Source organism: Wyeomyia smithii, chromosome 1 (genome assembly GCF_029784165.1).
Source record: "Wyeomyia smithii strain HCP4-BCI-WySm-NY-G18 chromosome 1, ASM2978416v1, whole genome shotgun sequence".
Lineage (NCBI taxonomy): Eukaryota > Metazoa > Arthropoda > Insecta > Diptera > Culicidae > Wyeomyia > Wyeomyia smithii.
This window is the reverse complement of record NC_073694.1, coordinates 172,529,798-172,673,976: the sequence shown is the minus strand read 5'-3', so window position 1 is coordinate 172,673,976 and position 144,179 is coordinate 172,529,798. Positions and strand designations below refer to the sequence as shown.

General features: G+C 41.2%; 6 protein-coding genes across 17 annotated transcripts; 3 read left to right on the top strand and 3 right to left on the bottom strand.

Annotated features, from left to right (window-relative positions):
- Window positions 1-11,815: 11,815 nt before the first annotated feature.
- LOC129733349 (uncharacterized) lies at window positions 11,816-14,549 on the top strand. Its single transcript, XM_055695165.1, has 2 exons — window positions 11,816-12,180; window positions 12,387-14,549. The coding sequence occupies exons 1-2, from the start codon at window positions 11,834-11,836 to the stop codon at window positions 13,858-13,860; spliced, it is 1,821 nt and encodes a 606-aa protein (XP_055551140.1). The 5' UTR covers window positions 11,816-11,833; the 3' UTR covers window positions 13,861-14,549.
- Window positions 14,550-44,111: 29,562 nt separating this feature from the next.
- On the bottom strand, window positions 44,112-44,889 carry LOC129732828 (protein BUD31 homolog). Its single transcript, XM_055694121.1, has 2 exons — window positions 44,635-44,889; window positions 44,112-44,556 (listed from the first exon to the last, which is right to left on the bottom strand). Exons 1-2 carry the CDS (start codon window positions 44,726-44,728, stop codon window positions 44,216-44,218), a joined length of 435 nt encoding a protein of 144 aa, XP_055550096.1. The 5' UTR covers window positions 44,729-44,889; the 3' UTR covers window positions 44,112-44,215.
- Window positions 44,890-52,150: 7,261 nt separating this feature from the next.
- LOC129731078 (SH3 domain-containing kinase-binding protein 1) lies at window positions 52,151-91,622 on the top strand. Of its 9 annotated transcripts, none has more exons than XM_055690839.1 (6): window positions 52,151-52,279; window positions 53,282-53,713; window positions 75,407-75,608; window positions 75,680-75,791; window positions 75,853-76,315; window positions 88,435-91,622. In XM_055690839.1, the coding sequence occupies exons 2-6, from the start codon at window positions 53,689-53,691 to the stop codon at window positions 90,258-90,260; spliced, it is 2,628 nt and encodes an 875-aa protein (XP_055546814.1). In that variant the 5' UTR covers window positions 52,151-52,279; window positions 53,282-53,688; the 3' UTR covers window positions 90,261-91,622. The 9 variants fall into 9 exon arrangements, with proteins under 9 accessions (XP_055546814.1, XP_055546862.1, XP_055546854.1 ...); XM_055690887.1 differs by having other exon boundaries at window positions 52,228-52,356; XM_055690879.1 differs by having other exon boundaries at window positions 52,232-52,461.
- Window positions 91,623-95,388: 3,766 nt separating this feature from the next.
- Window positions 95,389-96,776, bottom strand: LOC129728144 (high mobility group protein B1-like). Of its 2 annotated transcripts, none has more exons than XM_055686567.1 (3): window positions 96,620-96,776; window positions 96,153-96,256; window positions 95,389-96,023 (listed from the first exon to the last, which is right to left on the bottom strand). In XM_055686567.1, the coding sequence occupies exons 2-3, from the start codon at window positions 96,213-96,215 to the stop codon at window positions 95,721-95,723; spliced, it is 366 nt and encodes a 121-aa protein (XP_055542542.1). In that variant the 5' UTR covers window positions 96,216-96,256; window positions 96,620-96,776; the 3' UTR covers window positions 95,389-95,720. The 2 variants fall into 2 exon arrangements, with proteins under 2 accessions (XP_055542542.1, XP_055542537.1); XM_055686562.1 differs by having other exon boundaries at window positions 96,545-96,706.
- Window positions 96,777-106,635: 9,859 nt separating this feature from the next.
- LOC129724043 (calreticulin) lies at window positions 106,636-110,621 on the top strand. Its single transcript, XM_055678639.1, has 3 exons — window positions 106,636-106,953; window positions 107,082-107,186; window positions 109,068-110,621. The coding sequence occupies exons 1-3, from the start codon at window positions 106,866-106,868 to the stop codon at window positions 110,099-110,101; spliced, it is 1,227 nt and encodes a 408-aa protein (XP_055534614.1). The 5' UTR covers window positions 106,636-106,865; the 3' UTR covers window positions 110,102-110,621.
- A 14,134-nt stretch (window positions 110,622-124,755) lies between these two features.
- On the bottom strand, window positions 124,756-130,773 carry LOC129716635 (transforming acidic coiled-coil-containing protein 1). Of its 3 annotated transcripts, XM_055666469.1 has the most exons (5): window positions 130,659-130,773; window positions 130,293-130,601; window positions 128,836-128,951; window positions 126,981-127,103; window positions 124,756-126,253 (listed from the first exon to the last, which is right to left on the bottom strand). In XM_055666469.1, exons 3-5 carry the CDS (start codon window positions 128,938-128,940, stop codon window positions 124,904-124,906), a joined length of 1,578 nt encoding a protein of 525 aa, XP_055522444.1. In that variant the 5' UTR covers window positions 128,941-128,951; window positions 130,293-130,601; window positions 130,659-130,773; the 3' UTR covers window positions 124,756-124,903. The 3 variants fall into 3 exon arrangements, with proteins under 3 accessions (XP_055522444.1, XP_055522445.1, XP_055522447.1); XM_055666470.1 differs by lacking the exon at window positions 126,981-127,103; XM_055666472.1 differs by lacking the exons at window positions 126,981-127,103; window positions 128,836-128,951; window positions 130,293-130,601; window positions 130,659-130,773 and adding an exon at window positions 126,318-126,575.
- Window positions 130,774-144,179: the final 13,406 nt, after the last annotated feature.

Here is a 144,179-nt window from a genome sequence, read left to right as displayed (position 1 = left end):
TATTTTGGGAGATAGAAAACAACAATATTCAGAAAATAAATGCATATTTGGATTGCTGATAACTTAGTAAAAGGTTTAAACATTCGAAAAAATCTGCGAAAAAAGTTAAATTGTGATTTTAAGTTAAATTGTGATTTTATGTGCCTTCTAATAGAAAACTCAATGTTTCTCGTAATATGTAAGAGATAGAAACATGATGTCTTCGGTAAAGTTTCTTGTTTTAAGATAACCTAAAACTTTGTCGAAGACATCTCGTATCTATCTCATTCTGATTGAAGAGTAAATTTTTTATGTCACTCATTGGTGATTTGATCACCCATCTTTCTATATCAAAAGATGCATTTTTGAATATCCTGAAACTACTCCGAAAACACCTTATGGCTATAATCAACATTTGAATCACTATTCGGGAAATTATACGCACAAACGGCGGAATAAAACACTGTGCAATGGAGATATTGAGCTTTAGTAGCGTTTTTGACAAAATGCATAGTTTTCCATCACATGCAAAAACGGTAATATCTCAGCCCCGATAAGATATCAAGGATCTTTTTTCATGTTAATTTTCGTCTTGAATTCCGCTTTGCAGTAAAAATTTCAGTTTTTGATCAAAAAAATTTTTATATGTGTTTTGGAGGGTTGGCGAATGGTTGGACACGTGTCACTTGAGATCCTATTGTGGTCGTTCACCTCTGTCCAGCAACTCCTATCCCAACCTCCAACCAGCAACCGGGATACGAGTAACCTTAGCGGAGATCAGGTAACCAACCCCGATGGAAACTTTGGTCGTATGCTAACTGGGAAGGGGGAACGTACGCGGCTGTTTCCCCATGTTAGGGGCGGCTTACAACAGCGTCTGATCCAGAGCGGGCGGCTGAATCATGAAACGCGGTGTCTCGCCAGCTATATCGAAGACGGCAGCCCCGTCGCGAGACTAGGTATCGCAGCCCTAGTAAGACAGCATACTGAATATTAAATACTACGAACAATCCAGATATAAATACGGAACGGAATAATCGGCATGGACCTAGGCGAACGAAAAAGGACAATGATTATTGGAAACTCGGTACTTGGAATGTAAGGACTCTACTCGAACCGGCACGCGCAAGTATCCTGGCTAGAGAGCTGCGGAAGGTGAATGTGAAGGTTGCAGCTATCCAAGAGGTGCGGTGGCCGAAATCGGGAGAACGCGAATTCCGAGCAGTAGATCCTATTGCGGACACTTCATGGGCGTAGCCAGAATTCAAATAGGGGGGGGGGGGGGGGCAAGCTCTTCAAAATTTTAGAAGTACAAAAATGGTCGCTTTTTACGCGGTTGTTTTTACGCGGCTTTTTTCACGTGGATTCCGGAATTTACGCGGTTTTTTACGCGGATTCCAGAATTTACGCGTTTTCTTACGCGGCACGTATCCCCCGCGTAAAAAACGACTTTAGTGTGTTTTGAAAAATAGAAATAAATACTAGTCTCTAGTGATTGTTACATCAAGACAACCAGTGAAAGGTGTCCTTGACATCAGAGTGGAAAATTGGATTATTCTTTGTCCAACCTCGAATATAATTAGATGTTCTTTACTGAAAACTCTTAAGTTCATTCAAACCTTTGGACATATTGTCTTGGCGACGAGGATCTCAAGAATCCACGAACATGGAAGAAGATAGAGTTGATCAGCAGCTGCAACCGGGAATTCAAGGTGAGATTCACAAGATGGCCCAAATTTTACAGCGGATAGCGGTCCAGCAGCAGCAGCGTCAGTATCAAACCCCGGAGCAGGTTGTGGAGTCCCTCTCTTCGAACATCATCGAGTTTGTCTTCGACGAAGAAAACGGAGTTACGTTCGGACGTTGTTGTTTAACCGCTACCAGGACCTCTTCGAGAACGATGCAGGCCAGCTGAATAATGCGGCGAAGGTACGTTTACTTCTCCGGAAGCTGGACACCCATTCGCACAGCCGCTATCTCAACTACATCCTGTCAAAGCTTCCCAAGGACGTGAAAATTGAAGACATTGAAGGGAACCTGAATGAACAGTGGAGGCACATCCACAGTTCGATCAGCACTACAGCGCGAGAAGTGTTGGGTACAACTGCGGCAGCTGCGCCCAATGAGTGGTTTGACGCTGAGTGCCAGCGAGTGACGGAAGAGAAGAACCGCGCCAGGGGTCACATGTTGGCCACGGCTGTGACTCGTCAGAGCATGGGTAGATATCGAGATGCAAGAGCCGCTGAAAAGAGACTCCATCGCCGGAAGAAACGACAGCATTGGGAGCGTATTCTTGCGGAGGCGGAAGGTTGCTTCTCCAGGCACGATGCGAGGAGCTTCTAAAAGAAGGTCAACGGAATCAGGAATCGAGCGTTGGAAGGAACACTTCAGTGTGCTGTTGAACGGTGAGGGAAACAGTGGAGTTGAAAAGAGCAGGATGACTATTGAGAACGATGGTCAAGCTGTGGACCCACCATCCATGGGCGAGGTGAAGAAAGCAGTGAAAGAGCTAAGAAACTGCAAGGCAGCCGGGAAGGACGGCATTCCCGCCGAACTCTTCAAAGTCGGGAGCGAACAGCTGTATCGTGCCATCCATCGGATCATGCTAAGAGTGTGGTCTGATAAGGAATTGCCCTCGGACTGGTTGGAGGGTCTCATATGCCCGATCTACAAAAAGGCCATCGCCTGGACTGTAGCAATTATCGGGGCATAACTCTTCTCAATACCTTGTACAAAATTCTCTCCCGCATCCTATTCCACAGACTGAGGCCGTTGCAGGGAACCTTTGTTGGCGAGTACCAATGCGGTTTTCGAGGGGGACGCTCCACAGCGGACCAAATGTTTACCTTGCGACAAATCCTCGATAAATTTCGGGAATACAACTTGCAGACGCACCATCTGTTCATAGACTTCAGGGCGGCGTACGATTCAGTCAAGAGAAATGAGTTATGGCAGATTATGATCGAACATGACTTCCCAACAAAGCTGATTAGGCTGATTCGTGCCACCCTTGAAGGTTCTACATCGAGCGTCAGGATAGCCGGTGAGATATCGGACTCGTTCGTGACCTTAGATGGTTTGAAGTAGGGCGTAGGGGGTGTCGAACTTATTGTTCAACATCGCATTGGAAGGTGCTATGCGGAGGGCTGGTGTGCAGAGAAGCGGCACCATCATTACGAAGTCGCACATGCTTCTCGGTTTTGCGGACGATATCGACATCATTGGTATCAACCGTAGAGCTGTGGAAGAGGCCTTCGGACCTCTCAGGAGGGAAGCTGCGAGATTAGGGCTCGTCATAAACTCTGCCAAAACGAAATACGTTATAGCTGGCAGAGTGCGTGGTAGTCCGTCGGATGTTGGTGCTGCGGTGGTGCTAGATGGGGAAACATTTGAAGTAGTCGACGAATTTATTTACCTTACATTAGTGACATGTGACAACGAGGTTAGCCGTGAGATAAAGAGGCGAATAGGAGCCGCAAACAGGGCCTTTTACGGACTACGTAACCAGCTAAGGTCCCGCAGTCTGCAAATCCGTAATAAACTAGCACTCTATAAAACACTGATTCTTCCGGTGGCTCTATACGGCCATGAATCATGGACGCTGAAAGAGGCTGATCGGCGAGCTCTTGGTGTTTTTGAGCGTAGGATTTTGCGTTCAATCCTTGGCGGCAAACTAGAAAATGGTGTTTGGCGCAGACGCATGAACCATGAAGTGTACCAGGCATACAAATCGGCGAATATAGTCAAGCGGATAAAACACGGCAGGCTTCAGTGGGCTGGGCATGTAGCGAGAATGCCGGATGAGCGTCAAGCGAATGCCTGCTATATTTAGCAGGAATCCCGATAGAGGTCGTCGACTTCGAGGTAGACCCCGCACTTGTTGGATGTGTGCTGTCGACGAGGATGCACGCGAAATAGGTGTTAGGGGCGATTGGAGGATAGCAGCCCAAGACCGAGGGACATGGCGACGTATTCTGGATTCGGCACTGGATCGATAATCGGTCTGTCGCCTTAAAAGTAAAAGTAAGTAAGGAGGGTTTTATCTGAAAATTTTGAGAAAAATTCATTGTTTTGTGATGTTCAATGGGCTCTGTGAGTCAAATAATTGAATGCAATGCTGAACTAAACCATGCTAAATATTCAAAAACAACCCCACAAAAATAAAAAAATATATGGAAAAATTAAGGAATCGAACAGATTTGCAAAAAGTGCAGAAGAGTGGTTTTGTAGCTTGAAAAAGTCATTTTTTCATAAATCACGTTTGGGCAACCTGAAAACGATTTTTTAGAAAGTCGAAATAATCTACAAAAATGCTATAAATAACATTATCTTCCAATTTAGGGCTGAGCACCTTGACCTTTTCAACATCGATTTTTTTGGGACAGCCTACTGGGCAGTCTGATAAATACCCTAAAATTCTAAGAGATGACATTAGTATTCACTAATATGAACTATTTTTGTCGAGCTTGATCCTTCAAATGACGCCTGTCAAAACTTCAGCCAACGCATTTACAAGTTACTGCACTGGTAAGCAACTAACCTCCGAGTTTTTTCTTAATATGGAAAATTCTGAGTCTTGAGTTTTGATCAAACACTACTATCTACGCAAGAAAACGATATCCGAGACCAATGCCTAGCAGGATAAGTATCACCGGGACTCTGCACCGTCGGTTGGAACGGTTCATAAGTGGCTTACCGAATTTCGTTGGGGCCGTACGAGCACCGTTGATGCTGAACGATCGATCGACGCTCGAAAGAGGACACTACTCCAGAAAACGTCGAAAAAAACCATGATATGACGTTGAATGATATTCAAGTGAAATTGAGAGAGGTAACTAATGCTGTAAGTATGTCATTGGAACGCGTGGGTAATATCGCACATTCAGTTTTGGGCATGAAGAACCTCTGCGCGCGGTCGGTGCCGCGTTTGTTCACAGTGGATCTAAAACGAACTCGTGTGACGACTTCCCAGCAAAATTTGGCATTATTTTCGCGCGAATCGACCGAGTTTTCGCGCCGATTCATAACCATGGATGAAATCTGGATCCATTATCACACTCCTAAGTCAACGCAACATGCAAACCAGTGGGTTTTACCGGTCCAAAGTGCTCTAAAGCGTCCAAAAACGCAACAATAAGCCGGAAAGGTTATGGCCTCCGTATTTTGGGATGCACCGGTAGCCGGAGCATACTATTCTTCATTATTAGACCGATTGATAATAGAAATCGCCGAAAAACGACCGCATTTGTAAAAGAAAAAACCGTTTTATCATCACGACAATGCGCCTGTTCATTCATGCTTAGTTCCACAAGAAAAATTGCATGGAATCGGTTTCAGTCATCGCATTCACCAGACCTTGCCCCCAGCGACTATTACTTGTTCCCTAACCTGAAGAGATGGTTCACCAGTAAGCGTTTTTACTCATATCTCATAGCTCATATTTGAAACTGAGACGTATTACGGAGACCTTCCAAACGAGTACTTTTTGGACGGTATCAAAAAGATAGAAAATCAAATAGCAAGGGTCACACCAACATCCCTACCCTCTTCCTACCTGATTGCAAGGACGTGGCCGGCGTCGTTATTGATCCTTTAAAGTGTTCAGTCACTTAAACTTGTACAATGAGAATGGTCGGTGACTCCTAGCCCCATTTAGTTGATTCACTGTGCAATTTTACTGATTCGGATCAATCACGGAGTGCAACCATTGATATGTGCAGTCAGTCAAGCTAAGCTAAGCTAAGGTATCAAAAAGATAGAAAATCGTTGAACTCGCTGTGTTCCTAAAAGGAGAGTATGTTTAAAAATAAAACCAACTTTTCAAACAAAAATATTTTTACGTAACATAATTAGATAATTTTTGAGATTGAAAATTTATATTGTATCATTCACTTTACTCGAGAGTCGTAGCACAGAAAGCTTTGTTTGTAAGGAATAACTGTGAAAATTAATAATGCTTTGTAAAAAATATACATTGAAAAAATAAATTTTTTGGCGTAGAATACGTCTTACGACAACATATACAGGGACCCAACTTCAATATATTATAATTTCAAAACCGAAAACATCGAGAGCGTCACGATTGTTCAATTTCAAACGTTTTAAACTCAGTCAGTATCCAACCGATTTCTGTCATTTTTACAGCAATCAATTGGAAAATCATTTAAGCTCCCGTCCAAATGCAGTAAATTGTAATCTGATTGTTCGAACTATTGTACTATTGTATTGAAAATTGTTGAACATTGTCGAAACGCATTGTCGACTTTTTATTGGTCGCCTACTGCTTTTTCCCAAAAAGAACGACAGAATAGAGTACATTGTTAGCCGGGAATGCACTCTTTGGGCTATATAAGAGACCGTTTCTCCTCAAGCAAATCAGTTTACTAGCAGCAGGCAGCTGCAGCGGACATCAACATTGAAGCAGTAGGCGAAGGCAGCGTGGATCAGCAGCGGGCAACAACGGCGGTGATAGTGGTTAGCTGCAGTTCCTATCTCTTTCAGTTCGGCTTCTCTTCGATCCGAGTTGGACCCCACCAGCGGTAATCCAATTCAGATATCGTTGGGTGAATACAACTCGAGATTGGAAGAGACTCGCACCTCCAGGTGGTTTGAGAAATCACCATTACCCAGCGTATGTATACATACGGTGTGTGCACATGACGTGTGTGAATATCTATAGCGTGTGTCGCTAGCTATATAAGGTGTGTGGCTAGCTTGCGTGGCTTGCTATATAGCGTGTGCGTGTCTAGCGTGTCTGTGCATGTCTATAGCGTGTGTATAGTAAGCCACACACGCTATAGACATGCACGCTATAAGGTGTGAGGCTAGCGGGTGTGACTTGCTATACAGCGTGTGCATGTCTATAACGTGCGTGGCTTGCCATGTAGCGTGTGTGGCTTGCTATATACCGTGTGTGGCTTGCTACATAACGTGTGTGGCTTGCTATATAGCGTGTGTGGCTTGCTACATAACGTGTGTGGCTTCCTATATAGCGTGTTCATGTCTAGCGTGTCTGTGCATGCATGCGTGTCTGTGCGTGGCTTGTTATATGGCGTGCGTGGCTTGCTATATAGCTTTATAGCGTGTGTGTGCTTATAGCGAAACAGCTATATAGAGTGTATGTTTATAGCGTATATGCATGTCTGTAGCGCGTGTGTGCATGCTTATAGCGTGTGTGGCTTGCTATATAGCATGTGTGGCTAGTAGTGTAGCGATTAAAATTTACATATAAAACTGCAAATAAATCGCCTCATGTTGAATTTAACTATCACTGTAAATCATTCATGAATGAAAAATTTGCCATGTTGAAAAAAAATATTCAGTTGTCAATAAATGGCATTGACAAGCACAATTAACCACTTTCGACTTCAGCTAAGCCTCAAAGTGTATCTGAAGAATTTTTGAGCTAGTGAGCCTGACTCACATAATTTTTCGCTGAAGTCTTACTATTTTCAGCAATTAGTTGTAAAATTATCTACGCTATCGTGAAATACAGAAAATTTTTATTTGAACTGTTATACTATAGATGGGGAATGCACTATAGCCTCTTCACTGCCCAAATTAAGATATCATGGTGCAACTTGATACAAAATACAGCCTCAAAACAAATCAATTTCATTCTTGTTTTGGATACGGCAGCAAGTGAAACCGCATAGCTACACATAGCTTCTGCTGTTGTTCATTGTCGTTACCGGTGCCGGCTATCATCTGGAGCTAGTCATCTGGAGCAGAGATACCATTAAAATAGTTAACCCCAATTGAGTGTATTCCTAAACCTATTCCAAGAAATACATTGACATAAAAAAGGCTGTCGTATTCTACGTTAACTCTGCGGTCGTGTCTTATAAACAACCTTTTCAACTTTTTTCAAATATCTAAAAAAAAATTCTGGTTTTCAATCAGCTGCAGACATCTTTCAAAATCATCTGGCACCTCTGGTCCAAATCTCGAACTCGTTCGATAAAAAAAGGTTTTGTTTTATTTTGGGCCTTCCTTTAAAACTGGACCCCGGGCCCCCACAATCATAAATCCGGCTCTGATGTCAGGAGTTCCTCAAGGTAGTAACCTGGATCCGTTACTCTTCTCCATCTTCATCAACGATGCTGCTCTTCTGTTACTGACGATACGAAACTGTTTAAAAAATTAAGTGTCTGCGTGATTGCATGGAGCTACAGAACTACTTAGACACGTTTGTGAGTTGGTGTAGAAAGAACTGCATAACGCTAAGTATAGAAAAGTGCAACACAATTTCTTTTAATAGAAAGCGTATGCAAATCGAATTTACATATTCCATAGAAAATCAGCATCTTCTTCGTGTAGAGTATATAAAAAACCTCGGAGTAGTTTTGGATCCCGGATTAACATTGAAAAACCATTATGACAGCATTATCGCTAAGGCCAACGCTAAGGTGGTTCCCACGATCCGATTCGCGCCATATGCCGCCGCTTCAATGAGTTTTATGAGTTATTTGACTTCGATATGTCGATTAATGTATTTCGTCAGCGAATTATTGATGTTTTACGAACAACCTGATTATATTTTTAATTTAATTATTCATTAAGACTCATCATTGTCAGATAAATATAGTTTTTTTAATGAATGAATAAATAAATAAATAAATAAAAAGGTAAAACCATAACCGGAGCAAACTATTCATCATAATTAGACCGATTGAAAATCGAAATCGCCTGTTCATTCATGCTTAGCTGCACAAGCCAAATTGCATGTAATCGGCTTCGAATTGGTTCTTCAGCCACCATATTCACCAGACCTGGCCCCCAGCGACTATAACTTTTTCCCCAACCTGGAGAGATGGCTCACCGGTAAGCGTTTTAACTAAAATGAGGAGCTCATATCTGAAGCTGAGGAGCATTTTGGAGACCTTCCGATCGAGTACTTTTCGGACGGTATCAAAAAGTTAGAAAATCGACTCGCTCTATCGACCCAAAAGGAGAGTATGTTGAAATATAAAACCAACTTTGACCAAAAAAACCTAAATTAATCCACCTAGCGGTCAGACCCAGCCTTTCTCATTCGAACTTATTATTTGTAAAAATAGATTTACATGAACGCTTCAATCCAATAAATGTGTATTCACTTTTTGGGTTCTAAAATAATGATGTTGTAATAGAAGTATAAAATATGGAATTTGACGTAATGTAAATGCTCAAGAAATAGTGAAATAAAAGAAATGACTCTTAATTTCGAACAATTCAATCACGAGCGATACCGGGAACATTCAAATGGTACGATACCACATTTAAATTATATTGTGGCCACATATAATGATCAAAGCAGGTATAGTTTTAAATAGCCTTTGAATTTCTTTTCTTTGTTCGATTATAATCAAATAAAATGGGAACGTATAGGGCAGCCAAACTTTGAAACCACGTGGTAAATCATAATTCATCATTCGTGATTTTTACATTTTTAAACATAACCTCTAAAATAAAAACCCAATTACAATGAAATTTAATAGGGTCTTATGGGGCAACCAGAACTTTCATTTGCATATAATTTCATTAAAATCGGTCCAGCCATCTCTGAGAAAAGTGAGTGAAAATAAAAATCTGCACATACACACACACACTCACACACACACACAAATACACAAACACACACATACATACAGAAAATGCTCAGCTCGTCGAACTGAGTCGAGTGACATATGCCATTCGGCCCTTTGGAGCACTTTCATATCTTCGGTTTTGCAAGTGATTGCTATACCTTTCTAGGAGAAGGGCAAAAAGTTAAAAAAATTATTAATTAGGAGTAAAATATTCGTGCTGAAGAAATAGCGAAATAAAAGAAATGACTTTGAATTTCGTACACTTCAATCACAAGCAATACTGGGAACGTACGAATAGCACAGTACCAAATTTAAATTTTGTTGAGACCATATGTTTTGATCAAAGCAGTTACAGTTTTAAATAGTCTTTGAATTTCGTTTCTTTTCATAACTTTTGAACCACATATCAAATTGCTATGAAATTTCTTACTTGTGAGTTTGAGAGACAACCCGTTAAATGACACTAGATATGTTCAAATAAGTCGTGTGATCTTTGAGATAATAGACTTTCGTTGTGTTTATAATTTAATACATAACGGTTGGAATAAAAATACGATTATAGTCAAATAAAATGGGAACCTATGGGAAAGTCAAACTTTTTATTTGACACTAAGATTGTTGAATTTAGTCCAGCCGTTTTTGGGAAAACGAGTGAATTTGAGAAGTCACCGGAACATGTTTCTTTTCACAATTTTTGAACCACGTGTTTAATCACAATTAAATTCATCAATTACCCTTTAACTAGCCCGTTCATTTGATATCAATGTTATTCAAATCGGTTGTGTACTTTCTGAGATAATGAAGTTTCGTGATTTTCATACTTTGATACATTACAGACAAAGTAACAGACCGATTACATTGAAATTCAATAGGGTGTTATGAAGCAGCTGAACCTTTCATTTGACACTAATTTCGTGGAAATCGGTTCAGCCAGCTCTGAGAAAAGTGAGTGAGTTTAAGTAGTCTTCGGAATATGTTTCATTTCAAAGCTGTATATCACATTTTTAAACATAACAGGCAAAGTAATAGTCCGATTGCAAAACAAATCAATAGGGTCTTATGGGGTAACTAGACCTTACATATGACACTGATTTTGTGGAAATCGGTTCAGCCATCTCTGAGAAACATGAGTGAGATTAAACACTCTCCAGAACACGTTTCTTTAAATAACTTCTGAACCACACGTTCAATCTCCATGAAACTCAAAAGTTAAGGGTTTTTTAAGTAGCCCGTTCAATTAAAGCAAATTTTGTTAAAATCGGTTGAGTAGTTTCTGAGATAATGATGTTTCGTGATTTTCACATTTTTAAACATAGCCTCTAAACTAAAAATCCGATTGCAATGAAATTCAATAGGGTCTTATGGGGCAAAGAGACCTTTCATTTGCAATTAATTTCATGAAGATCGGTCCAGCCATCTCTGAGAAAATCGAGTGAGATTGGGAGAGCGTTACATACACACACATACACACACACACACACATACACACTCACACACACACACACATACAGAAAATGCTCAGCTCGTCAAACTAAGTCGATTGAAATACGAGATTCGACTCTTTGGGGCACTTTAATACCTTTGGTTTTTCCAGTGATTGCTATACCTTTCTAGGAAAAAGGCAAAACGTCTCCGTGTTTCATTTTTCAGTTACTTATCAGACTGCCTAGTACGTCTTTCCCAGCTGGTCTTTAGGTACGATGCTGACCTAACAAGGAGGTCGTCGTAGCTTCGAGTCTCGGATCGGAAGAGACTGTTAGTGTCAGTATGATAAACACAAGGTCGAGTTCCAAATCGGAATGCACCAAAGCTTGGCTTTTTGTCTTGAAAATACTTGAAACATGCTTTCAGAAATCATCATGTTTGATTCAAAAGATCACTCTTGAAACCTTTAAAATATTTGAATTTGCTATCTAGTAAAAAAAAACTAAAAAAGGTTCAAGAACAGCTACTTAATTTTATCGTATGGTTTCTGCGAGTCAAGAAACACAACAAACATCGTTATTCATAGAAATCAAACAAAATAGATAAGCTGTCGCGGACGTTGCCCAAGTACAACAGTATCATTCGGTATCTCTCACCCAAACGAACTTGCCACCTTCGGCTAGCAAAAACAACAAACTGCCAGTCGTTATCTAAACCAAAACAGAACCTCGACCAGTTCGGGCTTTTATCAGTTCGCGACGGTCTCTTATCTTGCCACTAACACCTTTACGTGAGTGCGTGGCCAAGTGATTCACTTTTTTGTCAACGCAACGCAAGTGAGTTTTCGGTAGCCGTGAAACATGGACGCCCTGGATGGTGTTCCCAGGTGTGTACTGGGTTACCAAGTTAAAACCCGAACGCAGATAGTGCTCAGTTTTCTCATTCCGGTTGTCTCCGAGCTGCTGGTTTACACCGTCGTGATGACGGCCGATATTTTACTGGTGATAGAACATTTTCACAATGAAAACCCCTCGTGGGCATGGTTCACATTCGCTTTGCTCTGGCTGCCGGCTATCGCCTGCTTCTCGGTTATTCTGTCATCGCTCAGTAACTGGCCGGAAACGGTGGGTTGTGACAAGCGAACGTGGCAATTTATTGGGAAGAATTTGGCGATTCTGCTACTGTTTCCCGTAGCGGCGATTTATAGGTATGTTTTAACCCTCTAGTGCCCAGTGCCGCCTTTAGACGGTCTTAAGTTGAACCTCTAAAAAGCTTCAATAAGAACTTGGAAAATGTTAATAAAGCTGCATAATGATTTTTTCGAAGTCCGTCTAAAAACTAATCTGGGCACTAGAGGGTTAATGGACGTGGTGGAAGTGAAAACAAATGTGTTGAGCATTACGGTTCTTTTAGGTTTAATCGAAGATTGTTCTGGAGTATAGAAGCACTATTTCACGACCGCAGTTCCTATGGAAGGGTACATGCTGTAAACAAAATTAGAGAGACTTCACCATACGAACTGTATCACTTCCTGCAAGCGTTTCTACAATCCGCTCCGCAGATGCTTCTCCAGCTGTACATTCTCTTGCGTGGTAACACCTTTCGGAATTACGAAACTGTTACCGCGCAGGTTGTGAGCATTATTTTCTCCTTCCTCACAATGAGCTCGATAGTGACATCCTACCAAAGATTCGAAAGCCAAAAGGTGGTAGGCCGCTGCTATCCATGGAGTTCTGAAGAACAAGTGAAGGCGCGAAAACGTCATTTTATGAGAACAACAAGCACAGCCGAAAGCGTTCTAGTTCGGAACACTTCAAATACCACTCCAAAAAGCGATCCAATGGTTCCGAACATCATGCGAAATTTTTACTCCAAGTACGGAGACGATACGGAGCCCTCGGGATCGGGCATTCATCGCAAAACCATGTATGTAGACCAATCAAACTACGACTCTTATTCTTCCAAGAAACACAAGGATCCCTACGAAAACTTTACAGATGATGATAAGCTGACCGTTTCCGATACTGTAGATTCGTTATCGCCGACGGTCAGTTTCAAACAGGATCTGATCGATAACATTGATGAGATCCGTGACTACGTTCGGCGCACGGATGACGCAAAGATTGAAGCTGCTCCCGCTGAAGCCAGCGATGACGAATACGAAGATCCTGTTTTTGACGAAACTTTCGATCAAAGTCCACGAACGCCAGCCCCTCCAACCCCGGCTGCCTACATCATGCACCGAGCATCCGCACTGAAGGATATATTCGTATTCAACACTGAAAACTTCATAAAAGATCATGTACCTCGACTTCCCAAGGGATTATTCGAGCACAATGAGGAAAAAACTCCAGATCAGGTGGATGGTGATACGATTTCACTTCCTTCTCGGAGAAAGATGATTCAAGGACTTGAAGATGATGATCTTATTGGAAAAACGGTGTCATTCGCCGGTTGGGTAACATTCCTACTGATGCGCATGATAGCACTGTCCGTGTTCTACGTGTTCTTCCCAACTTACTTTTGGATGGTTTGCCTTAACCACTACCTGCTGATGATCGCGTGTATCATCTACGAAGTACGATTTCACGAAAAGCTGGAACGATATTACTTCTATCTATTCCTGGCCTACATCTACATGTTTTCACTGTTGGAATTCAAGATCAAATTCGTTCATGTTCGAACCTGGTACATCGGCTACTTCGTGATTGTATTCGCGGAAAATATCGCTATGAGCGCTCTCTGGTACCATCTGGGTACGTTCGAGTCTTGGTGGTTCCTCTTTTTGCATTACCTCACCATCGCCAGTGGTATACTGAGCTTGCTGTGTTTGCTGTTCTACTACGCATTTCTAAAACCCAAGGACAAACTACTTTTCGTAAACTGACGTGATTCGAATATGAATTAACTTAATTTTAACTAGCTAGATAGCGCGAAATCGCTCGAAGCAGCGCAAATTGCGAAAATGTAACATACGTATTTCTCCTACCACCATCGAAAGTGGCTTTCACATTACACCAAATGATAGGAAATATAAATTTATGATTATGGATTTTCACTATCTATTGCTGGCAAGATTTAATGGTTTCAAAACCCATTTTCGTGAACAATAAGCGGATTGCTTTCCCTCTTCGACCCGTCCCCATAAGAAAAAGAGCATGTTCTGGAAATTGTTTCAGCGATAAAACCATAACCACAGGAGCAAACAAGAAGAGCGGAAAAAAAATCACCAGCAGGCAAACACATTGCTGTAACTTTTCCAATAACTAATGGATTATTGTCATATATTTATTTTACACGCGACAACTCGTTCTTGGACTCGAAACTACGCCGCAGCAGGACCGACTGCAAGGCGCTTCACCGCATTAAAGGCACCCACCCGATGATAAACGGATTGATGCCCAACGTGGGTGGTGAAGCAAACAATCATTAGATACTGACGGACATCCAGCGACGGTTTGCATTCGAAAGTTCAAACTTGAAAATGTTGAAATTTGAGATTGAAACAGTGAAATCAATATTCCAGCCTGTCAGCAGAAAATACAACCGATACAATTTGAAATTGTTGTTTGTCATTAAGCATATTTATTTTTCTTTTTAATTATACATTCTACCGATAGAATAAAATAAAGAAAATTAGAAAGTGAACTCAAAACGTTTAGTTGTTTGATGATTTTATAATCTGATGCTTTTGTGATTTCCTGATTTTTATAATTATCATAAGCAGACCTGACAGACCGAGCTATCATTCCTAAAAAAACAGCAGCAATCAAAAAATATTTATTCATATATAGACACTGGGAAAAACAAAAAATATTTAATCGAAGACTAACTAAGTCATACAAGACTAAACAGGCAAAATTATAAAAATTCATAGAACAACAGCCAAAAATTTCAAAAAATACTGGTAGCTGAAAAAAAGTCTTAATTTAAGTTTTGTGGAAAAAATCCCAAATTAAAAAACAATCACTTCTTCGAGAAAAGACACTCAAAATAATAAGAATGTTTGACGAGTGAATTGTAACCAGGCCTGTACTAGAAAAAAAAAACGCACCAGACAAAAGTGTCCGCCAAAAATTTATTTTGAGTCGGATTTTCTGCACCTTTTAGGGAGTTAACTAACACATAGGGATTACGTTTCATAGTTTGCTAAACGAACCAGGCGGAACACTATGCTCTCCACGTCTTCTTGTTTAGATGACATCTCAATAACCATTAAACCGATTGTTATGGAACTTTGCACATATCAATAATACACTCCTAACTCGTTAAACCCAGTTTTTCATCAATTTTTACTGTCATTACCAGACTTGGTTTTCTCCTCCGGGCGACCGAAGAGCAAGGTGTATTTTTCACTTGCACTCAGGGTTGATATTTGTTGACACTCTTGAGTGAAAGTGAAAAAAAGCATCCATAAACTTTATTTTTTTACAATCCTTTCAGAGTTCTCCCTTCCCACTTTTTGCATGGAAGTGAACTGTCAAAACACCTCATTATATTTCATGCGATGGAAGCAAGACAACAAAATCAGTTTATCAGTTAACGAAGATTGTCAAGGCATCGGTCAGTGTCAGTGAAAAAGTGTTTCGTTGAGGTTTATTTTGGTTGAGTGGACTGTTTGTTTTTTTTTTTCGCTTTGAAGTGAAGATCATTTGGTAGGATTTGCCGTCAAATTTGATTCCGTAACCGTGAACGATGCGCGCGATCTATTTCATCTGAGTATAACAGCACGTTACTAGGACGAAAATCTACATGCTTACCGGGAAAAACCTATACATAAGTAGAAATCACTCAAAATCCCCTTAAAGCGCACAAACTCAAAACCTGAGTAGAGAGGCTGTACCTACTTTTGAGTTATATGATCATACCTATAATTGGATAACGAAATATACCTGAAAATTGGTAGCATATGAAATAAAACAGATACAAAAATGACTAGTTCCAGAGCATATTAGGATAGGATGTTTCGGTTTATGATTATCAACAAAAATAGGTAGTTTTAACGATTAAGTTCGTCAATTTAACCCACAACTAGTTTGATTTACAGATTAATGGTAATGCAAAGTGGGTAGCTTTAACATATCAGTGAGTAAACTCCACCCAAAACTAAGTAGCTTGTAATGACATAGGGCTCATTCAAATAATACATAACGCGCTCAGGGGTGGGGGGGGTATTCAGCGAAGCGTTACATTGCGTGTGGCAAACATGTAAAATTGCGTTACGTGGGGGTGGGTGGGTATTGAAAATTGCCAAATTCCGCGTTATGTAATATTTGAATGGTTCCATATTTCTACAAAAATAAGTAATTTCAAAATTAAGTTCTTTTTACTCAATTCGATAGTACTGAGTACCCAAAAGTAGGGAATTTGGTATGAACTGCAAATTGGGTAAAAATTACTCAACAATCGATAAAACTACTCATAATTAAGCTCAAACTACTCAAAATAAGCATTGAGAATTTCTGCAGTAAAATTTAAAATTCCGGTTTTTTTTAAACTCAAAACACGAAAAATAACACTTCATTGTTTATTTTCCCTTCAACCACCGAAAGTTGCTTATCATACAATCGGTTTCGAGGTGCGGCCGTTCGATTTCCTGGTGGGATCTTCGACGCTATAAATTTCCGGAAAACCAAAATCCGGCCCGTGTCACACTGGCGCACACCAACATTTCATTCTCCGGTTCAGTGTCCCCGCAGGCGATACCACTTTTTGCGCGGTTGGTTTTGCTTTCGAAAGGAGGTCTACAAGGAACAGAATTTATTGAATATTAGACTATGGAGAATTTCGCATTTAAAAATCTCAAACCTTACCTTTCGCTAATCGATGAAAGTTCTAAATATTTCAAAGCAAACAAAATACTACTGCAAACCTTTTTGCACAAGAAAACCAAGTTTTTGCTCACGTAAAAAAAAACACTGTTGATTTCACAACTGTTTCTTTTTTGACAGCACTGGCAGATAAAAAATTTTCGTCCAGATTTAGGTGAAACAAAACCCCTCGAGCAGCGAAAATTATTGATGGAAGGGATCGAAGCAAACTATCAATTTCATAATTAATACAACCTAGAATATTTCACTCAAAAATAAGTATACTGTATTAATCCATCATGTGAGTTTTTTCTACCAATGTCACCTTATAAAAGTTACTCAAAATCGAACTTCGCTTAGGCGAACTCAAAAACAGGTTGTTTTCGTACTCATAATTAGGTAGCTTCATTTAACCGTGTAGTGTGTCTGAAAGAGTGCTGCGATCATTGGAAGTGAAAATTGAAAATGATTGGCTGTAATTTTCGAAGAATTTTGCTGGGGAAAATGACTTTTATCAGCACTGCTTGCACTACGCGGGAATCAAAGGACTCCGCGCGCGTGATCCATTCACACTACACCTGACAAGCAGCTGCTCACTCCTATTCATTCTGCACGGGAAAAACGAATCGGTTACTCTTCAGTAAATGAGAAAGCCGAAGTTTTACACCTAAAACCGAAGTTTTGCTCCGCAAAGCCGAACGATGGGCGGTGTGATTGATTTTCCAAGCCAAGGTAATTTTTGCCAGCGTTAAGCATTTTTTCTATTTGACAAGACGAGCCGACAGTGCAAAATGACTCAGGAGATTTCCTGACCAAAGCGCATCGGGCATAACATGTTGAGCGCAAATGCAACTGATGTAAGACAATAAATGTATATATGTCAAATGAGTACTGAACTCTAATTAGCCCTCTGGTTTTGCAGCTTTTTACAGCCTTTTGCAAACGACCGCAGCTTTTCTTTGCCAGTTCTTACAACCCATGACTTGTCAGCCATCTCTTCCGGGTCAGATGACTAGTTTTTCTTGGTTAAATACTGGAGGAAACTTATTAAAGAAGGCTTGGTCTTGTGATCGCCATGAGATGGCTGACAAACAAAGGATTTGTATGGCAAAATCTCACCCTCACTAGCACAATCCTACCGCGGCTTACGAAAGTCATAAATCAGCATCATTCATGTCTTGTTTCTTTGATCCAGGATACCAAGACCAAGACGAAGTGGCGACTAAACAACCACCCAGTCCACTGAGTCAATCCGCCTTTGAAAGGGTCCAGAAGAGCCAGGTAGCCACTTTCCGAATAGCATCGGCAGATGAGATTGGCTGGTCAGCATGCCCCTGGCCATACTACTGCAAGAGCTCGACAAGAGCCAAGGCATTGCGGTGGTGCAGGCCATAAAAAGAAAGACTGTGAGGAGCTTCCCAAGTGCCTGGCATGTTCCTAAAAACCACGGAAAGCACTTTATGGGAAGCCCTAGGTACCTTGCCGGTAAACAGACCACTCAGTCACAGGCCTAAAGTAAAACTACTAACTAAACCTGAACCCCTACTACTACCCCTGCTTTTACCCATGCTGAGCAACCTAAGCTGAACAGCTACAGCCCTTTGTCTCCCCGGGACCGCCGTTAGGCATTACTTCAGGGAGAGGGCCCGTCGTGCTTTTCGCACTTACCTCTATGGGTAGCAGAGCAGCCTATACAGGCCAGTTATTTAACCGTTAACTAACTGGGGCACGTCGATGGTTTCCCGTCGATTGGTGCCCTGCAAAATACTAACGATCTGTGATGCTGCCGTGATGACCGCATCCCAGATTTCCCTATTTTCGCACATCCTACGCACTATATTCTCTGGCGTGGTGTCCATCCCACTTATTGCCAGCATTTCGTACCGTACCCGCTCGAAGCACGGACATGTGAAGAACACATGCTCTGCGCTTTCTTCCGCACCCGTACAAGCGGGGCACATAGGGGACTCGGCGTACCCGAACCTATGCAGGTACTGCCTAAAGCAGCCATGGCCTGACAGGATCTGTGTCAGATGGAAGGTTACTTCCCCATGGTGCCTATTAATCCAGCCTGCTAACTCTGGAATGAGTCGGTGTGTCCATCTACCTTTTGTAGTGTTGGACCACTCCCGCTGCCACCTGGCCATTGAGGATGACCGTATGGTGTTGCGAATACCCCTCGTGTCGCGTTGGTCGAAGCATTCTACATCCTCTTTGACGATGATGCTGATGGGCATCATGCCAGCCAGGACGCAAACCGCCTCGTACGACACTGTTCGGTATGCGCACGCGACCCTTAGGCACATTAGCCTGTACGTACTCTCGAGTTTGCCGCGATGGCACGAGGTACTCAATACCTTGGACCACACTGGTCCTCCATACCTGAGTATGGACGTGGTCACGCTAGCAAGGACTTTGCGCCTGCTGCTACGAACCGCTGAGCTGTTTGCCATCATGCGAGACAGCGCTGCCACAGCCATGGAAGCTTTCTTGCAGGTATAATCGACGTGGCTCCCGAACGTGAGCTTGTCGTCGATCATAACCCCCAGAAGCTTCAACGAGCGTTTTGAGGCGATAGTGCATGTACCGGCACTAATCGATGCCTCCTGCTCAGACTTTCTGTTATTTACAACAATAACTTCAGTCTTATGGTGCGCTAGCTCCAGTTTCCTGGAGTGCATCCAGTCTTCCACTACGCGTATTGATAGCGCGGCCTTCAACTCTACCTCTCTAATAGACTCGCCATAGACCTCAAGAGTTATGTCATCGGCGAAGCACACGATCACCACCCCAGGAGGGAGTGTTAGTTTTAACACGCCGTCATACATAGCGTTCCACAGTACCGGACCCAGGATGGAACCTTGCGGTACACCTGCGGTAACCGGAACGCTTTTCTGACCCTCGTTTGTGTTATACACTAGCACTCGATTCTGAAAGTAGTTGCCTAGAATTTCGTACAGCGACGTCGGCACTCTGAGACTCTGTAGCGCTAGGGCTATGGAGTCCCAGCTGGCACTGTTAAACGCGTTCTTCACGTCAAGCGTGACGATCGCGCAGTAACGAATGCCCCTCCTCTTACGTTGGATTGCAACCTCAGCCGTTCTGGTGACGGAGAGAATTGCATCCACCATGGACCTACCTTTTCGAAAACCGAACTGGTTGCTTGATAGACCGTTTTCACTTTCTGTATATTTCACCAGTCTATTGAGGATTACCCTCTCAAGCACCTTGCCCGCCGTGTTCAGCAGGCAGATTGGTCTGTATGCCGATGGGTCACCTGGTGGTTTCCCAACCTTCGGCAACAGCACCAGCCTCTGGCGCTTCCACACGTCCGGGAAGAGGCAGTCGTCAAAGCATTTCTGCATGACCGCCCTGAACAACCCGGGGGCTTCTTTGATGGTCAAGTTCGGGATTCCGTCTGGTCCCGGAGCCTTGCCTACCTTCAGGGAGTTTGCGATCTCGATCAATTCATCTTCCGTCACCCTTACCGCATCGCCAGCCTCTGCACGGCTGCCGTCACTCACGGTAGGTGGTGACTCGTCAGCCGGAGGCCAGGGACTTGGTTCGTGGCTTGGGAAGAGGCCCTGAATGATCGTTTCTAGCATCGCTGGTGATTGCTCGGCCGGGGCTAGCGCACCTCTAGTCTTGGTCATAACGATCCTGTAGGCGTCACTCCACGGGTTCGAATTGGCACTGGCGCAGAGTCGTTCGAAACAGGCTCGTTTGCTGGCTCTGATTGCGCTCTTAAGCGTTGCCTTAGCGGATCTGAATGCGACACCGCGTTCCGCTCTTTGCTCGTCGGAACGTGCGCGCTGCATCCTCCGTCTTGCACGGAGGCATGCATTGCGCAGGCCTGCTATCGTATCGCTCCACCAGTATGTCGGTGGCCTACCCTCTCTAGGCGGACGAGACCTAGGCATCGTGGCGTCACACGCCCATGACAGCATCGAATTTAGATGGTCCACATCCGGGAGCAGTTCACCCCCTTCGTGCTTCCATCTAATTGCCTGCCTAAAAACATCTGCATCGAAATGCAATGTTTTCCAGCCGTAGAAGGATGGAATATTGGCCCTACTCGCTGCTTGCTTCCGCACGCCTACCTCATAGCGCAGCGGTTTTCAACCGGGGGGGAATTCCCCCCTAGGGGGGAATTTAACCGTTGCAGGGGGGGAATTGCGAGTGGAAAAATTTCACATGTAATGAGCTTTTGTGATTGACGGTGGTGCGACATTTTTTTCATTTTTTTTTTTCAAATGTGCTTGTTAACGATAAATCGTCACACACACCTTCACAAGAGATGCTGAATTGTATGCCCGTGTATTGGTGTTCTCCTGCTCCTGCTTGAAACCTGGTCAAAATTAAAGTTTAAAAAGCCTTATATTTTTTAATTACTCCAGCTTTTCTTTCATGGTGCTCATAGGGGGGGAAAAGCTTGTAAAAATTATCAAAAGGGGGTGCATGAACTGAAGAAGGTTGAAAACCACTGTTCTAGCAAGTGTAGTCCGTGCACGTGGAGTCCCTCATGAGTCCACACACTCGTGAATGTGGAGGAGCATGTCTTCTCCGCATGCTATTTGTACTACAGAGCATCTAAAAATGCTTTGATGGCCAGAGATCACTTCAAGGTTTTTGAGAACAAACATCAAGCAACAGATAAAACTTTGTTATATATTTTTTAAATATGCTTAGAATTTTCCGTGGAACACGTTGCTTATGTCATTTTATGGTTTAATAACAATCAAACAATCAATATAAATAAATTTTTCTAGATACGTAGTGTCACTGGCATTGCTGTTTTGTTACAGGTTATGTATCCAGCTTTTTATGCGCCATAATGGCGGACGCTATAATGCAAAGTTCGTAATAAATGACCTACCCTTTTGACAACTCTGCTTACGTCAGATTGAAGTCTTCATATATTTGAACAAAAGAAAAATATATTTGGCAACATTTGTGTTGCCAATTTTTCAGAAATCGCAAATCTGACGTCAGCAAAGAGGTTCGCATATTACGTACACGCATTATAGCGACCGCCATTATGGTGCGTAAAAAGCTGGATAGAGTTCATCTGCTAGCAAGTAATGTCAAACTTGTTTACATACCGTTACCATATAGCAACGATCAACAATAACAGAAACTTTCGTACGACCTACAAGCTCATTTTGTTTTCCGAATTAACAATGAATGTAAAAAGCATGGTTCGAAAATTACTATCCTATCTAAAGCAGGTATTAGACGAAGCAAATATTTGCAATTTTTTAATACAGATTTTATTTTGTACAAATAAAATCGTACCAAAAATAGCAAATATTTGCTTCGTCTAATACCTGCTTAACAAATAATTCCAACACGAAAACTCTGCCTCGAATACAGCTCGATAAAGCAAAGTTTTATTCTGTTATTGTGATGTTAACTGTGATTTTAATGGCCATGAGTCGGGACAGAAACGGTAGTTTTTCTTAATATTTTTGAAAGTTTTCTTGAAAACATTTCCCTAAATTTTCAGAGATATTTGAGCAATACACACTGAATTCATCTCGGCAAACTTTCCAACAGCTGATCGAACTTGGCGAATTTTGTGTAGATATCAGTAATATATTTCGACGAACATTCGGCAAATAAATTGATCTACCGATGTTCTTGAAAACTTTACCGAAAACTTGTAGAATATTTCGCTGAATTCATCAACTGTTAAGTTCTCGGCAATAAAATCTAAGTGATGTAGGAAGAAAGTTAAAGTGATTTAATGCGGACCTCGCACCAGCCGAATAAGCTAAATTTGAAACTTCATACACGGTTCTCTCTGAATGGTGTTTTGCAAAAAAATGAATTTAACAGGTTTACGATTACCGAAAAACTACCCAACCGATTTTCTCCATTTTTTTAATATTTATTACTAACATCGCCGTTATACAAGCACTTTTAGGGTTCTAATTGACCTGTTGTGTCTTTATCATAGACACCGTAAATCTACAGTCCCTTTATTTAAAGTCTGGCTGATAGAAAATGATGCGATCTGACAGCCGGAAATTATGATCAAAACAGTTGGCAGTGTTGTAGTTTTCGTTCAAATTATTGAACCGTTTAATGTTAAATATTCATCTAATTGTTGGTCTTATGTAAACTGTTGCTTTGTTATATAAGAAATCAAAAATAAATTAATTTAATCTATACACAACAATAATGATATGTCTCAAATATAATTTACATACTATGTTTTGAAGACTTGTTATCCGTCTTTTGATTTTTTACTCAGAACATTCGATTATGATCGATATTTAAATTCTGCTTCTACCCCAGGAACCTCCACCCAAAATGGGTGGAATTTTGACCATTTTGTTCACTTCACACAAACCACAAGTCGCAAATGTAATAAAAGTTCTCGCGAGAAAAAAAGGAAACGGTCATTTGAATAGTTTTGACCTACCGAAATTATTTACTCTCAATTTATCGTCGTTACTTCCTTTTAAAATTCATGGAAAAGTCAATTCCTCCACTATCCCAAAAACCGAACGCTTGCCAGAAAAAAACTTGACGTTGAAGCTTTATGACCGTTTTTCCCCATCAAACCAACATCTTGCTTCCCGCGACAACGCCAACGCTGGACTGCAAGAAATTAGAAAAGGAAGAACAACCATTATCAGTGGTTTTTCACATAACATTCGACCATCACTCCACCCGCTGCTAACAGTTCCGCCCCGCACGTGCGGAAGAAAGATGTGCGCTTTGCGGTGCATTCGTGGTAGTAAGATGGAACGGGAGAGGTGGCTTCGGAAGGACTCCAGCAGACCAAACATTTTATCATGATCCATAAAGCTAACTAGTTCCTCAAACAATCCGGAACGACAGCAAAATTCTCAGTAACTGCAGAAAGCGACATAATCGTCCCCTGATACTGTGAAGTAGGGTGGGTTTGAACTCACTGCTAATCGTTAAACTGGCATTTCACAGTACCGTTCCTGCTTTGTTACTGCTAATGAAATTATAAACACGGGCTTTAAACTTTTAACGGCCAAAGACACTTCGATTGTCGGTCATTCAAAACCAAGTCTAATGATTGAGCAAACTTCAACATCGATACGAAAGCAGGAAATGAATTTCTGCTTTGCAACGCCGAGGTTCGTGATTTGTTCCGGAACTTAATTATTCAGTAATGATACACCCATCTGGATAGAGTTTGTCATCCAGTTACTGGGGCACGAACTTCTCAACTTGGCAACTTACCATAACCGAATTTCGGTAACGTTAGATACCAACAAAACCTTTCCCGCAAAAGTTTCGTTTCAAAATGGGATGAACAAAGTTTACATCCGTTGCAAATCGCCCCCATCATACGGCGATTTTAGTTTACACATGCACCCTCCCACACGTGAGCCCTGCGATCACGTTGGATGTGTTGTCGTTCGCTACATTGGGGAAATGTTCTTACGATGGTGATGTTGCGATGCGAAGACCATCCCGCTGACTGTAGGGAGGGAGCCGCCCCTCGTCCACCTGCCTGTTGTGTGGAGCGAGATAAGCACAGCTGCAGCCCTCTTGGGTAGATTTCATGTGTAATAATAATATTAACTTTTTATCTTCCGCACGCTTCCTCCGCTTCCGTTGTTGCGATAAAGTTTTCTCAATCTGAAAAAAAATCCGATGAAAATGAGAAAACAGTGTGTGAATGTCAGAAAGGGAGCGCGATTATTTTCGTCATAATTTGCAGAATTTTAGAAAACAATCAAAAATCAAGTGTCATTAGCACTAGTTCTATAATTTCAGACTCTCCGTGGGAATCTATGATAATTCTGTCTTTTTTATAAAACTATGTTTGTTGATGTTCCAATGTTACATTATGATACTATAACCACAGACTAACAGACGTAACACTGGAACCTAGCTCCATCGCCACAAAAAACGATCAGTTCAAATTTCTTATCGGACAACAGTCATCGCACAACGCCGCCTGGGGCGCTGTCATGCAATCTCATACATATTTTGTGGTGCCCCATTTGACACATGCAGGAACGCTAGCGCTGATGTCGAAATACATGACGCAGCGCAAACACGGCAGCAGATGGTGCTAGTGTTACTAACGTAAAGTACTGGAGTCATCAGAACGATGATTTTATTGAAAATTTGTTCGAAGTATTATGTAACTGATAATAGAAGATTCCGTCAAAAATGTTTACTAGCCCAAACGATGTCTTTTAATTTCTAAAACTGATCTTCATTTATTCGTTTATATGGAACTATTAAAAAGAAAAAAAGAAAATATGCACATTTTTCACTGATTCAGAAATTGTCAGTGGTGAAAAACTTGTATGAAACAAAGAGTATGTTCAGTGTTATAGGCACTTTGCCTAAATCCAGGATGACATGTCATAGCTCTATTATACAGATACTCTAGCTGCAAGTATGTCTTCAAAGTGTTTGTAAACAAAATAACAAACTAAACAGAATTAAGTGTTATTTTACATTAGAAAAACGAAATCGAACGGATTATTCGATCAACTTTTTTCTGTTTGTGCTTCATGTTGCTGACCCAAGCAGCACACATTGTTGCAATGCAGCAAATGCAACTCCTAATGTAGCATTCACAGATTGTATTTATTCGCATCCGTTACTTTTAATCAACTTGTATGTAACCGAAAAAGCGCAGGAGGTGGAGCTTATATGCAACTAACAATGCTAAGTAAAATAATCATCAGCATCGATTACCGCTGCAAGCGCAGTATGCAGTTCAAAAAGGAATTCATTTTCCTATCTCAATCCCATGTAAAATTCAGGCACTGAATCAGGCAATGAAATTTCTTCTGGTAGCTAGTACGCAGCTAAAAAGGAACCATAAACCGAAATGGAAAACAAAGTTCACTTGCTGTGAACACTGCTGTGAGGCAAAATCTCACTTTTTCTTGCACGGAATAATTAGCACTGACATTATTCAGGTACTGAAAGTGTCAGGCAGTTGGTTTGTCGTCTGACACCCAGCGATGCCAGATTGGAAGACATTAGCCTACATCCAAAATATTTTTCACGTTATAGTTACCGGAAAAGTTACGTGAATATTTTCCACTATCGTTTTCTAGTAGATTCTACGTGATTGTCATTTGAGTTCATGAAATCAAAAGAAATAATTATCGGTTTCCGACGAGGTAAACGACGTATTTGCATACCTGATTTATTACGCAACAAATTTTGATAAATTTTAAAACCCGTTTCCTAGCTCATAAAAATTAGAGAAATAAATGAAAATTGTACATTTCGTAAAACGTGATTGCTATCAGATGGTTGGTAAACGGCTGGGCATTGCGTACCAGCAGTACACCCGTACTATTTGGCATAAAATAGACCCCAGTGTGGTCCATAGCATAATGCCCAGCAACTCCCATCCCTACCCCCACGTGGTACCGACTGGGATACGAGCAACCAAGGGAAGATCGGTGAACCGGTGGGAACTTGGTCGTATGCTGACAGGGAAGGGGGAGTTGTTCTCCTTGGAGAGCAGCTTGCCTGAGCGTCTGTTCCCCAGGGGCGGCTCAAACAGCGACTGATCCGGAGTGGACGGCTGAACTATGAAATGCGGTGTCTCGCCAGCATGCTGAAAATAAACATACTACGAACAATCCAGAGAATGATACGAATCGGAACAATCAGTATAGACCTAGGCAAACGAAAAAGGACAACGATTGGAAACTTGGTACTTGGAATGTTAGGACTCTGCTCGAACCGGCACGCGTGGGCATCTGGGCCAGAGAGCTACGGAAGGCAAAAGTGGAGGTAGCAGCCATACAAGAGGTGCGTTGGCCCAAAACCGGGGAACGTGAATTCCGGGCGGTCTATCCGACCGCGGGCACTTCTTTCAAGTATCACATCTACTACAGTGGTGGCGATAGAGCGGAACGGGGCGTCGGTTTCGTACTACTTGGAAACCAAAAGAAGCGTGTTATTAGGTGGAGGCCTATTAATGACCGTCTATGCGTATTGAGGATCAAGGGCAGATTCTTCAATTACAGCCTTATCAACGTGTACGCGCCGACAAACGATAAAACCGATGACGTAAAGGAGGAGTTCTATGAGCTCCTCGAGAAAACGTATGGAGAGTGCCCACAACACGATATAAAGATCGTCATCGGAGATACGAACGCACAAGTCGGACGAGAGGAGTTCTTTCGTCCCGTTATTGGTAGGGAAAGCCTTCACTCTACCACCAACGACAACGGCTTGAGGCTAGTGAACTTCGTCGCGGCCAGGGGAATGGCCATCTGTAGCACCCATTTTGCACGTCTGAATATTCGGAAGCACACCTGGAGACACCCCAACGGAGAGGCCTGCTCCCAGATCAACCACATGCTGATCGACGGCCGGCACTTCTCAGACGTCATAGATGTGCGGTCCTTTCGAGGGCCAAACATCGACTCGGATCACTATCTCGTGGTAGGCAAGATTCGCGCCCGGTTGTCCAATGTATTTAAATCGAGATCGGCGAGGAAGATACATCTGGACATCCAGAGGTTATCAGCGGAAGGAGTTGCTGCAGAGTATACTCGGAAAGTTGATAGACGGATCGGTGGACCAGCTGGAGTGGACCTGAACGAGTAGTGGAAGCACATCCATGATGCGGTCAGCGAAACAGCGCGAGAGGTGATAGGCATGACAACGGGAACCACGCGTAGTGGGTGGTTCGATGCTGAGTGCCTAGAGGTGACGGAGGAGAAGAATCGAGCCTACGCCAACACGTTAGTAGCAGCTAATCGTGTAACGCGTCAGATACGGGAGAAATACCGGGAGGCAAGAGCTGCCGAAAAGAAGCTTCATCGCCGTAAGAAACGTGAGCACTACGATCGCGTCCTCGCGGAGGCGGAGAATTGCTTCACCAGGCACGACACGAGGAGCTTCTATAGAACGATCAACGGAATCAGGAACCGGACCGTGCCAGTACCTGCCATGTGCAATGACAGGGAGGAGAACTTGATTATCGATAAATCGCAGGTGGCCAGGCGTTGAAGCAACATTTCGAAGTGGTGTTGAACGGCGAGGAAGGGAGGAGAGTCGTCGAGGGGAACAGGATAGAAATTGGGGAGGACGGACAAGCTGTGGACCCACCAACATTGGAAGAGGTGAAGAATGCTTGCAAAGAGCTAAAAAACAACAAAGCCGCTGGGAAGGACGGCTTACCGGCCGAACTTTTCAAAGTTGGGAGCGAGCGGCTGTGTAGTGCAATTTACCAGATTATCCTAAGGGTATGGTCTGAGGAACAACTACCTACGAACTGGTTGGAAGGACTCATATGCCCTATCTACAAGAAGGGAAATAGACTCGAGTGTAGTAATTATCGAGGCATAACCCTCCTCAATTCCGCTTACAAAATTCTCTCCCGTATCCTGTTCCAGCGACTGAGGCCGTTGCAGGAAGCCTTTGTTGGCGAATACCAATGCGGTTTTCGAGTGGGGCGATCTACAACGGACCAGATGTTCACCTTGAGACAGATCCTCGACAAGTTTCGAGAACACAACCTGCAGACACATCATCTGTTTATAGACTTTCGAGCGGCGTACGATACAGTGAAACGCAACGAGCTGTGGCAAATAATGCTAGAACATGGTTTCCCAACAAAACTGATTAAACTGATACGTGCGACGCTCGACGGTTTCACATCATGCGTCAGGACAGCGGGCGAATTTTCGGACGCGTTTGTGACGTTAGATGGTCTGAAGCAAGGGGATGGGCTCTCGAACTCGCTGTTCAACATAGCTTTGGAAGGTGCGATACGAAGGGCAGGTGTGCAGAGGAGCGGCACCATCATCACTAAGTCTCACATGCTTCTGGGCTTTGCGGACGACATTGATATAATTGATGTTAACCGTAGAGCAGTTGAGGAGGCCTTTACGGCTCTCAAAAGGGAACCTGCGAGAATTGGACTCACCATAAACACTGCCAAAACGAAGTACATGGTGGCGGGCAGAGAGCGTGGTAGTTCTACGGGTGTTGGTGCTGTGGTGGAGATGGATGGGGATACTTTCTAAGTGGTCGACGAATTTATTTATCTTGGTACTCTCGTGACATTTGACAACGAGGTGAGCCGCGAGGTGAAGAGGTGGATTGCGGCGGCGAATAGGGCTTATTACGGATTGCGTAGCCAGCTTCGGTCCCGTAGCCTACAGATCCATACGAAATTTGCGCTCTATAGGACTCTGATCCTCCCGGTGGCGCTCTACGGATACGAATCGTGGACGTGGAAGGAGGCCGATCGACGAGCGCTTGGGGTCTTCGAGCGTAGAATCCTGCGATCAATACTCGGAGGCAAACTAGAGAACGGGGTGTGGCGCAGGCACATGAATCACGAGCTGTACGAAGTATACAAACACGCTGATATTGTCAAGCTGATGAAACACGGCAGGTTACAGTGGGCTGGCCATGTAGCACGGATGGCGGATGAGCGACCAGCAAAGATAATATTTAGTAGAGAAACGGATAGAGGCCGACGACTTCGAGGCAGACCGCGCACGCGCTGGATGTGTGCTGTCGACGAGGATGCCAGAGCAGCGGGTGTAAGGGGAGACTGGAGAGTAGCAGCCCAAGACCGAGTTTTGTGGAGACGTATTCTGGATTCGGCATAGGATCTTAATGATCTGTCGCCATAAAAGTAAAATAGTAAAAAAGATTGCTATCAGATATCACTCAGGTATGTGTGATATTCTGTCGAAAAACACTCATATTACATTGTTATTTTCAAACTCCCTTTCATCTTTATTCACATGCCCACCGAGACTGACTGACTCGTCAATCCCGCAAATCTACACACTAAAACTAGGATACCACATCCTCCCCTAATTGGAATAGAATCAAAGTTAATCTAAATTAAACTGCGATTTTCCTATCATGTTCAAGTATCTTTTTGGTTTTCGGATTGGCCGACATTTACGGCGTTTCGCAACGGACTCCCCATCATCCAATGCTCGATTTTCAAACGGACGGGTCCTCTTGTTATCGCTTGAAGGAAGCAGACCAGTTAACCGATGTGATTGTTCAGATCCCTTATCCTCCAGAGACACATCATCGACTAAATCATCCTTCTTGCGTTCCACGTACTTTTTCAAGCTCTTAACATTCCGGTCGTATGTTTTATCGGTGGTAGTATCCTTTACTGTCGCCCTTCCTGCTCCCTGCATTTCAACTACTTTGTAGAAAGCATTTTTGTACGGAGTATCAGCCTTGTCACGTTTTTGTTGAGAAACCAAAACAGTATCTCCAATTTCAATATCAGTTGGTCGAGCTCGACGAACGCTGTCCTCTCTTGTGTTACGTTCAAACTTCGCTACCTGGTCGCGATCCCGGAGTTCTCCATCGAAACATTGTGGTTGATCCGTACGAAGGTTTGGTAGTACACTCCGCACTGCTCGTCCAAACATCAGCTCTGCAGGAGAGATCTTTGTCACATGGTGGGGCCATGAATTGTATGCAGCGACATAGTCCGATAGAGCTTCCCTCCAGTTTAACTTGTTAAGTTTGGCTATGGCTGTAATTTTGTTAATGCCCTGCATGCTCCTTTCTACAAGACCATTTTCTGTCGGGTTCAACGGAGTACAATGAATCAACTTAACTCCCCAAACATCCATTAGCCAAGACTTCAACTCTCCACTGTTGAAAGGTGAGCCATTATCGGCTTTCAGTGTTTTCGGGGGGTAATATGTATTAAAGACCCTTCGCAAAGCTCTCTTCACAGCTTCCGTGTCTGTTTTTTCCAATGGCAAAGCGACCAGGAAACGGGAATAGTTGTCCGTCAGAACTAAGGCTTTCCAACCATGCACATCCGATGCTGTAGAGAAATCCATCGATACAAAGTCCCAGGGATTTAGGGGGAGTTCCGTCATTACAATAGGGGCTGGACATGAGCTTACAGTAACAAGCTGACATTCAGGACAGCTTCTAACAAATTCTTCCACTTGTCGATCCATGCCCAGCCACCATAACCCTTGCCTCAAAAAATTTTTCATGGTCGACATTCCCGGGTGACTACGATGGGCTAACGCTATTGCTCGACTACGCAATGCTATAGGAAGAACCATCTTCTCACGTTTCATCAATAGGTCCCCCTGCACGTACAAATCACCCTGGAATGCCTGATATCTAGCGATGTGTTCAGGCCACTTCTCTTTCTTTCCGAGCCATTCAATGACGGTCTGAAGTTCTTTATCCTTAAGTAATGCCGTTTTGACTTCTGTGTTTGTCATAGCAAGCAACTGGCTATTGATGATACTTGGGCTGGCAGAGACGGAAAACAATTCGTGGGGTTCTTTATCAATTCCAAATTGTGGATTCTCTCGTCTAACGCCGATCCTGGATGCGGCGTCCGCGATATTTTCCTTACCAGCAACATGTTCGAAATCAAACACGAAATGATCCATCCTTAACAGCCAGCTTTCAGCTCTCGACAATATCCTTTTCCCGACGTCCTTACGATCAGTTTTCTTTGTCATGAACATAAGTGCTTCACTGTCAGATCGAAGGGTAAAACGACGACCTAGAAGATAATAGGAGAATTTCTCCATCGCCCACACAATTGCGAGTGCCTCTCTATGGAGTTGTGGATACCGGCATTCTGCTTCTGTTAGACTTTTCGACGCACAAGCGATGATTCTCCGTTCTTCAGTTTGGATCCCTTCTTGCACCAAAATTGCCCCCAGGCCCCAAGGAGATGCGTCAGTGTAAAGAATAGTTTGGTCATTCTCATTGAAATAACCTCTTTTAACCAAATCGTATTCGACCACGTCCTTGAGCTCTTCAAATGCTGTCTGGTGTTGCAACGTCCACACAAATTTCACGTCTGCTGCTAACAGATCCCGTAATATTTTAGTTTTATCCGAGAAACTCTTGATGAATGGGCTTAGGTAGGTCAGCATACCCAAGAAACTGCGTAACTCAGAAGTGTCTTTTGGTCTCTGGAATAGCTTAACATCCGAGATTTTCTTTTCCATGGGTAAAATTCCAGTGCCATCAATTGTGAATCCAAGAAAATCTATTGTTTTCTGATCATATGTTGACTTTTCCTCATTTATGGTGAGATTGTTGTCTCTGAGCACTTTCTTCACTTCAGTGACATATTGTCTTAACTCCGACAAATTTTCACCATACACCAAAATATCGTCGAGGTAGACTATGATATTTTTGCACTTGATCAGTAGCCTTTCCATCACTTTCTGAAAAAGCTCCGGAGCGCAAGATAATCCAAATGGCAGTCTTTTGAAACGCATTAGTCCATTGGCCGTCATGAAAGTTGTATAATGTCGAACATCATCGTGTAACTCGACGTGAAAATATGCATCTTTCAGATCGAGTTTTGAAAAATACATCGTATTGTTTGGAATATCGGTCCAAATTTTATCCAACGACGGCATCGGGTATGGTTCACGAATGATGGCCTTGTTCACCTCACGGTAATCAACAACAATCCTAAAATCATTGGTACCCTTGGGAACTAAAACCAATGGTGAAACACAAGTAATTACATCATGTTCCTTATCGGCCCTTTCAATAATGCCTCTATTCTCCATAAGTTTCAGTTTTTCATTGGTTGCACTTTCAAATGCCTTCGGGATGTTGTATCGAATAATTTGTTTGGCCGTAACTGTTTCGTCCACTTTGAACTTAACAGGAGTGATAGGCAGTTTTGGAAACTCTTGTGGTTCGTTTTTACCTGGTTCAGTTATATCAATCATTTTGGGATTTAATCTAGTGTCTGAAATTGCGAACACCACATCATCGAGATTGGAATTACTCGTAAGTGAATTTGTAAACTGCAGTCCTATGCGTATTAAGTTCAAGTGACTTGCTGTTTCATAACTTAGTAGTGACAACTCAGTTCCTTTAACCACAAAAAATTTTGCTAGATGCAACGGCTGCCCACTCACTCCAATGTACGCTTTAAAAGAACATTCAATGTCCAGTGGCCTTTGGTTAGCATAGCTTCGCAAAATCTCTTCCGGGAAAGGTACAAAATCCTGAATGATTGAACGACAGTTCCGTTTGATGGTTTGCCACCCTTTTGACGTAATAGTGTTGACCGTAGCACCCGTATCAATAAGAAAATTAAATCTCTCTGTACCAACCTCACAACTGACAAGTCTAGGATCTTCATGTTCTAGTGGAAAACTTTTATGTCCAGTTATCAGCTGTAGCGATGATGGATAAGGATGAAGAGAGAGAGAAGAAAAAGAAAAAAAAAACTGAACAATGATACTATTTACAGATTGAGTTTATTTTGCAAGAAAATATGGTCTGTTTTGTTCAATGGATATTTCACACGAATAGTACAACTACTATACCTGATTAATTCTCTCTGCTTCCGACTTCATTTTCTCCTCTCCATCATTACGTTCTCGATAAGGATTGGTATCATTGCGCTTTAAGAAACAAAAGTCAGCAAAATGCCCTTCTTTATTACAGTTGTAACATTTTGCTCTGTAAGCCCGGCACCTTTTGGGGCCATGAACGCCTCCGCACTTCAGGCAATTGCGATTGTCGCCTTTGAAACGTCCAGTACCTGTTCCTGAGCGGTTGTTGAAATTTGTTCTCTGGTATCGATTCCAATTATTGGCCTCCGATCGTGGTTTCCCATATGAGCCACGGCGCATTAGACTAACCTTCGATTTCTGCACTGCGTTAACCGGCTTTACAATCATGCCTTCATGTGTGTTATGTTCTTCTTTGAAACTGCCACCCTCCTGCTTGGTAAGTTGCATAGATTCCTCGGTTTCCATCCGAATATAATCAAGGTGTCGTCCATGGGCTGTAATTTTCTCTAGATTGTTGCCAAAGATCTCACTCATCTCGTACAACTTCGAAGCGATTTGTGGTATCGATCTCCGGGTCAATGCTTGAACAAATTCTTCATTTCTCTGCTCTAGCTCAAAATCACAGAATCTAGCCTGGTTTTCAAGCCGCAACACCCAATCAACAAATGGTTCCGCAATGCTCATACGCATTTCACGAAACTTCATCCTCTCCTTGGTGCAATCGCTAGTTTCGTCAAAATACTTATTCAGTGCAGCCACTGTCGCTCTGTAAATATCGGTTGTGTCGGTACAAAGGTTCTCTTGAGTCTCAATTACGCTTAGCAAATAACTGCCCGCAAAAATCTTCAATCCCGTAAGCTGCATGACCGGTCCCACCGGTTCCTTACACGCAACAATCCGCTCAAACTGGTTCCGGAAACGAATCCATTCGGCTTTACGCTTATTCAGCGGCAGATTTTCATCAAACGGTTTTAGCGGCCATGATCCTGAAAGCCATTTTGTAGCACTTTTTCCTTGCTTGAGCTTTAAATCCGACTGAGATTTCCTCCTGCTAATACGTGACAAAGAGCCTACTTCAGAGACTTGCTCGTCGACTTTTCTAGTCACTTTGCTCTTCTCAAAACTTTCCTCCGATGCGTTTTCCGTGTCCGAATCTTCGGAAATTAAAATATCACTTTCATGCCACAATCCACTCATTTTTATGAAACGCTTGTTAACAAAATTCTGGGATTTTTTTTTTTTTTTGCTTTTGCCGAAACCGAAAAAAAGGCAAGCTAATGTGCGTGAGTGTGATATCTGTTAAACGAAAGCAATTAGCGCACTCATACTAAACATACTCTTCCCATATTTTCATGCAGAGTCTATGTGAGCGTTAGCAAATTGCAACTAAACAAAACTCGATCCCCGTAAAACAAGGAGTATAAAATATGTGTATAGTTGCTAACACCGTCAAGCTGCATTGGTGTTCGTACTGATTCTTCCGAAACACACAACTTTATCATTTCAGCATTGTAGCCATCACGCTTACCACGACCCGTAGTATTTTCAGCAAACAGTGTTGCAATTTCTCTTTTAAATATTATTACCTTTTATCATAATTATTCTTGTTTTTATTCATTTATTTTTTTTTTTTGTTGTTTTTATGTTTTCCAACTGGCCTTGGGCTGAACCCGACTCAATTTTCGGCCTTGAGCTGCACTCGACTCGAAAGAAACAAAAAAAAACAAAAAAAAAAAAACACGCAAGTTGGCCTTGGGATCAACCCGACTCAACTAACTTTTTATGCGCTATGGTTGGTTTTGAGCCAACCCATATTGGTCTTAGGCTAAACCTGACTCAATGTGAATTATGTTCTGGTCTTGAGCTGAAACTCGACTCGAAAAAAAAAATGGCAGCTGGTCTTGGGCTTAACCCGACTCAACTAACTTTCTCTGCGCTGTGGTTGGTTTTGAGACAACCCATTTTGGTCTAAGGCTAAACCTGACTCATTATGAGTTATGTTCCGGTCTTGAGCTGAAACTCGACTCGGGAAAAAAAATGGCAGCTGGCCTTGGGCTTAACCCGACTAAACTGCATTAGTTAGATAACCTTACGTTAACTCGTTATAAGAAAATTTTAATGATACCAAATATTGAAAATGTATCTTCGATTTAAAAATAATAATTGACGGCATACATAAAAATGATTGTGTGAACCAACAAAAAACTATAAAAAAAAATTGAACGAACACACATACAGGAGCGTAGGAAGCCTACCTTCCAAAACATTTACTTGAGGTTGGCTTCAACAGTCACGTCTGCTGTCACTACGTAAGTGTGAGTGTGCATACCCGCACACGAGTGAAACAAATATGCAAAAAAATGGATGTTCCGTACCATGTACCTGTACAAGGCTTTGGTGCTTTTTGATTCCGCTCTTTCCTGCTTGCCCCTTATGAATGTTTAAAAAATTTTCTCACCTGTACCATCTCTTTCCTTTTACTTATTTTGCCTTGTTTTCATCATGGCAGGATCGCCAATGTGATATTCTGTCGAAAAACACTCATATTACATTGTTATTTTCAAACTCCCTTTCATCTTTATTCACATGCCCACCGAGACTGACTGACTCGTCAATCCCGCAAATCTACACACTAAAACTAGGATACCACAGTATGCAAATTCGTAAATGAATAAAACAACAAAAAAACTGATAAATATGACTTTCCCGGGGATTTTTATTATCCGCTGCAGCTGTTTTCGTTCAGGTAATTCTTCCACCTTTGAACTGAAGCTGTGTGAAACCTTTAAACTCAAGTCTCGAGTTTATTAAGATTTTTCGAAAATTCACTTATTTGCAAGCAATCCAGAGATTCTGTTCTATGTTCAAAATCAGACAACAGCTTCGCCATTTTGATTTCTGGTTCATTTCGCACAGAGAATTCACGCGATACATCCTGTTTGACGTTGTCGAGTTCACGTAGATGGTACGTGATTAACCATGGTATGCATGAGATTTTCACGCAGATGTTATGTTTGTCACATAAATCATGCAAAATGACAGGAAATGAACAAGTATAGGAACTTTCACGTAACAATAACGTGAAAAATATTTTGAGTGTACGATGAAGACATCCATTTTTGTGACGACAACGTGAAGACATTGGAGAAAACATGTGAGACATTGAAAAATATGTGAACGACTCGAATACACGTCAGATATCGTTACTGTGAAGCATTCTCAGCTGTCAAAATTCCGTTTGGTAAAAAGGGCAAAATTTCGTGAACCTTTTTTCTTTTCAACTGCGTACCACGCTGCAGCATAGAAGGAAAAAAGAGGAGAACCAAAACTTAATTTTGTTTACCTTTACTCTCATTGCTCTTCGGTGGTTGTGTCGCGAAGATTCATCTGACTACACATACTCTAGAAAATCTAAATCATTCAAATTTGTTGGAATTTTTCTCTATTTTCACTCCTGAAGTTATGCAATTTCACTTGCGATTGAAAATTTACCGTGCAGAAAATGTTTTTACTTCGTAATTATTCACGCTCATCTTATGAAGCGTTTTAAACTAAACTTTATGATTCAAACTCGCCAATTTATAAACAAAGTTAAACAAAGTCATAAGTTCAAAGTTCAAACTATAAACAAATATCGTTCAGTAAACCATGCTCAGTGAACATGCAGTGTTTTAAGTGCGAAATATAAAATACCGAACCATATTTCCAACAATAACCATGTATCATTGATTTATATTAAATACGGCTGTTTACTTTGTGGCATTTTTAGCAAATACATTGTTCAACACGATGTTGCTACACATTTTCATCACAAGGTTGCTTTCCTTAAAAGAAAACATCTGTGAAACAACAATACGCAATATCATGTGACATTATCGTTATTCAAAAGCGTCATGAAATATGCAGTTGGAAGTAGATTGCAGGAAACTACTAAGCAACTTTTTGTGTTCAATCACGAGATAGATACACATAAAAAACGCAAAGTGCTCAATTCTTTTAAGTCTCATTAAAGCAACCGAAAAAGTTTCTTGCACCGTTAATAAAGTCTTAAAACAACAAATATTGACTAATATCATTTCAAAATATGTTGCAGGTGCTGCTTGGGGAGGATTTCGCTGACGAACTTTACTCTCTTCCGCACCGTCATATTGCTCATTTAGCTCCGTTGCCATCATGTCTCTCCTTCGTTAGATGTTACAAAATATAAAAAAATTGGACTCAGTGACGAAAATACCTAACCCGGAAAAAATGTTCCTCCACTTTGACAGTACACACGCCAAAAAAGTCCCTCCTACTCACCACACATCGGACGAGTACATAGACCACTGAATCACCGAGTTCCTGGTTATTATCTTTACTGGTAACTTCTCCGAAATTCGTACCATGCTGTCAGCCATGTAGTCTGCCGAATTCTATCAACTCGTCAAGAAATCTCACCTGGAAAATGGGCTAACGGTTAACGAACCGTAGAAGGTCCTGTTCGCGGATGTTACCTTACCTGTGTACCTAAATGATTATTAATCTACAAGTTTACATCTCTGAACTTGTCAAGGAAAACCACACTGGTATTCTCAAACGAAGGCTTCCTACAACGGCCTTAGTCTTTAACTCGTCTAAAATCACCGGATCCACAGCTTGTCTACCCTCCTTAATTTCACATCTTTTCCTTTCGACAACCATATCCTCTTGAGCTTTAAATGGTGAGTTGGCAACCTGGAAGGAGCGTCAAACATAGCTACGGCCCTCACAAGTCCCTATCTCACACCATCTCACACCACCCCGAGTCATACGAACATAACTTGGACGGCGTTGCCTGGGTAATCTTGTCATCCGACAAAAGATAAGTGAGAAGAAGCGAGCCGATCATTGGCGCGTTGATCCGTCCTGGTGTCAGTGTCGGAATCTATACAGAACTGACACAATGGTCCCCCGACGCGACAGGGAATTGGGGAAGGCCCAGCAATCTTCTCCCCCATTAAAGGCCTGGGAACCAAATAGATAACGTTCTAATCGACAGCACATTCATCTCGGACGTTATAAACGTTCGTGGTTGGTTAATGACTGGACCAAATGCGCATAACAGTTCCCACTAGTGAACCTCAGCCTTCCAGCTACCGTACCCCTACTCTCTCGTGGTACCAACTGATGTACGAGTAACCAGTGTAAAGATCGCGTAACCAACCCTGGTGGGACTGCTGGTCGCATGCTGACAGGGGGCGGGGCTTCCTTCCTCGGAAGGGAGTTTCCTGGGATCGACACGAACAGAAGCGTTCTAAGTAACGCAGTGTCCTTCTCAAATCCTGGTAGTGCCCGGGACTTTAAACAATGGCACTACGATGGCCCTCCTGCGACATAGTGGGGTTGGTCGCTGGTCTTGCAAGCCCGCACCATTAAAAAACAACAGCAATGAACGCAATAACGTTAAGTACGGACCGGAACAATCGGCTAGGACCTAGGCAATGAAAACGGACTAACGATTGGATTCTCGGAACATGGAACTGCCGATCTCTCAACTTCCTAGGAAATACCCGCGTACTTTCCGAGGAATTGAAGACCCGCAAGTTCAACATCGTAACGCTGCAGGTGGTATGCTGGAAGGGGACGATGGTGCGTACGTACAGGGATGGTAACACCATCTAGCAGAGTTGTGGAAGCACACATGAGCTGGAAACAGCTTTTATAGTGATGGGAGAGATGCAGAAGCGGGTGATCGAGTGGTGGCCAATCAGCTCTAGAATGTGCAGGTTGAGGATCAAAGGCCGTTTCGTCAACATTAGTATTATCAACGTGCATAGCCCACACCTCGGAAGTACCGATAACGACAAGGACGAATTCTACGCGCAGTTGGAGAGTGAATATGACCGCTGCCCAAAACATGATTTCAAGATCATCATCGGGGATTACAACGCTCAGGTTGGCCAGGAGGAGCTGTACAGACCGGTGATTGGACTATTAAGTGCACACCAACTGACGAACGAAAATTGCCTCAGAATAATCGTCTTTGCCACCTCCAAGAACATGGCCATACTTAGCATCTTCTTCCAGCATAGCCTCCACCATAGACTCACCTGGAGATCACCGAATAGAACAGAAACACAAATCGACCACGTTTTGGTAGATGGTCGGCACTTCTCGGACATTATCGACGTCAGATCACATCGAGGCGCCAACATCGATTCGGATCACTACCTAGTGATGGTGAAGATACGCCAAAAACTATCCGTTGTGAATAACATACGGTACCGTCGCCCGTCACGGTATAATCTCGCGCGACTGAAGCAACACGACATCGCAACACAGTACGCGTCATCGCTCGAAGCTGCACTGCCAGAAGAGAGAGAGCTTGAAGAAGCCCCTCTTGGGGATCGCTGGAATGCCGTGAAAACAGCTATCAGCAGTGCTGCGGAGGAAGTCCTGGGACACGTGCAACCGAATCGACGTAACGAGTGGATTGACAAAGAATGTCGGCAGAGTTTAGACGAGAAGAACGCAGCGCGGACAACAATGCTGCGTAGAGCCACCCGTCAGAATGTGGAGCGATATGGACTGAAACGGAGGCAGCAAGTCCAACTCTTCAAGAAAAAAAAAGCGTCGCCAGGAAGAGGAGGAATGTGAGGAACTCGAGCAGCTGCACCGCACACACGAAACACGGAAGTTCTACCAAAAACTCAACGCATCCCGCAGAGGCTTTGTCCCACGAGCCGAAATGTGTAGAGATAAGAATGGAGGCATTCTGACGGATGATCGTGAGGAGATCGAAAGGTGGAAGCAGCACTACGATGAACACCTGAATGCCGTGCAAGCAGGAGACCACAACAGGAGCGGAGAAGACGTGGTCGGTGCAACGAACGACGAAGATGTGCCACCCCCAACAATAAGCGAAGTTAAGGATGCGATCCGACAGCTCAAGAACAACGAAGCGGCCGGAAAAGTCGGCATCGGAGCTGAGCTTATTAAGATGGGCCCCGACAAACTGGCTAGCTCGCTGCATCGGCTGATCATCGAGATCTAGGAAACAGTACAGCTACCGGAGGAGTGGAAAGAAGGGGTTATCTGCCCCATATACAAAAAGGGCGACAAACTAGACAGCGAGAACTATCGAGCGATCACAGTCCTGAATGCCGCCTACAATGTGTTTTCCCAGGTCATCTTCCAACGCCTGTCACCATTAGCCAGCAGGTTTGTAGGAAGCTACCAGGCCGGCTTCATGGAAGGACGGTCTACGACTGACCAAATCTTTACACTGCGGCAGATCTTTCAAAAGTGCCGTGAGTTTAGAGTCCCTGCACACCATTTTTTCGTCGATTTTAAAGCCGCATACGATACAATAAACCGACAAGAGCTATGGAAAATTCTCGACGAAAACGGCTTCCCGGGGAAGCTGACAAGACTGATTAAAGCTACGATGGAGGATGTGAAGTTTCTGTGAGAATTTCGGGTGGAACGTCGGACCCATTCGAGTCTCACAGGGGGCTCCGACAAGGTGATGGTCTCTCCTGCTTATTGTTTAACGTCGCGCTAGAGGGTGTTATGAGACGAGCGGGGTTTGACATGCGGGGCACGATTTTCAACAGATCATGTCAATTTATTTGCTTTGCGGATGACGTGGATAATGTCGGCAGAAAATTTGAGACGGTGGCAGACCAGTATACCCGACTGAAAAACTAAGTGTATGCTTGCAGGTGGGTCCGAGCACGACAGGGCACGCCTAGGCAATACGGTAACAATCGACGGGGATGAGTTCGAGGTGGTCGACGAGTTTGTGTACCTCGGCTCTCTGGTAACTGAGAACAACGATACCAGCCGGGAGATAAGGAGACGTATTATCAGTGGAAATCGTGCCAACTTCGGGCTCCATAAAAAACTACGGTCGCAAAATCTGAGTCTCCGCACCAAGTGTATCCTGTACAAAACTCTAATAAGACCGGTCGTTCTCTACGGGCATAAGACGTGGACAATGCTCGAGGAGGACTTGCGAGCACTCGGAGTTTTTGAACGTCGGGTGCTAAGAACCATCTTTGGCGGTGTGCAGGAGGACGGAGTGTGGAGGCGTAGGATGAACCACGAGCTTGCGCGCCTCTACGGTGAACCCAGTATCCAGAAAGTGGCTTAAGCTGGAAGGATACGCTGGGCAGGGCATGTAGCTAGAATGCCGGATAGCTACCCTGCCAAATTGGTGTTCGCTTCAAATCCGGCGGGAACGAGAATGCGAGAGGCGCAACGAGCGAGATGGGTGGACCAGATGGAGCACGATCTGCAGAGTACCGGGCGCCCGCGGAATTGGAAGTAGGCAATCATGGACCGAGTAAATTTGCGAAACCACGTTATGCAGGCCATGTCTTAAGACGTACGGCCATCTAAGTAAGTTAGTACGTTATAAACGTTCGCACCTTCCGCAGTGCAAATATTGATTCGAGTCATTATCTTATTGAGTATGCATTCGCTCAAAACTCTCGACTCTGTGACCAAACATCGAGCAACTACAAGAAGTCGAAGTTGCACAGGAATTCGCGCAATAGCCGAAAGCATCAACATCAACAGAAAGAGTGGAGTGGAGCAGCTTGACGCAGCTAAACTTGAAGATGGCGGGAGGATCATTCGATCAGCCATAGTTAGTACTGCTGCAGCGGCAGTAGGTCAATGGCTCCGAACGTGAAAAACAACAGATTTCGACGAAAAATAAGCAAAATTTGGTCTTTCGGAAGAAGAAGTACCAGCACCAAGATGGAGGATGGAGGAACGGTACACACGAAATGCGAATGCTCCTGCAGAGACTACGTGCGGGGACCTGGACGACAACCTTTTCACTTGTTCGTGACGTGCTGACTAAAGGGTAGAAACAGTAGTCCAACGAGCACCTTAACGGCGATATGCCGCAGATCCTGCAGAAATGCTGTGAGTACAACGTGCCCACACACCATCTGTTCATTGATTTTAAATCGACGATTATGTCAATCGATCGAGACCAGCTATGACTGATAATGCACGATTACGGATTTCCGGATAAACTGACACGGTTAACCCAATTCGAATCCCTTCGAATCTCGAAGAGGGTTGACGGCAAGTTAATGATGAAGCAAGGTGGACTGGCCATAAAAGCGTCGAATACTAAGTTAATGAGAGGAAAATGATGCAGGGAAACTAGGATCAACCTCCCACCACGAATTCAGATTGACGGTGATGAAATCGAAGTGATAGATGAGTTCGTGTACCTGGGCTCACTGGTGACTGCTGACTAGGACACCAGCAGGGAAATTCGTCGACACCTTATGGCAGGAAATTGTGCGTCTGGACTCCAGAGGACGCTCCAACCGTATGAAATTCGCCGTCGCACGCAGTGGACCATCTGCACTGATCAGACCGGCAGTCCTCTAAGGCTACGAAGCTTGGACCATGTTTATAAAGGATCAACGCGCCCTTGGAGTTTTCGAACGGCGGTTAAGTGCAGGTGGAAGATGAACCGTGGCGGAAGCGAGTGAACCACGAATTGCATCAGCTGCTGAGAGAACCACTCAACGTCCAAAAGGTGAAAATCGGGAGGCTACGGTGGGCTGGGCATGTCGTAAGGATGTCGGACAACAGACCAGTGGAAATGGTTCTCGATAACGACTCAACAGGCAAGAGACGACGAGGAGGCACATCGAGTAAGGTGGCTCGATCAAGTCGAACCAGCGATACCTCCGCGAAATGTGGATCGCAAGCTGCAGCCATTAACCGAATTTAATGGAGACGACTTCCTCGAACAGCGAGCGACGCTTCGGCCTGAAACCACCTGGCAAACCATTAACACTGCATCGGTTAACAGGTTTCTTTCCCTGTCATGGCACATGACCGGGGTCGACTTCCTCTTGACTTTGGGTCAACTCAGTATGACTTTGAATATGTGTGAATCAAATCCAAAATAATGCTTCCTAGAGTCAGTATTTTGCCAAAAACTTAAGTGTAGTATGATTCTTATGCATGTTATTTCAATGGTGCATACATAGCAGGGATGCCAGTTCATTTTTCCAAATGTCTTCACGTACCAATAAAAAATGTCTTTACGTGTCTTCCAACCCGAGATGGCTCGTTAGGACCGACCAAAGACTGAATGAAAAAGTTACCGGCAATTCGAAAACTGTCGAGCAAAAAAAAAGGTCACCACCTCTGCACAATGCGGGTCATATCACATATTTTCTTAAGTCATCACATATTTTTGAATGTCTTCCATTTGTCTTCACAAATAAAGATGTCTTCACCACAGAGCAAATATCGTCCATTTGAAGACATGTCTTCCAATCTGGCATCGCTGATACATAGTTTTCTAAAATTCATTGAATTTCTTTCCCGAGTGAGCCAAAGTATGTAGGTGGGCGAAAATGCCATTGTTACCTTACTTTATAAATGCCGCCTTTTTCAGCAACAAAATGGTTCATGGTAATCTATTTATTCCACAAATTCTGTTAAATAAAATAAAACGTCACCGAAAAATGCCCCAAAATTGGAAAGGTTAGTCCTCCTTCGAAGGTGGATGACCCTCAAAATTAGTCGGAAAAGCTATGGTGTAGTTTAGTACATATTATAGAGAATAACAACACGACCCGGGACCCTCACCTCCAAACATTTTGTTAGTTCATAGACTTAACATATTTACTCAAACTTTGAATACAGTACAAAGGTGGGTCAAGTCTAAAATCTTTATCGTCCAAAGTAGGTGACTTTCGTATTAGCCAACAGATACGATTTCATGCTACTGTTGGTATTTAACGTCAAGAGATTATTACCCAGATCATCCTTCAAGCCAACCGCCAAATCCACGTTCTGCTGACACGATGCTACGCGCGTAGGCTATCATATCGAGTCATTTTATCACCGCATCAATTTCATTTTCTTTGTTCGCAAGCATCGACCAACCATGCTTACGTCGCCTTTGGCGCTGCTAATGTGTTAACGTTATTGGTCTCCCTTGGCTTATTGTGACAATCATTTTACGGCCGAACAAGCTGTGAAAAACGCTGTGCAAGCACTTTTTCGCGTTCGTTCGAATACCTGCCCAGTGAAACTGCGCACCATTCTGTACCATACAAAGATTTATTCCTATTAAAACGAATATCTCTAATTAAAATCTTAGTCTTCATCGCACTCTCACTCACAAGCCACGCTTTAATCAGTTAGTTTAGCCGGAACACCCGCGGCATCCGCAATGCACGCACTCCACCACTCTTCCTTCTTCCAGCTTCGACTTCGGAACTCGGCAAATGCAGTTAGTACCAAAGTTGGTGTCTCGGGTTTGAATGCATCGCAGGCAGCACAGATTTTCGTAGCCGGCTTTCTTCCATTTGGCAATCAAATTCCCATCGGCGATTTTCTCCTTCAAACAGTAATCGTACAAATCCCGACTGATTGCTTTCCGTCGATAGAAAAGGTCATAGATGTACCGGGACTTCTGATGGTGAATCTTGAAAATTGGCCACAGCGATTCGGTGATGCGCTTTCCCTCGTGCGGTTCCGTTTCCGCTGAAATAAAACGAAAGCAAATAAACGTTTGGGTTACGCGGACGATGGCATACGTGTTTATTGGTATACACAAGTTACCTTCTCGCATTTTCTGTTCCAGCTCTTCCAGCGTTGGTTCGATCAACTCCCAACCTTCCGGTGGCTGCTTTCTGCTTCGGCGTACCTTCGGCATTTTACAATGAGTTTTTGGTCTATCTTGTGCTAGTTCCTGTGAATTATCAAAAAATGTCCTCTACCGATTCGACGGACGTTGAAATATAAAACAAAACTGATCAGCAATGTCGCATAAATGCATTCAATCAACTGTCATGTTAATGTTTTGTTGTGAGTGCGTCGGCAAAGAAGATGTTCGATGAAACCGATGAAACTTTTATCCTATTGAGGCGACATCGAAGTGAAACACACGCGCACTAATTTCTACAGAAGCATTTTGAACGGTCCTAATTGTTTTAATCGACTTTTCATTTTATATCATTGTCCCACAGAGAACAGACTAACAAGCAAACGATAAAAGTGTGTAAAAAATGGTGGTACCATAATGGTGGTCGCTATAATGCGTGTTCGTAATATGCGAACCGCTCTGCTTCTGTCAGATTTGCGATTTTTGAAAAATTGGCAACACAAATGATGCCAGATATATTTTGCTTTTGTAAATTGTATGAAGACTTCAAACTGACGTAAGCAGAGTTGTCAAATGGGTGGGTAATTCATTACGAACTTTGCATTATAGCTTCCGCCATCATGGCGCAAAAAAAGCTGGATACCCTCCGAATTAAACCCCTCGACATGCTGAATGGTAATGTAAAGTGTGATGTCGCTACCGTCGCCGTGGAGCGAATGGCATAGCAAAAATATTTCAACGTCAGTACCGAAGGGAGTGAAAAGTGCATACACTGATGAAAATACATGCTGTTCAGCGACGGTAGCGACATCACACTTTACTTTACCATTTAGCAAGACGAGGGGTTTAACTCGAAGGATATTTCGTGGCACAAATGCACACTTTTACACACTTTTTTCAAACTGTTTGTTCGTCGCTTGTTAGTCTGTTCTTTGTGATTGTCCTTCGAATTTAAATGAAGAATGAAAACCGCTCTAAATCGCCACAATGACAGATGCAATATGGGCGAACTGTCATAGACCACTTGCTGATATTGATACTGCTTTTACGTGCGTTATGTCAGCGGTTCCGAGCTTTCTGTCAAAATTTCATTCATGAATTGAGTTCACAAAAGTCTCGTAAAATGGTCTATTGTAGCGATTTCGAGCAGTTTTAATTCGTGATTTAAAAATTGAATGACAACGATAACAAATTTTTGAAAATCACGTTTTGCCGAGGGGTGAGACAGCTTTTATCTGAGTTGCTCTTATGCTGGGAGTAACTTTAGTTTACTCAATATAACTCCGAAATATCCGGATGATTTACATCTTTGGTTACCTTGAGAGCAAGAAATGTATATGAACGGTTGGACCGAGCAACATTCAAGTGTAAGTTTAAAGGTGGATATTCAGTGACACGAGAGTTACTCAGGTTTGCTCTTTATTTTTCAGGTTTTCTCAGAAAAACTCGGAAAACCTCAAATTTACTCACTGTCTTACCCCTCGCGTTTTGCTTAGAAAATGCAGCTCTTCCACGTCATATAAAAACTGATTTAGCTAAACAACCCAATTCAGCCTTAGCAAAATTCCCTGGCTTGGTTTGCGTTCATAAGATTGGATTGAACGCTCCGCACCGCTACCGAATTAGGCAAAGAACATATCGTTGAAACTAGCATTGAATCATATTTATTAAACCGCAATAATTGAAGGAAAACTATTGTGTGTTCAAAGATCGATATCGATAATATTGGATTTATTCTATGAAAGTGAAATTAACAGTTATATTTTGTAAGGTTCACATTACCTGAATGTTTAGCAGTATTGCGAAACATTGCTCACCTAAAATAGCCCTTTGAACTTTATCCAGATTTTTACGCACCATAATGGCGGGTGCTATAATAGATCTTTCTAATAGCTCAGTCACGCACACTAAATGCGGATTGTTTGCCTCATAAATGACTCTTGCCTAACTCTACAGGGGTTAAGAAATGTAGTCCTTTTTGAGTTGCTCGGCACTGGAAATAAAACATTCATTTTGTAAAATACTATCCGTAAACCAATCATACAACCCGCGCAAGAATAAATTAACTTTCAAGTCAGCGGAAGAAAATAAAAATTTCGCAGTGAATGCAAGCTTTTGACAGCACTTTGTTTGCCTCATTTTCCATCCGACTTACACGGTGTACAGTGCACCAATACATGCACGATTGGAAAGGTCTATGCGTGTTACGAACGAATTACGTGTTATGCCTTGTTCAGACTACACCGGATATCACCTGATATCGCCAGATGATATCGGATATCTACTCGAGTGTTCACACTACAGCAAAGATAACTGGAACAAGATACCTAACTTCCAGATTTTTCATACATTTTGAACACGACCACTTTCCGACGGTTAGTGCTGCCATCTGATGACTTAAATTCTCATTAAATTCTCACTATGAGCAAAACCGATTTACCGTGCATAGTCCGTCATCGATCGTTAAGCTGTTCAAGATTGTATTTGAAAAAGGTGTAGCAGTTTGGTCAGCTCGACGCTTAATGATATTAATGATAATGATATTGTCATTTTTTGCACTTAATGGTATTGCCATTTTTTTGCACTTTAAAGTAAGAAAAAAAATGTGAAATTGACTGTCAGAGTGGGGGTTTATATTGAGGGGTTATATTTATTTTCAGGTCCTATTCTACTAAAACATAAAGTTTTATATGTCGCCAGCCTGGTAACATGGGAGTCTCATAAACGCTATATTGTTATATATAAACATATCATTTTCTCACATTTTCGGTTGTTGTAAAAAAGAACAGAATATACAAATCCGGTACATATTCATATAAATATGAAGCAAATGTTATGATTTGTGTAAAGTAGCACAATAAACTTTAGCTAATGTGGTTGGTGTCAAGCAATGATAAGTTAAATTGAACTTACTGTTACTAGTAGCAGAGCGCAATGACTTGATGTCACTCTTAAAGAGGTAATACCATCTGCCAATAGAATATGTGACGATTTCCAAGTGCTTCTAGAGCGGTTTTATTGTTATTATTATGATTGCCTTATCAACCTAGAAATTTTGCGTTTGGTTTTTGGTGGAAATATCTGTAGAAGCTTTATCGTTAATTATTAACTTTATTACCCTAGGTAAGAGTGAAAAACTCGGCTGTAGAGTGTGCTCATAGCGGTTATCAGGAATTTCTGATGGTACGCTTAATTTGTAATGATGCGCCGATAATAAACTAAACATTCGTACAGATTATTATCATTTTTAAGATGGCAGCACCGTACAGTCGTCCACATGGATACTAGAAAAAATGTTTCACCTTTCAGCAGTCATGTCTTGGCCTTGTCGTCAGTTGATTTTGACGTCAAGTATACATCAAATTACCAGTGTATAAATTAGTTCGACTTTTGCTCACGCGCAGCTACAATCATGTCCGATGAATTCTGCAAATGTCAGGTGTCTTGTTCTAGTCATCTTTGATGGCATTTAAATTGTGGGAATGCTGCGTTGCACCTCCGAAACACAACCTGATTTAATTATGGTTTTCGCGTTTTTTTATATTTATATTGTCAAGCATTAAAACATCAATGACAGAAGTGACAGTTTTACCACAGATAACAGATATCCAAGCTAACTTTGCTTCATGTGTAAAAAGACGCAACGGTTTTTTAGCATGTCGCAATACGCAGTATGGTGGCGCTAAGAACACTTAGTGGTCAATGATTCGATAAAATCGATAGTGTTCCAGCTTTTATTGATATTATCGCAATGAGAATGGTTGCCGTTTTTAAATGTAGAAATTTTGAGCAGTCATAATGTGTGCATTATCGACTTCTTAATTCAATCCCTCTGTATATTTGCGATAAATTTGTTTGTTTTAGTGTTGGTTTTTAAAAATAAATACATAAACCTCACAAAATCTATGTTATATCGTTGCATAAACAGCGACTGTATAATCTGTAAGAATTTTCATGCGTCTGGCAGCTTTGACCGTAAACCAGCGCTGCCATCACTAAAGTGGTTAAAGTCGCAAGTTGCAGGAAGATGTCGTTAGCATTCCAAACGAGTAAGAATTTGAAATCTTACACACGATTTCTGGAGTTTTTTGTTCTAGCTTGGATGTCTGTTATCTATGGTTTTACTGACATCGCTAGGAATCTTCGCGTCGCTGGACTCATCAGCGAATTGCAGAGTAGTACCATAGGCGAAGCCAGAGGGGGGCAGGGGGGCCGTTCCCCCCCCCCCCCTAAATGTTGACATTGGTGCAGAATTTTGTTTTCAATAATGCTAATAGCACAAAACGACATCTTTTCAGCCCATAGAAACATCTGTGTGAAGTAACAGCCAGATCAAAAATAATTGATTGAAATGCTTGCGCTGTGTTGCGTGTAATTGCACAGGTTTTTTAGTTGATCCACCAAGGATATTGAAGCGGCAAAATTACCGGGCAAATCCGCCTGCATCAACTAACTTGGAGTATTGGAACCGAGCTGTGACAATTCCTTACCTTGATTCTCTTGTAACCTCACTGGAAACACGGTTCGATGAAGATAGTGCACCTGCCTACGCGTTATCCCTGCTTCATCCCGCTAACGTAATACGCATGTCGCTGGAAGAGTTCAAGCGCAAAACCGAAAATTGCGTAATTTTTTATGAAATCTACAATTTTGTTGGAGAAGTGGATGCTTTGTATTACTTTGCAGCAGTATGAGAGCAGATCGTAAGAACTTGGAAGAGTTAAAATTGCACTTGCTCTACCATGGAAGAATGCACGATTGAACGCCCGTTCAGCACATTACGTCGAGTGAAAACCTGGCAGAGGTCAACAATATTTGAACAGCGGTTGAGTGCTCTCTGCTTGCTGAGTGTTAATCGGCAGATGGCCAACAACAATCGTGAAAAGACACATGAACCGCTTCCGGAACGTTTGACGTTTGATGCCCGAAGATTTTATTGAGAATCTTGACTGTGTCTTCAATCTTCACGTCCTTGGGAAGCTTTGACAGGATGTAGTTGAGATAGCGGCTGTGCGAATGGGTGTCCAGCTTCCGGAGAAGTAAACGTACCTTCGCCGCATCATTCAACTGGCCTGCATCGTTCTCAAAGAGATCCTGGTAGCGGTTAAACAACAACGTCCGAATGTAACTCCGTTTTCTTCGTCGAAGACAAACTCGATGATGTTCGATGAGAGGGAATCCAAAATTTTATCCGCTGCTGGACCGCTATCCGCTGTAAAATTTGGGCCATCTTGTGAATCATATCTTGAATTCCCGGTTGCGGCTGCTGATTAACTTTATCTTCTGCCATGTTCGTGGATTCTTGAGATCCTCGTCGCCAAAATAATATGTCCAAAGGTTTAAATGAACTAAAGAGTTTTTAGTGAAGAACATCTATTGTCAATAACAACTTTTCACTGGTTGCCTTGATGTAACAATTACTAAAGACTAGTATTTATTTCTATTTTTCATAACACACTAAAGTCGCTTTTTTCGCGGGGGATACGTGCCGGGTAAAAAAACGCGTAAATTCCGGAATACGCGTAAAAAAAACGCGTAAATTTCGAATACCGCGTAAAAAAAAACCGGTAAATTCCAGAATCCACGTAAAAAAAAACCGCGTAGAAACAACCACGTAAAAAGCGACTTTAGTGTACCATTTTTTTACTTCTAAAATTTTGAAAAGCTTGCCACACCCCCCCCCCCCTGTAAGTTTTCGCTTACCACCCCAGCTTTTACGGGGCCGATTTACCCGGCGGGCGGTGTAGCACTGGGGTACTTTACCAAAAGGGGGTTAGATTAGGTGGAAATAAAATTGTTTAACACAAATAAATAAATAACAAATAAATAAAATAAAACAAAATAAATAAGAAACCTATCTCTAACCTTCCGTCCTCCTCGCAGCAATGGTGGGTTTTTGTGGCGCAATTCCGGGGAAGCACCGCTTTCTCCTGGGTGGCGCTCGTTTGCTCCGGTTTAATGAGCTCGCTGGGGCACACGCACAATTTCACACTCACCGGAGCTGGGTAATTCTTCCAGCACAACTCAGGGAACGGCGGAAGCTAACTCGGCACTTAGCTTTTTAGTCGAAATTCTTTCCGGCGGTCAAAACGCGACTTTCTTTTACGGTGGTTCAGAGCGATCCCCCTTGGCGTAGCATCAAAACAAACCGGCTGACGTTTCAGCCATCACTTTCGCCGGTTATGCTTCGCCTTTTTTCTGCTCCGGGAGGAGAAACGGAACCTAACTTTGTTGCACACGCGAGACAATTCACACCGATAATTTAAAACCTATCTACAAAAACACCTATCACAAACTTCTAAATAGAATCTAACGTAAAAACAATGAACTAAAATTACACATGCAACATGCAGCGGCGAGTATGTTGCTTGTCACTACAACCACAATCAAAACAAAAACAACTCCTACACACAACTGACAAGCAACATATATTTACACGCTCGGCGTTTTTTACACAAATTTGGGTTAATTGCAACCTCGAGGGTTGCACCCCCTATTTGAAATTCTGGCTACGCCTATGAGTAGTACCACATACATAAGACATACGTTACACTCAGGAAGAAATCTTCCAAAAAAGTTGGTACAAAATGAAATACTCGAAAGTACCAACCTCTGTAAAAAAAACCTCTGTTTGAGTAGTTTATGGAGGTTGTGTACCTGCGCAGCCCTGCATTTGTCTCGTTCCCACTCGGAAAATGCAGCATTGATTTTGTAACTTTTTGACAGTTTCGTAAGGGATTTTGTTGAGGGCTCGAGTAGAGCCGCTATGAAGAAAATTCATTCCGTTCATTTTCGTCGAGCAGTACATACTGAGGTTGGTACCGGGTGATGTGAGGCAAAGAGTACCAAAAAAAAATCACCAGGGTTACGTATGTCTAATGTCGAATTCGTTTTTACGGCAGGACTATCCCGTCTCGGACTACGCTTTGCAGCTGCAAAAAAACACTTTCCGAGCAGTTGCAATGGTGTGCGTAATACCAGAGGTAACTGTCACTTTTGTTTTGGTCATTATCGCTATTGTCTTTTATCGCATTTGTGCTACTGTACGAAAAATTTGCCAATTTACTGAAAAATGACAAAATAACAGAATAAAATAAATAAAATTCAACCTGATGTTTGACACGCGAAGAACGATAATCAAAGCAAACCGATTTTGACACATTTTTTTTTTTTTGATTTTGACACACACTTGTGAATGTGTTGGTGTCTTCAAAACTGCACTCTGTTTCTTGCGCGGACTGTCCGGGACAGAAAAAGGGTAGTCCGGGATAGCTCGGAAAATGTTAAAAAAAAAAACAGTGATAGGACAAAGTGTAGTCCGCGGGGTAGCTACACCGCAAAAACGAAAACGACATAAGTATGTGGTAGTACTGCAGTGACAATATATCGTACATATTATGGCAACCCTGCACACAGCAGAATCCGCCCCTTCCACGATGCAGCGCTACTGTTTTTATCGGTCAAAAACTCACCACCTTCAGTTGACGTTAGCGCAAAGGAAGAAAAAGAAAACTTTTCATTCGGTATTCGTCATTCGTCGCAGTTTGTCGTCGTGCTGTTTCTGCGAAAGCTGCAGAAAATCTAAGTGATATCATCATTAGGGTGAGGCAGAAAGGATCTCCTTGTTGTAGTTTAGCCTCCCATTAGTCCGCGGTATCCAGTTTCTTTCTAATTTTCCGGTATAAAAACTGTCGGAAGGTGTTTTTCCGATTCTCTGTACCGGTTGTGTACGTCGGTACATTTTGCTGCGCAAGAAACGCACTCGGGAAAGCGGTGTTAGTAAAGTAAACATTTTCTCCAGCTCGTATCATAAAGGTAGAAGAGACAACGGTAGGAAAAGTAAGCCCGGATCGCTAAGCAGCAGTAACAGCAACAGCAGCAGCAGTCATCACTCCCGTCGTCGTAGTCTTGGTCTCCATTTTCCAGTCGTGTCCGAGCATTTACCGTACGGATGTAAAAACTGACCAAAGTAAATTTTCGAAGTTTTGGCTTGAATGTTTAATTTTTTAATATATTACTTCTTACATCTGTTTCCCAATAATACAATATACACTATCATTTTGATCGTTACAAATTGAGGATTTACGCACGGTGGTTATTGTCTCCGTACGGTAACGCAAAGACCACAGCATTTGCTTTCGCCTCGCCATCCTGCCTGTCACATCACGGTGGCAGCCAAACACAACAGCAAATGAGTGTAGTGATCACGGTGGTGACCGCAAAGTTGCTTCTCCATCCTCTTAGAAACATGTTTAGTATTGCCAGTGCTAGTAAATAGCGTATTTAGTATCGTAGGGTCACTATGCTGCCAGAGTGAAGTGAGCTTTCATACAAAAGTCAAAATACTTTTCGGCGAGTCGACCCCATCGAGAGAAAGGTGTCACAACAGTAACCGTTTTCGTCTCTTTATGGACAGGAAGTTCCTCCCGTCCCGTCGATGTGCCCGTTGTCTTTATCATCATCAACGTATGGTACTCTGTTTTGCGTTGACGCCACAATCATACAAAAAAGAGAAATTTGAATGAATTTTCATTTGCATTTTGGTTCTTTACACCCTGGTGTGGTGAAATTTGCATATTTGAATTGTTGTTATTTTATTCTCAGTGCAAAGGCGTAATACTAGAGTGCAATCGAATCAGTGATCAGCGGGCTCAAGCCCTACGAACGAATATATACAACCACTGGAGGCACCAACCAACGACAGTTTCGAAAATGTAAAAACAAATGTGATGAAGTGATCCTAACAAGTGTGAGCGCATGTTGTGAAAAAGGGGGCCATAGGAAATCAATTCACTCGTGGTCTACGGTGCGGCTCGGATTGAGAGTGCAAGGGCCTACCGCTGTGACTACTTTGACACAAAGAAGAAAACAAGAATTCCGCTAGCCAGGCCCAGTAGCGTGCTGTTAAACGTCGTCATCGGGGCTCGATAGAGGCCTTTTTCATTTTAATAAGTAATACATATATAAAACGCACCGCGATCGCCTTCGAAGAAAGAGAGACGCAGCAGTGAATGAAAAAAATGGAGAAAACTGGAGGTAAGATCTCTCAATTTTTGTAGTCACTGTCCGTGCAGGATTTTCTTTTTTCCCACCAATAACAATCATTAATTTGTCGCTGCATTTTGGGGCTAGATATCGAAAAGAAATCGCATCCAACTGCAAAGAATCCGTAATTTGATGCGTACACCTACCTGCTTTTCTCATAGATAAAGCGCGACTTGGCAAAGGCCAGATTAGGGAATGAATCATCACTGTACCCGTTACCGACATTGTCATATGTACTGAAAGACCTGCTCTGCTGGAACCCACACCACTCTGCGTTAGAGCGAAACTTTTGTTGGCTGTTGTCCCAGCAGCGGGTACTCCTTGTGTAGTCTTTCTGTGAAACTTTGTCGAGCGTAACTGCTCACGGTTTGAGACTCGAAGTGCTAAGACTTTTATCAGTTGCTTGATAGAGTCCAATGGTATCGCTTATCTGCGAAAAAAAAAACTTGGATTGGCTAGCCTTCCATCCTGCAGCTGCCCGCAACAGTGGATTTGGTGGTTCATTCAGTACTGACTCATATTGGGTGGTGGGAACTACCGGATCGCATTCATTTTGGCATGATGCTGTCATGTCAAAAAAAGGAATTTAAGAATGAAATTAGTAGGAATAACCCATTGAAAATATTTTGGTCAAAACTTGCTTCGCCGAACTGGATTGTACGCTCTCTAGGTCGTCATATGTAAACTAGCCAGTAAATTTTGCACATCGTTGTTTGCAGCAGAGCGTTTGCATTCCAAATTATCTGAGGTTTTAGCTCAGAAACCTTTGGTTGTCTAGTCTGGGTTAGGCAAAAAAAACTGTTTTCGCGGTATGTAATTTTTTTCGTACACCGAAAATTGACAGAGCTACAATGCTTTAAATATGCCTATGTCAAAATGTTCACGCCCTTGTCTTTGCAAAAGATTGAATTCAATTTTTCACCAATCTCAGGAAGTCACTCTGATTGTCAAAACGTCAATGTTCATTCTGCAATAGTGCAATCAAAAATTCACGTGTTCATTTACGCTCATTGCGTACAGATTACCATCATTGTAAGCTTTTGCATACAATCATTCGTTTTTAACACGCTGTAGTGAAAATTTTACAAGGTTGTCAATATTCGCGAACGTGAGTAAATTTTTCGTTGGTCTTTTGCAAAAGCAACAGGCAAGCGAAATCGCTCAGATTATGTAGACAAAGATGGCGAGTCGGCGACCTACCGGATTAATTCTGAAAATAATTGTTACGTGCAGTTGAAATTTGACATCGGTAATTTTTTTCGAAATTTGACATCGGTAATTTTTTTCGAAATTTGACATCGGTAATTTTTTTCGCTGTAAAAAGAAAGAATCATTGTTAAACGTCCTGTGCCTATCGACCATCAACTGCTGGTGGAATTTATGATCAAACTAATCGCGAATCGGAACCTACTCATTTCGTTCGTTGATTGGGAAGAAACAAAGCTCCTATTGAACCGATTATGCGATGCTGATGGTCCAGGTATGGCCCTAAACTCAAGACAAGGAAGCAGTTGCTAACAAAATCCGAAATGCCAAAACGGATGAAATGAAAACTGAGCTCATTTCTATGAAACATGATTCAGCCTGCCATCACAACAAAGACGTATTGTGAATTTATACTCGTTTTTACCAGCGTTGTCATCAGAACTTTGGATTAACAACTCTACATCGAAGCGAAGTTGTTACTGATTTAGGAATCTTATTAGACACGCAAATGCCATTCAGACAGCATCACTCGACAATTATAAACAGAGACAATCGTCAACCTGGCATTATTTGTAGAATCGCAAAGGAGTTTGAAGACCCAGGCACTTGGCGCACACTCTACTGCTATCTGGTACGGTCAATTCAATTGGGATCCGTATTATGATTACTGGTTTCGGCGAATTGAGCGCACTCTGTGATGTAAAAGGTTTTTTTTTGTGATTGTTTTGTACTGAAAGCTACTGGGTTCTTATGCTGTTTTGAGTGAAGACTAAAGTTTACTCGAGGCGGCTTTTCCCAGTCCTAACACAAAATATCCTTTAGATGTGTAGTCGGATGACGAAAATTAATAAATAATAATAATTTGAAGCACTTGATATAAAGGATTTTCCACTCATTGTCCTGAAGTAACCCTGATCATCTGCCGTCCGTCGAAAACCTCCGCTTTTTGGTTGGTATCGCCTCTCTTGAACAACGACGCAAGGATATCATGGCTAGAACAGCACACGAAATTTGCCATTAGCGACTATTGCAGTTTATTTGTTTATTTGTAAAAAATACATCAACAGGCCTTGTGGCCCAACTGATTTTCTTAATCTCAGTGCTACGTGCTAATGTTAAGAATCGATTCTTCAGTATCTCGCGGCTGGCGTCAAAGTCGAAACATGATGCGTAACGGTTAAAATGGCGCTGTAGACCGGTTATCTTGCCGAAGCTACTGTAGTTTGTGTGTGTACTTTGCACGTGAAGAAACAGACTATTTCGCAACATTCAGATCGTCAGCGAAGGACAGTCGAGGGCCCTGAAGCCAGAAGTTGACATCGTTCAGGTAAATAAGAAAAATCAGTGGCCCGAGGTGGCTACCTTGAGGGATGCCGGAATGAGCGGAAAACGAGGAAACTCCGTCGATGTTCACTGCTAATCGCCGATCAGTCAAGTAGGATTTGAACCATAGTAGTAGGGGGCCTCCAATGCCGAGCTTTTCAAGCTTCGCAACGGCGATCTCGTGATTCAGTTTGTCAAAAGCGGCGGAAAGGTCCGTGTAGATAACGTCCGTCTGAGACTGGTCGTCAAAGCTGTTCATTACGTAAGATGTAAGCGTCAGGAGATTCGTGGCCGTAGATCGCTTGGGCATGAAACCGTGTTGTTCGTCTGCGATGTACTACTTGAAGAACGAGAAAGTTGGTTCGAACACGCTGAGTTCAAAAAGCTTCGGGATGGAGCAAAGCGCTGAGATTCCTCGATAGTTATTAACGATTCTTCTGTTCCCTTTCTTATGTACTGGAAACATGTATGCCAATTTCCAGATCGAAGGGAAAACACCCGAACTGATGGATTTAGTGAAGAGATTACTCATTGGAGCAGCCAGACTACTGATACAGTTTTTCAGGAAAAAGGACGGTATACCATCTGGCCCAGCGGATATGGAAGACCAGAGCTTCGAGGCGGCTAATGTAACCATGCTAACGTCGATGGAAATGTTAGTCAATGCACGACCGAGAAAAGGAACACGTGCCGTCGCAGAAGTAATTTCGTCCGTTGTTAACCTTTCGTCTACAAGCACGCTAGAGAATTTCCGCGAAAATAGTTGCCAGATCTGTTCGACACTATTCGCTGTATCACCGTCTAAGAACATGCTTGAAGGTAGGCCGCCGTCTTTTCGCTGTTCGTTTACATATTTAAACATATTAGTTAAATGCTCACCGCACAAACTATGGTGACTATGGTCTGCATGAACCTGTGAGTCGAATAGCTTTAGCATATAATCTAGACGAAAATTTTAATTTCTAGTGTTAATCTACTTTTATGCTTGGCCATTTCTTTTGACACTGCTCATGAGATCTTGTGCCGGGCTTTGCCCGTTTTCCCTTTCATAATTTCTTCCAGTTTTCTGAAGAGCTTCATCGATTTCGAATGTTTTTCCGCTTTTCTTCAGCTTCTTCTTCATTATCGTCCAAAACTTTTCGATCGGACGAAGTTCTGGTGAATTTGGTATGCTCGCCTCCTCGAGACCACATTAACGCCCTTCACTTCGTACCAAACCATTACAGGCTTGGCGTAATGGCACGAAGCGAGATCCGGCCAGAACAGCGTGGGACCACGGTGTTAGCAAAGGGAGGACAGCAAGCACTTCTGCAAGCATTCCTCTCGATAACTCTGCCTTCTTCGCGAATTTGTCCGTCTTTCTCTTCCGGAACCTCAATCCGGGACGTACCGACTAAAATCTCGAGGCCGAAGATTTGTTTGGTGCCCGCCTTAATATATGTCTCGTCGTCCACTCACGGCCACTCACGGTACAGCTTCCGCGCACGCCATTTGGCCACCGGGTTCTGCTTATCAGTCCGGTTTGGCGCCTTTCTGTCTTGAAAAACATGTAACCCAGTCCGCTTCATTGTCTGCTGGACGAACCACTTCGACGAATTGACCTTTTTGGCCACGTCTCGGGTAGAAAGGTTTGGGTTCTTCTTAAAGTACTGCATTATATTCCGCGCCTTCTCTGAGTATTCCGTTTTCGGTTTCCGGCCGATAACAACGCGCTGCTCGATGGTGTTCGTCTCCCGGAACATCTTCACAACGCGGGACACGATGGAATGGTGGATTTCAAGCCTTTTGGCGATTCATCTGCGTGACTGACCAGGATTATCACCGCACCCAAGATTTGTTGAAGTAGCTCTTCTTGTTTCGAATGCATCTCGGAAACTACTTGACAGATCGCGATAAAATTTTGCATACATAAACATAACACTCCAAACTAGTAATTACCAAAATTTTATTATTTTTTACCCACCCGATGAAAAGTTACACCCAAAACAAAGTGTCGCATTTTATCCGAGTGCAATCTATATATATATATGAATTGTAAATTGGGTTATGTACCTACCTACTTTGGGGGTACTACATTCCGATTCGGAACTTGACCTTCTGTTTATTTAGACACAGACTTCGCAGCCGACTGTTTAGTGTACAGGACATTTGCGGGGCTAGCTCTACGATCCTCCTGACATTAACAGTCTCTCCCGAGCCGATATTCGAGCCTACGACGACTGGTTTGTTAGGCCAGCATTGTACCTCGAGGCCATCTGGGAGATATAAATTGGGCTATGTATGTGTGCGAAAAAGATGCTGAATTGGAAGAAAAGTTCAATTCAATCTTTTAAGATGTGCGGACATTATGTTAAAAATTATGGAAAAACTAATTGTCTATCACGTTAAATCAACGCACCTAAATACCTTTCCGCTGAGTAGGTATCAGTTTGCATATCGAAGCAACATGTCAACAGTGGATGCAATACATATGCTTACGACAAAAATAGCGAAATCTATAGATACAAAAGAAATCGCACTCGCTGCGTTCTTAGACATAACAATATCGCACGCTAGCCTGGGGGCTAATGCGGTCTCGATCAACTAAGATTAGTTGAGAGAATTCGTTATCGATATTGTTTTCGGCACATTTTGCATGCTGTAGAATAAGTACAACGATACACCGTGCCCCAGTGCTGAGTCGAGAAAATTTCCAGCTCGAAAAGTTCTCGACCTGATCGGGAATCGAACCCGATATCACAACCGTGTGGGAGAGCTAGCCGTCCGACATCGCTAACCACAGAACCACGGGGACCACATGTTCTTAGACATAGAAGGAGCTTTTGATAATGTATTCCATCACTCAATGTTCAACGCAATGGAACACCATGGGTTTGATACATATACGAGTGCCCTCTGGGCATGTAGCAAAGCTATTGGCAGAACATGGGGTCTACGGCCAAGTATAATTTATTGGTTGTACCAGGCAATAATAAGACCAAGAATAACGTATGCCTCGCTAGTGTGGTGGCCTAAAACAAAACAAAAGCCAACGCAGAACAAGCTTGGCAAGTTGCAAAGGCTAATTCGTAATGCAATTACAGGAGTAATGAAAAGTGCTCCGTCGAAAGCCTTAGATGCAATTCTGCATCTATTACCACTCCATCAGGTAGTACAACTAGAGGCGGAAAAAAGTGCATTGAGACTAACACGCCTTAAAAAAGTACCTGATGGAGATCAGACAGGCCAGCTGGCAATCCTCAAACATTTTCAGTTGAGCAAACATAGACCAGGTATCGAAGACTGGATGAATACAGAAGCAAACTTCGAAATACCTTTTAAAATCATAGAGACCGAACGGGAAGTTTGGGAACAAGGTGGCCCGAATATCCGACAAGGCTCTGTCGTCTTTTACACAGATGGCTCAAAAATGAATGATTCAACCGGAGCAGGTATAAATAGTCCTGGGATAAGCATCTCGATACCAATGGGCCGTTGGTCTACACTGTTCCAGGCCGAAATATTTGCAATTTATGCATGTGCACAAGTCTGTTCGGCTAGGAAATACAGGCATGCTAACATATGCATTTTTTCTGATAGCCAAGCAGCACTTAAAGCACTAAAAGCCTTCACATGTACCTCTAAGCTAGTATGGGAGTGCATCCTTTCACTGAAACAACTGGCAGAAAGGAACCAAGTATGGTTATACTGGGTTCCTGGTCACTGCGGAGTGGAAGGCAATGAAAAAGCCGATATGTTAGCTAGACAGGGGTCATGTACCGATTTCATTGGCCAAGAACCGTTCTGTGGGGTGTCATCAAGCGCCTTGAAGGCAGAATTGAAAGCCTGGGAACATAGGACAATACAAGAGAACTGGATATGCTCAGTAGGGCTACGCCAGTCTAAAAGCTTTATAAAACCAAGCGTAAAGAAAAGCCAGCAATTGCTTAGTTTAAATAAAAAGAGACTAAGGACAATTTCCGGACTGTTTACAGGACACTGTCCAAGTAAGCATCACCTGAAACAAATTGGTCAGTCAGATGACGAAATTTGTCGTCTCTGCGGGTTCGAATGTGAAACCGCAGAACATTTGCTCTGCCACTGCAGTGCACTAATACAGCGCAGAATAAGAGTCTTTGGAAAAGGAACTTTGGAGCCTTTTGAGGTCTGGTCTGCGAATCCTAATGAGGTAATACATTTCATACGAAATTCAGTGCCTTATTGGGAGAAAGGGTGCGATATGACAACGACGATCACTTCTGCCACGAGTACCTAGACTAAAGAAGAGGTATACCACAAAAGATCAAAATAAATCTCACAAAAAAAAATGTGCGAACCATACATAGCAGTTAGCCATTCTGAAGGTAAAACACATAACTAGCTTTGTCTATCACAGTGCTACTAATAATTTTCTTTAACTCTAACTATTAAAGAGGAAACCAATCAGAAAAACCACATCATGTAGCACTCTTTCAGAAGAAAAGCCAGGCGGAAGGTAGTAACTGGTGCCTACGTACAGCAGTACAGCTGCCGCCACTTAAGCAAGTTCGTGAATAAAAGGCTTCTTTCTAAACCCAAAAACGACTCCAAACCTGTTCTTCATGAGAAAAAAACTGCAAAATTCATCCACTTGCAACTGCTTCATAATGAATACCATTTTTTCGATAACGTTATCCTGTAACTGTTTTTTTTTTTTTTCTATCAATAAATCTATGAGGATCATACCAATCATACCATTCGCATCCGAAAAACAGAAACCATGACCCGGTCTTGCTGTCATGAAATATTCTCATAACTGAGATTATATTCATGCAAGGTGAGTGTTGAAGTTTAATCAGCTTTTGCTTGCTAATAGTCTTTTTTATTTTGAGCCAACATAGTCATCATAGATTGCACTTTATTTTATTCAATCTGTTCTTGTTTATTTTATTCAATCTGATCTAGTCATGTATACAACCTATTCAATTTGTTTTTTCGACAAATTTAACATTAAACTTGGTTTGAATAAGATTTGTCATGATTTTTTGAAGTAGTATACTTCTCTCAGGAAGTTCGGCTACATAGGGATGTGTAATAAAAATCTAAAACCGAAAAAAGTGAAAAATATGTCCAATTTCAAATGCTAATAAATCGGTTAGTATTTGATGGATTTCCTTCGTTCTTGCAGCAATAGATTGGAAAATCTTCTAAGATTCTTCCCAAAAGAAGATAATTGTAATTTTATTGTTCCCACTATTGTACTATTGAAAATAGTCAAGCCTTGTCAAAACGAAAAATTCGACCTCTGATTGGTCGTTATATGGTTGCTTCCCAAGCACGGTCGACAGAATCATATCGTCGGAAATTGACATTTTGAGAAAAACGAGTTTGAAGATTTGATCAATGTTGGTGATGACGATTCGACTGCTAAAATACATCAAAAGTGATATTTATATATTTTATCAATGCCCTGAATCATTCAAATCTCTGACCAGATATTTTTTTAATGTCAGTGGGTGATTCGAGGAAGACAAAATTCAAAAATTAAAAATTAACCCGAGTTATCTAGTTATAGCATGCAAAACCATATGTTTTTTACTAGGAATTTTCGAGTTATCTAGTTCTAGCATTTGGATGAGCAGGAAAAAATGCTCAAAACTAATGCTTTTTTAATAGTTTCATTTATCTAAACAGTCATGTGTTGTTTATGCAAACAATTATGTCACGTGTTAACAATAAAAATTATACTGTGAGTTCGGTTTTGTTCTGAAAATCTTCATCCTCTTCACAGATGACCGTCGTTGGCCTCATCGTTCACCACATATTCTAATTCAATTCACAAAATATTCTAATAAAAATATTTTAAACAATCTTCTAGAGCTGGAGGTTATAAATCAAAGAGAGACTCAAGGTCATTCTGTTGAAATCGGTATTGATGGACAATAGAATGTATTGGTCTCTGTAATACTCTTATGCTTTGCTTGTTGAAACCACCGTGACGAATTTTTTCCCGGTACGAAGTGTTATATGCCACTTTGAATGGCTCAGATTTTATGAAACGCATCCATGTCATTTCAGGCCACAAAACGACATATTCACAGAAGTTTTTTTTTTGTTTAGTGAATCGTTCGTTTCTTGCGACACTGGCTCAACTTGAAATTGCACATTCTTGAGTTTTTGATGGCAAACGATGCCGAAAATATTGTTAAGTTTCATCCCACGCAACCCCGTTTAAAAATTTACAAAAAAGTCAGAGTTATGTATAGATGTGCCTTTGTAGCTTAATTCGAAACTAGAAAAGTAATAGAAATAAGGCTTTAACTTGTACAACGTGCTTATAATATGTGTATGATAAACCCTAACAAGTTTAATGGGAATGGTAAATCTTAAAATTTGCTTTTATCTTAGAACTTAAAAAATTTTCGAAGCTAATTTTCAAATGCGTTTTTCTCGAGACTATGCATTTTGAGTGGTAACAATGTTGCACAAAAACCGAAAAAAGAAAAGAAAATGTGTTGTGTCAAGGCATGAATCGAGTTAGATTTATCATCGTTTTTTCGCGTTACGATCTATTTGTTGAAATATTCTGTTATAGCCATGAAAAAGTCAACAAAGAGCCGAGTTATCTAGTTTTAGCACAAAACACAGTTGTTCTACGTTGAGATATCTAGTTTTGTAATTGATATATAACTCTCTGTGCGATATTGGGCACTAGTAATTGCATTCAATTAAAAGTTGACTCATTTTGACAACATGTGAGCCGTCTAGTTTTGAGTGTTATATCAGCATTTCATTGTTTACTTTACTTACTTTTCTGGCGACAGATCATTAAGATCCTATGCCGAATCCAGAATACGTCTCCACAAAACTCGGTCCTGGGCTGCTACTCTCCAGTCTCCCCTTATACCCGCTGCTCTGGCATCCTCGTCGACAGCACACATCCAGCGCGTGCGCGGTCTGCCTTGAAGTCGTCGACCTGTATCCGGTTCTCTACTAAATATTATCTTTGTCGATCGCTTATTCGCCATCCGTGCAACATGGCCAGCCCACTGTAACCTGCCGTGTTTCATCAGCTCAGCAATATCAGCGTGTTTGTATACTTCGTACAGCTCGTGATTCATGCGCCTGCGCCACACCCCATTTTCTAGTTAGCATCCGAGTATTGATCGCCGGATTCTACGCTCGAAACCCCAAGCGCTCGTCGATCGTCCTCCTTCCACGTCCACGATTCATGTCCGTAGAGCGCTACCGGGATCATCAGAGTCCTATAGAGCGCGAATTTCGTACGAATCTGTAGGCTACGGAACCCAAGCTGGCCGCGCAATCCGTAATAAGCCCTATTCGCTGCCGCAATCCGTCTCTTCACCTCGCTACTCACCTCGTTGTCACATGTCACGAGAGTACCAAGATAAACAAATTCGTCGACCACTTCGAAAGTATCCCCATCCATCTCCACCGCAGCACCAACACCCGTAAAACTACCACGCTCTCTGCCAGCCACCATGTACTTCGTTTTGGCAGTGTTTATGGTGAGCCTAATTCTCGCAGCTACCCTTTTGAGAGCCGTAAAGGCCTCCCCAACTGCTCTACGGTTAACACCAATTATATCAATGTCGTCCGCAAAGCCCAGAAGCATGTGAGACTTAGTGATGATGGTGCCGCTCCTCTGCACACCTGCCCTTCGTTCCAAAGCTATGTTGAACTGCAAGTTCGAGAGCCCGTCACCTTGCTTCAGACCATCCAACGTCACAAACGCGTCCGAAAATTCGCCCGCTGTCCTGACGCATGATGTGAAACCGTCAAGCGTCGCACGTAACAGTTTAATTAGTTTTGTTGGGAAACCATGTTCTAGCATTATTCGCCAAAGCTCGTTGCGTTTCACTGTTTCGTACGCCGCCTTAAAGTCTATGAACAGATGATGCGTCTGCAAGTTGTGCTCTCGAAACTTGTCGAGGATCTGTCTCAAGGTGAACATCTGGTCCGTTGTAGATCGTCCCACTCGAAAACCGCATTGGTATTCTCCAACAAAGGCTTCCTGCAACGGCCTCAGTCGCTAGAACAGGATACGGGAGAGAATTTTGTAAGCGGAATTGAGGAGGGTTATGCCTCGATAATTACTACACTCGAGTCTATGTCCCTTCTTGTAGATATGGCATATGAGTCCTTCCAACCAGTCCGTAGGTAGTTGTTCCTCAGACCATACCCTTAGGATAATCTGGTGAATTGCACTACACAGCAGCTCGCTCCCAACTTTGAAAAGTTCGGCCGGTAAGCCGTCCTTCCCAGCGGCTTTGTTGTTTTTTAGCTCTTTGCAAGCATTCTTCACATCGTCCAATGTTGGTGGGTCCACAGCTTGTCCGTCCTCCCCAATTTCTAATCTGTTCCCCTCGACGACTCTCCTCCCTTCCTCTCCGTTCAACACCACTTCGAAATGTTGCTTCCAACGCCTGGCCACCTGCGATTTATCGGTAATCAGGTTCCCCTCCCTGTCATTGCACATGGCAGATACTGGCACGGTCCGGTTCCTGATTCCGTTGATCGTTCTATAGAAGCTCCTCGTGTCGTGCCTGGTGAAGCAATTCTCCGCCTCCGCGAGGACGCGATCGTTCTGTTTACTTTATCACAACGAATACTTTGTTCGTACTGTCAGTGATAACGCAAAGATGTAATCGGCATTTTATTCTATACTAAATTGAACAACAAATTGTCCTTTTCAGGATGAAATAAAAACCCCATATTGAAGCGTTAATGTTTTCTCTTGAGTTATTTACATTTTTAAATTTGTAAAAGTTATAAATTTTACTTTATTTTCGTGTCTCAGAACGTACTGAAATATTTTTCCTTCAGTCATGAGCACGACATCCGAAAAAATTTCATCTCAAAATCTGAAAATTGTCAATTCCCAACCACGACAAGCAACTTACTATATTATTGAAAATGGTCAATCCTTGTTGAAGCGCAAAACATCGATTTATCTGATTAGTCAACGTTTATTTACTAGAAAAAATGACTGACACGCAAGCAGCTGGGTTATCTTTCTTGTAAAAGTATTCTACTTCAACCTTGCGGTCGTGGCTTTGCACACAACTCTCCTGTTATTTGGTTCGAAGTGAAGAGAATTAAATACTTAACCATCAACCTTCAATTAATCCAAAAAGTTAATATCCTGCTCACGTCATTGTATTAGTCCGTCTTGCCTCCTAATTCAAAATGAAATATTTGGATGAACATCTAAATTGATTTATGAGAGCTGGGAAGGTGATTAAATTTAAAGGTATAACTGTTTGCATTCAATCAGATAATCGGAAATCAAATCAGCCAAATGGTGTGAAAAAAGAAACCCCATTTGTTGTCAGAAGGTTGGTGCTGCTCCCAACACGAACACCATTGGCTATGATTGTAAATACTTGAGTAGGTAACATGATAGGTGCCATGATAAACCCAAAAGTCAAAATCCGATTATCAGGATACCTATTAGCTGATAGCATTTATTCGCATGGAACGAAGTGACACATTGTCATATGCAGCAAACTCTAGCCATTCTTGTTCGGGAAGCTGCTTTACGAAATAAAAGTAAAAATTTGCACCACCCGGTTGAATTTTTTTTTTTTTTTTCAAACTTCTAAGCTGATTTCCACTAAATCAGCACCTCACAAGAGTGATTTCAGTTGGCCTGACGGTCGCTAGTTGCTGTATTGTTTCAAAAACTGTGCGAGGGTTCAACGTAAATATTTACATTTTTCTTGATTGTCGCAATATGTGTCGCTATTGACTAAACACAAAACTTGGCTTCGCAGGTGTTTTGAAACGGCTTCCATTCTGTGTTCGAGTTGAGTTATTGGGTAACACCAGTGGGCCACACTGTGTGATGTTGTGCGAATAAAAGTTAGAATTTTTTTTTTTCATCTTTTGTCAGTTCGCTCGTTTGCTAGGATGAAATGACAATTTTTCCTATCAAATTAACAATTAAATGAGTAATAAGCATGTAGATCGGTTCTGTTGGTCAGTTTAGAGCAAAAAAACTTTCACCCTAGCACCATTAAGTACAATTTTTACTCCAGAAGAAATTTATCCAAAGCACACGTAATAAACGCGTAAAGAATGTAAACAATCACAGGCATGGTTCGTAACCAACTTCAAGGTGATTCATTCTTAAAAATTGTACTAGTTAGTGTGACATCTTTTTCTACTGTATTGTTAGACCCTTTAGACGTGCATTTGAAAGCTAATACTTTTAGGTGATATTTAGTTTTACTGTATCAAAATACTTTTGACTTAAATAAATACAAATTTCGGGAAAGACGTTAGTAGACCCCTCCTTGCAAAAAATGTTTCCTATGAATCTTTGAGTCTATTTTTTTTTCACTTTTGCTGGTCTAAAGAGTGTTTCCTTGTATTTTTTTCTACAATTGTGTAGTTTTAGTTATCCCGTTATTGTTGGTTCAGTTTGTTTGAGAGCATTTTTTTTGCTCTTCACCTCTTTACCGTTTCTTTTAACGTTTTGAGTTCAGTTTCGGATCATTTTCTCTTGTGGCCTCCAGAAGATTTTTCGCACTTTGTCTTTTCTGTGTTTAAAAATATTTGTGTGTTATTCAGCACTGAACTCGAAAGTTTTTTTCTTTTTGCTTTTTTTTGTTCTTTAGGAACGCTTATTAGAAACGCCTATTCTTATCTGCATGCGGATTTTTTTCCACTAGCTAAGAAGCATTTTTTTATCGTTCTGAGCTCAATTTGGAATCATTTTTTCAAAAAATTTAGTTTTTTATTTTGGCTCATTCCGATGATTCGAAAAACTTTTTTTTGGTTTCAAGATACCTTTCTTACTGTTCAGATCTCCATTTTTTTTTCTTATTCCTTAAGATCCTAGAAAATTCTTTCGCTAATATAAGCTAGGAACTTTGAAATTTTTGTTTTTGTTTTGCCTGCTCTGGCATATAAAAGCGTTTTCTCGTTATTCTTTCCTGAAAATAGGATCATTTTAGACTTAGAAACATTTTTTCGCCATTCCAGAAAAGTTTTGCAGCATTAAGCTTAATATCGGATCATTTTTTGTGTCTTTTTCTTTTGAAAGATAAAACGCACAGTAGTTATTTTGCTTTCCTGAACTTATTTTTGAATCCTTTTGTGATCTTATTTTTATCTTTACTAGCCATAGAAGCATTTAATTGAGATTATTTGGCCTTTTAGAACCGATTTGCGTTATTCTAAGCCTAAATCGGAATTGTTGTTTGACCCTTCCTAATCCTCTATTGTCTTCTACACTATCAGCTGATTGCCAATTTTCTCGTTTTTTGATCAATACAAGCGAAATCTGCTCTTACCAATAAGATTTATTGATAAAAGAATTTACTCTTAATCAAACAATCTTATTTGTACGAGTAGATTAAGCTTGTATTCATTAAAAATCGTGAAATTGTGGCTTGTTTACATATGGCACTTGGGCCCTTTTCACATGTTCAGCGAGAAGTTTGTTAAATTTGGTTTCATCTGAAAAAAAAAAACTTAAAAAACTCAGTAAACGAGCATTTAAAATTAAAAGTCCAAGAGGACCGATTTTCAACTGGTTTTGACGTAGAGTTACGTCTTACGGCAACATTTATAGAGGTACAAATTGAAAAACTGAAAACATGGATTTTGTTATGCTAACTATGGCGGCATCCATAAAATACGTCACGCATATAGGGGGAAGAGGGAGTTAACCATGTAGTGCCCAGTGTCGCCTTTAGACGGTCTTTAGTTGAACCTCTGTCAATAAAATTAATAATCAGACTTAACTAATTAGACAAAACCAATAACAGCAAAGAAAATTCTTCCAAAACTGGTTGTTTCAAGCAACGAGTCCTGATTCACCAAACAGGTCTGACGCAGTATTGTCACATTTTCCTCTTTACTGCAAGCTGCAAAAATCCTGTTAATTTATACTATTTCCGACAAAAATCTGTACCAAAATCTGTTCCATTGGAACATAGTTGTTTATTTTGTGAACCTTTGAAAAAAAAAACAACTTCAACGACGTTTGTTCATTGTTTTGAGAAAACTGTGACTGCATTGACTATGTAAATAATAGTTCGAACTATTAGCTCGCTTGTAAAAAAAACTTTCAGATTGCGTGATCGCATTATCGTTACTGAGTTTGTTACAAAGTTTAGTCTAATCTTTTCTAGCCATATAAAAAATCTGTATTTTTTCACAAAAATCTGTAAAAATTTGTACTATTGGCAACAATGATCTGGCGAGCTCGAGTTGATGCATAAAAATTACATGGATATGAAAAAAGCTTTCATTGACATATCTAAGGCTCCTAAAACATATCCGATTACAGCAATCAGAGACCATTTCTAGAATCCGTGGAGTTTAATAATTATGAGCGAGATGTTATTTCTCGCCTAACTTTAAAGTTAGAGAGTAGAGAATCGCTCATTGCTACGTAGGTCCTTTTGAAAAGTTACGCGAGATCTATATTTTGCGCTAATTTTTCTTGCGACATTAGGTGAAGCACTCGGATAGGTAATTTTGACCGTATGTTTCAATTTTTTAAATAGGGGAGGGTATTTGCTGTGACGTTGTCAATGTGTGACAAAATGTGGCAAGGGACGGGGGACGGAAAAAAATTGAAATTTAATCAACATTTGCATGACGTACTTACGCATGGCTCGACCAATCAGAGCCAAAAACAAGGCTTTCTTCCCTAGCGCAGCTTAACTCGCTCTCAAAAAGCTACGCTTGCCGGAAGTTTAACTCTCAGTAGTCATGTATATAAGCTAGCATGCAGAAATTGGGTCTTCATTGTATAACCGATTACTGTAGCGAGAGGAGAGTTGACTCTTACTGGCTCGACTAGCAGCCGGCAGAGCAGCAGCTAGTTTTAGCGCAGCAATGCTGAGCAGGGACTCATTCGATCACCGCATTCAACAGCTGACGGACCAACCGGCGGACCACAGCAAAGCACAGCGGATCTGTGGCGTCGCGTTTGCTTTCAGCCATTTCACCACTACTATAAGCTGTGAGTGTACCGGTATCGTATGTGTATCACCGTTATGTCTTGTTTGCTCGCTTGCAGTGTGTGCGGAGCGGAGAATAATAAGGAAACAAGAGTTATCCCGTGCCATCGGTAAATGGCAAACCAAAACCAACATCTTTTTAAAAGTTACCAACCAATAGTGGAATAGAGTAATAGTGGAAGAGAGTTAAAACAGAATTATTACTGAAATTTGCCGCTTCACACCACCAAGCGAAAAATACATCGACGTAATTCTACGTTAACCTTGCGGTCGTGTCTTACAAACAATCTCTTCAACTATTTTTTTTTTCTTCCCATGATTTTTAAAAGCATCTGAAAATAAGGAATGTAAGGTTGTTTTTAAAAGAAACAATCAGTGAAAAAAAAATTCTTTAGAGCTCCTGACATTGTCTTTCAGGTATCTCCTGGTAAAAGGAAATTTCGTAATAAACTAATCTGATTTACTCGTTACTTCCACAGTAACTTTGTGATTTAGGTTTCAATGAACGAAGGAAAGCACCTAAGTTAGCTTTTACTTTAAAGCGTGATCATCTGGAAGCCTATGTCTTTATAAAAAGGTTTGAGAATGATTAAAAAATAATACTTGAAACGAAAACTAGTCCACAGCCAAATTTGTTCGAATCATGGTACATCACCCTATAAGTTGACGAGAATCAACCAACAACGATCATCTGATCATCTGATTAAAAAAAAATTCTACAATGAAAAAGCTGATTGTATAACAATTCCTCGAAAACTATTCCCCAGAAAATAGAACGCCGAAGCTTTTTCCCCAGAAAACAAAATCCCAGAATGTATCAATAACCAGAAAACTGCTACCCAGAAAGTACTTATCCCCAGAGAGTTATTATCCGAAATGAATCAATGCCCAGAAAATTATTTCCCATAAAATACCGTTTTCTAGAGAATTGTTATCCTAAAACGAAGAAAGATGCATTTTTATTTTTTTAACATGGAAAATCTGCTATAACTGAGTTTTTTATATAGGTATCTGAAATGTATAACGATTCTATCATTTGAATCAACTTATTGTCAACTAATACATTTGTTCCTTCATGGAGTAAATAAGTAAGCGCTTGACACCAGGCCACAGTCATAAAATCAGAGAATTTTCAGTAATCGTTTTTGGCTGAAGGAACATCACAAGTCGACCACAAAATACAGTAGCGAATTGATATCTGATGCTCCTTGACCAAAAATCTAAAATACCCCTTCTTATCCTAATTCGGTTAATCTAGTTCACATGGGGAGCAGCCCCCCTGCAGAAATCACCTCTGTAGAGGTTCGTTCGTTTACCTGGATTGATGCAACATCCACTAGTATATATTATACGAGTGAAAGGGAACCCGGTTACAATTCCGGAGCCTGTTGAGTATACGTTTGCATTGGCGTGCACACCGGAAACGGTAGCGCCTTTGTAATCATGGCAACATGAATCCTTTCCTTCGAGAGGCCAACAAGAGATATCGGAAGAGTTTTCTTTCTGTTTAAAAGTCATACTAGCCATGGAAGTCTTTCATAGAGAGATATGGTTGGACAGGCTGGTAGAGCATGGTATTAAATTGCTGTGTCGATATTCTCTTCTTAAACCTTGAAAATCAAAGACTGGGGCACGCAAACTTTCAACAGCTTGTACCGAATCCGCAGCAGGTTTCCAAGGTTTAGAGTCTCAGTCGATAGATCAATGTAGGTAAGGGAAGTCGGCAAATTAGATCCGTAACTTCGGGATAAGGATTAGCTCTGAAGACTGGGATGACTCGGGCTACGAGGTTGCCGGGTCGCGGATCTGCTCCCAGTTCGTGCGGGTGTCGCGCCGTGGACCTGCCGGCGCTTCTGCCTCAACGCACTCCGGGGCGTCCGGCCGTGTGGTGGTGTGGGCCGCCCGAGTTCATACGCTTCCCGGCTTGGGCTGCAGTCATCGATAAACAGTCAATTCAGAACTGGCACGGCTGAGGGAATCCGATTATCTATACAAAGTGGCGAAATACCGATCGTTAATAGTGTTGTTTTGCAAAAACCTAAGTCTTGATATGTTGAAGCAAGGTTTCACTACCGTTTCTAATTTAGCCTGTGTCTGTCACCGTTACCCTCGATAAATCCGAAACAAATGTCCCCTACTGTCCCAAAAACTATGATAAATTTGTGATCCTTTGAAAAAGGCTCGATCAAATTCGGTTTAGATCTCGCGGAATGGCAGGTAAAAGAATTTTCATATTTTCGGCTCTGGAGGGGTCAGGTACGCAAGTGTTATTTAAAAATGTCAAATAATTTAGAATGTTAACAATATAATAACTGAATACTAATGTTTTTTGATGCTGATGCTGCACGCAAAAGTTGAAGTCTTGTACAATCATTGTGTCTTCCCGATTCGCACAAATGATGCAAAGAAATCGCACAATAAATGTGTGAAATGCATAACGCAACAGTTGTACTGCGAATACATTGACATAGAATGAAATCAGAATATGTATCATACACCGACATTTATTTCTCACGTGAAATGCATAACGCAACAGTTGTACTGCGAATACATTGACATAGAATGAAATCAGAATATGTATCATACACCGACATTTATTTCTCACGTCGTGTGTATTAGTGACTGTACGCGCTTTTTTCTCAAGCGACGTGAGAAATTTATCTCTCGCTCGTAGAATTTCCGTGTATGTGCGACAAGACTATAGACACGTCACATACAATGCAGGTTGCTCTTTCGCTTCTCTTTCGGTTCGGATTGCGACGCGCAGGGCAATATCTCGTTGTTTCACGAAATGAGCGAGACACCCGTGCTGCACATACTTGATACCAGTGTTGTTAGTCTCTCACTCATACTGTCGGTGCGTGCTTGCTGCTATTCAGAGGAATGCAAGAAGAAGAAAAAGTATCTCGAAAGCGTGTGTGCAAAAGACTTGAAAAGCGTAGCATATGTCTCGTCCTCAAGCAGAAAGGAGGAGAATGGTTTTGCTTCTCGCTCGCTTTGCAATGCTGCTTAATACCAGTTGAAACTGTCTAGGTGTAGTAGTTTGGAGCTGCTAAATACATTTAAGAAACGCTAGAGCATTAATTGCGTTATGCCAAACACGCAATCATTGTACTGGTTCCGAATTACATCAACAATTGCGCTAAAAACGCACAATTTTGTACTGGTTTCGCACCATCCAACTTTTGCGTGTGGTGATGCTGAAAAATAGTTTTCTGGGCATTGGTGCATTCTGGGAATCGGTTTTCTGGTAACTAGTACTTTCAGGGGCTTAGAATTCTGGTAACTAGTATATTCTGGGATTTGGTATTCTGGAGAATGGTTCATTCTGGGGAAAATCCTTCGACACTTTATTTTCTGGGGAATGGTTTTCTAGAAAAAGTCGGACAACCGAAAAAGCTAAATGTTATGCAAATAAAGATCCTGGTGGCTTCTGACAATACCACAACGTGTGAGTATTGTTATAACTCAGCCCAGAAAACTTATTCCACGCTACGGCATAAACTTCTAAGGGCATCTTTAGCGGTAGTCCAAATCGTTGTTTTGTTCTATTTTTTTGGAACAAACTCAAGTTCACTGCTGCACCGGTGGTGTACATTTTGTTTTATACCAGATCTAAATCGAAAAAATTTTAAACTGGTATACGTTTTGGTCTATTTTTGTCACTTTTTGGAACAAGAAATAGATCGTTCTAAAACCCTTTGTACGCTACCAACAGGTGGGTAAAATGTCATATTTTAATTGAATACCTCATTTTTAGCTATTTCCATATAAACGTTTTGCGAGTGTTGGGAAATGAACAAAACAAAGATTTTTCATGACAATTCACAATATGTGGTGGCAATTTTGTGGTTTTTCTGAAGAAGAAAAAGAACAGGTTTGTCGTTTTTGGCTTCAAGGAAACCGACCAGCAAAAGGGGGAATTCTGAAAGACCATAACCACAGGTTCAACTAGTTGGTTTGCAACCATCAACTACCAGGATGACAAATATGTTGGCTATTTGTTAATCGCCTTAATTGTAGTGGGACTAGAGGAGACCTTGAGAGGCCAGAAAAATGTTCCTCGAAGACACTGAACTGAAAACGTTCAAAATGCTGGGGTGACATTGCGCATTTCATTTCGAGCAACTCGAACAAAACTAAATGATCGCTGAGGGCGTTATGTTTCGTTTTCGTATTTTTTCGATTTTGCGGATTAGATGAGCCGCAGGACAAATGACAATGACAGCTCCTTTCGAGCTTGAAGCATAACTGGCAGTATGTGACCTACTCGAAAATAGCGAAAATCGTTCGAATCGAGCTGCGCAATGCCACCCCAAGCTTGTTTCAATATCCTCAAAACCCAACCAACGTTTGAAGAACTGCAAGATTTTGAAAGATTGATGAGACGAGAACGGAAGATGAACATCGACGCGATCAAATATTTTTCGCTACCCTCCGAAGCCCTACTTGTAGCAGAAATTTTTCGATCCTACCAATCCATCCTGAGAAATGTCTCAAACACTCGGGTCAAACCGTCAAATCCATAAAGTCTTGTTGTTGCCAAAGTAATCGTTTAATGTGCGTAAAAATGATCGAATTTCCGTTTGTTAAATATTGAGTGCTTTTCAATTCAAGTCTCATAAACAGATAACATAGGGTATTGAATTGTTGACAGTGTGACAGATGTCAGCGGTTTAAAACAACAAGATATACAACACCGGTGCGGAGAACGAAAAGTTGGTCTATATTAGCTGGTTCTATTCAGCTTTCGCTGATGTAAATCTAGTATAAATTTGTTTCAAAAATAGACCACCGCTGAAGATGCCCTAATGAAGCATCAGGTTAGCCTCCAGTTCCACTTTGGCACATGTATGTGCGACTAGAAGTTGTAACTCAAATTGCGGCTTTACGATTGCAACCTGTTGTCCCTGAGGAAAGGACGCGCACTTTTAATTACGTCAGTAAGCCAATTGACTGACGATCAGTCAAATGGACTGCGACAAATCGTACGCCTCAGAAGCGTATACGAATTGTGCAAACAGTTGCGTTGCCAAGAAATATATATGATTGAGAATTTGTTGCCTTCCCGCGCCGAACTAGAAACTGTCAATGAAACCCGTTGATGGGCACTAGACTGTCGTATTCATCACATAGCAGTGTCTTTCCAAACATGTCAATTTCAATCAATTGGCGCACTTCCGATAACATCGTTGTATTTTTTTTTTTAAATGTGGTACGGCACTCGATTGAATTGATCGACAATGAGCTGATATTTGTTATCGGGTTTTATTACTGGGCAATTAGACTGTACAAAGAGGCATGAATTTTCCGCAGTCCAATTTACTTTCAAAGTTCACTTCCACGTCCGAACACCGCAGTGAATATGTACTAGTAAAATACATCTTCTGCTTCAGCCGTATCTGCACACAACCCGAAGGGCTTATTTTATTACCTGGTGACATTTCTAAGTATCTTGCTTGACACCACTCTTATCCTCCTCACGACGTTCACCACGCGTCGCACCTACCAGCCAACATCGAGCGTCTCTGTTTCTAGTTTTGTCGTGTCTTTTCTGGGCCTCCCTTTACTATAGACCTGACCTATATTGTTGCTCCATGCAACCGACACTCTCGCTACGGCTTGTCTACCTTCCCTTTTCAGCCCCACTGTCGTCGTCGTCGTCGTCGTCGTTGTGACATATGCTTTGAGGCTGCACTTTTTGCGAAACCCAGCCGAAGCAATGCATCCAACACCAAAACTTGTGCAGCAGAATCATTTGTCTGCTGCGGGGGTAGAAGTATCGATTTGTGCCAGGTGGGGCCGTACGACAGTCGTGGTCATTTTAATCGCGCCGGATAATACAGCTACCCGCTGAACAAAATCAGCTGACAAATTTCATCTCAGTGACGCCTGTTTGTTTGATATTTATTTTGTTAGTCACAACGAATCAGTTAATCAGTCATAAATTGTTGAATTGTTGAATTTCAACCCAGATGAGTAATGTCTAAAACATGCCTCACTGTATGAACGTGATAACCCGATCGTCAGTGGGTGAAGGGCTAGTAATACACTTTAACCCTTCCCCCGTCTTTTTAAGCACTGCATTGCAGCTTTACTTCAGTTGTCCCACTGGTTACAGAGGCTGCAAACGATTCTACTTCACCACCGCCTGAAGACTACTAATATGTGACATCTTTTTTTCTATAACTTTCAGTGAGCGCCATCGTTGAATACGATTACACCGCCAAGGAAACGGATGAGCTGACGCTGAAGAAAGGTGCCATCATTACCAATATCAAAATTCAGCCCGGTGGCTGGTGGGAGGGTACACTGACCGCAACCGGCAGGACCGGTATGTTTCCGGATAATTTCGTTCGCGTGCTTGAGCCGGATGACAAGAATCCAGTTGTTCTAAGGTAGACTATTCACCAGAGAAGATGATGAGGCGTTCAATCGATAAATAATATTTCTTCTCTTTACCCTGCAGGGATAAGACTGCCGCCCAAAATAGGAAATGTAAAGTAATCTATAGCTATCGAGAAAACAAGACAGATGAGCTGACGCTAGCGGTTGGTGATATCATCGAATTTTTCGAGGAGGTAGAACTATACTTAAACAAAAAAAAAGATCGAACTTAAATTTTTCGTTTTGTCATTACAGGTAGAAGAAGGCTGGTGGCGGGGAAAACTGAACGGCAAAGTGGGAGTTTTCCCATCGAACTTCGTCGAAGAAATAGAATCTGCGTCGCCTACTTCCGCGAATCGGCAGAGTAGCACGGGTTCCAAACCAACTATTCTCGATGGCAGCTTAACGGGGAGCCTGTCGAAGAACAACAGCCTGAACAAAAGTCGAAGTAGCTTGAACAGTTCCCGGGAGGACCTGGACAATGTGGCACCGCAAACGCTAGCGGATGCCCCCTCGCTGCCACCGAAACCGGTCCGAGAACTGTGCAGGGTCCTGTTTGCCTACGCGCCCGCCAACGACGATGAGCTGAAGCTGGCCGAGGGGGATATTATTACCATTCTGAGTAAGGACTTGCTCGATAAAGGCTGGTGGAAGGGTGAATTACGCGGTAAAGTTGGCGTGTTTCCGGATAATTTTGTTGTTGCCCTGCCACCGGAAGGTAAGATAAAACCTTAGATTTTAAAAGAGTTGATTTCGGAATTTGTGCGGGTTCCCTAAGGCCAAACGATACTGAATCCACAAATGGCCGACTTCGAGCCACCACTTTGAATTTTCAGAAGCATAAGACTCGGTAACAGTTTAGCAATAGCGTTTTCACACGAACGCGGGAACTAATTGTCTATTTCCGAGTCTTAAGCATCTGAAAATCTGAAGTGGCTCGAAGTCGGTTGTTTGTGGATTCAATACCGTTTCACCTTGAAAAATCGGTTTTTACTCGAGATAGTTTTAATGCTGGAAGTACAAAGCCAGCAGAACAAATAGTTTATAGCGTGAAATAAATCATTAAATGCCATAGCACACGGAATTCAATGCTCCGTTATTTCTTTAAAAAATGCTTTGTTCTGTTTGCTTACAAAAATAACTAGCAGAATAATATACGAAAATAGTGATTTTAGCTAACAAACAGTTCAATAACAGTCAAAATTATTTAATGCTCATGAAATGCTTTTCAAAACAACTGGTTTTCCTAATAAGTTTATTGTTTTTTTTTTAATTTTCAAAAATAGAATTAAATTTGCAAAGTTTCAATTTTTTTAAATAATTTTCTCCTAAAACGCAGAGAGCAGAGACCTTTTAATACAATTGGATGTTAATTAAATGCTTCCATACACAAGTGGTTATATTTTGATATGTTTTCTTACTTCAAAAATATTGTTCTGCTAGCTCAGCGGTTCTCAACCTTTATTTTTGTCTGCGTACCCCTTGGCGATATTTTCCAATCCAATTGTACCCCCTGGGTTTGATATGTTCGAGCAGAGTGCGAGGAAGTAGTGGTAGATCATGTTGTGGTAGTCAAGTTTAGGTTTCAAATTGAAATATGGTTTGTTTGATTGCTACAGCCATGTTTAAAGAGCAAGTTTGAATAAACAAATGAAGTATTATGAAGAAAAAATATTTTGTCCGCCATTACTGATTTTCCTTCTGCGTACCCCTTGAAGGCATTCGCGTACCCCTAGGGGTACGCGTACCCCGTGTTGAGAAACGCTGTGTTAGCTTATGAAAAAAGTTTGCAGAACAATGATCGAAAATGGGACTTCAATTATTTGCTGTAAAATTCTCAGGATAATTTAATGCTCGATTATTGCTCTTGAAAAAATCTGGTTTTAATGATAATTTCATTTATTTTTTTTTTGGTTTTTCGAAAATATAATTCGACTCGATTTAAATAAAAACTCTGAGAACAATCCGAAACCTTTTGATACAATTAGATGCTAATTAAATGCTTTCATACGCAGATAGTGTTATAAAGTTGGTGTATTTTGCATATTTTTTATCTCAAAAATATTTTCCTGGAAGCTTAAGAAAAACTTAGCAGAACCAATAAACTGCTGTAGAATGGTTCAAATAATATAATACTCTATAAATTTATTAAATTGATATAATTTAAAAAAATAAGAAATGTACCTAACTTATTAAAACTACCTGCGTATGGAAACCAATAGGTTTCTGATCGTTTTAGGGAAAAATATTTGAAAAAAAATCGAAGCTTTGTAATTGGAGCAAAGCGATCGATTCTTCATAACCAAGTTTTTTCATCTATTCAGGTCCCCGGACAATTTTAAACGCATTTCATTTCAAATTTGAATAAAAATTTGTATAGGTAAACCTTCTTTTCTGCATTTACCTTCCTAGAGAACTCAGTAATGCTTGTTGAGTATGTCGAATTGAATGCTGAAAATTATTTTTTTCTGCCAACACTACCAGTGTACCGGCGCCAGCAGAAAAATCGATAATTAATCATGAAAGGCAACTTTCTTTCAAGAGCATTTAATGAGCTTTACATGATTTTGAACGTTATAGAACTGTTTGTTGACTAAAAATGCTATTTTCGTTTATTGTTCTGCTAGCTATTTTTTCAAGCTAGCCGATCAGAGCATTTTTCGAAGAAATGGCGGAGCATTAAATACGGCGTTATGGCATTCAATGAGCATCGAATGAGTACTAAATTTTCATGCTATAAACTATTTGTTCAGCTGACTTTTTTTTGAAAAATTTGGACCACTGCGACCATTGTTTTGATCTTTTGTGGTATTCTGCTGACTATATTTCCAGCTTTAGAGACGTGTTTCACTCGAGAAGTTTTTTTTTCTTTCCAAATCGTTCATTCAGAGTTTCGGTTAGATTAAGGTCATTGATTTTACCAGACTTTTCTATTTCTTCTGTGATTTTAATCTTGAATCGATTCGAAAATATGACTCTTATTGTTGTACGGATCACATTTGTACGAAATGCTCAAGCTGTTATTGTTTTGTAAAGGGGAAATCGAAATCGATTTAGTGACGCTATTTTTCTAGCTAAATTGATCCCAACTTTAAATATTTCAGGAATGCAATCATTTAATTTAGGCTACAAGTATTTGTTAAATTGTAAAACATTATGATGGGCCGTCCACATTGCGCGTGGACAGGAAAATCGAAGCTAAAAAAGGCTGAGAAATGCACCAAAAGATTGGAAACGGTAAAGAAAGAAATTGATTCTAAATTTTGCTGTAAATGGTTGCGAAGTTGGAAAAGACTAAAAACAAAAATAATTTCAAATGCTGCTGGAAATTTCTGTCGAAAAAGAGCTGAAATATTGATCTCATATTGGTTGATGCAAAAATAACCTCACTGCAAGCCAGCCAAGAAATCCAAATACTTAATACGCCTTTACAGCCTAGAAGAAATCGAAAGAAATTTAAGCACGAGTTTACTTTGAATGATAGAAAACACTTCTGAACGTGTAAAAACAACACAATAGACTCTAGAATCTACTCTAAAACTCTCAAAAAACCCAAACTTAGCTTCGAATTCCTGAAACCATGAAAAGGCCAAACAAAAATTAATTCCCAATGCTTGATATTATCAAATGAAAAATAACAAATACACCAAAGTTAACTCAAATTGCATGAAAACCCTCTGAGAATCAAACTGACTGAAATAATTTTAAACAGAAAAAAATTACTTCAACTTCCGTTGAACAAGTTCTCAGGACAACAAGATCTAATCTGATCTGATCTCGAACTTGCCTCAAAATCTGATCTGATCTCAAATTTGCCTAAAAAACTTTAAAACGTCTCTAAAAGGTAAAAATGAAGCGTACAAAAGTTTCTCTATAATCCACAAAAAGTTGAAAAGAGAATAATCTTGAATAAAACTTTAAGTGAGAAAAAATACATTAATGAAAAAAAACAAAGATTCTAAAAAAACATCGAAGGTACGAAAAATCGAAAACAAAAGGAATTATTATATTTATTCTAACTGGTTCAAACCTGGGAGGGAGAAACGAATACTACACTCAAAACAGAGAACACGCACATGCGTCGTTTTCTGATAGCGTGTAACTGTCTTCTTGCTGTAACGCATGCATGACTCAAACAAAGTTTTTAGTAATATCAGGAATACTGAATGTAGAAATTTTACAGACTAATTTTTCGAGTCTGTGTTTTTTTTTTTTAATTTGCCGTTTGTTTTTCCAGAGTTTTGAGTTCGGCCGTGATGAAGTGTGTTCGAAGTTGTAACCAAAGCCTTAAATCCAGAAAAGCGCAAGTTCAATAATCGAAATACGCTAGCATGATTATTACTTAAAGCTTATGAAATGTATTATTCTACGTAAAAACAAACCAAAATGTCTTATAAAACGACAATGAATACAAAAACTGTTTACGATGAATATTTTTTTCGAGCAACGCGATACCTTTTAGCATAGACTAAAGAGACATAGATATCCAAGTTGGGCTTCGCTGCATATAATCTCAAGGCAACACTATGAACTTGCCATCTGTAGGCCGTTGGGTGAACTAAAGCATATCTACTCGGAAAAATATCATGGTACTCCTTATCATTTCAGTGGTGAGCTTGACCAGAATCTCACACCCAGAAAAATATCATGTTACTTTCAATCAGATTTGTACGGCGGTTTTCACTCGACTTTAGGGCATCCTTAACAGTGCGCTACTATTCAAGTTGTTATGGCGATAGTGTCCAGCGCGGCTATTTTGCTCACTCACCCTTTTTCACACCGGTCGTTACTATCGTCTCTGTTTGACGTTTCTCCAGCATACACCTTTCGTAGCGCTGCTATCGGGCTGCCAAATTTGAAAGCGCGATGCTTGCCGGAGGCCCGGCTGCTATTTCTCTAGCGCGTCTAGCAGCGACCGGTACGGTATGAAGTGATGATAGAGCGCTGCCAAATGGGGTATAGAAGCGCACCGTTAAGAATGCCAAGAAACCCAATCAGTTCCGCAAAGGGATTAAAGCTGTATAGTGGTTCTCAATCGACTATTAAAATTGGTACTAACAACAAATGAGTTATGCTAATGATGACTAGAGCAAGATACCTGACTTCATACATTCTGCTAGCAACACCTTTATAACGGTGCCATCTGATGACCTTAAAGCTGTGATTATTATCAAAATCGATTTATCATGCTCAATCTACTAGATGAAAACGAAAACAAGATGGCAATACCGTATGAGGATATTGAAAATTAGATGACAGGACCATACAATGATATTGAAAAACATGCTTCACCTTTCACCACCTTGTCATCACCAAATTAACAGTATACAAATTAGTTCAATTCTTGTTCGCGCGCAGCGAAACTCGTATCCGCTGCATACTGCAAGAGTAACGTATAGTGTACTAGTCATCTTTGGTTATGCTTAAAAACATATTGTGGAAACGACTATGAACGATTAGTCATACTATCTTCAAAATAAATAATTCATATCATGGTCATCTCATACATTGACATTTATTATAGTCCTGTTGTAATAAATTACACTGTGCTACAGCGATTTAGAACTTCTGAAGTGACCTAGTGTAGGTTGTAGGTCTTGTTGAGTGTAACATTCGCTCATACTAGAAATTTTCCAAACACCCCCAAAATCTGAAGTTATGGTCAATATACGGTTTTTTGGACCTCAGTGCATATAATTTTTTTTAACTCAGTCATTTCTCAACCGATTTTCAATATTGAGGCAGTTTTGGACATAATAAGAACAGAGCTTTCAAAAGATTTACTGGTTTGTACTAATATCACTAAAACTTTATGAGTTATTTGAGTTGAAATATAATTTTTCAGTTTTTTTCACGCAATTTTACAATTTAATTCGAAATTTGCCACCTGTTTTTGTGAGAAAGATACTACAAGTACACTAAACTTTTGGAATAATATTCAATGGCGAAACAAACAAAAATGGTTTTGTGAAAATCGGTGAATATTTGGCTGAGTTATATATTTTTTAAGAAAACCAGAATTTTTGGCTTCTATCTCACAATTATTCCGCAGTGCTACAAATGGTGAAAAAACACAAGAACTTTTGAAGTGACCTAGTGTAGGTTGTAGATCTTGTTGAGTGTAACATTCGCACATACTAGAAATTTTCCAAACACCCCCAAAATCTGAAGTTATGGTCAAAATACGCTTTTTGGACCTCGGGGCATACATTTTTTTTAACTCAGACATTTCTCAACCGATTTTCAATATTTAGGCAGTTTTGGAAAGAAGATGAACAGAGTTTTCAAAACATTTACAAGTTTGCACTAATATCACTAAAACATGTTGAGTTATTGTGTAGTATCTTTCTTACAAAAACAGGTGGCAAATTTCAAATTAAATTGAAAAATTGCGTGAAAAAATCTAAAAAATTATATTTAAACTCAAATAACTAAACATGGTTTAGTGATATTAGTACAAACCAGTAAATCTTTTGAAAGCTCTATTCATTTTGTTTCCAAAACTGCCTAAATATTGAAAATCAGTTGAGAAAGGACTGAGTTAAAAAACATTGTATGCATTGAGGTCCAAAAAACCGTATTTTGACCATAACTTCAGATTTTGGGGGTGTTTGGAAAATTTCTAGTATGAGCGAATGTTACACTCAACAAGACCTACAACCTACACTAGGTGACTTCAGAAGTTCTTGCATTTTTTTTTTTTCATTTGTAGCACAGTGTTATTGTTATTATCTAGACCATATAGATTAGTCTGTTAAAAACACCGCACAAATCTGACCAAGCCTAAAAAGATAGCAATTACCTTAATATTTTTCTGTGTGTGCTCATTAAATGTAGTTCACCCAACCGCCATCATACTCCGAGGGGCGCCACATTTTTGTTGCCCGTATTGTTGGTTGAGTTGGATATCTATGTTTCAATAATCTAAGCTTTTAGTTATAACAATAAGCAAAGCAAAGCCTTGGTGCTACATCCCGATTAGGAACTTGACCTTCTGTTTACTATACACAGACTTCGCAGCCAACTGTTGAGTGTACAGGACAACTGCGGGGCTAGCGCTACGATCCTACTGACACTAACAGTCTCTCCCGAGCCGAGACTCGAACCTACGACAACTGGCTTGTTAGGCCACCATCGTACCTCGAGACCAGCTGGGGGTTATAACAATACACATCGCAAAAAATGCTCTTTTTGGTTCAAATTGACAGTCAATGACAACTCATTCTGGTTCATTTTGACACTTACACAGCTTCGTATCCGTTTCTCCCTCCCAGGTTCAAACCTTTTAATAAACAAAAAAAAAAGTTCTAAATTTAGTCTAAAAATGGAAATAACTTTTAAAAGACATTAAAAATAAAAACTAAGATTAGATTAAAAGTACATACTGCTGCAGAGCGGAAGTAGAACTACCCGGACTCAATTACCTCATAAGGCCTCATAAGGTCTCCTGGATGGACTCTTCACCATGTCCCGGTTATTGTGCGAAAAAAAATCATTCTTTGTTGGCATTTTTTCATCAGATTTCTATTACAACCCTGGGTGCCTCTAGAATCTAACTAGACTCCATGATATTTGTATACCATAATCTGAGAAAACATTTTACCCAATAATTGGAGTTGGAGCTGGGCTGGTTCATGATTCCTAGAAAAAAAAACTACAAATTTCAGTGTTTATTCTGCGCAAAGAATGCGATGCTTAGCTATAAAGCCCAAGCAGACAAAGTGTTCAAGGTATCCTGCAACAGTGCTTGCAAATCGGCAACTCTTGCTTTTGTCATCTGCAAGTTATCTCATCGTGTATACATTTGCCAGGCATTTATCAATGTCATCTACAGAAAAATTATGAGGCATACAATGTACGACAATAAGCGTACCCACATTTAAGGTGGTAATAGTGGCAGCTTGGGCAGTGCTAGAGGATGCGGTCGGAAGCAGACATCTATTAATAGAAATAGGTCTGAAAAAAACTCCCCTACCCGACAAAAAAATGTCGGCAATGCTACACGGATTGAATCGGAAATCTCAAAAATAGACATCTCTGAAGTAAACAGCATCAAAGACATCGCCAGAGAAGTTGGTTCATTTATATAGAGGAACAAGGCCAGAAACAAATACAACCCAAAATATTGGTAGAGTGAAGTTGAGGATGCCAACAAACAGAAAGCGCTAACAAAATTCAATGGAATTAGCAACGGTGAAAATCTTACAAAACTAAAGAGAGCTATGGCCATATCCGGAGTGATTCGCGATTAGGGCTCAACTAACAAAATGTAAACAATGGTTTTATTACACTATTGAGTTTGAAAAGACTTACGAAATTCATGAAAATAATCCTTTCTTTTGTATAAATCGATAAAATTATTTGAATCAAGCTTCTAGTGAAGGGCGATAAAGCAGTTTACCCAAAACAAAAGATACTTTGGAACTAGGCCCTTTACATTGTTTTGAAGCAACGAGCTTATTTGCGAAATATTTCGTAAACAGGCGACAGTAAAGGGCGGATCAACTTTTGTTTTCAAAATAAAGGCGCATTTAAAGGGGCGCAACTGGAGAAAAAATAAAAACAAGGCGAAAGAAAGATGGGCGTATCTCGTTGTCAGAATGTTTTAAGGCGAAATAGAGGTGGGCGAATCTCGTTGTCAGAATGCTTTAAGGCTAGTTAGAAAAAGGTTAGAAGAAAAGTGCAGATTTAAGCCATAGATGCACAAATTTAATGTAGTATTGTTAAGAAACTATAAGCCAGGTATATTTTACGTCGATTTTTGGTATTGATGTTAATGTTAGTCACTTCCTTTGAAATTACGATTTGAAAATGTACTTGCAAATTTTCAAACTGATATTCCCCAATGTTTATCTTTTGCCAGTTGCGCCCTTATCGCAAATCACTCCGGATATTTTTACTAAAGAAAAACAAAAACATAAAAGACAACGTACAACTGTTTACAAACGAAATGGATCCTAAAACTAGCTCGACTGAGCTATGGAGAAAGATAAAAAGACTCACAGGAAAATAGATGATTGCCCGGAACAGTTTTGTTCAAGATTGTCCGGAGCTAACAAGAAAATTTCTTGATGAACATTTTGGTCCGTGAGACATTGAGCAGGACAGAGCCGATTTTTCTACAAAAGCAAACTATACAGTCATCAACTCGAAAAATGGCACATTATCCTAAAACGGAAAAAAAACTACCGCTCTCGGCATAGACAAGATCGCATACGACATGATAAGAGAATTGCGGCCGGCAGTAGTCAACAAACACGTAAACATCAAAATATGGCTATTTTCAGCAAAAAACTAGAAATATTTTTACAACAAATGAAAATATCAAACCAATATATTCTACAAAAATGCGAGGTTTAGCAGAATAAACAAAATCTTAGAACATCTTGAATTGTTTCGACAATTACAGAAAAAGTTATGGAAAAAAAACTAATTTTGAGGAGTGTTACTCGTAAAACTCTATTTCGTCATATCAGACGTACAGATAGAAGATTACAGTGTTCAGCAATTCTTTTTCTTATAGATTTTCCTTCAACTTTTCCCAAGAAAGCAATCTGGTATTTTAAAAAATTAGAAAAAATAATTTTTATATCTAACTACTAAGGGAATGGATCAAAAAACCGAAAACCGAATCACGATTTTTCGAGTTTAGACCTCTGCACAGTGGTCCAATAAGGCGAAAAGTGGAACTTAATTTCATAGCGCCTTTAACCTTCATCCTAGCTTGAAAAAGTGTTCGGAACAATTGTTTGTATGAATGACCCGCATAATCGCAGGTTGTCAAAAAGTATAAAAAGTTTACTATACTAAAAATAAAAATAATACCTTTTTTGTCTTAAGAGGTAGAAGAATAGTTTATTCAGCAAAGTTGTAGAAGATTCAAAAATATGAAACATTGTTGAACAAATAAAAACCCTATCTTTTTTTGGGACAAAGTTATAAGGTATATTACATGGAACTTACTTAAAAGTTAGTTTTTTTGTACTTATTTTTTGTTAAATGCATTTTACAGAAAGTATTGTTCAGAGGAATTACATTAGAGCACACAAAACACACATTTTTGCCAAAGACCATATATCTCCAGGACTTTTCCTTACAAAGTTATATCATATTTTAGCTTATTTTTTTCGATAACTTCAAGAACGTATACGTTAAAAAGAGGCAAGTGGAATCAGGATGTCAATACTTTTTCTTGAAGTTAAGCTGAAGTACTATAAACTCCTTCAGATTCCATTTGTCCCAATCCACCCATATTAGAGTACGGCGAGCATATGTTACAGTAGGTTTTCATATATCAAAAATACTAACTTTTTTGTGTTAAGAGATAGAGGAATGGTTAATTCGGCAAAATTTTAGAACGTGCAAAAATATGAATCTTTGCTGAACAAAAAAAATTCAGAGTTACAGAGTGTTTTCTGTAAAAGTTACTTAAAAGTTATTTTTTTACACTTAACTTTTGTTAGCTACATTTTACAAGAAAACGTTTTTCTAAAGTAGCATTTGGGCATACAAAACACACGTTTTTGTTGAAGACCACACATCTCCAGGACTTTTCCTTACAAAGTTGTAGCATTTTTAGCATATTTTTTCAATCACTCTAACAACGTATATAACAAAGATAAGGTGGATTGGGACAGATGGAACTTATAACAGTTCTGAGAACTCGAGCTAAACTTTGAGAAAAAGTGAGGATGTGTGGCCTTCAACAAAAACGTGTGTTTTGTGTGTCCAAATGCTTCCTTAGAACAACGTTTTCTTGTAAAATGTAGCTAACAAAAGTTTAGTGCGAAAAATTAACTTGTAAGTAACTTTTACAGAAAATACTCTGTAACTCTGCACTCAATGAAGATTAGAATTTTGTTTGTTCAACAAGGATTTGTATTTTTGCACGTTCTAAATTTTTCCGAATTAACCATTCCTCTATCTCATAACACAAAAAAGTTAGTATTTTGGATATATGAAAACCTACTGTAACATATGCTCGCCGTACTCATATATGATATCTGTCCCAATCCACCTAATCTTTGTTATATACGTTGTTAAAGTGATCGAAAAAATATGCTGAAAAATGCTTTAACTTTGTAAGGAAAAGTCTTGGAGATGTGTGGTCTTCAACAAAAACGTGTGTTTTGTATGCCCAAATGCTACTTTAGAACAACGTTTTCTTGTAAAATGTAGCTAACAAAAGTTAAGTGCAAAAAAATAACTTTTAAGTAACTTTTACAGAAAACACTCTGTAACTCTGATTTTTTTTTTGTTCAGCAAAGATTCATATTTTTGCACGTTCTAAAACTTTGCCGAATTAACCATTCCTCTATCTCTTAACACAAAAAAGTTAGTATTTTTGATATATGAAAACCTACTGTAACATATGCTCGCCGTACTCTAATATGGGTGGATTGGGACAAATGGAATCTGAAGGAGTTTATAGTACTTCCGCTTAACTTCAAGAAAAAGTATTGACATCCTGATTCCACTTGCCCCTTTTTAACGTATACGTTCTTGAAGTTATCGAAAAAATAAGCTAAAATATGATATAACTTTGTAAGGAAAAGTCCTGGAGATATATGGCCTTTGGCAAAAATGTGTGGTATGTGTGCCCTAATAATTCCTCTGAACAATACTTTCGTGTAAAATGCATCTAACAAAAGTTAAGTACAAAAAACTAACTTTTTAATCTTCTACAACTTTGCTGAATAAACTATTCTTCTATCTCTTAACACAAAAAAGGTATTTTTTTATTTTTAGTATAGTAAACTTTTCATACTTTTTGACAATCTGCGATTATGCGGGTCATTCATACAAACAATTGTTCCGAAGACACTTTTAAGCTAGGATGAAGGTAAAAGGCGCTATGGAATTAGGTTTCCTTTTTATTGGACCACTGTGCACTGTGCAATGGTCTGACCGACGGAGTATCATTTTCTTCAACAATTCCCGGATACAGAATAGCATCACCTATAATAGTCATGATCCGAAGTTGGTTTTATCCGTACTTGTGCACAAATATAATTTTTAACCCTTCCTTTTACACGCTTACTGCTCTACTTGGGTAAGGAAGGGTAATTTCGGCAGTTTTGCGGTATGGTATATTGAGATGAAATGAAGCATCATGCAAAAAATAGCATCGTAGGTTGTTTCTAACCCGAGAAGCCGAACGAAAGACCGTAAACGTCAAAAGTAAGGCCTTGTTTTATGAAACAAACTTGCTGAAGACATTGAGTACAGAAAATCAATTTTTCACAGTCAAATCTAAAACGATCACAATTTTTCGAGTTTAGACTGCTGTACACTGTGAGATTTCCAAATAAATCTTTCCACCAGTTGTAAATGTCATGGAATACATTATGTAAAAAATATTTTGGAAGTTATTTTATTAAAAAGGTGGTTGAAAAACGTGCTTTTAAATGTGTACTACTCAAGAATGTACCGTACGACGATTTTGAAATTTTGACCAAAGATTCAGGACGTCATAATGTATCGAATGGTGTAGTCAGGACTTTTGATGCATTGTTTTTATAATAATGGTCTGTGGGAGCACCGTGATACTGAACAACGATAATTTATGCTTTATGTGATGCTTTTTGTGATAAAAAAAAACAAATATTTATGTCCGACTAAGGACGCTAGAACTTCGAACAAATTTTCAATTAAATTGCAAAAAAATATCATGCACAACCACTAAGTAAGCCCACATTGCGTCACAAACTCGAATATTCGGTTGCGAAATGTATCTTATCAATTTTGCTAGCAAAAAGTACTTCGATTTTATCACACAGTCCCCGATAAGAATTCAGTATCACTAAAACCGTTCCCTTTCGTCTTGTCACATTTCAGTTTCGCCGATCAAAGAGTTGTACCACGGTAAACCCGAACGTCCACCTCCGGCGGGCAAGATTCTGATCAACAAGCCGCACACTGTCGCCGGGCAACAGCCTAACAGCGCCTACCGGAAGGAGAGCTTCGGCTCGAAAGATTCCCTCAATGACTCCACGGGAAGTGGTGGTGGTAATGGTGGTACAATGGCAGCAAGTAGTTCGCCGACCTTCGGAAATGTTGCTGCACACCGTAAATCTTTAGAAAACAGGAAGATTGAAAATTCGCCTATTGCCGGTGGTACTACCGCGGCTGCTCCCGTGACAGAAAAACCACCCCGGAAGAGTTTGGATAACAAAACATCGGAGATTCGTAAGAGCTTGGAGAACTTGGATGAGAAAAAATCGACACCGCCTCCAGTGCTTGGCAAGAAACCACAGGTACCGATCAAGAAGAGCCCATCGATAACGAGCGTGACGAACAACTTATTCTCCGGGTTGAAGCAGAAAGTGAAAGGATCGGAGCCCAAACCAGCAGCCGGACAGGACAGTATGGACGGTGCAAGCGGCAGTAGAATTAAGTCGGATGTAGCCGATAACAATGAAAAGAACGTCAGTGGCGAAAGACTATCCAGAGATGAGTCCGAATTTAACCACGTTGAACGTGGCTCTGTGCTGAAAGATATGCGGGCAAATCGGGCGAAAGCACCTAAAAGAAGGCCACCAACTTCGGCTGGTAACATAATTGGTGAGTCTGCCGGAAGCAATGGAATGAGCAACGGAAATTCCGGCTTATTTCAACAACTCTCGTATAATGCCGAACCTGAGTCGCCAAAGCCGGATTTGTTAAACGTTAGTCATCACAGCAATAACAATAATGAGGATGAATTTATTGCCAAACCGAAAGCAAGAGAGTGGGAAAAACATAAGGTACCCTGGATGGATGAATTGAAGGCAAATCAGGCCAAGAAAACCTCGCCGAATATAAATGAATCGAAGTCACCCGAACATCACACTAATGTTAACACCAACAGCAATCACCAGGAAGAGCACAAATTCGACAACATTTCCAAGTCATTCCATATAAACCCTTCGAGCACGGTGTCATCATCGGTGGCGGCTTCTGGTCGCACTAGGTTATCAGAACGAGCTGCCACTACCGGGACGGCAGATGTAACCTGCACTTCGACTACGACCACCAACAATAGCCACAATAATCATAGTTCCTTCGACTTGATAGCGTCCAGTAGAAAGGAGACTAGTAGCCATCAGCACCTGTTATCAACAACACACAGCGTGGATCAAACCAGCAGTAGCAGCACGACTAACAACGTCATGACGAAATCAATGTCTGCGCTTTCAACTAAGATTGCCATTCCTTCGGATAGCGGCAGTGTGAATAACGCAAATGAAACACCTTCCCCTGCGGCTGTCACCAACAACCGGCCAGTAAGTGTGAATTTACGTAACCGTAGTGTATCACCAACACCAACTACCAGAAATACTAAAACAATCCACATAACCTCCCCCGGTGGAGGGCAAACGGATGCAGCGGTTAGTAAAAATGGAGCAAACGGCAACACTAATAGTAGCAGCAGCAGCGGAGCAACGACAACCACTGCCATTGGGCCAGTCGGAACGACTTCAGCAGCTGCAGCGGTTACCACCGATAATGTATGCTCGCGGGTGCAGGACCTCGAAGCAAAGGTAAACCGAATGGAGAAACAGCTGATCACCCAGAACAATCTGATAGATGCATTACGGCAAATGCTGCGCGATGAATGCGATAAAGTTAAAACACTACAAAAAGAGCTAGAGAAGTACGCACAGTGTGTGACACAGGTATGATAAAACGTTTGTTAGCCCTTTTTTAGTAATGTACGTATTAATATCGGCTACGGTGGCCGTCCGGTTCTACACAGGATCAGTTGTAGAACGTTAAACGATTAATAGGTATTCATCATACAGAAACACAAAAGGAAACAGCAACATTCCTTGCGCATTTTGCGGTTCAGTTTGTCCTGAACTGAGTCCAATAATTATGTGTGCACACAAATCTACGAAATATTATCTGCATCTTTACTTCTATTCTTAAACTAGCAAAACAAATCAACTTCTAGCAAAGCCATTCCGCATCGAGGCGACCACACGTATTATATCATTGATTAGAAAGTACTTTTTCGTAGAGTATTTTACCATTGTATAAAGTAGAGCTACAAAAACAAAAAGTTGGGTGGGCGCAACATTATAGTGCTTTGAAACAGAATGAAAACGGAATTTACTCAAAAGTACATTATTTCGCCTTAGCAAAATAAAGAAGGTATGATCGTTTGGCGATTAGAATGAGCTTTATTTTTTGTACGATCTTTAAAACTATAGCATCTGATGCAAAGTTTAATTGCTTCGATGTTCAAGAGTTACTAGATTCGATTTGACGAATAACAACCATCCTATCCTTTGCAAAGTAGTTTTATCTAGCGGTTGAAAATTCCCTTCTGAAGATATATTTTACATATAAACTGCTGTCAAAACAATTATTCCCCGAACTATACTTACTAGCGATTGGCTTTAAGCATGCAGTTTTTTTTTTCTATAATCAATACTGGAAATAAGTATTTGTTGCATTTGAAATGTCTATTTTTGATATTTTATAAATTTAACAGATTTATTAAATGATCGATTATAAACTGGACACTATATTTAAAGGCATGTGAAAAGATAGTTACTGCAAGCAGCTTCGCACCGGTGGAGCAGGAAACAGGAATAGTGATGGTTAGATTGGCTTTTAGTCGGAAAGCGCTGGTTTAGGTATTTTTACACAAAATAAGCTTAGAGTAAAGTGCCGCCCTTAGAACAAAATTTGGACGGTTCTCCATTCTTTTTTCATAAGAGAATACCGCGACGATGATTACGACTGCAGCATCGGTTGGGCGGTAAAAGAACACGATTAACACAAAAAAACGTATTACATGGACACAAAACCAATAAACAAATCCGAAATTTGTTCCCCCGCTCGTTTTGAGTGTGAAGAAAAAAAATCGCCATCTTTTTGTATATAGCTGATAGCGATAAACCTTATACAATATTTTATTTAGCCTTTAAATCACACACAAATAAAGCAAACATTCGCTTTATACATATACAATATTGAATTCATGATGCATGATAAATTTATGAGATATTCTAATAAATCCGCTTTTGCAAATAGTACACGTTCGAGGTTACAGTTAGGGATTCATTTATCCGAAAAGGTGACACAGATACCTAGGATTGAAGAAATTACTAGACGCTAACCTCAAGTTGGGTTAAAATTTTTTAATAGGACATGAGGGATCTCACAATTTTCACTGAAATTTTTAGGCTGCTGAAAAGTTAGTCAGAAAAGTTATAAAAACATTCCAAGAATGATGATTAATCTCAAATATTTTTTTTTTATTTATGCATTTATAATCTTCAGTCGGTCCCGGGGTGGACATGTTTTCGATTGTCGACATGCCTGCAACGTCCTTCTACATATTATCCAATTTACCGTCAAATACCGATTGACTCCTAAAAGTTCTGAAGTTACAATTAGAACTTTAACTCCTCCTTCCTGAAGACGGAATTGGAATGGATAAAAAATAGTATAAACTTCGCTATGGTAAATTACATTCAGTCACTTTCGAGTGCTATCCCCTCATTTGAAACTGGTCAAAGAGTTCTATTCAATTTCTAATCAAAGTAAAAGTAGCAGAACAGTGTGAGGGGGAAAGAAAACGAAAACTGGGTGCCAAAGAGATTAATCAGTTGTTTCTACAAAATAAGTGTAGTAAAAAGACAACTAAGGTGAAATATTTAGATAATTTTGTGGTCAGTCGATTTTCGTGCGAATTTCCACAACAGTAACATAAACATTGCGCCGAAGATAAAACCGACGACGTAAAAAAGGAGCTCCTTGAGAAAACGTATGGAGGGTGCCCACAACACGACCTAAAGATCGTCATCAGAGCTATGAACGCACAAGTCGAACGAGAGGAGTTCTTTCGTCCCGTTATTGGTAGGGGAAGCCTTCACTCTACCACTAACGACAACGGCTTGAGGTCAGTAAACTTCGCCGCGACCAGGGAGGGGTACCCATTTTGCACGTCTGAACATTCGGAAGCACAACTGGAGACACCCCAATGGAGAGGCCTGCTCCCAGATCGACCACAGCTGATCGACGGCCGACGGTTTTCAGACGACATAGATGTGCGGGTCTTTCGAGGGCCAACATCGACTTGAAACACTATCTTTTGGTAGGTAAGATTCGCGCCAACGTATTTAAATCAGGATCGGCGAGGAAGATACTTTTGGACATCCAGAGGTTATCAACGGTAGGAGTTGCTGCAGTGTATACTCGGTAAGTTAATAGACGGATTGGTGAACCAGCTGGAGTGGACCTGAACGAGCAGTGGAAGCACATCAACGATGCGGTCAGCGGAACAGCGGGAGTAGTGATAGGCATGACAACGGGAACCACGCGTAGTGAGTGGTTCGATCCTGAGTGTCTAGAGGTGACGGAAAAGAATTTCTAGGATGGTAGTGGAAGAACCGGGCCTACACCAACACTTTAGTAGCAGCTAATCGTGTGGCGCGTCAGATACGGGAGAAATACCGGGAGGCAAGAGCTGCCGAAAAGAGGTTTAACAGTCATAAGAAACGTGAGCACTACGATCGCGTCCTCGCGGAGGCTGGAAATTGCTTCACCAGGCACGACACGAGGAGCTTCTATAGAATTAGGAACCGGACCGTGCAAGTACATGCCATGTGTAATGACAGTGAGGGGAAACTGATTACCGATAAATCGCAGATGGCCAGGCGTTGGAAGCAACATTTTGAAGTGGCGTTGAAACGTGAGAAAAGTAGGAGAGCCGTCGAGGGGAGAAGGATAGAAATTGGGGAGGACAGACAAGCTGTGGACCCACCAGGTGAAGAATGCTTGCAAAGAGCTGAAGAACCACAAGGCCGCTGGGAAGGACCGGCCGAACTTTTCAAAGTTGAAATTCACCAGATTATCCTAAGGCTATGGTCTGAGGAACAACTACATACAAACTGGTTGGAAGGACTCATATACCCTATCTTCAAGAAGGGACAAAGACTCAACTGTAGCAACTGTCGAGGCATAGCCCTCCTCGATTCCGCTCATAAAATTCTCTTCCGTATCCTGTTCCAGCGACTGAGGCCTTTGCAGGAAGCCTTTGTTAGAGAATACCAAAGCGGTTTTCGAGTGGGGCGATCTACAATGGACCAGATGTTTACCTTGAGACAGGTTCTCGATAAGTTTCGAGAACACAACTTGCAGACGCATCATTTGTTTATTGACTTGAAGGCTTGAACGACTTGAACGAAGTACATGGTGGCTGGCAGAGAGCGTGGTAGTTCTGCGGGTGTTGGTGCTGCGGTGGAGATAGATGGGGATACTTTCGAAGTGGTCGACGAATTTGTTATCTTGATACTCTCGTGATATGTGACAACGAGGTGAGCCGCGAGGTGAAGAGACGGATTGCGGCAGCGAATAGGGCTTATTACGGATTGCGCGGCCAGCTTGGGTTCCGTAGCCTACAGATCCGTACGAAATTTGCGTTCTATCCAGCTTTTTACGCGCCATAATGGCGGACGCTATAATGCAAAGTTCGTAATAAATTACCCACCCTTTTGACACCTCTGCTTACGTCAGTGAAGTCTTCATATAATTTATCAAAAGAAAAATATATCTGGCAACATTTATGTTGTAAATTTCCCAGAAACCGCAAATCTGACGTACGCAGAGAGGTTCGCATATTACGAATACGCATTATCGCCATTAAAAAAAAGCTGGATAGGACTCTGATCATCCCGGTAGCGCTCTACGGACATGAATCGTGGACGTGGAAGGAGGACGATCGACGAGCGCTTGGGGTTTCGAGCGTAGAACCCTGTGATCAATACTCGGAGGCAAACGAGAAAATAGGGTGTGGCGCAGGCGCATGAATCACGAGCTGTACGAAGTAAGTAACATATTCTTTTGAACATAGGCCTTAACTTTGCTGTTTCTTCTAAATGATTCAAATAATATGATTAACCAGAGCGCTGCGCAAATAACGTCCACAATACTATCAGAAACGCCATGAAATTATTCTAAATAGTGACAGCTAAACATTTTTATGTGATAGGTCCCTTTGTTTATACATTGTTTATACATGCTCAGTTTTGTTCACAATGGAATCGAAACAAGAAGCACTGCAACAAGCGCATTGCGCCGTTCTTACGGTAAATCATTTTGAAAGCGAAAACCATCCGGTTTTGACTGTGTATAATTTTCTGTAAACCTCTTTAACATTTTTCTAGAAAGGTAGTGGAAGATCGGCCAAAGTAACAGAACAAAAAGAAATTCGTTCTTCTTGTCTAAATCATGGTTTAAGTCCAGTGATTTCCCTATAACAAACTACCATAAATAGAACAGGAGCAATGAAAAAAGTCTCCCTCGATTGGAAACGTCAATTGATTATTGTAGAAATTGCAAATTTTTCATTATCTGAAGATAAGTGCTGCTAAAAATTGGTCCTTACTCTTGATCTTGATCAATTTAAAATTGTTCCTACTGTAAATCATTTTCATTTCCTACGTGGTGGATATGAGCTTCAGCATCGGCAAAATCACTGAAAATATACATTAAAAAATATGTTACCTATCAGCCGATGATTTTATTTGATCATTGAAAATAAGTATGAACGAACGTTTATCAATTTAAGGATCGTAGAGGCGAACCAACCTAAAAGCCTCTCTAATAAAGCCTCTCTAATAAAGAAAAAAAAATTAAGTATTAAAAAGTATTAAATTTCAGGAGAATGATTCAGTACAATGGTTTTTTCAGAAAGTAGTACACTCAAAAGATTCACTCGAATCGAAGTATGCCGGATAACGCCGCAAACAAAAATGGGGGGTAATTTTGGGAAAAATAACGCAAACATCACCACTGTTTTGATTCGTTTCTCTTTTGTCCAAATTCAGATGATTTTATTTCTCTATTAATGTTTTCTCAAAGAATGCCATTTAAAAGTTGTAGCTGTTTGTTTGTTTTGCTATTTTTTATGGAACACACAGCTGCTTTTGTCTGAGTAATGAGTCACATCGAATGATAAACGTTTTTTTTTATTTTGTCATTTGTTTAATTAATTGCCGTCTGTAAGTGGTTTGTAGATTGTTTTTTGTTCAGTTATGTATATTACTATTATTTTGTCACGGTATTTGGGATGATACAAAATTTGCTTTGAATCTGCGGTGGCTCAATAAATATATTCGAATAAATTTTTAGGAGTCGGACTCGTCATTCTCCTCGTTGTCCTCACTATCATTCTCCTCGTCTTCTTCATCCTCTTCATCTTCGCTGGACTCGTCCTTAGTGGGCTTCTTTTTGGCTCTACCGCGTCCTTTTTTGGCTTCCGGTTTTTTAGCCTTTGGCGCCTTTTTTGTTGTACCCTTGGGCCTGCCCCGACCTCGTTTCGCCGAGGGCTCTTCATCTGAAGCTAGCGCCTTATCCTTTTCCTTCTCTTTTTCGTCGACTTTGTCCTTTGGTGAAACAGCGCGTGCACGTTTCTTTGGAGTAACGCTATTCTGCAATGGAAGGGACCGAGTGGGGCGCGGTTCACAACGCAAACAAATGATTGCGGAACGAAAGCCACGGAAAAAAGCGAAAGCTTACTGATACATACAGCGAATCGTGATAATTCTCTCGTACGTTACCTTTTCGGGATTGGCAGGGCGGCCTCGACCCTTTTTCGGTTCAACGACCTCTGTGTCCGACATTTTGGATTCCTGAGTATTTCCTAATAACCGCTTTCACCTCACTGTAATTTAGAAATTTTATATTTTTCAAACACTTTTCACCTTAAATTTTATGTTCACAAAAATTGCACGAAATATGGGAAAAATATAAGAAAAATCCATTATAGGTTATCACAGCATCATTTTTCTTTCCGCTGCTGAAAAGAAAGCTTTCAGCTGGACGCCATTCGCTATTTGCTGCTTCCAAACCGGGTGGAAAAATTCTCCATTTTTTTCAGCCTTGAATATCCACGTGAAAGTCGCTCGTGTCCAGTTAATCTTGTACATCTTTTAAAAACCACACGTCTTACCAGCAATTTTCTTCAATTCCTAATCGAAACCGCCCACCACTTCCAGCTGCAAATAATCTTTTCCGCAGGGCTCACCTTTCCTATCTGGCGCCGGATGCCGAAAAAAGTTCTCAAACGGAGGAACGATTCTTATGCTGCTTGGTGTTGTTATGAGGGATTCGATGAAGACTTTACTTCTCGGTTCCGAATGCCTCCATCGATGCACCCTCGCGCGCAGGGTCTTTTCCGAGAGACAGAGAGCACCGAGGATGAAAACTATCCCTCTCGCGTGTACACGCAGCACGCACCGGCGAAGCTCAGGAAAAGCTTTGAATGCCATTTTTCACCCGGTCGTTTTATTCTCTTGCACGAGCCGAGCATGGTGTAACAGATTGGTTATCCGCCCTGCCCCGTCCAACGGCGCCCTCTCTCGTTTCCCGGTGTAATCTGTATTAAATCATTGATTCTCATGTCGACGCACTCGCGGTAGTGTAACATTTTAACCGCGCGAAGGGAAAGAAACACGAAGCTGTACCAATGTGCGGAAACTCTCCGTTTTGAACAAATTAAAGCAATTTGTGTTTGCAGTTGATAGGGGTTGGATGTTGTTACGGAGGACAGACGTCGCCCAAAAAAAATACTTTTGTATTGGTACGTTTGAAAGTATTCCTCGATTTTGGGATTTTTTTTTTGTTGCAGGAGGAATAAACCAAATTATATCCTGCGACAGTTCTTCTTAAATAATGTTTGATTTTTTTTACACACAATGATTTTTTGCGAAATAACTTTTTTGGAATAATTGCCCATAACAACCTATATTATTATTATCATAATTGAGAACAAGAACATATTACATTTAGTTATGAGAATTTTCAAAATTAATCGTACAGTTTTTCTATATAATTCATGAATCAAATCGTGCTTCGTAGAGTCAATGTTAATATATGAATACGTGGCGAAGTATCGTCGGTAATTCGTGAAAAATATAATCTAAACTAAAAAAAATGTTGAAATTTCGGAAAAAATTTCCGCAGGACGAAACAAACATTTATTTGCCATGCATATAACGGGTGACAACTGAAATTCGTTTTAGGCTTTTTTACCCAACAAACATGCTCAGTGAAATATGAAGGTACGTATATGTAAACTCTCTCTCTCTCTCTCTCCCCGCCTGATAGCAATCTTTTTCGTTTTGTTTATGCACATTTCTAACTAAACTACCCAAAAAATTTAGCAAAAAATTAACGGTAAACCATTTTAAAAGCGAAAGTCTGCCGGCTTCGACTCGGTGGCGAAGCGTGACCGGGTGACACAGGAGCGGAAATTTTGGGTGTCACCCCCACCAGGTTTCAGTGAAAACATCTTGTTATCAAAAATTATTATAAGAGCTAGCACGTTCGATTTCAATTGCAATGGATCTACTCATTTTTGAAAAATTGGTTGAGATTATACTCTTAAGCGCCGTACGCAGTTCAAAAAAAATTTCTTTTCCTATCTCAATCCCATGTAAAATTCAGGCTCACGCAGCTGAAAAGATATCATAAACCGAAAGTGACAACAAAGAATACTGCTGTAAAGAGAAATGCCAGTCGCTCTGGTGCGGAATAATGATCGGAGACATTATTCAGGAACAGAAAGATTCAGGCAGTTGATTATTTGCTTATCTGATCGTCCCTCAGGTGATTTGGCTTGCAGAAGAAAAAGGGGCAACCAAATGAAACCTCTGTCACGTCCTAGCTGTCACTGACAACAGAGAACCTTACCACAGACAGACGTCCAAGCAAGAACAACATTGATCGAAAATTCTGTGTAAATTTTCAAAGAGAATTGCGTTATAAATCACTTGTACACTAGCGCCGCCTGGTGACAGTTACACAAGTTTGGAACTCAGCTTGGACGTTTGTCTGCGACCTTACTGTCAAGCATTCTCAGCTGTCAAAATTCCGTTTCGTAAAACGGTGAAATTTCTTCTTTCAACTGCATACCAAGCTTTAGGAACAAATTTATATAATTTTCGAGGGTTTCACCTCGATTTCCACCTAACTGATAACTAATCTCACGGATGTCATCCTTTTGAAAATGACACGTATGAAAATTTTTCTCATGGGTGTCCTGTGGCGAACACTTTCGTTTCGACATCATGGAAAAGCTTCGTCGGAAAGTTGGTTACGGACCTTCATTTTTTTTTTTGGTAATGAAGGTATCTCCATGAGAGATAAATCGGTTTTTTTTCAAGTACCTACATCTACCTTTTCTGGCAGATAAAAAAAAAGCAAAATTCCAAAAGAGTGGCCACCTGTTATTTCAGGGCAAAATTATTTACTAAGTTTTATGTTACAGTGCACTGTCTGTAAGTTGGGGAAGTGTTTTTATATAAAAGCACTTTCGCTATGCGATTAGTGTCATTTGAAGTCTGCCGGCCAACGCGTACGGTCTAAGTGGCGATCATATTTTCAAATCTTATTTCCAGTTGACAATTTTTGTTGTTTTTAGACGATTCCCTCAGCGTTTCATTATTTCATTTCTATTTTTCCCATTTTTGTAAATACAATCAATTACTTTATGTTCACTTTGTGTTTCTTACTTTTTTTTCATTCTCGCTTATTTTCCGTCGGTCTAGTTCCGCCACTGTTGTTGTGCCAATCACCGACGCCCGGGAGGCGACTCCACCCAGGACCCTAACTCACGACCCGTTGATTAACGGACCGGCGTCAACGGCTTTACTTCCTCATGCGATGGAAGGCGTAATCCCAGAGATTTTTCGCCTCAGAAAATCTCCCGGTGTCGGCTAGGATTGAATCTAGACCAGTTGAGTTGGTTGTGAGTGGATCACGCCACCCCACAACCATCGACACCAATGTCGGCGTTGGGATTCGAACCCAGGCGTCGAACGTGGATGGCGGAGACGCTACCAACCACGCTAGGCCCCCGCCTTTTGTTTCTTACTTTAGTTTGATATGTTTTGAATATAAGTGTTTCCAGTTTTTCTAAGACATTAAGCATTCTAAAACGTTTTTTTTTTTTTGAGAATAGTATTGTTGCTCTCTCAGCTGGTCTCGAGGTACGATGCTGGCTTAACAAGCCAGTCGTCGTATGTTCGAGTCTCGGCTCGGGAGAGACTGTTAGTGTCAGTAGGATCGTAGCGCTAGCCCCGCAATTGTCCTGTACACTCAACAGTTGACTGCGAAGTCTGTGTATAATAAACAGAAGGTCGAGTTCCGATACGGAATGTAGCACCAAGGCTTTGTTTGCTTTATTGTTTGTAGGTTTTTCAGTTCTTTGAGCATTTTATTCAATTTCAACCATCTTAGGAATCATAAATGTTCAACATTCTTAGAATTTTCAATGTCTAAGAAATACTAGAAATTTGGTATAATTTACAAGAAAAAAATCTAAAGCGTTGTTGAAAGCTGTTTTTACACTGAAAATTTGATTCTGAATGCCAGCTTTCCAAAACGTTTGCGTGTTATCAGCATACGACAATTTTTCATCAGAGGAAGTGTCGGCTAATGTAGTAACTACTGATGCTGCCGCTACTGCACAAAGGCAGCTTTTTATTAGAGGAAGTGCTGCTGCATCAACTGGCTTATCCGATATCACTGCTGTTGCTGATACTATCCGCTACCACAGATGCTGCTGCTATCCGCTGCCACTACTGCTGCTAAGTAAACATTGTTTTTTCTCACCTATCGTTTATTTGACACGGCACAAATACAATTTAATGTTTAACGGCGCCAATTATATCTGATGACTTAAAATCTTTAAGCAAATTTTTTATCCTCGCTGCCGACTACGAGCTGAAATTAAGTCTATTTTGAAACTAGTATATATTTTTCAATCAATCTTTTGTAGTTGAATGGTCGTCTGATGATCGTCGAAAGGCCATGGATATGCAGCATGTATGGATTTGTTCTGCTAAGCCACGAAGTCATGAGCTGGGACAGGGGCATGTAATCCTCGGGTCCTGGAAGTATTGTGCGGGTTTCAGTTGCTAGTTATGGTTCGTTGTTGTTGTTCGCTGTTGTTCAAGCCAAGATATCGCGAAAGGCCTCGGGTTCTCAGGTCCTAGCGGATTCGTGTAGGGTTCAGTTGCTGATTCCAAAATCGAGGTCTATGACGTGTTCTTGCCGTTTTGTTGAATGTGGATGGAATGGAAGGGGACTAGACTGGGGCGTGGATGGATTTCAGGAAAATGTATATAAGGGTCATGTAGGGTAAGTCACGACTCGCCAAGACATCACGAACAGGAACAGCTGGTCCTCTAGCCTCGGCCCGGAGGGAAGTTATTAATTTAGACCTGGCGTCACGGTGTACAGGGCATGACCAAACAACGTGCTCTATGTCGTGATAACCTTCACCACAGGCACAGATACCACTTTCCCCGAGCCCAATACGACGGAGATGCGTATCAGGTAAACATTGTCGTAGTCAAATTAATATTAACTCTTCAATTAGGCATTTCATTTATCCTAAAAAGGACAATTTGCTGTTTAATTCAATATCGGATAAAAAGCTGCACACATCTTTGCGTTATCACTGACAGTGCGAATGAGATATTCCTTGTGATAGATAATACAGTGAAAAGCTGTTTTGACACTCAAAACTTGATGGCTCATGTATTTCGAACGCCTGCTTTCCAGAACGTTGGGTGTTGTCAAAATTAGGCAACTTTTTATTAGATGCATTCACTACTGATGCTGCCCGCTGCCGCACAGAGACAGCATTTTACTAAAAAAAGTGCCGCTGCATCAGCTGGCGCTGCCACTATCGGTGCTGATACCCGCTGCAACCAGTGTTGCCATATGTACAGTTTTATCTGGAAAAGTACAGATTTTTTCGTATTTTCTGGTACAGATTCTGTATGGTATCGATACCGCGAGGTCCGAATATCGGTATTTTTTATCGATGCAACTGACGTTGATATTAAGGTGGATCGATAAATTCGCCCCGATATTTTTTCGATACTGAAGGGAAACTATAAAATCGGAGAATTTACGGATGCCTGAATGTCTTGAACAAACAGCGCGAAAATTCGACTCTATTTGTAAAAGACACCAACAGATTGCATATACCCGCGCACTTCTAAGATGGTTTTCCTGCCTCTTGCGAGAAAAATTGTTTCGCAATTGACAATACTGTTTATGCAGAGCAAAATCGGAATCGCCGCGTCACCTGAGTAGCATTTTGTGGTGAATGACTTAGTATTTCAATAATTACACAGCAGTCTTTTTATGAGAGGGTTTTGTCTCATTTTTTTCTGAAAACGCGTAAAAAATGACTAAATTGAGTAGAAAAGATAACTTAGAAAACCGTTCTAAAATGTTTTAGCTATGTTTGAATATAAGAGTGATCAGTTTAAAGACCAAAATGCAACATTTTTACCAGAAATTGTGATTTTTTCGTTAAACAAATAACTCTAAACATAGAACGGAAGCTTAACTAAAATTAGGGCAATGTTTTGTACCGTTTTGGAGCACTGCAGAATGTTTCTTGTTCTCTATTTAAAATGTTCTTAACATTGTTGAACTGTATCTTCTTGTTTTATAAATCATCTCCTCAACACTGCAGGGACTCTTAATATTTTTTTTGTAGAAAGGCAGACAATAAAGAATAAAACGCCACAACTTTTGTGCTGCTCGAAATTTCAAATCAGACCGCAGACGCGCTTATGCTATTCCACTGATTTGTATGTGACATATTATTCCCAGCGTGGTCCCATTAGGTCTATTGACCGCAGGGATACCAAATGTGCAGATTTGTCTACAAAACGCAGATTTTTTATTCTTATTTGCGAATTTTTCCATAGTTTCTGTAGATTTTTGTCAGAGTCTCTTTATACTTGCGCAGACTTGCTCAAAATCTTTGCAGATTTCTGCAGACTTTTGTTTACGCAAACGCTTTTTTTTCAAATTACGGCCAGATTTTTTTTTGAATTTCAAGCAGATTTTGTCAGTTTTTCGAACAGTTGCAAACTTTTTTAAAAAACATCTGCCATCTCTGACTGACCGTAATGTAGATTAAAAAAATGCCACTTTCTGTTTTAGGTGGCGTGCAGAATATCGATACAGCTGATATCGATGCTCCGCGTCTAGTATCTACTAGGTATCGATACGACCGGAACAAAATTATCGATGCTCGAGTATTGATAACTTTGCAGATTTTGGCCAATGCTAGTCCAGATTACAGATTTTTGTCAAAAGGTACAAATGGTACAGATTTTTTAAAGGGTCCATTAATTAAACTGATTTTTTTTATCGGTGCACTTTCACTTGGAAAACAAAACAAACCAAACATTTCTATAAAGCTCAATGTGAAGGGCCAACCCGTGTTTTTATGCAAACGTTGCTGTTGTCCTGCTTCCCTTCTTCTTGGATCAATGGAAAACAAATTCCAAATTCAATATAAATATGTATTGAGATCATCAACGACCAAATTCATTCAAACTTGCAACTTCTGTAACTTTTTTAAGGTTAAAAAATGTAAAGCTTCTATGCAACACAACTTTAACAGGTACAGATTTTCGGAAGAAAAAGTATACAGATGAAAAAGATTTTCACCCTTTCAGTGCAGATTAAAATGTGGCAACACTGGCTGCAACTGCTGCTATCCGCTGCAATAGCTATTCGCTGCACTGCTGCTAAGTAAGGACTGTTGTAGTCGCTGTCTAATACTAATATGAACAGTTTCGGCTGAAACAGGCTGTATAAGCCAAAAAGTACATTCCGAATTACTAGGGCTATATTTCTGTCGACCGTGCTTGGGAAAGCAATCATATAACGACCAATCAGAGGTCGAGTTTTGTGTTACAAATACTACAAGGTATACAGCACTAGGGTTGTATGAAATGGTGACGTGGGACTAAACACTGTAATTAGGGGATTTTTGTTACATAATATACAGAGCCTGCAGCCAGAATCAAGGTGTTTGCTCAGCGACTGTACGTATTTTTATTTTCAGCCTCACCTGGAAATCAATTTTTTTAAATATATTCAACAACACTCGAAAGAATATCGTATATATTTGGCGATATTAGTATTAGCCTGTAGTATTTTTTTGTGAAAACAACATGTATTTGACAAGGCACAAGCATATCATTCTTGTTGAAAAAGCACCAAAAATTTCTCGTAATGCGTCAAAGTCAGAATTAACTCTATATCTTCTAAAACCAAATCCAATAATACTTTCGTTATTATAATAAATGGTTTAGTCTTATTTAACTCTGATTAAATCAAATCTATAATATGGTTCTTGCTTTCATAATAATATAGAAGCCCTTACAAAGGTTCATTAATTGGCAAACATAAGAAGATATGTCTAACAAAATTATTAAGTTCCAGCAAAAAACCGTAACAATCAACAATTCCATTTTTGTTTTTTGCTTGACAATTTTTTTCATTTACCTACGAATGTAGTCGCTGTATTACGAAGACTGCCAATATACATACGTTTATTATGGTAAAGCTTTGAATAAAAATATATCATCTAACAATTTTAAAATGTAAAAAGAGATTCTAATGAATCTTAGTAAATGAACCAAAAATTCACAAGCATTCGCAGGCTCTTACTCTTCTATAAATGTGTATCTGTTGAATTTACTCTTTCGATACTATCCGGTCACGATTATTTAGTAAATATCGAAGATAAAATTGAATAAATATCCGTTGCAAAAATTTACAATTCTTGTTGAATAGTTTATGGTAATCATATTTATGAGATAAACTTTCAATCACCATCAACAGCAGCATTGCAGTTTTTCCTCGATTGCATACGAATAGAAATGTACGAACAAAAGTGTACCACTGCCATACGAATAGTACCGCTGCAGTATGAATAGAAGTGTACCGCTGAAATGTACTAATAGAAGAGTACCGATGCAATCATAGACGACGAGAGACCTGCGGTTCTTTACTCCACTGGTACTGGTACTGCTTTTACCGGCATGTTTTCTTTCAAGACATCAGTTTTTATTAGGTTTTGAAAGCAGGTTTAGAAATTGTTCCAGAATGGGGATTGCTTCAAACTCTTCGGAAAACTTTTACCTTTGAGACATCATTTTAGTCTAAGCTCATGGAAGCAAAAATAAATTGACCTATTGGGACGGGGAGACGCTGTCAATTTTTATATCGATATCGATACAGAGAATAACACGGGGAACGGATGGTGTCCATTCACTGTGCTAGGAATGCTCGCATGTAAATGGTTCATTGTTCGCGTAAGCAGTGAAATAATAATGATAACTAGCGTGTTATGAAATTTGATACACATTTTATCTATCCAACAACATATTGGTTATTGTTATCCATCATGTAGTTATGCTGTTATTAACGTTTGAAATCTGACGCAACATTTGCCGGTTTCATTTCCAATTTTACAGAATGCATCCCAGTATAGTAAACAAAGACGTAATCCCACGTCAAAATTTTTGAAAGCTACCGCGTTTTGAAATTCGATGGTCAAACTTTTCCCTATATTCTATTAGCACCCTATTATGTATGCATAATAATGGAAATACCAGAAAATTTAAACAAGTTGGATGATGGCAGTCCCAAAAAAGCTTGTTATAGTCATAAAACACCTCATTCTGACGATTTCAGTAGTTTTCAAGAACAATACTGTACAAAAATGATTTATGACCGCCTTTTCCATATAATTCGAACCACTGTGCACTGGTTGGCAACAACTGCACTTCGCGCATTCGTATGTAAAATACCTCACGTAGGAAGTGAGCTCCTAAGTGAAAATCATTCCACACAGTTTCCCAAGAAGGTGCTGCTTTGGCTGACAATCAACGAGAAGGGTATGTCAAAGCCGTTCTTTTCTCGCTTCGGACTAGTCGTGAACGAGGAAATTTATAGTACGATATGCCTGCCGGACGCTGCGTTGTTCATCAAGAAATACCATATGGACAAAGACGCAGTGTTTTGGCCGGATCGAGCGTCGACCCGCTACTCGAAGCAATCGTTGGAGGAGAGGGACTGGCCCTGACACAAGTGAAAGAGATTTTTATGGTTGTTCGCACTTACGCGAATTCTCATATGCAATTGTCAATTTATGTGTGAAAACAAAAGCAAAAATATTTCCTTCCTTCACTTTTGAAACCTTCTAATGTGTCTTCTAGCATCTACCATCTTCCGCTCGTCTGCACGAAAGGCACAATCGCGCTTCGCCGTGTGCACATTTTCTTGTCGTCATGCCTTCCACACGGCCTTGTGTCGCCTTCTATTGGCGAAGGCGTTGACGGAGGAAGGCACGATGCGTTTACACGAAAGGCTGTCAAGTGCGAAGCAGAAGGCGAAGCTGATAGGTTCTGGTTAGAAGACGTCCCAAAGGAAGCCGCGATTGCGCCTTCTAATTTGTATGGAAAAGGCGTCATTATGCCGTTTTTAATTTGGGCCTTCAATAACAATTTAATTATGATTGGGTTCCGTACTTGTAACAAACCCGATAAAAGCGAACACATACTCCCAAACTACGGACGCGAACCCTACCACGTACACCACGAACTGGGCCAAGCTGCTCGAATGGGAACGCGATACGGAAAGTTCCTCCTCGCCGACAGTGGCGCACCGTTCTCCTAGTACGGATTCGAACACAAACTGCACCTCGTTGAAAAGTGTGAGCCGCTGATTGGTGAAACGCGGACCAATCGTAGCGATCCATCTGTCGGACGTAAACAATCATCGGGTAAAGAGCCAACCGAGATCAGCCATGGTAAAAGAAAAGACTTTTCCCAACTTGATAGAGAGTGGTTTTTAGTTAATTTTGTCCCCTTATGTGGTCGTTCGAGTGCCGTATGATGGTTACCTTAATTGCTTTTCGCATAAGAAGCAGGTAGAAATAATGGTGTTCGCAATTGACGGTCAATTTTGTCATACCCATCAGTATTATCATGCCATTTATTCGAAACGAGTTCCTCCTTCGATACGGTTACCCTACAGGTTTTGAGAACCGCACTACGTCTGCATAGTTACATTTCGTTCTCTGTACCTGAGTAAGCGAGACGCGTGTACAAAACAAATGTCTGTTCCGAGCCGCAGCGGTGCCGTTGCCAACGAAGTGCACCAGAGGCAGCACTGTTGCCGAGGGGTTTTCGAAGCCACGCAAGGCGCAGTCGCTCAAGCGTAGCCAACAGCAGCCGGTCCGGTTGGCGTTGTACGTACATAATCAGTTGCACTTGGTTGGACCGTTCGTCATTCGCAGTTGAACGTTCAGGAAAGTAGACCGTCGTGATTTTCGTTCTGCCAAGTAGAAGGAGGACTTAAGCGGTCCCATTAAAAAAATTAGGGTGTGAGAATTCAAAGTGCACAAATACTGTGAATAGCTACTTAATTTTGCATCAAAGATGCATGCTATTAGTAAGGTTCTAGTGGTTCTGGCGGCGGTTAGCCTAGTGGCAGCCAAGGTGTACTTCAAGGAAGAGTTTAAAGATGGTACGTACGTCAGTTTGTGCTATTTTCAGATTACCCGGTGATATAGTATTGAAAAATATATCATGTGATTTGAGCGTATCATATTTTGGATGCTGTTCTAATTTCCGTTTTGACTTTGTTTTGTTCAGACTCATGGGAGAAGAACTGGGTTCAGAGCGAACACAAGGGCGTGGAGTATGGAAAGTTCGTTCGAACGGCTGGAAAATTCTTCAACGACGAGGATAACGACAAAGGTGAGTAAACTCTTCGAATGCGTTCTATTTCTTATAGTAACGGTCCCATTCAATTATCACTTACGTGTCATACGGAACCGTTAATCATTTTTTTGTTTGAAAAAGTGTCCTCAACTAGAGGAAACCCAACTCTGCATAATAGACACCGGCATCTGAACTAACGTTATCTTTTTCGAACATAAGAACGACTCATAAGTGTTAATTAACGCTATGCAAGTAGAATGCAAAAAATTCACAAATTGCAAGCAAAAATCATCACCGGCAACCGGAATTATTCTATCAGGGAGCAGAAACGATGCCACGTATCTAGCTTAAAGTGCAACAACGATCGTTCTGTGTTTTGTTTCTACCCCAACTTTAAAGTGGCCAACATGGCAATCGCAAAAGTCCGACATGAGTATGTTCACACGCAAACACACACACTTACTCACAAACTGATTGAACTGTCTACATGGCATAATGGATGGACCGTCTGCCTGGTGTCAGCGTTATTAAACCATACGCACCATTGGATGCACATTCTAGAAGTTTCGGTTATTGAATGGAACTTTTTGTTGAAACCATCACTCATATCTGTGACGACCACCTAATCAGAGGTGGCCCTAATAGCGTTTACGCATGGTTGGTCAATAGATTAACCACGGATACACGTTGTGTTCTACTTCTTTTTTTTGTCGCCAACTGTGTTTATTATCATTAAAGGTGTATTGTTATAGTTTCTCCCATTAGACTGGTTAATGGGGAAAGCAATTTATACGCTGCGTTTTACTCATTTCATTAACTACAACAACAATCAAGTCGTATTGTAGTGAAAGATTAGTCTATGAAATTTCGAAATTCACAAAGGGGTATTTCCGTAAAACTTTACACGTCAGTGGAGTTGAGTCCTTTTCGAGCTTAGTATTTGTAATGAATACCCCAAATATTACAACGTTCATTTCGATTTTCACGTTGGCAAGAGTTTTCATTTTCTAGAGTATTTTTGGCATTTCTAAAATGTTTTACTTTTTGAAAAATTTGTGTTAACATTTAACACATTCATATGAATGTGTTTATCATTTTAAATTAGTGTAATTTAATGGAAAATTTTACGAACTCAAAATTTGGATAATGATAATATGTAATAATGACTTTATGCGGTAGCACAACTGTTAAGTAACCTTAGGCTGTGCTACCGAATAAAGTCATTATTATTATCACTCAAACTTAATACTGATATTATCTAGTTCATATGATCCAACCACTTTTTAGGTGATTTTATCCAGATTGCTAGATTTACGCAGATTCCCAAAAAAAAATCGGCTTTTGCGTGGTATCTTTTTATCCATAGTGTCGGTGAAAACCAAAAACTAAATTCAATGATTCTGTTTAGTTTTTTTATTTTTTCTGTTTTTCACTCCAAGAGCATTTAACAGACTTCATCAAAACACATCTGCCCGTGTTTCTCTTTTAGGAGGATTTTTTTTTAGAATCTGGGAATTAGCGGCTTGTTCGGAAATTCCACGGTTTTCACAGGGAATTAACGCGGTTTAAATCATGCGATACGTTCCTGTTCATGTCTTCGTGATAACAGAAATCGCCTGTTGGAGGGATTTCCGACTTTTTAAAATGAGCCCGAAGGCGTTTTTTTTGGGCGTCGTATCACACAAATATGTTTAAAAACACCACTTTTCAGGAAATTTACATCTCACAATTTGATAATAACATATTCTAATAGCTAACAAATGATATTGTTTTTGTGACATTCTTTCGTTTGAAGTCGTTAGAATAAAATCGATATAAATTACCTATGCTTAATTACCTTTCCAATCATGTATTTTTTTTCTCGCTCACCCACACTTATAAAACTTTCCTCTATTTTCTTCCCTTGTTTTGCCGCAGGTCTTCAAACGTCGCAGGATGCCCGTTTCTACGCCATGTCGACCAAGTTCGAACCGTTCTCGAACAAGGACGACACGCTGGTGATTCAGTTCTCGGTGAAGCACGAGCAGAACATCGACTGCGGGGGCGGATACCTGAAGGTGTTCGACTGCAACGTCGACCAGAAGGATCTGCACGGCGATACGCCCTATCTGGTGATGTTCGGTCCGGACATTTGCGGTCCAGGTACCAAGAAGGTGCACGTAATCTTCAGCTACAAGGGCAAGAACCACCTGATCAACAAGGACATCCGCTGCAAGGACGACGTCTACACTCACTTCTACACACTGGTGGTGAAGAGCGACAACACGTACGAGGTGCTGATCGACAACGAGAAGGTTGAGTCGGGATCGCTAGAGGACGACTGGGACTTCCTGGCACCGAAGAAGATCAAGGATCCGGAGGCCAAGAAGCCAGAAGATTGGGATGACCGTGCTACCATTGCCGATCCGGAAGACACCAAGCCAGAGGATTGGGACAAACCAGAGCACATCCCAGACCCAGATGCCACCAAGCCGGACGATTGGGATGACGAAATGGATGGCGAATGGGAACCACCGATGATCGATAACCCCGAGTACAAGGGTGAATGGAAACCGAAGCAGATCGATAACCCCAACTATAAGGGAGTCTGGGTGCACCCGGAAATTGATAACCCAGAATATGTCGAAGATAGCAATCTGTACCTGCGCGAAGAGGTTTGCGCTGTTGGTTTGGATCTGTGGCAAGTCAAGTCCGGAACCATCTTCGATAATTTCCTGTTCACGAATGACGTCGAAGAAGCAAAGAAGGTCGCTGCCGTTTTCAAGGAAACCCAGGAGGGCGAGAAAAAGGTGAAAGAAGCCCAGGAGGCTGAAGAGCGAAAAAAGGTAGAAGAAGAAGCCAAGGCTGCGGAAGCCGAAAAAGATGACGAAGATTTAGATGATGAAGAGGACGATGATAGCGCCACTGGAGAGGCGAATGAAGTGGATGAGGAAGGACATGATGAGCTGTAAGCATCGAGAAAAAAAAGAGAGCTACATCGGGAGTATCTCCGGCCAGGGGATGTGCATTTAAACTACCCTCTTCAAAACGACATTTTAAGTAACCGTCGTTTATCCCTAGTTTGTGTTTTTTTTTCATGTTTTTGTTATGATGCAGTACGGAGACTATGTTCAAATAGTCGCTGTTGTTTATCTCAGACAAGTCAGCGTTTTTTTTTGCGAGCAAAAACTTGAGTTGCAAGAAAAGCAGGGAACTCTATCGCACCAGCCGTTAGTGCTTGTATTGAACATATGAAATGAATAAGTCTGAAAATCATTTTAAGCGAAAATGTGGGATTCGCAGCGCGACAGCGAGCTGCAAAAAGAAACGGTCGGCTTTGCGTGCCTGCTTTGTGACTGCGAGCTACTGAATGAACCATGATTTAGGTGTATGATGTGCGTGTATATAAGTTTCTTCTCTGTTTAATTCAAATTGAATTACTTTTAGAATCGTAGGAGAAAAAAAAATCGAAATAAATTCGCTGAACATTGATGAATTGTGTTTTTTCCCTAATTTTGTTTTATTATTGTTACGCTTAAAGGTTTCGATGAGTTTGGTCTTTTGGCCTTGTCTAAATATAAAGTATCAACTATTTTCCATGTTTATGAACTTCGAAATCAACTAGGAAAGAGCGCTAGTTTACTGATTCATCTGTAAGTTTTCAACTGCAACCCTCACTGATTATTTGCTTCGACATCAAAATGCTTTTACCCTGTAGACACGCTATTATTTGTAAACGTTAATTATACTTAGCGTTTATTTTCACGAAATAATGATTGCTCTATTTTATTTTTTATGCTTTTTAATCCTCAACTGCTTCATCCTACATTAGCTATAACTTCTAGTTTTAACGTAAAATTGGCTTTGAAATCCAATGTTGATTTGTGATTATTCTTTAACCGTTATGTGCTCGACGAAATAAGAACACCCAAGGGTGCCCGACGGGGTACCCGGGTATCTCAAAATGCATCCGGTTTTTGGAATACAGTTTTAACTAACCAAATAGGGGTAATAGGGGCATAATGAGCACCCTAAGTTGGTTGCTGATTTAAGCATGGAAAACGACAAAAATTTTAAGCTGTCTTCAGTGCAAAACTTGAATTAACTATCTATAATTAAAGGAACACTAGTCACGAATTGAAAAGTTTATTGTATTATGGTGAAAAACACAAATTAGATTCATGCATCAAAAACTAGCAATCAGTCGATGTGTGGGGCACAATGAGCAGCCACGGGGTATAATGAGCACTCTTATAGAACATATCTTGAAACTGTGTAGAAGCACAACTAATGGGCCAACGTTTGTCCCGGGATGCCGTGATACTTGGCGGCTTGTTTCGTGAATGTCCCCTCGCGCCTTATGGTGGCCAATTCTGCCTGCAGTCCATTTTTCTGGCCAATTCGGTCTCAAAGATTTTCTAATATATGTTCGCACCATCACTGTAAACAAACACTGACTATGGAAACAGACAAACTCACAAGCCTACTGAGATGAATTTCAGGTAAATTTATGTGACAAGGTGTGCTCATTTCACCCCACCTGAAGGTGACCATTTCGCCCCTGTCGAATTAGTTGAAGTTAACATGAGATTTTAATACTAATTATAGCTTAAAATCAAAACTTCAATGATGGTGAAATTTGGGGCACGACCCATACGTCATATTGATGTATCTGATAGAAACACGTCTAGTTTGTAGCAACTATTAGAGTGAAGTGAAGTTTATTAAAAATCAAATTCATAGCTTACTACTAACATTCCCCCTTAAGCATGAATTTTAGTAACTCCTAAAGCTTTCATGGCATCCAGAAACTTTTGTCCAGTAATCGGTTTTGTCAGAACATCAGCCTTCTGTTGCTTCGATTCTACGTGCAGCAGCTTAATAGTTTTTAACTCGACCTGTTCCTTTACAAAATGGTGTCGCAAGTCGATGTGTTTGCTGCGGGGTGAATACCCAATTTTCTTTTCAGCTAGGCATATTGCACTGCGATTGTCGCAGTTTATTTGAACAGGTTGATGAACTCCGAATATTTCGCTCCGGAATCCTCGCCACCACAACGCTTCTTGTGCTGCAGCAGACATTGCCATATATTCTGCTTCAGTCGTAGAGAGCGCAACGGTTGGTTTTTTGCGACAGCTCCACGACACCGATCCACCAGCAAACTGGAATACATAACCAGTGATCGATCGTCTTGATTCGGGGTCGTTGCCCCAATCCGCATCGCTGAACCCTTGGAATTCTCTGTCATTTTGCTTCACGTAAACCAGTTTCATCAGCTTCGTTCCTTTCAGATAACGCAAGATTCTCTTTGCTGCCGTCCAGTGCGCTTCCCCCGGATTACTGCTGAAACTACTCACGGAGTTTACAGCATAAGCGATGTCGGGACGAGTGCACTGTGCCAGGAACTGCAGGCCACCCACTAATTCACGGAACGGAACCAATGCCATACGCTGCTTCTCACATTCGTCCTTCGGGCTCATTTCCTTCGACAATCGTTGATTGCCGTCCACGGGCGTCGCCACTGGGTTGCAGTCAATCATTTTAAAACGTTTGAGTAGTTCATCAATGTAACGCTGTTGATCCAGCATTACTGCATCTTCAGCACGTGTGATCCGCATGCCCAAAATTTGTTCCGCTTCCCCAAGATCCTTCATGTGAAACTTCGCCATCAATTGTCTTTTCACGAATTCTACCCATCTCGGCTGGTTAGAGAACACCAGAAAATCGTCAACGTAAACAGCAACAATAATAATGCCATCATCACCGACTTTGTAGTACACGCACGGATCGAAACTCGAGCGTTTCAAGCCAATCCGCTGCAATTTCGCATCAAGCTTGGCATTCCAGACCCGACTGGCCTGCTTCAGACCGTAAAGCGCCTTTCGTAAACGACAAACCTTTTTGGAATCCTTTTTGTCCACAAAACCTTCGGGTTGTTCCATATAAATTTCCTCGTCTGTCAAGTTGCCCTGGAGAAAAGCCGTCACTGCATCCATTTGGTAGATGCTAAGGTTCATTCGTGCAGCTAGGGCCAGCAGATAGCGAATACTGGCATATCTGACGACTGGAGAATACGTCTCATTGTAGTCGACACCCTTTATCTGAGAGAAGCCCTTAATTACAAGCCGAGCTTTATAGCGCTGCACCGATCCGTCGGCATTTGTCTTCAACTCGTAAACCCATTTGCATTTCAGCGCCTTTCGTCCCGGAGGAAGTTTAGTTAGCTCCCAGGTTTTGTTGCTCTTCAAGGACTCGAACTCTTCTACCATCGCTTTCTGCCACGACTGTCCGTCGCCGCAGCCTATTGCCTCTTTAAATGACTGGGGTTCGTCGATTTCCTGTGGGCACGGAATGTTTTGAGGAAGAATACTGCAAGTCATCTCATAATCGGTATACTTGCCTGGAAGTGTGCGCTCCCTGCCACTGCGCCTGACCACATTGTGTGGATCCTCTTTTTGCGGAGGGAGCGCTGGTGCTGGAGAAGACATCGTTACCACAGTATCGTTTGCGCTGCCATAGTCGGTTTCACATTCGGTATCACCATACGTGCTGTCGAGATCCGACTCGTCGTCGGTTTCGTGATTGTTACTGTTTGGTGTATCGGACGGAGGATTAATCACTTTTTGATCGAACACAGCTCTCTAACTGTATCCAATCCTCAACCAACTCGGCTGATTCGTTCAGAATCGGTGTTTCTGCTACCTCACTCAGGAAAACGACATCTCGGCTTACAATAACCTTCTTGGTCCTTGGAACATAAACTCGAAATCCTTTCGCTTGAACCGCATATCCGACAAAAATCCCTGATTCGGATTTTACATCCCATTTCTGCCTTTCGACTTTAGGCACATGACACATTACCTTTGCGCCAAATACTCGCAGCTCAGAAAGATCTGGTTGCTTGCCACCGAATGCTTCTTCTGGAGTCACAGTTAACCCTTTCGTCGGAGATCGGTTGATCAAAAATACAGCAGTCGCAACAGCTTCCGCCCAAAAAGCTTTGTCCATCTTAGCATCGAATAGCAGGCATCGCGCTTTTTCAACCACGGTTCGATTCATTCGCTCAGCGAGACCGTTTTGCTCCGGGTTGTAAGGAACCGTCATTTCGTGATGAATTCCTGAACTTCGCAAAAACCGTTCCATTTCTTGGTTCACGTATTCTAAGCCGTTGTCCGTCCGTAGTCGCTTGATATGTTTTTCGGTTTGATTCTCAGCATAAGCTTTGAAATCCTTAAAACAGTCCAGCACCTGCTTCTTTGACTTGAGGAAGTAGACAAACACCTTCCTACTAGCATCGTCGATGAACGTCAAAAAATATCTGCTTCCGCCTATCGATACGTTCTCCATCGGCCCACATAAATCCGAATGCACTAATTCAAGGATTTCACTTGCTCTAGTGCCCTTATTCTTAAATGACTGACGATTCTGCTTCCCTTGTAGACATACAGTACACGTGGGAATGACTGCATCCCGGAATCGAATGCCACTAGCCATTTCACGTAGCTGCTTTAGGCCCTGTTGGTGCAGATGACCCATTCGCCGGTGCCAAAGAACCATGTCGTCTGCTTCCTTTGCCGCACACGAAACTTGCTGATTGGCCAAGCACAACTTGTAAAGGCCACCTTCCTCCCTGCCAACAGCGACTAGTTCGTTGAATTTCGATCGAACTTCACAAGCGCCCTTCATGAAGACTACACGATATCCGCTGTTACAAATTTTGCTCACCGACATTAAATTGAGCGCTAAGTCTGGAATGCATAGGACATTAGCCATCATCAAATCGCACGAACAACCTTGCACATCTGCTACGAGGTTCACTGTTCCGGTTGCAACAACCAAAGATTCCGCATTGTTCGCTACGTTGATATGCTGCACCACCTCTTTGGCACAATTCAAAATGGCCTTGTTGTGGCACATGTGAGACGTTGCCCCCGAGTCAAAAATCCATTCCTCGTTCGCGCCAGACGACGCTTCACGGGCACTGAATGCAGCATGCTTGCCTGATGATTTCTTCTCCTTTTTGTCATTGGCCTCTCGCTTCTGACACTCCGACGCAAAATGCCCCAAACGCTTACAAGTGCTTCAAGCACTTTATTGCGGCTTTCTCTTTCTGCTTTGTCTTAGGATGACTGTAGAATGCACCGTCACCGGAACTGGACTTTGTTACACTACTCATCTTCACGTCCTGGAGGATTTTGGCCTTAACTGCATCCGCGGTAATCTTGATCCCAGACACCTCGAGGCCCATAATCATAGGCTCGTACATATGCGGTAGGCCCATCAGAAGAAGACTCGCCAACCACGTATCGTCGACCTTGAAGCCAACTTCAGAGAGCTTATGACTGGTCGACATCAGCTGACTTACGTACTCCTCCACAGAACTGCATTCAGACAGCCGGATACTGGTCAGTTTTCGCAATAAACCAATCCGTCTGGTCATCCCGTCATCCTGGAATGCGTTTTTCAAATTCTTTCATGCCACTTTTGCCGTTTCTGCACTTTGAACCAGACTGTAGTTTACTGGCTCGATGCTGAGGCAGATGGTGGCAAGTGCTCGAAGGGAACTACCATCCGCCGGATCGTCTTCATCCCGTGTAACAGCGTCCCAAGTTCCTTCTCGAATCAGGAGCATCTTGGTTGCAAACGCCCACGAGGTGTAATTTTCCCGTCCACGAAGACGTTTCGTCGCTGGTAACGTAATTCCACCCGCCGCAGGAAACCTGGAACCAGACCTTCCTCTGTCCTGTCCTCGATTAGCATTTCTGTTATTACCAACATCATCTTCAATTCCATTCAGCGACATTTTTGAAAATTATCTTGAGTTTCTTCAACTTCTTACAGCGAATAAGAAAAAAATTTTCGCTCTTGTTACTTCAGTTGCTACGCAGATATAGGTCACTATGGAGCTAGCGTTGCTGTGCCCATAACCTGATAGAAACACGTCTAGTTTGTAGCAACTATTAGAGTGAAGTGAGGTTTATTAAAAAATCAAATTCATAGCTTACTACTAACAGTATCTACATACTTGATTGAGCCATTTAAATGACCGTAGAAGCTTATTTTGTAGTGCGCAATAATAATAATTTTTCCAACATCCGGTAACCAAGTTGATTTTTTTAATAAATTTTCATATTTTAAACAGACAAACCACTTATGTTCTACATAACGAGATACTGTAGTAACTACGGAAGAATTGCACATACCATATTGTATTAAAAAATGCGTAGTTTCGCATAAATGAGGGGTGCCCATTTCGCCCCGTGTGCTCATTATGTCCCTAATCCCCCTACATACTACTTCATATGCATATTTTCGAAAACGGGATTTTGTCCAGAGACCTGAAAATGACTTCCGGTTTCTGGAAGAGAACCAAGAATGACAGAATACCAACCAAAATGAGTGTTTCCGAAATCGAAACTCCAGACGCCATTGTGAAATTCAAGATGGGAACTTCCGGTTTCTGGGAAACAGCCATGATTGACCAAATGCCACCTCATATGAGTGCTTTCGAAATCGAGATGGTGTCCAGAGACCTTAAAACTACCCTGGTAGCCATTTTGAATATCAACATGGCGACCTCCGGCTTCTGGAAAAGATTCAAAAATGACCAAATACCACTCAATATGGCTGTTTCCAGATGATGCCTAGAGACCGGGAATCGATTTCACACGCCATTTTGAAATTCAAGGTGATGACTTCCGGTACTGGTTGTTGTTTTGAGGTCTCTGAGCACCGATTCCAAAAGTATTCATTTTGTTGGTATTCGATCAATTTTGGCTGTTTTCCGAAAACCGGAAATCACTATCTTGAATTATCCAAATGGAGACCTCCGGTCTCTGGGCATCCTTCCGATTTCGGGAATACATACTCATAGGTATTCGATGATATTCGGCCAAAATTGGATCTTTTCTAGAGAACCGGAGGTTGTCATTTTCGAACTACGAATGGCCTCTGTGGTCGTTTTCAGTTCTCTGGACATCGTCTCGATTTCGATACTAGCCATATGAAATGGTTTTTGGTCAATTTTAGCTGTTTTCCGGGAATCGGAAGTCACCATCTTAAATTTCAAAATGGTGTCTATATACCGGTTGATTGAGATGGTTGGTAAACGGCTGGGCACGTGTCACTTGAAACCCCATTATGGTCATTCACCTCTGTCCAGCAACTCCTATCCCAACCTCCATGAGGTGCCGACCGGGATACGAGTAACCTTAGCGGAGATCGGGTAACCAACCCCCGGTGGAAACTATGGTCGTATGCTGACTGGGAAGGGGGATCGTACGCGGCTGTATCCCCATGTTAGGGGTACAACAGCGTCTGACCCGGAGCGTGCAGGTATCCTATCTAGAGAGCTGCAAAAGGTGAATGTCGAGGTTGCTGCCATACAGGAGGTGAGGTGGCCGAAAATGAAGAACGCGAATTCCGGGCAGTAGATCCTATTGCGGGCACTTCATTCAAGTACCACATCTACTACAGTGGCGACGTGAAAGCAGAAAGGGGAGTCGGTCTCGTGCTCATAGGGAAACAGATGAAGCGTGTCATAAGATGGAGGCCGATCAGTGACCGTATATGCGTGTTGAGAATTAAGGTAAAATTTTTCAACTACAGCCTGATAAATGTGTACGCACCGACCAACGATAAACCCGATGAAGAAAAGGAGGAGTTCTATGAGCTCCTGGAAAAAACGCATAATGAGTGCCCAGGATACGACATCAAAATCGTCATCGGGGATGCAAATGCGCAGGTCGGGCAGGAGAACTTCTTCCGCCCCGTGATTGTTAGAGAAAGCCTCCACTCTACTACGAACGACAACGGCCTGAGGCTTGTCAATTTCGCTGCAGCCAGAGGTATGGCTATCTGTAGCACTTATTTTGCACGCCGGAATATACGTAAGCACACCTGGAGACACCCAAATGGAGAGGCCTGTTCCCAGATCGACCATGTTCTGATAGATGGTCGGCACCTTTCAGACGTTACAGATGTGAGGTAGTTTAGAGGACCAAACGTTGACTCGGATCATTATCTCGTGGTATCTAAAATCCAGGATGACAAGGAGGATACAGTTGAACATCCAGCGGCTATCAACTGGAGAAGTGGCTACAGAGTACCTGCGGAAGGTTGATGAGCGGATCGAGGACCAAGTTGGAGGTAGCCTGAATGAACAGTGGAGGCATATCCACAATGCAATTAGCACCACAGCGGGTGAAGTGTTGGGTACATCTGCGACAGCCACGTCCAATGAGATGGTTTGACGCTGAGTGCCAGCGAGCGACGGATAAATAGAACCGCGCCAGAGTTCACATGTTAGCCACGGCTGTGACTTGTCAGAGCGTAGGAAGATACCGGGAAGCTAGAACTGCTGAAAAAAGACTCCATCGTCGGAAGAAACGACAGCATTGAGAGCGGATTCTTGCGGAGGCGGAAGGTTGCTTCTCTAGGCACGATGCAAGAAGCTTCTACAAGAAGATAAATGGACTCAGGAACCGGAACGTGCCAGCCCCTGTCATGTGCAACGATAGGGAGGGGAACCTGATTACCGATAGAACGGAAGTGGCCAGGCGTTGGAAGGAACACTTTAGTGTGCTGTTGAATGGTGAAGAAAACAGCGTAGTCGAAAGGAGCAGGATGATGATTGAGGATGATGGCAAAGCTGTGGACCCACCATTCATGGACGAGGTGGAGAAAGCAGTGAAAGAGCTGAAGAACTGCAAGGCGGCTGGTAAGGACGGCATTCCAGCCGAACTTTTCAAAGTCGGGAGCTGTATCGTGCTTTACACCGGATCATGCTGAGAGTGTGGTCCGATGAAGAACTGCCCTCGGACTGGTTGGAGGGTCTCATATGTCCAATTACAATAAAAGGCCACCGCCTGGACTGTAGTAATTATCGGGACATAACCCTTCTTAACACCGTTTACAAAATTATCTCCCGTATTCTATTCCATAGACTGAGGCCGTTGCCGGAGACCTTTGTTGGCGATTATCAATGTGGTTTTCTAGGAGGACGCTCCACTAAGGACCAAATGTTCACCCTGCGTCAAATCCTCGATACATTTCGAGAATACAACTTGCAGACGCACCATCTGTTCGTTGACTTCAAGGCAGCGTACGATACAGTAAAGAGAAATGAGTTAAGGCGAATTATGGTCGAACATGGTTTCCCAACAAAACTTGTTAGGCTGATACGTGCCACCCTTGAAGGCTCTACATCATGCGTCAGGATAGCCGGCGAGATATCGGACTCCTTCGTCACGTTAGATGGTTTAAAGCAGGGAGACGGGTTGTCAAACTTATTGTTTAACATCGCATTGGAGGGTGCCCAACGGAGGGCCGGCGTGCAAAGAAGCGCCACCATTATTACGAAGTCTCACATGCTTCTCGGTTTTGCGGACGATATCGACATCATTGGTATCAACCGTAGAGCTGTGAAAGAGGCCTTCGGACCTCTCAGGAGGGAAGCTGCGAGAGTAGGGCTCAGCTTTAACTCTGCCAAAACGAAATACATGGTGGCTGGCAGAGTGCGTGGTAGTCCGTCGGAGGTTGGTGCTGAGGTGGTGTTAGATGGGGAAACTTTTGAAGTAGTCGACGAATTCATTTACCTGGGTACACTAGTGACATGTGATAACGAGGTTAGCCGTGAGATAAAAAGGCGGATAGCAGCTGCAAACAGGGCCTTCTACGGATTGCGCAACCAGCTGAGGTCCCGTAGTCTGCAAACCCGTACTAAACTTGCTCTCTACAAAACACTAATTCTTCCCGTGGTCCTCTACGGCCATGAAGCATGGACGTTGAATGAGGCCGATCGGCGATCTCTTGGTTTTTTGAGCGTAGGGTTTTGCGTTCAACCCTTGGCGGCAAACCAGAAAATGGTGTTTAGCGCAGACGCATGAACCATGAAGTGTACCAGGTGTACAAATCAGCGGATATAGTCAAGCGGACACACGGCACAATGCAAGAGGCTAGGCATGTAACTAGCTAGAATGCCGGTAGAACCACCAGCGAAGACTATATTTAGCAGAAATCCCGATAGAGGCTGTCGACTTCGAGGTAGGCCTCGCACCCGATGGATGTTTGCTGTCGACGAGGATGCCCGCGAAATGGGTGTTAGGGGAGATTGGAGTATAGCAGCCCAAGAACGAGTTTTGTGGAGACGTATTCTGGATTCGGCATTGGATCGATAATCGGTCTGTCGCCGTAAAAGTAAAATAAGTCTATATACCGGAAGTCGCCATTTTGGATTTTTGTTTTCCGGTTCGAAATCTTAACACTGCAGGAGCTTTGCTGGTCGAGACAGAAGGTATGGAAAAGCGGACATCGAGAGGCTACCTTTCATCAGAGCTGTGGCGACACTAACGACTTGGGACTGGCTTTATAGTGCTGAAAAGGATGCGCCAACGCGTGATCGGGTGGCATGGATGTGTAAGTTGAGAATTGAGGGCCGGTTCTTCAACTACAGCACCATCAACGTGCACTACCCATACGAAGGAAGACCCGATGATGAGAAAGAAACTTCTCTGACGTCATCAACATCAACCTACCGGGTCGAAGGAAACTTTGGAGTAAATTAAATATTCGAGAAGCTTTTCAACAAGTCGAGTTGACACCAGATTCGAGGGACATCACCACTTTTATCACAAACCGAGGTTTGTTCTGTTTCAAAAGAATGCCGTTTGGTTTGGTCACGGCTCCGGAAATCTTTCAGCGAGTAATGGAAGAGTTGCTCACCGGATGTGATGGCACGTTATGGTCAGACCGATGTCATGGCAACTGTTTCCTGAAGCTGCCGCCGATGATGATGACGCTAGTGTTGAAAATATGATCATAAGCTCCGTTCATTGTGCCGCATGTGTTACTGAACAGATTTTTTTCGTGCTTCTAACTATATTGAATTTAGGGCTATCCAGAACGTGTTGAAACATGTTTGAACATGACCATTTGTGTCCTGCACAAAATCCATAGAACGTTTAAAACAAAACAGTCGTTCTTCGCTTTTTGCATTCCTACACACCACTTGCAGCAACAGTTGATCTCGCATGGACGGAGCTTATTCGGCTGTTTCGTAAGCGCTGACAGCCTTTTGACGGATAATCGAGCCAGAGAAAAACGGCTTCAAGCAAAATGTATGGGGATGACGTTCGTGACAGGGATGTGGTTATGGTATCTAGACCAGCGGTTCTCAACCAGGGGTACGCGTAGGGGGTACTCGAAAGCCTTCAGGGGGTACGCGAAAGAAAAATCAGTAATGGCGGATAAAGCAATTTTTTTTAAATACTCTATTTGTTGTTCAAATTTGCTCTTAGAACCTGACTGTAGAAATCAAACAAACGACGATAGTTGAATTTGAAACCTGAACTAGACTACCACAACATGATCTACCACTACTTTCTCCCACTCTGCGAGAACGCTCCAAGCCAGGGAGCACAATCGATATGAAAAATATCGCCAGGGGGTACGCGGACAAAAACAGGTTGAGAACCGCTGATCTAGACGATGGTGCTTATTACGGGAGTCACTTCACGGTAAAATATATTTCACTCTCACGCTCACTTCACTTTTTTAGACCTATTCCCGATTCCACCTCAAGTGAGGTGACAAAAATCACCTGCGTGGAGTGAGATTGACAGTGAAGTAAAATTGAGAATAGGACAAGTGAAATGAGATTGTTTCCCAGCTCAAAAATCTCTAAGTCCCAGAAAGTCGTTTTTTTCGTATTTTTTAGATAACACCAGATCTTGAAGTGTTCTGCATTTCTAAGACATTCGGCATCAAACAAAAAATTTTTTCCGGTATCGAAAATTTCCCGAACTAGTTTGCATTTTTTTCATCGGGCAAAAAAAAATGAAAATTTGACCGCTTTAAGGCACGGACCAAATTCTAATTCGTTTCGTTACCATCGTAAATCCAATATTTACCATTAGGTCACAAATCAATCAACTTTAAGACTTATGGCATCTTCGTGGAATCATTCCACCGTTCAAAATGGCCGTGAAATAATTCCACGCGAAACGTCGCTTTTTCCGTTCTCACTTCACTGATATGACACTCACAATAACCCCGATTCCGCGGCAGATGTCACTTTGCGACGTTTTTCTCACTTTCGTGAGTCCCGTAATAGGATTGTGTTCACTTCACTCTGATTTCACCGTGAAGTGACTCCCGTAATAAGCACCGATATCATCGTCGAAGGAGAGAGCAAAGAAATTAACGACAGGAACATTTCAATCCAAAAAATGTATATTCACTCTTTAGTTTCTAAAATATTGATGTTGTAATCTATACATATAAAAATGCAGTCCGGTCTGTCTGTTTGATCAATATAGACTCGAAAATTACCGAACCGATATAAATGAAACACAAATTCCTGCACATCTCGAGAACTAACCGAGTAAATGGAACCAAATTTAGCATGTGAATGTTTTTAGTGGTAGCAAATATGTCCATAATGGTTCGACACCCCTCCCTTTTCTGGAAGGGAATATAGGTATATTGTTTGAATTTATCGTATTTCATTTGCTTTTTAAAAGAAATAGGAAGATAAAGAAGCAAAATGATTTACGGACGTATTGTCTTTTACTTCCAAATTATATTCGTGACGTTTTTTCTAGAAGACCATGTAAATATCTGCAACTGTTCTGACGCCATTTCTATCGATTTTCTCCAACAATGAGACAGTCAGTTTTTGAATACGACAATTTGAGAAGTTGCTTTCACAGGTAATAGGTACACATAAGTTTCTAATCAGACCGTTGCATATGCCTCTTGCTTCAACTTCGAAAGTTTTAGTATACAGAATCTTTACAATTGGCTTCGGCGCATGATATTGGGAATTGTCTCATGACATCGCTGATTTCATTTTATGATTTTTCTAGCCTTTGGTGTCTTCAGCCCGGCTGAGGTTTGCTCATCTTGGGATTTCGAAATGTAGTGACAACGCGAGGTGTATTATTTGTATTTCACGGTGACCGTTTAGTCGGATCGGAGTAAATTTCGTTCGGTTGATGAATATCGTGAATAAACTAATAACTACGCGATGTACTTGGAAGAACCGCATCTACTAAAGTGCGATTGACTTTTGGAAAATATTCGGAATTGGTAATAGACGAATATTTAAATACTTGGATACCTTCCATTCCACCGCAGTCGTGGAGATGCAGAGGTAAACTCGGCCTCTGATAACTGTAACAATTCCTTCCTTACAACACCCCGCCTTACCCTAACGGTCGTAAGGACGTAGCCGGCGCCGTTGTCGATCTATACAAAGCGGTAGCTATTGAATTGTTGTACACTGAAGATAGCAAACTAATCCCAAGTAGCCATATACGTGGTTCTCTGTGCAATTTCACTAGCTCAGATCAATCACGGAGGAGCAACTACGAAATGTGCTCAAGCTCAAGCTCATTTTGAGAAGTTGCTTTCAAAGGAAAAATATGAAGGCACTGGCGTAGCCTGGTGTGAGCGGAGAGTGAGATTGGGATGAATAAATACTAACAAAAATCACAGTGGCAGCGAGCCATTTGTCATTTTTCGCGTGTGACAGTATTATATTCGATTATATTGTCGAATAACAAATAAAGATGTAGTCAGTTTTACAAATACATTTATTGGCTAGAATTCTTGATTTTTCTTGGTACACTTACTGTAAAGTTAAACGCAGGTAGGGGGAAATGAGGATAGAAGAAATAAATGCATCTTTAAAGTTTATAAAATATTTACCTACACGCACTCAACTTTTTTTTTCTGTCGGCTGATTCCAGTCTACGTTCCAGTGTTAATTGTAAAACTTGTTTTTTTTTACAGGTACACTTTCGTCATTTTTACTACTTTACATTCTACCGCTAGAAAATGTAAAAGTGTGAACTGATTTTACGATGTGCGAATGGCTGGAGGCAAACATCTGATGGCATTTGTGGGGCCGGTTTCCTTACAAAACGTGTAAATGCGTCGACTTAACCTAGAGCCTGCTGAAGGATTTTTTGTATGTGTATGTGTACGCGTAAGAAAAGTTACGAAAATAAAAATAAAATTAGCACAGAATTTTAGTTTTTCTTTGGGCGTCCCCGTTTGCCGGTACCGCCTGCCTTGGGTGCAGCCTTCTTGGCTGGACCACCCTTCTTCGGAGGACGTCCACGACCGCGTTTCGCTTTTGGTTCACCGCTATCCTTCTTTTCTGGGGATGCCTTGCGTTTCTGGAATATAAATAAATGTTCGGTTTAGAAATCAGAATTGAATGTGTACAGCATCTCCATAACTGTGCACACCACCGTCAGGATAATGTTTCCGCATCTACGAAATTTCACAATCAAGGTCGTCTGGGTGTATGACTGCGCATGGCGCCGTCAAAACACATTTTTGCGAGGTTTTATCGACTACACATTGTCATCCAACAATCAATATTCAATAATAGTCCAAATGAAATGACGCATAGCTTCGTATAAAATATCACAATGAAAACCCTATTGCGAAGCGAATGTTTGACTTCTTGTACCCACTACCATATAAGGCTCCGGTTCACCTCAATTACAGAGCAGACGCTGACGTAATTTTTATTTCGCACAAACCTAGATGGGATGGAATAAGGCACAATACGAAAAGAAGGAGTTTTCTCGCACAGAAAAAAAAAACAAGAAAATAAATAAAAACACGAATCAAAATCAGTTTTTAATTAATGTTGAAAGATTAACATGTGTATCGCTGCTGCACTACTTAATGTTATAATACATAGTATTCGAACCTTATGCAATCACACCTCAAGTTCACAAGTGAATCTCCTGCTGACCCTAATTGGTGGTACCACCATTGATTAGCTCTTCGCATATTTTCACCAGTTCCTCGTTTTCGCGCGTTTTCTGGCTAAGTTGTTCGTTCACCGAGGCCCGATATATCTCTTCCTTCTTTAGCAGTGCCTTCAACTTCGTCACTTCCTGTGCATGATTCTGAACTATCTCCGAGAGCTTGTTGTTTGCTATTTCCAGCTGTGTCATGGCGTGGCTCTTCATGTTTTCGTACCGCTTTTCCTGCATCCGGAGGTTTTCCTCAAACCGATTACGTTCGGTGACCAGTTCTTCCTCTCGTTCCTTATATTCCACCGTAATTGCCTTCAGCCGTTCATATTTGGCGTGCAAATCGGAGAATGTTTTCTCTAGAGATTCCAAATGTTGCGCATTGATTTCGCTATCCGCCTTCAATGCTTCGCAGGTTTTCTCGTAATTCTGTGCGGTCTGTTCTTTTTCCGCAATAAGCTCGGCAATTGCCCGCTCATACGCTTCCACAACACCGCTCATTTTTGAAATGGTTTTATCCTTGTCCGTGATTCGCTTTAACAATGTTTCTTCGCGAATTTCCGCTTCCTTTAACTTCTGTTCAAGTTCGTCAGTTTTAAGTGACTCATTTTTGCTCTGTTTTTTGTCCAGCTCGTTGGTGCTGTTCAAATCCTGATCTGGTTCCGTGCAACTCATGTTTCTTTCTGTGCTGCTTTCGCAGTCCAATATTATGGTGTTGTCAACGCTCATTTTTCCGTCTGTCTCTTCGTCTGCGCAGTGTGAGGTTTGCGAAGTTTTAGTTTCATCAACGCTCATACTGCTAGAAGATAGTGAAACAACAGAAGAACTAGCAGCCGATTCGCAAGTTCCTGATGCTGGCAGCAAAACACCAGCAATCTCACCACCTTCAGCCTCCTCCGCTGCTGGTGCGGTTTCCACTAGTGGTGCAAGTTCAACACCTACGCCTTCCGATTTCTCTTCTTCCGTAGTGCCGAGGCGTGCGCTTGCTGCTGCAGGCACTTTCAACAGGGGATCAAATTTCAACAACAGAGAATCTCTAGGCACTTGGTGTTGAATGTCGCCACCCCTGGAGAGCAGACAGTCAAAATCGGATGCCGCAAACTGAAAAGTCTGTGCTGGCTGGAACTCGTTCTCGGTAGAAAATATATGCTGCTGTTGGCTCGCCTCCAAAATCGATATCGTTTGTACGGGTTCAAACGAATCTGGTGGCGGTGGTGCTCGGAACTCGAACTCCAGCGGACATGAATCCGCAGACTGGAGCTTCTCAACAATGGGAAAGTTTTCCGCAGTTACAGTTTCTGGTTCGGGGGTCCCTCCTGCCCGACCACCAGGCTCGGCACTGTCCGCCTGTTTCGAAAGAAACAAAATCAGAACACTGCTCTAAAACACTTCTTGGGCATGTTTAGCGTACACAAAGAATAAAAATTAGAACAGATGTGTGCTTTTGCTACGTTTTAATAATGCACTGCGAACAATTGTAAAAATGGCGATCTCTGGCTTTCAAATGCAGTTCACTCACTCCACAACAGCAGCCAGTTTACGATACCACGAATGACACTAGCTCGTAACATCGCTGTCACTCCCGCTATCCAAGGAGCCAACCAAAGGCCCCAGTTCGAAGCGTTCAGTGCTGTCGCGATTAGTACACATATACGCACGAAAAATATGTGGCAATGTGGCCGACATGTTGCAACGTCGAAACAGGTAACCCCATTGCTGGACAACTACGGCAATGTATGGGTGAAACATTCAGTGCTATGCTGCTGAATGTTGAGTGAGCAGTAGAAGCATATTGCTGCCGTTCGTTTTGTTATGATGGAGTCGATGGAGTGAAATCTGGCGAGCATGCTATCTCCGGGACATGCCTCCGCACATGGCACATACACAAGTACGCAACAAAGCAGCAGCAATGCCGGGTTAGCAGCGTATTAGTATAGTTTAATACATATTTTTGTGACATAGGTATTTTCGAAATCTTTTTGTTCAGAATTAAATTATGTCAAGCTGTTAGTAACAGCTAGCAAACAACAACAGAAATATTAAAGTGCAAGGAAGCAGCGAAGAAGCCGCTTACCGTCCGGTGAGCCTTTTTTCGATTGAAATAGTCAAATATCGGACTCCAGATATGTTGAACCAGGGAGGACGATGGTGAGGAAGCGACATGACGAGCATGATTTTCGCCGGTCGTGTTGATTTCCTGACGAAAACGTATAACAGAAGGGTTTGTGAATGTTTTTTTTTTTACAATATTTTTCTCAGCAATATTGTTGATTATCGATCTGTTCTAATTTTTTTATGTGTACACAAAACAAGACATGAGAAGTAGGTAGCGTATGAATAGCAGTGCATATGATTTGATTTCTCGTACCATTGAAAGTTTTTTTTTTTTTAAATAAACATTCATGTTTAATAAACTGATAAGTTCATCAACTAGTGACTGTAGGGCACAAAATATTTTAAATTAAAACGTCAGTAACACAGATTGATACCGGCAAGGGAGAAAGTATACAGATAACCGCAAGAATGTTCTGTTATATACAGCTATTCTATTGGCCAAGATACAAACAACTAACAAGATCATTAATATATTCGAATTCGATTTCACTTTGTGTCAAAACCCAATGAACATCTGGCGCGCTAGGATTTTATTTGAACATGCATACTTTTCGTTTTGTTTTTGGGTCAAATTTTAAAGTCGAACAGTCGATCTTTTTGCTTGTTTTTGTACCTAATTATACTGTGTTTTTGCTTCCAAGTCAATCTAGGTTAATTTCAAAAAGGCTTAGAAATTTTCAACTCAAAGACGACAATGTTCACACAATTATCATAGATGACGAGTAATCACTCAGGAGAATCGATTGAATTTTCGTTAAGACATACCTAACCCTACACTAAAAAGTATTTTAAAACTTATAAACACCCTCTTAAACCTAGCGCTAAAATGTTAAATAAACTTATTTGAATAAGCACAAATAACATTGAGTTAAGATTTTTCTTTAAATATGATGCAAGAATTTATCTCAAAAATTATTCTTTATTTATACGAACAAAACAATGAACACATTTGTTCAACAATCTATTCAACTTGAAACTTTGAACTATACATTTACAAATATGAGAAGTTACCAGTGGCGTCTCGTTTTAATGTGCACTACGTACCACTACACCAGGTGTTGCCAATGCAAGAAGATATTTTAAAAAAATCAATTTTTTGACATATTTAATGACAGATTTTTAAGACCACACAAGTAAAATCAATACTTAATCACCAGAGATAAATGCAAAAATGTGTTTTAATTTTAACAGAGGAGAAGAAAGGTGTTTGTGTGGGTCAACCTTAAGTGCACAGTCGATAACGAAACCTACGAGACGCTGTTAGAAGTTACCTAAGTCCTTCGGGTGTTAGAACATTTCGAGACGATGCTTTAACCACTGTAATTGATACAGAATAAAGCTACAAAAATGAGATTGATATGCTTATGCTATGCTGATTATCTAATGATTATGAAAAAGATTATTTCAAATATTATACGTGACAGCACTTCCTAGGTCCAATTCAAATAACTGTGAAGTTCAGTCGAGTAAGCTCGACTGAGTGGACTTAGTGACTCAGCTAAGTTTAGTCGATTTCTCCAATACAATATTGATGTCTTACTCGAAAACGAATTAGACTAATCGAGCCGAAAAATTTCAACTGAACCGAAAACGACGTTAAAAATAAGATTATGAGAAATTTAAACCTGCAGTGTCATCGTCTAAGTTAATGATTCTCAATAGTAAGCAGGGCACAGAAAAAGACATATGGATGAACAAAAATTTAATTGTGATTGAAGGTGAGCTTTGCTGTCGTATAGTAAAATCCTCTCTCAACAATCCAAACACCCCGAAAGGATTTTTCGGCAATGTACTCTACAATCAAATATGCTTACCTCAGCAGTACCTCCTTCCTTCTTCGGGCGTCCACGTCCCTTCTTTGGGGTTTCAGTGGTCTCCTCAGATTCGGACTCATTGGTGACGACTTCGTTATCCGACATTTTTTGATTCACTAAAATATAAAATAAAGATAGTTGAAATAAATTCAACCAACATATCCCGCTGCAAAATTTGAATGACAATTGCTAACATGTAATTGGGTTGTTTAGCTACTCACGGATTTCTGATTTTTATATACCAGGTAAGAGCGTAATTTTCTGAGAAAAACGTGATTATTTTTAAATTTTATGCCATTGTGCTTCGATTTTGAAATGAAAAATTAAAATTGCTCCAAATCGCTACAGTTAGTATATGGGAAAACTGTCATTGTAGTGATTTCGAGCCGTTTCAATTCGTGATTTAAAAATTGAATGACGATAGAAAATTTTTGAATATCTTTCAGCTCTTTCAGATGACATAAAAAACTGATATAGCTAAACAACCAACAATTGTTGACTTATTCGTGAATTGTAACTACAAAATTATTCCGTTAAATCGAGGTGCCCGCATTTATTGCCGTGGTGCATACCAACCTTAACCGTACAAAATGAATTTAGCTGTGTGTGTACACCACTACTACAATGATTCTTATGACCCCCCTTCTTCTTACCAACGGTTAATTTGAGTTTGAAGATTATTTTGGCGGTTACTTCAACAGGACTATCAAGTTAAAGTTGTTTATTCCAAATCCAAATACCTTCCTAACAAAGGCTTTTCCTGTTTTTTTTTTTTTTTTAAGAAATTGGAAATAGATGCATGATGATAACACGCTGTTTTCAAAATTTATATATAAGTATATTTACTTTGTTTGGCCCATATTCTGAATTGTTTTCAACGCCATTCCCAGTGAGTATATTTTGAGCGCATTTATTTTTCCAAGCCAATTTTGCTGTATAAAAGCACACCGCTTTAGCAATTTCAGCTTTGCCACATATGAAAAAAATATAATTTAAATTTAAAAAAATATTTCAACGTTGTTAAATTAGTACCTATTTTCGCAGAAAATGCGATTATTAAAAATAACCCGCATTCATCGCGTCCTGCGCAAGATATTTGGCTCGACGTAAAACGACGCCATTACTCAAAATTCAATGCCAATCGCGAACCCATTTGCACCCGGCGTGGTCCAAGCAAGCCCGAAATTTCGACGATTTTTCACCAGGTAAATTTCGCCGTCCCAACTTAAAATCACTGAACCTGAACACACTAAAGAAACAAGATTGTTTCACTTCAAATTTTCCACGAAAAACCATTCATTATTCGATTTTAACAGGTACGAGAACGCGGCTTCTAATGGGTTGAAAACGAGAACCGTATCGCACTTTACATTTTGTGACGATAGCGAAGAAAATTATTTCGCAAAACAACTTTTTAATCAATCCAAAAAAAAAAAACTAAAACCAATTTTGCTTACCTGGCTTTCCAACAAGTTAGCACAAAATAACAACTTATTTTTTTCTAATTTAAATCCTCTCACAAGCGATATCGTTGCCAGACTACGGGGCAATGAATGATTGAATGATGCGGCGAGAATGCAAACGCGATGCCGAAAGCGGTCAGCTCGGGTTATGCCGTGTTCAGTGTAGTGGTTATTTATTGAAAACCCGCCAAATCGAATCGTTGTTTCAACGGTGGACCTTTTCACTCCTATTGAGAATCAAGCCTTCATCTGTCAAAGTAGGTGTGTGCGTAGAAAGCAACAAATATCGCTATCGCATTCGACCTGCCGAGATATACAACCTATACAACCAATTTAAACCCACTAGTGTACAATACAAACGTAATACGTGTAACTGGTGTAACACCGTTTACAGTGTGCCACATTGCAGTGCTATGTGTATGTGTTTTTCTTATTTTCCGCACAGAGAAAAATACAATGGTAACTCAAACGCTATCTAATGTCGAATTCGTTTTACGGCGTCCCGGACTACGCTTTGCAGCTGAAAAAAAAACACTTTCCGAGCAGTTGCAATGGTGTGCGTAATACCGGTAATACCAGAGGTAACTGTTACATTTGTTTTGGTCATTATCGCCATTGTCTTTTATCGCATTTGTGCTACTGTACGAAAAATTTGCCAATTTACTGAAAATTGACGAAATAACAAAATAAAATAAATAAAATTCAACCTGATGTTTGACACGCGAAGAACAATAATCAAAGCAAACCGATTTTGACGATTTTGACACATTTTTTTTTTGATTTTGACACATACGTGAGAATGTGTTGGTGTCTTCAAAACTGCACTCTGTTTCTTGCGCGGACTGTCCGGGACAGAAAAAGGGTAGTCCGGGATAGAAATGTAAAAAAAAAACAGTGATAGGACAAAGTGTAGTCCGCGGGGTAGCTACACCGCAAAAACGAAAACGACATAAATGTTACACTGTAAAACTTGACTCTGGATTTAGTGTTGACTCCAAAATGGCTCACACTTTGCAACGAAATGATCTAGCATTGAAAACTGTTGTATGGTTATCATTATCATATTATAATGAATAATCATATTATAATGAACAACGCAAGCAGCACATTTTCCCAAAGAATCAAAAATTTACTTAAAAGTAAGTATTATTGAATCTTCGATATAGAAATAATTATAAAACAATTTTTTTACAGAGTCTGGAGTCGATCGCACCAATATGATGATAGCCATCATCCTGGTCATCCTCGTGTTAATCAAACTTAAATCCTAAAATAAAATGAAATTCAAGAATCTAAAACAAACAAAATCTTTTAAATTCATTGTGGTCAACTATTAATATTTATATGATCGACATTCCGCATTTCAAGCATAAGCATATTAACAAAGATGTTGTTGGGTACAGGTCCGTTACCTTCCGTTAGTTCTTTGATAGCGTTGATGGCCTCCAACCCAACACTCGTAGGAATGGCTTCGGTGGAAGACGCGGAAAATAGTATCCAGTTTGAGCGAGATCCAAAGTCCCACTCGGAGAATGTCCAATAAAATTACCAAACGAGCCGTACTATATCACAACACTGTTGAAAAAATAGTCGCGGGTGTCGCCAGAAATTAACCAGATTTATTAACTGCCTGCTGGTAACAGGGGATGTTACAAAATCCTACGGATATAATTTATTGAATAGAAGTAGTTGGGGAATTGTTTAAGTATCTTACTTTTAGTAATTTCGCTATTCTTCAACAGATTTGTTTGCTTACGATCTGCTCTCAATCTTCTCGATTAAGACTCTAGGGTTGATAGATTTTTATTTTGTAGTAGAAATTTAATTAGAAACTTTTCACATTCCTTACCCTTTAGTAAGTATTTGCCAATAATTTTAAGCCTCAACTAGTCGTAGATGTAGCTATAAGAGTACTCATTATTGCACGTGTTTGTAGAATTAACTAATTAGGATTGGACTCACCGTATGCTGATTTTAGCGTTGATGCAGATCAACTAGGTGGGTTAAATATTATCAATCAGCTAGGTTAAGTATTAGATTTTAACAATCGATTATTTTATGTAGTAAATTTAAGTTATGCACTAATTTAATGATAAGTATAGGGTGGGTAGACTGCATGTTAGACTTCTCCTTTCCCTTTAATTTTCGCAAGTCAGAAGCGATGACAGATTCCGGTGGTAATGCAGGCTGTTTGGCATGTATGACAGACGTCATGAGTATCGATAAAGATGTTCGATGATTTGGGGTTTACCGAAGTCGACGGGCGTGCTTACACTCCCCCCCGAATACGCAAAGGTCCACTCTGAAGCGCATTAGTCCTTGACGCCCACGTCGAGTACGGCGAGCTTCACCGCTGGTCTCTCGTATATGCCCTGGTTGGTTTGCACTGTGGCGCTTCTTACTTGCCCGTCTGCTCCTGATTTCACTCCGATTATTCGTCCCAATGGCCAGCTATTACGGGGACCCTTTGGGTCCGCGATGACTACAACGTCGCCTATCTCGATTGGTTTTGCCTTGGTAAACCACTTGGTGCGTCGAGTGATAACGGGTAAGTAATCTCTCAGCCACCATCGCCAGAATTCGTTGGCTATCAGTTGTGATTGTTTCCAGCTATTTCGAAGTATCACAGGATTGTCGTCATACGGTACCCATGCCTTAAGTCCGTTTGATGATCCCAGCAAGAAATGGTTAGGTGTTAAAACCGGTGATTCGTCGTCTTCCAAAGGGATGTTTGTCAGTGGCCGTGAGTTGATCACGTTTTCTATCTCCAGGAGCGTGCTATTAAGTACTTCGTCAGTCGGAAGCCTTCTCCATTGCAGTTTACAGAGGCTAGACTTAACGCTTCGGATTAAGCGCTCCCATGCGCCCCCCATGTGTGGTGAAGCCGGTGGGATGAAGGTCCATTCTGTGTCTGGTGTCGTGAACTCTTTTACAAGTTGCTCTTGGTTCACGGTTCTCAAAGCTTCTCGTAATTCTTTGCTACTTCCCTGAAAGTTCGTGCCTCTGTCGCTGAAGATAGTGGCTGGCACGCCTCTTCTAGCCATAATATTGCGTATCGCTAGGATGCACGAATCGGTCGTCAGTTTGTGAGCTATTTCTAGGTGAATAGCGCGAGTTGTAAGGCAAGTGGCAAGGACCCCTCACCGTTTTTCGGTTCGCCTTCCGATGCTTACAGTCATGGGACCGAAATAGTCCAACCCCATGTATGTAAACGGTCTAGTGAATGCAGCGAGTCGCTGTGGAGGTAAGTCGCTCATTTCTGGCGGTTGAGGTAATGCACGAGTGTTTTTACATTCTTGACATTCTTTGCGGATATTGTCGTATGTTGCTTTAAGTCTGAAAATACGAAAGCGCTGCCGTATCTCATTTATTGTTGTTTCATGATTTTGATGGTTGAACCGCTTGTGGTAGTCGAAAATGATGAGTTGGGTGACTGGATGGTTTCGCGGAAGGATTATCGGTTGAGCGGCGTCGCTGGCGATAAAAGGACAGGCTTGTGTTCTACCACGAACTCTTAGCACACTGTTAGTGTCTAGGAATGCGCACTGTTGGTAAAGCTGGCTGCCTCTAGGTATTGACTTGTAAGGAGTGCTCTCATTTGAGTTTCTGGAGAGAATGGCGATTTCGTCGATGTAGGTTGATGCCTGCGTTACGCGAAACAGATAACATTCAGCTTCGATTAGTTCTTCTTGTTTAAGTGGTCCATCTCTTCGTTCCTTCTTGTTACGCCTCATGTTGTGCACCCAGCGAAAAACACGAGTGGTACAACGTAGTAACTTCTGCCAATCTGAGAAGCGATTAAAATTAATAACTGATTCTTTGATCCTGGTGTGATACAGTAAGTGAGGACGAAGTTCTTCGGTTGTACTGCCAATATGATCATCTGAAATGGGCCAGTCTCCGGGTGATTTCCGTAGGAACGCTGGTCCCTGGAACCAGCGACTAGAGGCGGACAAATCCGGACGGCATTTCCACTTTGTTCCCTCGTCGCGACATTCTGTTTGGTCGGTATCCAGTTCCGTTCGCGTATATCAGATGCCTCCAGTATCTCGCTAACTCTGAACGCGACGTACTGGTTATAGCGCCGATGGTCGGATTTCAGCCAGCATAGTACGTCCTTCGAGTCCGTCCAAAAGAAGCGTTCCTTCACTCTAATGGACAATGATTTAGAAACGGTTTCCGCAAGTCTAACGCCGATAACCGCAGCTTGCAGCTCAGAGCGCGGGATTGACAGAAATTTCAGAGGCGAAACTTTTGTTTTAGAGCTAACTAGGGAGCATTCGACGACGGTTCCTTCCTGATATCTCAAGTAAACGATAGTGGCGTAGCCAGTCTCACTCGCATCTACGAATATATGTAGCTGGATCGTTGTACTGTCGGCTGTAGACGTCACCATTCGGTAGCAACGAGGAATTTTCACGGTTGTTATTTCTGGTAGTGCTGAACACCACGTTGTCCACTTGCTAAGGTGTGAGTCATCGATTAAGTCGTCCCAGCCGATCGAAGCGCGCCAGATTTCCTGAAGGAGTGTTTTTAAAACCATTAGAAAGTGCCCTATGGCCCTAGCGGGTCGAACACCATCATGAGAGTTCGAAGGACCTCCCGTTTAGTTGGTCGACGTCGCCAGATAGTAGAAGCTTGTCTATGCGAGGTGAAATTTCAAACGTAAAACAATCTGATGAGGTGTCCCACCATAGCCCGAGAATCTTTTCGAATGAATTTTCACCGCTTAGGTTTTTCTCCTCTATTGTTGGCTCGTGCATCGCTTTCAGAACTGCTGGTGAGTTCGTTGTCCAATTGCGGATTTCAAATCCGGCCGACGCGTGTATCTTCCGACCTCTTTCGACAGTTGTATCGCTTGTGATTCTAATTCTACACTTAGAAGCATGTCGTCGACATAATGTCTTTTTACGATTGCTTCGACGGCAGCAGGATATTCTTGTTCATATTTTGCCGCATGAGTATTTTTTACGTACTGAGCGGTACTTGGTGAGCAGCAGGCTCCAAATGTCATTACCTGTACGACGTATGTACTCGGGTTCGTACTAGTCCCATCTTTCCAAAAAAATCTCTGGCAGTGCTGATCCTCTTCGCGAATGTGGACTTGGTGATACATCTCGCGGATGTCCCCACAAATTACAATCCGATACTCGCGAAACTGGATCAATACCAATACGGAGTTCAGCGAAACCCCGTGGGCGGTTGCGGCTGCATCCCATACGAGTCTTGTTTTTCCTGGTTTGTTTGGGTTTAAAACCGGAAACATAGGCAAGTACCAGACCCGAGAGCGTTTCACTTGCAGTTAGGGACGTTGCGATACCACCGATACTAATACAGAATCGATCCTTCTACTTCCGATACTTGGATATTTGGTATCGATGTTCTACCAGCGATACTTCATCAATATCGATACACACCTCTCAGTATCGAAAAGACTCAAAACAACCCTGTAAAGAAGAACGAACGAAGCAGAAAAGCATCGGCAATGCCAATTTAACAGAAATTTCTATAGATTAACCTACGGGAACGATCCTTTTCCTTTTCGGTCATGCAGATCCAAAGGTAAAATCTACCAAGCCATGCAAGCGGCTCTTTTCGAAAACAGGATCAATTATCAAGGAAAAGCGTAATCGACTTTCGACTAAGTTTCTGCAGATGCTGGTGTTTCTAGAGTCAGTAAATTTATAGACCATTTCACGAACTGACAGGTGTCACGTATTCTGCTGTTGATGATGTTGCTTTTACGTACGTTATGTCAGCGGTTCCGAGCTTTCTGTCAAAATTTCCTTCATAGATTGAGTTCAGAAACATCTCGTAAAATGCTCTATATAACTGGTTTAATTGAATTAAACGTTTTATCTTGAGGAATAAATAATAAAAAAGAATTATGACTTATATTTTGAATGAACTGGTATCGCACAACGATACATTTAGGTATCGATACGTTAACCTCGATACTATCGGAATATCAGTACTTGCTCTCGATACAGGTATCGATCCTAACTATCGATGTTTAATGGTATCGCAACGTCCCTACTTGCAGTTCCTGTTCCGAAAGTTTACGGATATATCCCTACTGTACATGATCATAGATCTTTGCATTTACTGCCTCTGCTAACACTGGATCACGCATCATTCGCCTTTCTAGACATTACCACCTTTTAAGCATATCCCTGTCACGAACGTCATCCCCATACATTTCGCTTGAAGCCGTTTTTCTCTGGCTCTCTGGCTCGATTACCCGTCAAAAGGCTGTCAGTGCTTGTGAAACAGCCGATTGAGCACTGTTCATGCGAGATTAACTGTTGCTGCAAGTGGTGTGAAGAAATGCAAAAAGCGAAAAACGATTGTTTTGTTTTGAACGTTTTATGGATTTTGTGCAGGACATAAATGGTCACGTTCAAACATGTTCCAACACGTTCCGGATGGCCCCACATTCAATATAGTTAAAGGCACGCAAAAAATCCGTACAGTAACACATGCGGCACAATAAACGGAGCTTATGACCATATTTCGAACAGTAGCGCCATCATCATCGGCGGCGGCTTCAGGAAACTGTTGCCATGACATCGGTCTGCTTTTAAGAGCCATCTCTTTGCTATCTGGGAGCCGAACGTTTTCGTACTTCCAGAGAAGTCCAGACTCATACCAGCCATTCCCAGGTTTCGTTAATGTTTCGAGAAGCATCTGCGCTCGTACATCCTCTTTTGACTGTAGAAGTTTCACAGGTTTGCTGATACCAATACTGTCCAGTGTGAAGAAACTTTTAACCATTTGGTGCAGATCTTCATCGAGATCTTTATTGCACTGGCATACTTTGACGGAATGATAGTTAACAGAGTGTTCAATTTTATCTTCGGTTGCGCATTTTCCATAGATTGTCCATCCGATTCTCATTTTTATGGCTATCGGTTCCTGAATACGTCCCTCACGGCTCTTTTGTACGTTTCCGACACTGAGGTGGTCCACGCCTATCAAAATCCGAGGATAGGCATTCTCGTACGATGCAATGGGTAGACCAGCAAGATATGGATACTTTGCTTGAATATCGGCGAACCGAAGTGTTTGCGGCCGAATTTTAAGGCTTTCTACGGTGTGTACTAAGGACAACTTATACTTCTTTCGTTGTTCGCCGCAACTGGAGATAGGTAGGTTTACGCACTCTGAGGAGGCTTCCATTCAGTGTGCTCCTCCTGTCCAGCCGAGACATAGCGATTTCATTGGCCCTATAACACCTAGCTCTTGTGCTAGATCTTGTTCCATTAACGAAATGTCGGATCCGTCGTCAATAAACGCGTAAGATTCAATAGTTTTCAAAGGTCCATAAAGGATGACCAGAAGTATCCGAAACAGGAATTGCGATTCACCCTAATGAATGTTACAACTTAACTGCGGGTTTGTCGGTGGTGTAGAACTTGTGGACGTCACTGTCGGGAACTATTAGTTTGTTGTTTTTCGGAGTAAGAAGAGGATGATGAAGGAAGGTGAACTCGTTTGTACCGCACGGCTTTTGTTGTCTGCAGGACCCGTTGTGTCTCCGTAGGCATTTTCGGCACAGCTTGCACTCTCGCACGGCAGCCCACTTCGATTCGGTACTCAGCTCTGCAAAGCGTTTACATTTCGGGACGCTGGCACAAGCTTGCTTACATATGGGACAGTGCTTTTCGCACTCGTCGTAAGCGGTTTGCTTTGTCTGCATTGGCGCCGTATGGGGTTTGCTACTGCTCGACTCGATTTCAGAGTGCATGTTCAAGAATCCATCCTTTTTGAAGGAACGTTGTCTTGACTCACCGCTTCCCGACGGCATTACTGCGCTCGCATCTTCTGCTGTTGAGTACAGCCATGAGCTAAAGTCTAGCAAGTTTGGGTTGGGTTTATCTCTGGAATGCTTAGCCCAATCTAGCTTTAATGCTGAGGGTAGCCGTTCCACCAGTTCGTATCGTAGCGAAGCATTGTAAACGAAATCATGCACCTCACACACTTGAATTGTTGCGACGAGGTTCTCCACAGTGAGGGCAAAGTTGACTACCGTCTCTAACCTGTCAAGGTTCGGCGACGGTAAGGCGCGAACTTTTTTCACGATTGCTTGAACGATTGGGCGGCTAGCAGTTGATGATGATCGTGCTGCGATGAATCTCTTTTGGCCTGGCTGGAATGGTAATCGGCTACTTGGTTCTCGCGTACGGTTTCGGATGAGAGTTGTGATATCTTTAGTATATCATCAGGGTTGGAGTTATGGGTTGCGTTTCTACTCGAGAACAGATGTACATAATAGTGTTCTGCTCATTAGAAAACTACTCTAGCTGAAATCAAAATTTGCTTCGCTTAATGTTGCGCCAGATTGGGCTGATTTCAATTGACGATTCGATATAGATTATATCAATCTTTTATCATAAATACAACAGAAGTTCTGATTAAAACCCATCATTGAATAAGGGATTTCTAGCAGCATTGGTAACTATTCGCTTCCCGAATAATTTACCTTCATTAATAACTTTACGAACTAATTTCATTTTTTGTCATATTGGCTTACACTTTAAGTTTAGTAAAGCGGGCAATGTATGTAGTTTCGCGGGAATGCGAAGATGAACGGGAATAGAAGGTGTGACTAGAATTAGAAAAAAATTTCCCTCGTCCAGACAGGACTCGAACCCGCAATCTCCGTTGTCTCCGGTAAGGTGTTTTGGCCAATTAAACTACTGGGTAAGGGTAACTCTTCCTAAGACCAATGTCGAATCACCTTCTACTATTGTGTTCCCGCATCTCAGCACGCCGCGATGAAACTGCACACACTGCCCTGTGGAAGTTTATTTCTGTCAACTGAGAGAGTGGTCTCTTTACGCACACTATGTATAATGACTTATTATATCTACAGTGGCGCAAGCGATGAGACACGTCAGTTGGTGGCCAACTCCCATGGAAGGCGTATCACGGAAGAGCTCCGTTGTGCTAATTTTACTTTACGAACTAATTTCATTTTTTTGTCATATTGACTTACATTTTAAGTTTAGTAAAGCGGGCAATGTATGTAGTTTCGCGGGAATGCGAAGATGAACGGGAATAGAAGGTGTGACTAGAATTAGAAAAAAATTTCCCTCGTCCAGACGGGACTCGAACCCGCAATCTCCGTTGTCTCCGGCAAGGTGTTTTGGCCAATTAAACTACTGGGTAAGGGTAACTCTTCCTAAGACCAATGTCGAATCACCCTCTACTATTGTGTTCCCGCATCTCAGCACGCCGCGATGAAACTGCACACACTGCCCTGTGGAATTTTATTTCTGTCAGCTGAGAGACTGGTCTCTTTACGCACACTATGTATAATGACTTATTATATCTACAGCGGCGCAAGCGATGAGCATGAGACACGTCAGACGCCTTCCATGGGAGTTGGCCACCAACTGACGTGTCTCATGCTCATCGCTTGCGCCGCTGTAGATATAATAAGTCATTATACATAGTGTGCGTAAAGAGACCACTCTCTCAGTTGACAGAAATAAACTTCCACAGGGCAGTGTGTGCAGTTTCATCGCGGCGTGCTGAGATGCGGGAACACAATAGTAGAGGGTGATTCGACATTGGTCTTAGGAAGAGTTACCCTTACCCAGTAGTTTAATTGGCCAAAACACCTTGCCGGAGACAACGGAGATTGCGGGTTCGAGTCCCGTCTGGACGAGGGAAAATTTTTTCTAATTCTAGTCACACCTTCTATTCCCGTTCATCTTCGCATTCCCGCGAAACTACATACATTGCCCGCTTTACCTCCATTAATAACTTTGAATTACGAGTATTAACGATAATCAAAATCACTTTTTTTTATTTACGATAAATGCAAACATATGACTGCTTTTGTAGTGTTTCTTTAACAATTAAGTAACAGTTTTTCAAAAAAAGTTTCTTACTACCAAATATATATTAAAATTTGTAAAATGCATACTTTGAGCACAGAGAACAGACTAACAAGTCAACGATAAAAAGTGTGTAAAACAGATTGCGCACGCAAAAAAATACTCTCCGAATTACACCCCCCGTCATTCTGAATGGTAAACTAAAAGCGAATTTCTTTATTCCACGGTGTGCGGGCAAAACGGCCGAGGAATAATAAAACGTCATCGCCATTTAAGATGCAAGTAAGAAAGAGATGCCAGATAATTGTTTACGAACTTAGCACGTGCGGTGGTGGGTTGAAGCTGACAAATTTTACAGTGCGCTTCGGGCAACACGGCAGGTCAAAACTGAGTCAAAATCGAGCGAATAAAGAAGGGTTTTGACCAGAGGGGAGTCACTGCTGTCAAATTTCATATATGTGTGCGTTATCGCAGATCAACTCTGGTCCATGACGTTTGTTGGTCCATGATGTTTGTAACTATGAACAATGATGGGGGAAAAACCACTACACAACACATTCATGAAAGTTTTCTGCGGTTTTTCGAGCTTGATATAAAAACGTTCCAATTCTATAATATTTCGCATCGATCAATTTAATGATCAAAAAGAACAAAATCCAAAACAAGCGCCATGTAACCGAATATGTTAGTTACACGATGTTTGACAGATAGATCCCCCCTGGTTTTGACAGCAGTTAGTGCGCTTCCAGGTCAAAACGAGGTGCGCTGGTGGAATATAGAAATTCGCTATAAGAGATGATGTCGCTACCGTCACCGTAGAGCGAACGGCATAGCCAATATATTGTCGCTGCAGCACTACTCTGCAATTCGCTGGTGAGTCCAGCGACGCGAAGATTTCTAGCGATGTCATTTTGTATGATTATTTCTCGCATAGTACAATGCAGTTTTAATGTTCTTTAATTAAACTGACATAGTCATGCGACTAGAAAACAATCAAAACTATTAGAAAATATTACAGTCGCAAATTTCGGGACATTTTATGTTGAATCAAACACTACATTATATTAAAATAATACGAAATTCGCTGGAAAATCCTTGTCAGACGAGCGACTCGTCGATTCCGATTATTCTCTGCATGCACAATATTTTAACGTCAGTACCAACGAGAGTGAAAAGTACATACACTCAAAATATTATTCACATTATTGTTACGTGAAATTTCCTGTACCTATTCATTTACTATCATTTTGCATGATTTATGTGACAAACATAACATCTACGTGAAAATCACATGCATACTATGTTTTATCACGTAGTATCTACGCGAACTTGGCAACGTCAAACAGAATGTCATAGAAGAAGTATCGCGTGAACTCTCTATGTGAAAATACACAGAAATCAAAATGGCGAAGCTGTTGTCTAACTCAGTCTCTGACAATAAAATAGAATTTCTCGACGGCTTGCCAATAAGTGAACTTTCGAAAAACCGTACGAATTTGACATCGAGCCTTGAGCTTACAGGTTTCACACAGATTTAGTTCAAAGGTCGAGGAGTTTCCCATACATAAACAGTTGCAGCTTGCAATAGTTATCGCCGGCAATTGTCGTAATATTTGTCCGTTTTTATGTCGTTTGATTCATTTACGAATCGGCAATTTGGCATGGCCGTGCGATTTATCAAGCAACATATTTCTATAATTTCTAAAAACTATTTGCCGTCTTCTAAGAATTGGGGAAACAAAATTTGGAAATTTTACGTTGTATCCAACGTAGTAGCTAGCAGATAATCGAATGCTTTCCATTTTACCGGTAGTTGAATTCTACGTGAAATTCACATAAAATGCATAAGTCTGCTGTATAAGATTCATAGGATAAATCATCTCACCAGATCATGATGAACTCAAATGACAATCGCGTAGAATCTACGTGAAAATTACAGTGGAAAATATTCACATAACTTTTCCGATAATTATGACGTGAAAATTATTTTGAGTGTACACTGATGAAAATACAGTCTGTTTAGCGACGGTAGCGACATCACACTTTACTTTACCATTTAGCATAACGAGGGGTATTGTTTGGAGGATAATTCATGGCACACATGCAAAATTTTACACACTTTTTTCAGACCTTTTGTTCGTCGCCTATTAGCAGGCTTGCCAGATCTACGGATTCATCCGTAGATCTACGGTTTTGTTTACTTCTACGGAAAAACATTTATATGGGAAATCCGTAGAAAAGAGGGGAAATCAGGGGAAATCCGTAGAAATCCGCAGAATCTACGGATTTTAACGAAATAGTTCTGGCGACGCTGTCTATTAGTCTGTTCTCTGTACTTTGAGTCAACACTTCTAAAGCTAACTTTCTATTCGAATTCATTACTTTGATTATGGCTGCGTTCCAACCAACGAATCGTATTTGTGAACTAATTTAACTGATCGTTGAATGTTTCTTTTTTTTTGTGAACCGCGTTTTAAGACAATATTGATTGCGAAATATGAAGCTATCATATTTTTTGTGATAGACCTTGTTCATGGCAAACATAACCGGAAACTTAAAAAAGTGAATAAATCTTCAGTTGTTAAATTTTGGCCATTTGCGTAGAAGGATTTTTTTCATCAAATAGGATCCTCTATCACTCCTTAAAAGAATTTTAAGTGAGCTCCCTAACACCCTGTATAATCGAAAATTCGAAAATGTCAAAGTGTATAGGCCTATTAACTAGAACACTTAGATTTTATTGCCGAGAACTCAATAGCTGATAAATTCAGAGAAATGTTCTACAAGTTCCGGTGGAATTTTCAAGAACTTTGTCAATAAGATCATGCTGGTTTACGGTAGATCGATATATTTGCTGAATGTTCATCGAAATATATTACTGACATTTGTTAAAAACTCCGCCGAGCTCGATCAGCCATTTATATTTCATTATAGCGTCCGCCATTATGGCGCATAAAAAGCTGGATAGTTCTAAACAAGGGGATGGCAGTCCTATCTAAACTCCACACGTTTGACAGTAGGCAACATATCGGGGCTTTATTTAAAAATAAAGCCCCGAGGCAGACGCCCAGCAAAAGTTCCATATACTTATCACTTTTGTCGAGAAGACTCTTCACTCATTCAACGTAGAAAGAGATAGCATGTTGCCATCCCCTTGGTTCTGAATAATTTTTAAAGCATCTCGGAAAATTTTCGAGCGCACATGCATTGCCTGACCTCTTGTATGGTTTGCATAATGGCGGACGCTATAATGCAGTTCGTAATAGGTTCGCTTTAGATATACTCAGAGAGAGAGAGATAAACCACAGACAAACAGTCGTGCCACTCGATGACGATTTCATCGACCAGAAAAATAACGATTATTTTGAATTTTTGCTTAGTAGGCAATAATGCCGCTGGTGTTTTTTTTTTTTTTTTTTTTTTGATTTAAGCAAGCGTACACACCTATTAGCAAGGACAAAAACCGTTTTACGAAAATAAGGTAGTAGGCAATAAGCTCACATGATGCCGCATGAACGAAACGTTTCGAATAGGACGAAGATTTTTCAGGATTTTTCTTCGAAGAGACACGTCTGTTTGTCTGTGGATAAGCGATGAAAAAAACTGCCAATTTGGCAACTAGGTTTCACATGTCAGAGGTGCCAAATCTCTTCTCAAAACGCAATGTTGACTAACTTTCTCATACGACTCCAGTGTTGCCACTATGTTTCGAATAAAATCTGGCAAAACGAAAATAAAAAGTCTGGCAAAAATCTGTCATTCATTTTTGGAGAAAATTCCTGGCAGAATTGAAAGTGATGACCTTTTTTTTGCTCTCGCCGGGTGTAGGTAGGTAAAGGCCAGGCACGGCCTATCTCGCAGTAATGATCTTTTTGCAAGACGACGCGGATGAATCTGGCAAATATCTGGCTCATTTGCAAACAAAAATCTGGCAATATCCAGATTTATCTGGCACAATGGCAACGCTGTACGACTCGTATAACTGATGGTGACAAGGGAAGTCCTGGAGAATAATAAAGTGCTCAGAAAACCGTCA

What these genes read in the sequence shown, in the direction of transcription:
- LOC129716635 (XM_055666469.1), bottom strand. Translation starts at nt 128,940, where the DNA reads ATGTCGGATAACGAAGTCGTCACCAATGAGTCCGAATCTGAGGAGACC. An exon ending in AGGAAGGAGGTACTGCTGAG is followed by an intron (nt 127,104 to 128,835) that starts GTAAGCATATTT and finishes CGTTTTCGTCAG; the next exon opens with GAAATCAACACGACCGGCGA. An exon ending in GAAAAAAGGCTCACCGGACG is followed by an intron (nt 126,254 to 126,980) that starts GTAAGCGGCTTC and finishes CTTTCGAAACAG; the next exon opens with GCGGACAGTGCCGAGCCTGG.
- LOC129728144 (XM_055686567.1), bottom strand. Translation starts at nt 96,215, where the DNA reads ATGTCGGACACAGAGGTCGTTGAACCGAAAAAGGGTCGAGGCCGCCCT. An exon ending in GCCCTGCCAATCCCGAAAAG is followed by an intron (nt 96,024 to 96,152) that starts GTAACGTACGAG and finishes CTTCCATTGCAG; the next exon opens with AATAGCGTTACTCCAAAGAA.
- LOC129724043 (XM_055678639.1), top strand. Translation starts at nt 106,866, where the DNA reads ATGCATGCTATTAGTAAGGTTCTAGTGGTTCTGGCGGCGGTTAGCCTA. An exon ending in CAAGGAAGAGTTTAAAGATG is followed by an intron (nt 106,954 to 107,081) that starts GTACGTACGTCA and finishes TGTTTTGTTCAG; the next exon opens with ACTCATGGGAGAAGAACTGG. An exon ending in CGACGAGGATAACGACAAAG is followed by an intron (nt 107,187 to 109,067) that starts GTGAGTAAACTC and finishes GTTTTGCCGCAG; the next exon opens with GTCTTCAAACGTCGCAGGAT.
- LOC129733349 (XM_055695165.1), top strand. Translation starts at nt 11,834, where the DNA reads ATGGACGCCCTGGATGGTGTTCCCAGGTGTGTACTGGGTTACCAAGTT. An exon ending in CCCGTAGCGGCGATTTATAG is followed by an intron (nt 12,181 to 12,386) that starts GTATGTTTTAAC and finishes CGGTTCTTTTAG; the next exon opens with GTTTAATCGAAGATTGTTCT.
- LOC129731078 (XM_055690839.1), top strand. Translation starts at nt 53,689, where the DNA reads ATGAAAAAAATGGAGAAAACTGGAG. An exon ending in AAGAATCCAGTTGTTCTAAG is followed by an intron (nt 75,609 to 75,679) that starts GTAGACTATTCA and finishes TTTACCCTGCAG; the next exon opens with GGATAAGACTGCCGCCCAAA. An exon ending in TGTTGCCCTGCCACCGGAAG is followed by an intron (nt 76,316 to 88,434) that starts GTAAGATAAAAC and finishes GTCACATTTCAG; the next exon opens with TTTCGCCGATCAAAGAGTTG.
- LOC129732828 (XM_055694121.1), bottom strand. Translation starts at nt 44,728, where the DNA reads ATGCCGAAGGTACGCCGAAGCAGAAAGCAGCCACCGGAAGGTTGGGAG. An exon ending in GGAACAGAAAATGCGAGAAG is followed by an intron (nt 44,557 to 44,634) that starts GTAACTTGTGTA and finishes GTTTTATTTCAG; the next exon opens with CGGAAACGGAACCGCACGAG.